The 121,896-nt window shown below is 39.6% G+C and overlaps 4 protein-coding genes across 16 annotated transcripts; 1 reads left to right on the top strand and 3 right to left on the bottom strand.

The window, feature by feature from the left end:
• Nucleotides 1-1,410: 1,410 nt before the first annotated feature.
• thpo (thrombopoietin) lies at nt 1,411-9,597 on the bottom strand. Of its 6 annotated transcripts, none has more exons than XM_084412118.1 (7): nt 9,356-9,597; nt 5,620-5,750; nt 4,918-5,004; nt 4,645-4,809; nt 3,176-3,269; nt 2,777-2,847; nt 1,411-1,911 (listed from the first exon to the last, which is right to left on the bottom strand). In XM_084412118.1, exons 1-7 carry the CDS (start codon nt 9,486-9,488, stop codon nt 1,807-1,809), a joined length of 786 nt encoding a protein of 261 aa, XP_084268244.1. In that variant the 5' UTR covers nt 9,489-9,597; the 3' UTR covers nt 1,411-1,806. The 6 variants fall into 6 exon arrangements, with proteins under 6 accessions (XP_084268244.1, XP_084268243.1, XP_084268246.1 ...); XM_084412117.1 differs by having other exon boundaries at nt 3,176-3,272; nt 9,356-9,577; XM_084412120.1 differs by lacking the exon at nt 2,777-2,847 and having other exon boundaries at nt 2,900-3,272.
• A 3,275-nt stretch (nt 9,598-12,872) lies between these two features.
• clcn2a (chloride channel, voltage-sensitive 2a) lies at nt 12,873-64,813 on the top strand. Of its 6 annotated transcripts, none has more exons than XM_084412108.1 (25): nt 12,873-13,394; nt 35,260-35,413; nt 44,729-44,860; nt 46,892-47,020; nt 47,129-47,262; nt 47,358-47,435; nt 49,698-49,727; nt 50,121-50,199; nt 50,334-50,459; nt 50,552-50,636; nt 50,903-51,004; nt 51,265-51,349; nt 51,527-51,685; nt 52,053-52,122; nt 52,778-52,888; nt 53,213-53,423; nt 53,521-53,654; nt 55,347-55,525; nt 56,852-56,960; nt 57,082-57,128; nt 57,531-57,596; nt 58,295-58,333; nt 59,214-59,318; nt 60,311-60,397; nt 60,473-64,813. In XM_084412108.1, the coding sequence occupies exons 2-25, from the start codon at nt 35,260-35,262 to the stop codon at nt 60,923-60,925; spliced, it is 2,904 nt and encodes a 967-aa protein (XP_084268234.1). In that variant the 5' UTR covers nt 12,873-13,394; the 3' UTR covers nt 60,926-64,813. The 6 variants fall into 6 exon arrangements, with proteins under 6 accessions (XP_084268234.1, XP_084268237.1, XP_084268232.1 ...); XM_084412106.1 differs by lacking the exon at nt 12,873-13,394 and adding an exon at nt 16,037-16,241; XM_084412109.1 differs by lacking the exon at nt 12,873-13,394 and adding an exon at nt 32,595-32,705.
• A 3,173-nt stretch (nt 64,814-67,986) lies between these two features.
• Nucleotides 67,987-77,989, bottom strand: fam131aa (family with sequence similarity 131 member Aa). 2 transcript variants are annotated; one of them, XM_084412114.1, is made up of 5 exons: nt 77,755-77,989; nt 73,417-73,504; nt 73,124-73,309; nt 71,331-71,465; nt 67,987-70,397 (listed from the first exon to the last, which is right to left on the bottom strand). In XM_084412114.1, the coding sequence occupies exons 1-5, from the start codon at nt 77,806-77,808 to the stop codon at nt 69,913-69,915; spliced, it is 948 nt and encodes a 315-aa protein (XP_084268240.1). In that variant the 5' UTR covers nt 77,809-77,989; the 3' UTR covers nt 67,987-69,912. The 2 variants fall into 2 exon arrangements, with proteins under 2 accessions (XP_084268240.1, XP_084268241.1); XM_084412115.1 differs by having other exon boundaries at nt 67,993-70,397; nt 73,124-73,344; nt 77,755-77,772.
• Nucleotides 77,990-84,420: 6,431 nt separating this feature from the next.
• On the bottom strand, nt 84,421-113,690 carry eif4g1a (eukaryotic translation initiation factor 4 gamma, 1a). Of its 2 annotated transcripts, XM_084412104.1 has the most exons (32): nt 113,223-113,690; nt 106,187-106,257; nt 104,631-104,749; nt 104,451-104,534; nt 104,249-104,281; nt 101,870-102,049; nt 101,682-101,781; nt 98,831-98,982; nt 98,664-98,756; nt 98,514-98,586; nt 97,086-97,886; nt 96,911-96,999; nt 96,597-96,783; nt 94,956-95,089; nt 94,742-94,864; nt 94,241-94,645; nt 93,034-93,180; nt 92,716-92,952; nt 91,403-91,507; nt 91,010-91,279; nt 90,772-90,889; nt 90,093-90,204; nt 89,702-89,985; nt 89,469-89,593; nt 89,100-89,272; nt 88,574-88,699; nt 88,399-88,480; nt 88,205-88,303; nt 87,839-87,973; nt 87,627-87,708; nt 87,373-87,513; nt 84,421-85,853 (listed from the first exon to the last, which is right to left on the bottom strand). In XM_084412104.1, exons 3-32 carry the CDS (start codon nt 104,703-104,705, stop codon nt 85,672-85,674), a joined length of 4,947 nt encoding a protein of 1,648 aa, XP_084268230.1. In that variant the 5' UTR covers nt 104,706-104,749; nt 106,187-106,257; nt 113,223-113,690; the 3' UTR covers nt 84,421-85,671. The 2 variants fall into 2 exon arrangements, with proteins under 2 accessions (XP_084268230.1, XP_084268231.1); XM_084412105.1 differs by lacking the exon at nt 104,249-104,281 and having other exon boundaries at nt 113,223-113,647.
• Nucleotides 113,691-121,896: the final 8,206 nt, after the last annotated feature.

The raw sequence follows: 121,896 nt of genomic DNA, 5'->3' as shown, positions 1-121,896 counted from the left end.
CCTTATGGAGTATGTGTGCAATGTAGTCACTTGGTGGCACTATAACCTATCAGACTGTTATATAGTGGGCTTGCCCTGCTCCTGCTGCAACAGCATTATAAATCCAGAATCTGAAAAGCCAGTACACAATCTTCTGGAAATTACCAGAATTTCAATGACCACTGACCTAAAATGCATGGTTTGTAAAGTATAGGATGCCAAGAGTCAACTGATTCACAAAAACTTCAATATTAAACTAATAACTTGGTCCCACCCAAAAACAGCAATTAAAATGCTATTCATCTACATATTAATTAAGTTCCCTTTAAACTAATAAAAATGAATGCAAGCAAACAAAGTTCGCCATAGAAGCAGGCTTTCATGTTCGACACTGATTAAAGTGTTGGAGGTAAATGCTTATACACTTGATGAAAAAGCCTTAGAGATGTAGCCCCAGCTGCTAGTGGGACAGAAGAAGAGGATGAGCAGAAGGAAAAGCAGCATGAACACAACACTGACAGAAGCAGAGATGGCATTAATCAGATACGTCACTACATTAAAATTAGCACATAGATTTACAGTAACATTACCTTAGTAAATCATTTTTTTGCTGGCCCTAAGACAGATTAAACCTTTTATTACGTAATTGGACATAATTATACATTATATGGATATTGGATTACACATATTAGGTAATATATCCTGATTACTTGCATAGTTAAAGTATTTATCTGACAAAATTATTTTGCACCAAAAAAGGCAGACTATCTACATAAAGGTTTTATTATACCATGCAAAGCATAGAAAACCAGACAGATCACAGGAAAAAGCATTCACTGACTACATCATAATCAGTTATTATCATCATTTTGCTGGTTCTCTCTTATTTTGTATTATCAGTATTATTAATTCTTTCTATGACAGCATGGACAAAAATTATGTTCACACAATTGCATTATCACAAATAAAACAATTGACTCCAAGCACAACTAAGCAATATTCTTACAAATTATTATTATTATTTTTTTATAATAATGTGTGAATTAAGGGTGAAAATTGCGATTTTCTTTGACCAGACATAACTTTTGGCCACTACTGTAGATCATGAAATGCAATAAACATTACATTAGACCAGGGTTTCCCAGTTTGTAAAAAAATATTGGTGGTTTGTGAGTTAATGAAAAGCTAGTAACTATGAAATCATAAAAATTTGAATAAATAATTTAAAATAAAAAACACTCCAAATAAAAACATGTGAACAGTAAAAATAGAGATACATAATTTGTTTACCTACATGTCAGTGTGACCATTAACTGGCATCAGAGAACCGTGAACATGCAAATGTGTTATTAAATTATTGAAATATCAACTTCAAATATCAGGGGGGAAAATTAGGTCAAAGGGGGTTTGGCTGACAAAAAAGGACCTGCGTTGCATGAACAAACTTTAATAAACATGAAATCAGCAATGACATTACATGACCAAAGTCTTCCAGGTTTGGAATATTTTGTCCAGACTTCCAGATTAGTGAAGATCACTGGTTATGATGAAGACATTCAAAGCTATACATTGGCGGTGTTTAGTAACTTACATAATTATTCGTCCCATACATGGTGTAATTGATTGCTTTTCTCCACAAGAATTCAGTCTGATTTAAAAAGTCTCAAAGACAACACATGATTCTTTTAGCATTTTTATATTCGTATTCAAGGTTCCTATAACAATCTGTCAGCTATTGTATGGCACAATCAATCACAAGCTTTCCCTGATGTTCTCTCAACAGCTCATTTTATGTCTGAGACTGGAATTTTTTACATAAATTACTCATTAGGAACTCCACTTTAAACTTCTCTTGCACATCATTCGCTTTCTCATAGAATACGACTTACAGAAGCTTCCTGCAATCGTTGTCATCTCTAGAAGCATCTGAACCTGACCAGGGATGCAAATTCAACAAAATTAGCAAAAGCAGAACTTGATCCCAATGCTACAAAAAACAAAGGCAGTCACTCAAACAACGCTGAGATTAGTTTTTCCAATTTTTTGTGTGCTGCTACTGTCCAGATGTTGAGAGGGGAAAAAACAGTAAAAACAGTAATATGTTGAAATACAGATACAATTTAACTGTTTTCTATTTTAATATGTAATATATTCCTGTGGTGTTAAAGCTGAATTTTCAGCATCATTACTCCAGTCTTCAGTGTCACATGATCCTTCAGAAATCATTCTAATATGCTGATTTAATGCTCAAAAAACATTTGTTATTACCAATGTTGCTGCTTAATATTTTTGAATAAACATGTGGTACATTTTTCAGGATTCTTTGATGAATAGTTCAAGTTCAAAAGAACAGCATTTATTTGTAATATAAATATTTTGCAGCATTCTAATATAATATATTTACTGAAGACCTCAGACTTTAGATTAAATCCACTTTAGTTAACATTGCCTGCATAGTGCATACGTTATATAATATATAATATGTAGATATGTTCATTTAACAGCTATTACATTTCAAGAGAGAAGGACATTACATATTAAAAAGCGAATATATTTAGTGATTTAAATATGCCATATTTTCACATTGTTCACTGTGTTTATTTACACTGTTTTGTGTAAATGCATCAGCGTTTCAACTGAATAAAATACTGAAATAATGCTTTGTTTGTTCACAAAATATTGTAAATACTATTTTTATACCAAATATATTATATGCACAAATATCCCATAATTATAACTTGGAGTGTATAGATTAAGTGACCTTTCCTGTGTGTGAACTGCATTGTGTCACACATACCCTTGACTTCAGTTCAGGTTGTCTTCCATGTGCCATCACACCCTGTAGAGTCAGTTCAACTTTCATGCAGCCTATAAAATAAATAAATATAATCTGTGGTATAAAACAACATTTAGGACTCACCAGTTTTCACTTCAGAACAGTTTGTGTGTTTTAAAAGTTCTAGTGGCTGCGCGTCAACAGGTGAGTCAGTTCAGCTATGATCCAGTAGATGGCAGAGTCTTGTTGTTTAAACGTCATGTAAATCTGTGGTCTCGCAAAGTGCATGGCCCCCCACTGTCTTGAAGGTGGACCATTGTTAAATTGATTGGGCCTGTCTGGTCCAATTACACAAGGCTGAAGAGAGTTTTTCAGTCTAACACCCGTCTTCCAGCTCTGAAATGAGCCACTCCAGCTTGCCTGTTAGAAGAAGCCCAAAGTTCTTCAACACCAAACCCAAATCCGTAGAGCGCTGACCCTGGCATCCCTCTGCCTGAGGCCCTACTTGCTCTCCCTGCTGGATGAGACAAAGATGGACAGAAAAAGAAAATAGCGTTCAAGCTAAAAATAGTCATAGTATGTGTACGAGGGAAGAAAAGAAATGACTTTTACCGTGTGATAGAAATGAATGAGCTATACTTTGAAAGATGGTGGGTCATCATTGAGATCAATGAAAACACCCACTTTGATATAATTATGTTTTGCAAAAACATCAGAAATCAGCAAAACTACAGTCCAGCATAGTCCCCACGGTATGTGCGAGTGGCGGTATGTATATTTTAATAGCAGGGCATGGCTGTAATGCACTTCAGAGAGCACCATGTTCCCATCCTTCTCACGGGTCAAGTATGTGTCGCTATCTCCCCTTCTTTCCTGGGGAAGGAAGGCAGAGATCACCCAGAGTCAAAGTCACCAAGATGACGTGACGGATCAACAAAGATTCCGGGAAGGCAGGATATTTTCCTTGAGGACAACATAGTCCCAGCCACATTCAAATATGGGAAAACTTCCGGTCACGTCTTTTTTAAAGGTTTTTTTTATATATATATATATAAAATGAAAGTACATCTAACAAATGTTGTAAAATTTGATTATTATTGCTATTACATTATTAATTTTGAATCGGTGTCAGTCAAGTCTTAAAATGTAATATATTTTTACATTTTCACTATCATTTAACCAATATTACTGTACTATGTTTACTGTATATAGCCTATATATATATATATATATATATATATATGAAGAGTTCAGATGCAAAAGCCTCTAAGTGCCATCTGAAATTTTCTTCTAGAATGATCATTTTTATCAAGCTCGTATATTTAAGTTCAGTAATTTCACTTAAATGGCAATGAAAATGACCTATTAATCGTAATTTAAGTGAAATTACTGAACTTAAATATACGAGCTTGATAAAAATGATCATTCTAGAAGAAAATTTTAGATGGCACTTAGAGGCTTTTGCATCTGAACTCTTCATATATATATATATATATATATATATATATATATTCTCAGAGTTATTGTCTTTATTAGATTGTAGAATATTTATCTTTATTTCACTTTCAATTAAATTACTGTGTGATTTACTATATATTTTGCTGAACTTATATGCTATGCTATTATTTACTATGTGAATTAGTTTTTTTTTGCTTGCATGCTGAACTTTTGTAATATTTAAATAAAACCCACATAATGATATATATATATATACAGTAGGCTATATTTTTATATTTATTTCTTTTTGTAGGGTCAGATGTTGTAGTCTTGTAGTCAAAATCCCATGTGAGTGAATTCCTCAAGAGGCGCACAATCTGTCTGCATGCCATTCATCTCTGTGCCAATATCTATCTGAGCTGCAGCACAAGGTTGAACTGGTCTATCCTCACCTCAATGCGGAGTAGTTTGACTACAAGCAGGTAGTTGTTGATATTGTGTTCCAAGCGCTCCAGCAGAGTGAGTCTACAGCCAGGTTGGCTGAGTGTCCTGGCAGACTGTATATCCTGTGCTAGAGTCTCCAAAGACAGCAGGATCTCAGCCCTCCACTCAAGCACCTGGAACACACACATACAGGTGTCTCAAAGAGTGTGTGCGCAGCGTGAGTGGGTTGATGCTGTATTGGAGGGAGTGTGTGGGAGTGGGAGCTGCATTGAACGACTCACTGATTTTCTCTCCCAGGTTGCTTTGTGAATGCCGACGCATGGTAATTGAATAGAAAAGGGTAGAGCATCTACAGCACTGCAGCTTTTCTGTAAAGGGAGTGAAAATCACAGCCTATAAAATGTCTCACCGGTGGATAGACAAGCAGAGATGTAGACGCTGAGCAGTCAGAGTGGCAAACTGTCAAACAAACAGAGTCAATAAGATAAGATAACGGATGACGCCAAGACGGAGGATGACAGCAGAGAATCAGTTAACATGCAAATAGGTAAACTGACAGATACCGGTCAAGTGAAGTGTAGCATGCAAACATCTAATGAGGCGGAGCTATTAAAGCTAAAAGATATATGAAGGGTAATTTGGTATTGATTCCAGCAGTTCTCTACCAACATAAACAAACACAAATAAATGGTGGTGGCTTGAGGAATTCAATTGAATTTATATAACCTAATTCAATTGAAGGTTATTTGGGTAAAATTTGATTTTAGCACACAACTCATTTTGGATTGGAAAGTCAGCCCAAGTCCGTTCACCTTCTCACTCCTTGTGCCTAAATTTGAACGGTTCTACTGTCCTTGTAACATTATCTCTTACCTATGAGTTACTATGGTGTAAGATTGTGGTAGGCAACATATAAACATCCTAAGAAACACAAAAAGAAGTGAAAGAACGATTTAAATATGGAGTACATGCCACAGTCTTACCATTTCCTCTTGGAAGTCCGTCACCTTGTTCAACATTCTTCTGGCATCGCTGTCACACACAAAGTCAATTGGTCTAGTGTGAACGTGAGACAGTTCAAAGGCAACCATGCTGAAGACTACTACCAGAACTCCTACAAGACACCCAATCCAATGAGAAAGCATCTGTTTGTATTATGTAACTCTTGGGACTACAGTATAACATTGAATTACATTAGTACATCCATTAAGTCACAAATGTGCAATATTCAATGTTACTTTACATTAATAAACATTATTACATTATAAATGTCTTAAATCAGAAGGTAATAGTAACATGAAACAACTCTCTGCAATACTCAATTCTGATTCTGATCAAATAGTTTTTATAACAACAGTGCATGCCAACTTTTTTACCGGCCTTGGATTTGTAAGTATTTTTGCCTATAAGGATTTTTAAGATTTATTAAGCCATGAGCCAAAAGCAACTCGCAACAAGTTGAATCATAACATTACAAACTTTGATTAAAGCAAAAAAGTTATTGAGAATCAGACAAAAAGACAAGGGTAAAATTGTGTACTTAACGGCTTTAATGAGGAAAAGACCTACAATCTCATGAAGTATTGCAAATAAAATAGAATTAAAAAATCAACAATAGAACTATTGATTTAAAGAAGTTGATTTTATATGCTAGCTTATATAGAAAATATGCAGAATATGCAAATGTTTAAGTAGTTTAAGAGCACAGGGAAACAACCAATCATACTAATCTTACCATATATTTCTATTACCGGAATTATAAGAGTAGTATGCTAGTAGGCAATATGGTTCTGAATTAATCTACGTTGCAAAGCTTTATGGGCATGGACGGTTCTGTTGGCGGAATTTCCTTGTTACAATTATCTAATTGGTCAAGATTTTTATTCAGAATCATGGGTAATGTATTTTTCACCAGGAATTTTGTTGTTAAACAGAATTATTTAAAAAATAATTTGAAGTATGCGGGCTGATAGCCTCAACAAAAGCATATAGCACATAGCTTAGTAAGCCTGTCTTTAAAGGCCCCCTAAAATAAAAAGTTTAGTTTTTTAGCTTTTAGTATGAATATGTTATGCTTAAGGTTATGAATAGTGTGTTCCAAACCAATGACAAAATTTGCATTTAGTAGTAGATATAAGCATTCAAAACGTACAGTCCCTCACTTCCGCTCAAATGGGTCACAGATTTTTATGACGTCATCACATCTTCTGTCCAATCAAATGCTCTCTAGAATGTAAAGCGTCCCACCCCTATGTTATAAACACCACCTGGCCAAAGCGACCATCGTTGATAAATAATTGTTAAATGACATGATGATACACACTCCAGTACAGTAGGTGGCGGTATGCAACTAAAAGTTGTTTGCAATCCGCCATTAAATAAGAGAAGAAGAAGAAGAAGACAATCGTTGACGTTGCAAAGCAATATGGGTTTTTGCCAGGGTCGATATTGTCCACATCACTTTTTGAAACAATTCGCGGCATGGATGTACCTAATACACATCTCCAGCTAACTAGCAGGGCATTCATTTCGTTCCTTTGTCAAATAAGAGGCGTTCTAGTACAGAAATGTGTTGTTTTTTAAATCAAGCTGCTGAGCTCCTTGCCACTGCGATCATGTTCTCTTGTGGCTCGCACACAGTCTTCACTAGGCGATTCAATCTATCGCTGTTGCGGAGACTCTATTCGTTCTGGTGAAATCACAAAACAAAATGCACAAACAAACTATACGAGTGCGGGTTAGAACATCTGACACGCTTGGCAAAAGTTCTGCCACTAGACCATGAAAGTACACAAGTTACAATTGCGGATCAATGGATTCACGAGAAAATTCTCGGCAATAACAATATATATTAGTAGATCTTTTTTAAATGGCAAATTAAACCCAATGTACTATTTAAAATTGATCTCTGGACATCGTAATGTAATTTTTTGCGCAATTTTTTATTGTACACATATTGTACATATATCTTTGCATTGTATAGCAACCTCCTCCCCCCGACACCCCACACACCAGACTGTCCCACCACTTTTTTAAACAAAATTATGCCACTAGTTGGAGATGCGTGTTCGGTTGCTTGAGTTTTATTCCGTTTTCCAACTGTACATTGATTAGGAATGAAATGGCTAAAATTTATTCACACCTCTACTATTGAATATCATCAGCACTCTGATTTGCTTCCATGGTGCTGTGAAGTAGACTTGCAGGCTTTGAGGTAAACTAAACGCTATTGGCTATTTAAAAAGGGGGAGGAGCCATTCAATATGTCCTTAGCTTAGCCTTAGCTTGCTGTTTCAAAAGCTGTATTCCAAGGTACTTCAGTGGGCCTTTAAGGGTTTAGAAACTATATTTATATATTTTTAAATCCTTACAGAGAAAATTAAAGTGGTTTTAACCCGGGTGTTGCCCTCTCACATTATTTTTAATGGAAGAGCGGTGGAGGCCATTTTTAACTTGAATGTGTGAGGCTTTGGTGTCATCCACTTTCAGTTATTAGCTATTAGCTGTACAAAAACAGTTCGTAAATCCTGCTTGCAAAAATGGTATCTAAAGTCGGCATTAAATGAAAGTTGCGATCATCATTTCATTGGTATATTATTTATAATAAACACTGCAATGTTCCATAAAAACAAATTTTGTCAAAAACACACTGGTTTGTAGTACAAATGCTAGTTTTACGGCACTTTTTTTCTTATTATTTACCTATAGCGTATATTGAATCGGAAGTCTTGCACTTTTACAGAAGCTGATTTCCATGTTGCAAAAAAAAGGTAACGCTAATGTGTGTAACCGCTGCCCATGGCAACATTCTGAGTCTTTCACATCTCAATTACGCCTAGGTCGCTGTCTTCTCACTGCAAGATAGAATAGTCAATTGGCGCCATTTTGCGATTCAATACGGCTGACAAGACAAAAAGTCCTCGAAGGAGAGGACATTATTTATTTTATGTATAGGGATAATGAACCCTTTAACAGATTGCTATGAATCCTGAAAAATAAATCGAGATCGAATGAATCGAGAAAATGAAAACATCGGAAATGGTAAGAGATGAATGACAGAACATAAAATAGAGAAGTTACGCTGTAGCTAAATATGCTACAATAAATAAAGTGTTCATCTTGTTGCTACATTTTCTCTATAATGGACTATTTTAGTGCAGCTTTTAAGATAATCTACAAATAAGATAAATCAAATTGGCTATTTTATGTCCATGTATATTTGCCTAGCCGTGCAAGATAATTTAAACAGCTGGTCATTTAAGTAAAATAACACCCATTTGTATGCACATTGTCCTTTACACACACACACACACACACACACATATATATATATATATATATATATATATATATATATATATTTGTCATTTAAGTGAAATGACTGAACTTAAATATACGAGCTTGATAAAAATGATCATTCTAGAAGAAAATTTCAGATGGCACTTAGAGGCTTTTGCATCTGAACTCTTCATATATATATATATATATATATATATATATATATTATATATATGAATGTAGCCTACTGCACATGAACTGCCAATCGGTTATAAAGTTTTTATTAATGACTTTACTCAAAACTAAATAAAAAATTATCAGCATTTTCAAAATAACTGTGAAAAGGTAGGCTACATGTTTTACAGAGAGAGTGAGTTTTAGAAGCGTTAACACAGCACTGCATTGATCAGTCCGGTACAATGAAGTTGTAAGCAAACTTACTACTTAAATCCATGCCCTGCGACCACATCTTCAGTCGCGTTGCTTTCCATTGGAGAGTGTCTTTTCTGAAGAAGTAATGCAAAAACGTCCACCGAGATATGTGTTTCTCCACTACATTCCCAATCATGTGCATCGCCCCCACACTTTCTGACTTTTTCTAAATATTCCTTTCCCGGCTGGGACGCTTTTTTATCTTGTCTTTGAGCATGCCCTGATGTCCTTTCAGTGAGTCACAGTACACTGAAGCCAAGATAAAAGTGAGGCTAACCCTGAGTTTGTAGGGGATACTTATGCAATTCTAAATAAATAAACAAATAACAAGGCTTTTAGAAACAGAGAGAAAAAAGGTAGGCTGAACAAACATAAAGAGCCCACATATTTTAGTTCAGGTTAATATTTTATTATGTGATCATTGATCAACCAACCTACTTTTAGTGAATTGCCATATTCAGTACATGCTTTTGTATGTATTCTTCCGCTTATTATAGATCACAGGGGATACATGTATCAAAAAGACAGGATAAGAAACTACTTATTTATTCTTACATATGCAGATTTCATATTTTACTCAATATATTTGTATTTATTCTTCATTTCTTGTTCTATCAAACATTTCTTGTTTTATTAAATGTAAAATCCATTGTACTTGTGCATATGGCAGGAAAGTAGTCTACTTCCTGTATGAACATGAATGAATGAATGAATGAATGAGGCATTTATATAGCGCTTTCATATGTACTACTGTACACCCAAAGCGCTTTACAATCATATCAGGGGATCTCTCCTCAACCACCACCAGTGTATAGCATCCACTTGGATGATGCGACGGCAGCCACAGTACAACGGCGCCAGTGCGCTCACCACACACCAGCTATAGGTGGAGAGAGTGAGAGTGATAGAGCCAATTCAATGGAAGGGGATTATTAGGAGGCCATGATTGTTAAGGGCCAATGGGTGGAATGTGGCCAGGACACCGGGGTTACACCCCTACTCTTTACGAGAAGTGCCATGGGATTTTTAATGACCACAGAGAGTCAGGACCTCAGTTTTACGTCTCATCCGAAGGACGGTGCTCTTTGACAGTATAGTGTCCCCGTCACTACACTGGGGCGTTAGGACCCACACAGACCACAGGGTGAGCACCCCCTACTGGCCTCACTAACACCTCTTCCAGCAGCAACCTGGTTTTTCCCAGGAGGTCTCCCATCCAGGTACTGACCAGGCTCAACCCTGCTTAGCTTCAGTGGGCAACCAGTCTTGGGCTACAGGGTGATATGGCTGCTGGCCATAAGCCATATACGCCGGTCATACATTAAAAAATTCAACCTACAAAACTGAAAATTAAGTATAATTTTGCCTTTTTGTAAGTAAAATTAAAGAGCTACCAAAGTCACAACCCATACTGATATACCACATTGAATGTGCTTACTGATATCAAGTAATACAATAAAAATATAAAAAATGTATATAGACTAATCAAGGGTATTTTATGTAATCAATTACAGTTTTTCCTCAATTCTCAAATTAAACTTTTTCTCAAAACAATAAGTTCAGATCTCTGAACAAATTGGTTACTTGTTCACATCAAATTAAAAAATGTTATTGATTTGAGCAAATTGCATGTGTTTTGGCACGTGTTCAAAAGAGTAATTACAATTGTCTACAATTTGCACAATAATAAAACTGAGTTGATTCTCAGTGAAATTGTCAAACTCTTCACAACTTCTAAACAGTCTTTCATCGTGTGAGCCTTCACATGCAAACCAATCCTTTCAGTGATCAAAATATGTCAGACATGTTATATTCCATAGATATTTATGACATGTAATGTTTGCTAAATTGGCAAATGGCCTGCCATTGTAATGAATATGAATCACTATCAATCAACCAATATATGGAGTTTGCTGACAGCACAATCACTACATTTTTTGAACATGGGAGGAGCAGCAGCAGCTATCAGTGCTATATAAATACATTTGTATTTATATAGCCAACATTTATTTTTGTAGAAATGTGAAACTGAAAATTATTGTCATGAAAGAGCAATAGGAAGATAGGCTATGTTAGAGAAAGATATAATAGAGTGTGTAAAAATAAAAAAAGCAAGTGAGAATTTTCAGTTTACAATGCAACACATTTTTTGAAAAATAAATGTACTGTATAAATACAAATATATTTTTTTTGTGTGCGTGTACTACAGTATTGACTTTTCCCAGTCAATTTTTACCTACTGTCTGAATCTGTATTTAAAATGCTCAGTGTGATACACAGACAAAACTGATATTCTTGTATAGTATAGAAATCAGTTGGTGTCAACAAAAAAATATAGAAAAAACATGAAATTTATATAGCAAATATTTCCATGCTAAAAATACATTTTATTGACACAATAACTAGGTTTTGAAGCATGGATTAAATGTTTTGGGTCAGTATCGGGTAACTACAATTTGCAGACATGCAAGAGTTCTTATGTTCCAGCAAACAGTTGAGACATTTACACTTACAGTTTAATGAATGTTAAGACCATTTAGAAAAATGTGCTCCAAAGCGATTGAGAAAAACTGTATATAAAATACTGAGATGTAGTCAGTCTCCCTTTTTGGAAGGTAACAGCCTATAATGATACAAATATGTTTAAGGATCTCTGTATTTTTAATTGTCCAGGGCTAAAAGAAAGCAGGTGTGTATATGAATCAGCAGAGCTGAATGAGTGTGCTCAGACGGCCTACTTTCACAACCAGCCTGCTGGTGTCTCTGTCCCTTTGCGAGTTATCATAAATATTTGTTTTATTCAGCTCCAAACCTCCAGCATAGCCTATCTCTTTGCCAGATTAAACACACACACACACACACACACACACACACACACACCACTTAAGACAAGCTTCAGCTGTAATTTCAATTCACATTTTTCAGTCTTAGCACATCACCTGTTTGCCTGATTTGCAAATGCATGCACAGTGCCGAAATAAAGCAGGTATATCTTCCTAGCAACACACCTGTTGTCTTTGGATTTGGTGAATTTTTGTAAACATGAGGAGATCATTCACTCTTTCTTCGCTGCAAATGAGAACGCTGAGCCAGAATGGAGATAGTTATGTTTAAATAGGCTATATGGGAGAGTGTTTGTTCTGAACATTAGCACACACTGAAATTAAAGGATCTCACCACTCTCTCTCTTTCTCAGTGTCGAAACAGTCTTACGCTCAGTCACCCTGCAGCAGCCCACAAGTCACAGCTGTGAAAAATCAGGATAGGGCTAAAAGCCTTGGAGTCGCTGTGATCACGACAAGCTCTGAACAGCATCGGTAATGATTACAACACCACACATAGGCCTATATGTGGAAAATGTCTGACAGACAGACAGACAGACAGATAGATAGATAGATAGATAGACAGACAGACAGACAGACAGATAAAAGTTAGTGAATGATCAAAAGTATTTACTCAAAAACGTAACAGTCTGTCAATCAGCACAATATGAAGATGCGCCATCAAATGTCATTAATGACGGGAAATAGGAACAGAAGTGGAGTCAAACCCGCTATAACTAAACCAGTGACGGAACCCGCATTGCATCACAGAATCAATTCCTGGCCAGTGCACGCGCCCCAGGCTCTGCCGGCTTAATTACTCCTTTACCTTTCAGCGCGTGCAGTGCACACTAATCCGAACCGTTTAAGTGATGCATTAACACCGTCAAGTATGTATTAAGGAAAGCGCTCGCCTTTTTTTTTTTTTTTTTTTTTTGAAGTTTAGCTTCCAGTCTGAGGCGAATTCAAAGACGAGCGAGAGGCATCAGCAACAGGGCACTGCCAATTCACCGGTGTGGACAATTATACAGAAAGTATCTCGATCATCAATCGAGCAATTGGTAGCGAACATCACTGACGTCATTACTGGATATTGATTGCGTTGCTCTAATTGTGTGGGGATTTCTTAACATTTTTGCGTCATTAATGGAGCGGCGTAGGTGACGTTTGGACTGTTGCGTTCGAGAGGAGCTCTTACTCAAGACTAAAAGCCGGCGCGGAAAAATGTAAGTAGCCGCCACAGACGAAATAGCAACCTGTTAAGGTGTCCAATATTGCTGCTGTTAAAGCGCGTCAGAAGTCACACAACTGCCATCAAAACAATCCGTTTAAAGCTTTTGCTTGTCATTCTTATTCCGAAGGGCATTTCATCGACTTGGTTATCTTGTGGGGCTCAAGGGCACAGTGTTATTCGTGCAGGGAGTTGAACATAACCTACGTCTGATTTTCTTGTCTAGATCCTCTAACGAGGACAAATAGGCTCAATGTAAGATGATGTCCTAATATCTCTTTCAAGAAACCCTGTGGATTCAGTCGTTTATGCTTCTAGATCCAATGTCCCTTCAAGGTCCTTTCTTATGTTGGAGGAATCTGAAGAGCAAAGGAAAAAAATGTAATTGATATTGCATCCACATAATTCAAAACAGAAATCAATACCTTCACCTCTGCATTCATCTTAAAGGACAAATTCACTTCACAGTTTAGAAGTGGGCAAAATCACATAACTTGGAGAGAAACTTTATCTTCTTAACTTGTTTGATTTGGCATCATTTAGAGTTGATAAATCAATCAGTCAATTTTGATTAAAAAATGTTGCAAATGTATGGTAAAAATGGCAGCTGTACGTGTTTAGTAGAACTTTACCATAAAAATACTCTTGACGATATTACAAGCATTAGGCTACATGATGGCATTTTGGTGACCATATTTCACAATTCTTAAATGTGTGTCATTAAATGTTATGTTATTATACCAGCCTATTTGAGCTGTTAAAATCGTTTCGTTACAGTTAATTAGTTAAATGTACTATCAATTTATAGCATTTCTCCATTCTTTTTTTCTGTTCAAATTACAAAAAACAAACACAGTGTGGTTGTTTATTTCCATGCTGAATGTATCCACACTCATAGAACTTTGAATGAGCTAAAACCACTTTGTTGCAGGCCAGTATTGAGCAGAAGACAGCCACATGCTATTGAGTTGAATGCGAACCGGGTCTTATTCCCTGTCTGGGATGGTAATGTACATGCATGTAATCTAACATTGACCCTTGTTTCACCCCCCCACTACGGATCGACGTCTCATTTTCTCACCCAGACCCGTATTCAAATAGTCAATGAGGAAGATGTTCTTTTTAACTCTTCTGAGCTTCCACAATTCATTAAAGGAACATTACTGAAAGTTTTGTGGAAGATGCATCGAATTGGGTCAGTGTGTTAGCGCTGAGGGCGTTGGAACACCCAATTCAAAGAAATGTGCAGTGGGTGAGAAAGGATGCTCACCTGTCCAAATCATCTTTGTATGATGTGTGTAGCCAATTGAAGATGGTTTGCACAATGCAGTCTGATGTACAGGTATAAAGAAAGAAATAACGTCTCATGTTTATTTAATTATTAATCTGAAAAAGATATATGGTCATCCAAAAATTGATTTCCAAACCTTTCTTTCTTCTGTGGAACAAATACACAATGTATATATATAGAAGAACGATGTGGTTCAAACCACATTGACTTTCATTGATTGATATGAAAAAGAAAAAAACTTCTTTTTTTTCTCAAAATATCTTCTTTTATGTTCCACAGAAGAGAGAACGTCATACAGGCTTAAAAAGGACATGAGGGTGAGTAAATTATTACAGAATTAAAATTTTTGGGTGAACTGTCCCTTTAAAAAGAAATAGCTAATATCTGTGAAGAACTGTTAAGCAGTGACTGCCAGCAATGACAGTGTTTGCAATCATCTTTTTGATGACCGGTGCACAAACAAAGACATGTTGTTTCTATCAGCAGAGACAGGGTTGTGTTATGTACAAGTATGCATGGATGGAAGAGAGAGAAAGAGCTTGAACACATACACAAAAACACTGCAGTGTTGCAAGAAAACTGTCAGAATTCACAGTGATGCATTCATATTTCATCCCAGCCTGTGCTCCTGCTGTTCCCTGAGCTGGCAGTGGACCTGTTACTGAGCCCAAAAGCAGCCTACCAGTTTCTATCTCTGTAGGGAAATCTGTTTAACAACCCATTGGTTTCTTTCCCTCTCTCCAAGGAATTCTGTCTTTCATCCCGTGAAGATTTTGAGCTGCTCGTGGGCCGAGCTTGAAATGCAGCCTATGCATCTATATTTAGTATTTACTGTAAGCACAAGTAATGTTAATGAGCAGTGTAATGAACTGCCCACCGGCTCTCCACTGGTTTTTAAAGAGAGGATGTTCTGTGTTATTACAGATCAGTTCATTTCTCCTTATAGGCAAAAGAAAGGGTAACAGGTGCATCCCAGTTTTTCAACTGAATCCATTTGTAGGCTATTTTCTTTAATTGAAATAACAAATTTTAGTATGAACTTTCTATGAACTGAAAACAGGCTACCTCTCTCTCTGCCTTACAGGATTGCATGGTTCGTTTAAAACTTAGTCATAAAGCCATAAAATAGCCTACGTAATCTACGCGTTAAGTGCTTGAGTTCACGGTAGTGCAAAATAGCGATTAGTCACACAGCGGGAGAAAATACATCTATTGATTTTTGACAGTCGAGTCAACAGGTATGGAGTGTAGTAACCCCTGTCTTCCCACACAAAGTAGGGATTCAGCGCGTTATGGCATTTATTGCTGCGCGCGCACGGGCACATGGAAGAGTTCATTCGACAGCTGGATGAGCTGCTGGGCTGTTTTCTGCGGAGAAAGACCTGTTACTCGGTTCATGCAGCTTGTTGAATAGCGTCCCAGTGATGCGGAGGTGATATTGTGGCGTTTGGGAATACCGTTTCGTCTTTAAATAGCCTACTTAAATTCCCGCTATACGTTATGGCGCGAGACCGAGCCCAACAGCGCGTGCTTCAGTACCAGCAAACTCTGGTGAGTAGTGCTGGTCAACGTGAATGTTTTTTTATCGCGAAACGAGCTGTTTTATCCGCAGAGGTTCGTACAATGAGTAAATGTAAAACTGTGGATTTATTTAAGTTATGAATGAAATTTCCCTTTGAATTGCTTAAGTAGAGGATAATACATAGCCTAGGCTAAGTTGAATGGAGATAATGTTATCGCCTAATAATTGTAGGCCAGGAGTGTAAAAGACAGTTGATATTTAATTTGTGTGTTGCTCGACATTTGTATCAAACGTATATGTTTCCAGCTAATTAAGTCAACTCTATATTGATATAGGTGGTAGCCTAATGCTGTGGAGTTCACAATAACATTTGAAGCAACTTATGGCATCATTTGCATGGAGTTCTAACAGATTTCAAGTTTAAGGGCATCATCAAAGTCCTCCCTTCATTTCGCTTCATCCCCTCAGTGCCCCTCCTACTCCTGCTCTTGCACTTGTGGACTAAATGTAGATCCACTCTGCATATTAATTGACTCATGCACCAGTTTCCCCCCCATCTCTGTCACATGATGATTGACAGCTGTACCCTGGAGCACTTGACAGGGATGTCTCTATATTCAGGCAGATGTGAAGAGGAGGAGAACTGTAGAAGGACATGTTCAAACGGTTGGTATGGGGTACAGTCTTCTCATTCTGCACCAAAATCCCCTGCTCCACCCCTCCCACTAACTAACATCCATCTATCTGAGTAAGTTTTTTTGCACTGTTATGACAAATGTGTTTGCATAATGAAGGTAGGCGTGAAGTGGCCGCACTCAGATCCATGTGTTGCATTCGTGTCTTGTCTTTTTGAGTTCAGGCTATTTCTGAGCAGCCTTTCTCCCTGCAGGGCCAGACGATGTGTTCCACAGCGTCTATGTGTGTGATGAATGAAACTGGGACATTTTTTTCTGGCCCTGCTTTCCTTATCGGCGAGAGGATCAATACAGCGCTATACAAAATGGTGGCTGGAGACTCACGGTTTCATTGCCTCTCTCAACACCTTTCCTTTTTGACCAGGGGTTGGACCTCATTCTGATTGATGTCTTTATCATTGACTGTCCTCACAATGTGCTTTCCTGCATTGCCAGACACTTGGCCAAAGGAGGATTAGTCTGTGATGTGTGTTTTTCCATCCATGTTTGTTTTTCTTTCAGTATATGCACAAGCTCACTCTGTATTTTATTCTTTATTGTCTAAATGCTCAAATGTGGCAGATACTGTCAGTTTTAAGACATCTTGCTCAGTGATTCATGTTTGCACTGAAACTGATGATTGCACTGGCGATATTAACTCCTCAAAAGGCTTTTGAAATGGTCTTGCAGGTAAGGGCATCACGAGTGCAGTGAGTCTGCTCTTTAGTGGCCTTTTGTATCTTGCAGCTCTCGCTTGCACATACCCACACTATTTGTGATTTTCTTCCCCTCAGCGCAAAAAATCTATTTCTCTCAAAACCTTCTCATCTGCACTGGCAGTACCTTTGAAAGATTTTTCTGTATTGTTTAGATAGAAGAAGGGAATGAACCATAAAGCTCACATTTCTGCTTCCTTAAGAGAGCCAGGGTCAAATGTGCTTCCCCCAAGCTCTCAGCAAAAATAGCATGCCTGGGGAAACTTTCCTCCTGGCTTTAGCACACATCACTCCTCTGTGTCACTGCCACTTCTGCATGTATTGGAGGAGAGTCTCTTCTATCACCCTGTCTGATCATTGGCAGCATTCAATCCATCAAAAATCCGTTCAGCATTTCTGGCTGAAATGCTGCAGCCCTAGCAGAGCTGATATGAGATGAGAACTGAATAAGAGCTGAGTAAAGATTACAGACAGGTGTCAGTCTGGAGGCAAGCAGTGGCAGAAACCAGGTGCACCTTGTTTCCATTTAAAATCATAAGAGTGACTGTTTACTTGGCTGAGAGGATGGAAAATTGATAGTACTGCTGAAAGATTGGTTGAGTAAAATAGGAATTGAGTGTTCTGGAGAAACTGGTTGAGTCATAGAAGACATTAGTCAGGACTACAAGAGCAGTGGCAGTTAAAGGAATAGTGCACCCAAAAATGACAAATGCATTTTGTCATTATTTACTCGTCGTCATGTCATTAAATTTTTTTCTTATGTGATACACAAACTGAGATGTTTTTTTTTTTTTTTCATAAAAAGAAAGTGGTTGGTGACTGCCAAATGACAAATATATATATATAAAGCTTTATTGCAGACACAGGTCCATATAGCACAACATACCACATAAAAAAAAGGAGATACAAAAATACATAAAAATTCCATAATAGCCTATAGAATATACAGGCTATTACACCAGTGTCGGTTATCTGTTTTCAGTGGTTGTTATCGAGGAATAACATACCGCTGGATGGTGCGATTGACCAATCAGAATCAAGTATTCCACAGCCATGTAATAATTTGAACCCTTTCACACGTAAGTTAAAAAATATTCTAGCTGAAAAATCACCTTATTATTATAAACCTTTTTAATTATTATGTTAGCTGATCTATAATGTGCAAAGGGCGTCGCCATGTTAGTTTGCAATCGTATCTGTCGGATTTACAACACATCGATTCATCCATCCCAGCAAGCAATAGCTGTCATTTCACCGACTAGGTTAACTATAGACCCGAAATAGTCCGGCTATGAGTAACCCACTTCTAGCCAAAATAACCTTGAATTTGGTTGCATGTCATTTTTCATTTCTTTGACATGTTCTATGCATAGTCTGTGCGTCTATTCATGGGCTATTGTTAGACGTCTATTCAATTTTCACTGACAACCCAAATTTTGCCTTGTTTTAGCCTAGACGTCAGAGCTGTGTTTGGACGGCTATTAGACGTCTTTTAAAGCAAAATTGCTTGTTAGGATGTCTCCTGAAATGCATGAATTTAGGTGGCCTGTGAAGTGGGAGAAGAATAGAGTAAGTTTTATAGTTCCCTAATATCTACAAAATGTGAATCTGACATGAAAAAAACACATTGTCAATAGGGCTGGGCGATAAAACGATAACGATAATTATCGCGATATAAATTTTCTCGATAAAACGATATCAAGAGTTCGATAAATGTTCGATAATGTTTATGCGCCAAAAGCGGAACGAAACTCATTTGAACAGCGCGCCACACGGACCATTAAGTCCAAACGGCAGCGCAGCGCGAGCTCACTAGAGCAGATGCGTTTACTCTGATCGGTCACGAGATGTCTCAGTGATTTAAACCAGTTTAAAGGCAGATGAAACAGCGCTGACAAACAGGAGAAACACTGTGCGCAACGATACAGTCCGAAGGCTTTTCCGTCTACAAATTCCCATCATTTACCATGGATTTACTGTAACGTTAGCCTAGTAATATTAACTGCACCATGAAATGTGGGATATACATATTGAATTGTATTATATTATTAATGTAGACTGTATTAAAGGACTAATGGAATATAATTACAGTATTTAATAATGTATACTGTTTTTCATACAAATACCATAGAAACCATAAAGTTACATTTTGCCATGATAGTGAGGTGCTACAGGCTATGCCTGGTTCTCTTACGAGAGTCCTCTCGTACTGCGTTTTTGTAAAAACGCTACGGGAAAAGTCTCTTTTCACGAAATACTGAAGCAAAAAATTATCCTTAATTTTCATAAATGTAAAACGCGTTGCGGCAGTGCTTAGCTATGGCGAGACGGCTTGCTCGCTCATTGGCTGCTCTGCAGCAACTGCATAAGCCTATCGAGCGAGGCCTGAGGTGACGTCAGGCCAATGAGGACGCTTCGCGCCCTCCTAGCCATTTCCCGCCGAGACGGGTGTGGCTAACCTCTATATAAGGAGCTCGAGAAGGCTGATTCACTTGATTTTTCATCTCTTCAGCGAAGCTCTCACATCGCTGGATCACGAGGAAGCAAGCGTCGTTTGAGGCAAGCACTTCAGCGGGACGAGCCACTCGAAGCTGCTGGCAACGCCGCCTTCTACAGCCGTACCTGCTGCGCTTTCCGGCGCTATATCCTTTCCATTACTACTGTTCTTGTGTGTGTGTGTGTGTGTTCGCCCCGCGACACTCACCCCCTAAAAGAGCTGCGTCTTTTTAAAGATGCCTTCGTGTGGCTCGTGCCGAGCCCCACTCTCCCAGGGAGACCGCCACGTCATCTGTGTTTCCTGTTTGGGAGAGGACCATGCAGCGCTCGCGCTCGCTGACGGCGGCTGCCCTCACTGCGAGCTTTTGCCGATGGTGACTCTGCGGACTCGCCTGGCATCCTTCTCAGAGTCTGCATGCCCCGCCGTGCTGCCGCGCCGCAAGAAGCGCCGCTCGCAGCGGGTCCCGGAACCCGCTCCAACCCGACCAAGCTCGCCGGTTCGCCCGCCTGCTTCACCGGCTTCTCCTGTTCTTCTTCCTGATGCTCAGCGCCCGCAGTCTGCCGCCGCTTCATCAGAGGAAGTCGTTTCCGAGGCCGCGTCGGGGGAGAAGGATTCCTGCTCTCTGTTAGCTTCAGGCAGCGAGGACTGGGCGAGCTCTGAGGACCTCGCGCCTCCTGCCCGCAAGCCCACTACGAGAGCCAACATCGAGAAGGAGCTCATGCGAGTACTCGCGCTGGCCGCGGCGAGCCTCGGCCTCGAGTGGTCTGCACCGGAACTCCCCTCTCGTACCCGGCTAGATGGTAGCTTCCTCCCTGGTGAGCGCACTTCTCCGGAATCTAAGCCCGCCCCCTTTCTTCCTGAGCTTCATGAAGAAGTGGCGAAGGCTTGGAATGCGCCCTACTCTGCGCGAACGCGCTCGTCTGTGTCGCCTGCATTTTCCTCCTTGGATAATGCAAAAGACTGAGGCTACCTTTCACTTCCGCCGGTGGAACAGGCGATAGCAACCCACCTTTGCCCGCCCTCTGCTGGACGGCGGACTAAACCGGTGTTGCCTTCCAAAGCCTGCCGCATGACGTCGACGCTGCTCGCGCGAATTTTCTCCGCCGCTGGGCAGGCTGCGTCAGCGCTACACACCATGGCTACGCTGCAGATATTCCAGGGTGATCTCCTCCGTAAGTTGGATGAGATAGGACCTGAAGCTATCTGCATCGCGGATTTGAGGAGCGCTTCGGACCTAACACTCCGCGCTACCAAGTCTGCTGCACAAGCCATGGGAAGATGTATGGCTTCCGCCACTGTTGCTGAGAGACACCTATGGCTTACGCTCACGGAGATGGCTGATTCCGAGCGCAACGCGTTCCTCGACGCCCCGCTGTCTTCCGCTGGCCTTTTCGGTTCTTCTCTCTCCGAGTTCGTGGAGAGATTTACCGAAGCCCAGAAAGCGTCTCAAGCCTTCAAGCACTTCCTCCCGAAGCGCTCCGGTTCTGCAGCGAGTCGTGAGAAACAGACTCCGCGGAGTTCTCAGCCTCAGCCCCCGCCTTCGGCCACATCTTCACAGCAGCGACAGCAGCGACAGCAGCACAGCTCTAGGTCCCGCTCTCGCTCTACCAGCCGACGCCCCGCTCAGCGCGGGCCGCGGCCGAGGATTGTGGTAAAGCCGGAAGCCCCGAAGAAGTCCTAGCACTCCTAGGAAAGCGCAGGTGTGTGAGTCCCGCTGCGGCCGGTCTCTCACCCAAGCGCGCCGCTGTTTCAGTCCCAAGACTTGCGACTGCCCCAGCGTTTTCTGCAAGACGCAAGCCCGCACAGTTGCCCGCTTGCCTGCACACAAAAGCCGTTTTCACGGCTACCCAGATATATCCCGAAAAGAGTGTATTTTCTGGTGTCCCGGCCACGGCCGATGGTGCTATAAATGTAGTGTCGATGCCCACTCCTCAGTGCCCATCCCTACACATAAGCACAGCCCTACACTTAGGGCTCGCGCACATAAAATCGACTCAGATCGATTGCGCTTCAAATGTAGTGAAAGTGCCCACTTCCCAGTGCCCACATACACTATGTCTCACGGACCACAGGCTCTCTGTAAAAACGAGACCTGTGTGCGCTCGCTCTGCTCAGGCAGACAGCGCGTCCAAAGCAGTGAATGTGCCCGCGTCCCGCCCACATTTACCCGCAGACATGAGTCCCGCGAAACTCGCTCAGCCCTCCCTCACTCAGTTAAGCACTGTAGTAAGGTCGAGGACGAGCGCTCTGCCCGCTGTAATAAGCGCGCCCCCCGCCTCGAATGCCACAGGCATAACGCCTATGTTATCGCACCCCGAAGCACCTCTGTCACACGAACAGAGCGTGCTTCGCATCCAGCCCTTAGCCAGCCATGCAGTAGCATGGGCAGCGCTCCCAGGGGTTTCGGACTGGGTGCTAGGCATTATAAAGAGAGGCTTCTCGCTACAGTTTTGTCGACGCCCCCCCCCGCTTCACAGCGCGCGTCGAAACTTCGGTGAATTTAGAAGTAGCACACCTACTTCGCGCCGAAATATCAAAACTGATAAGCAAAGGGGCGATAGAGCACGTACCCCTAGCTCAAAGCAAAGGGGGGCTATACAGCAGATACTTTCTAGTCCCCAAAAAGGACGGTGGTATCAGACCCATACTGGATCTAAGACGGCTGAACAAAGCATTAGTGAAACGCAGTTTCAAAATGCTCACGACCAGGAAAATCCTCGCGCATGTTCGCCGAGGAGACTGGTTCATGTCGATAGATCTGAAGGACGCGTATTTTCAAATACAAATAGCGTCACATCACAGGCAATACTTGAGATTCGCCTTCGAGGGTCAGACATACCAGTATACAGTCCTGCCGTTCGGCTTGTCCCTGGCACCTCGTACATTTACGAAGTGCATGGACGCAGCGCTCGCTCCTCTCAGACTCAGAGGCATGCGAGTGCTGAACTATTTGGACGACTGGCTGATCCTAGCTCAATCACGATCACAGCTCGTGGAGCACAGAGCCATTTTACTCGATCACCTCGAGAATCTTGGTATCACAGTCAATTGGACGAAGAGTTCACTGAACCCCAGTCAAACGATTTCGTTTCTGGGTACCATTCTGGACTCACAGTCTATGACAGCGCGGCTGTCGCCACAGCGCGTGCTGCACATTCAGCGCGCAGCGGGATCTTTCCGCTGCGGCGCGACTACCCCGCTCAGGACGTTTCAGAGGATGCTAGGTCTCATGGCCTCAGCATCACCGGTTCTTCAGCTGGGCTTGCTCCGCATGCGCCCTCTGCAGTTCTGGCTGAAAGCGCGAGTTCCGCGCGGAGCGTGGGTGTCCGGCCGGTTACGTCTCGAGGTCAATCAGAGCTGTGTGGCAGCCCTAATACCTTGGTTGGCGGGCGACTGGTACCGATCAGGTGTAAGCCTGGGGACTTCCTCGGGAGTGAGGATGGTGTCGACAGACGCATCCACCTCGGGATGGGGAGCGCTGCTCGAGGGCAGACCGTTCTTCGGCCTGTGGTCGAAACGAGAAAAGCTCCAACACATCAACTGCCTGGAGATGCTGGCAGTGCACAATGCGCTGACGCGTTTTTGTCCCCAAATCAAGGACCAACACGTCGTAGTCCGTTCGGACAACACGGCCGTGGTGTCCTATATAAATCGCCAGGGCGGTCTGAGATCCACAGCCCTATACAGGCTGGCGAAACGCCTCCTAATATGGGCTCAGCACAATTTGCGCTCGCTGAGAGCAGTGCATGTGCCTGGGCTCCAGAATGTGGGCCCAGACAGGCTGTCCAGGAACAACATTCCCCTGGGCGAATGGTCTCTACACCCGCAAACAGTCCTGCTGTTGTGGGAAAGATTCGGCAGAGCGGAAGTGGACCTATTCGCGTCCCGCGAAAACGCTCATTGCCCCGTGTTCTTTTCCAGAAACGACAGCGCGCTGTCCCACGTGTGGCCGCGCTGCCCGCTTTATGCCTTTCCCCCCGTCTCCCTCCTGCCACAGGTGTTAGAGCGGGTCAAGGAAACGAAATGCTCAGTGCTGCTTGTAGCACCGCTCTGGAAGAACCAAGCATGGTTCCCAGTCCTGATGCAGCTAGCAGACATCGCTCCATGGCCAGTGCCATTGAGGAGAGATCTCCTCTCGCAGGCCAGGGGCTCAATTTGGCACCCACACCCGGAGCTGTGGTCCCTTCACGTGTGGGCGCTCAACGGTTATCCGTTGACCTCGCAGAGGGAGTGATAAATACCATCACTCAGGCCAGGGCGCCGTCAACTCGGCGGCTTTATGCCTCGAAGTGGTCGGTTTTCTCCGGCTGGTGTACAGCTCGGAGCCTATCACCTCTCGATTGTGAGGTGACGGAGGTTCTCTCCTTCCTACAGGAGCTGTTGGATAAGGGCAGATCCCCTTCCACGCTCAAAGTGTATGTGGCGGCTATTTCAGCGTTCTCCGGTTCAACGCTGGGTCAGTCACTGGGAAGGAATGATTTAGTCATCCGCTTCCTCAGGGGAGCTAGGAGACTGAATCCACCCAGACCTCCTTCAGTTCCTATGTGGGACCTTTCTACGGTTTTGGCGGCCATGAAAGGTGCCCCTTTCGAGCCTATCCAATCTATTAGCCTCAAACATTTGTCTTTCAAAACAGTGTTCTTGATGGCTCTCGCTTCGGTGAAGCGCATAGGCGACCTGCACGCGCTCTCTGTGAGCCCAGCGTGCTTGGAGTTTGGACCTAACGACTCTAAAGTCATACTCAAACCTAAGCATGGCTATGTGCCAAAGTCCCTCAACACACCGTTTCGGGCTCAGGTTATCTCCCTGTCTGCCCTGCCGGGATCAAGTGAGGAAGGGGACTCAAGTTTTCTTTGCCCCATTCGGGCTCTAAGAGCTTACGTGTCCCGCTCGGCTGTCTTCAGACAGACTGAGCAGCTCTTTGTCTCGTTCAGTGGACGTTCCAAGGGAATGGCTGTGTCGAAACAGAGCTTATCCAGATGGATAGTTGACGCCATAGCGCTGGCTTATACTGCCAAGGGCCTCCAGTGCCCGTTGGGAGTTAGAGCGCACTCCACGAGAGGCGTTGCCTCCTCGTGGGCTTGGTCCAGCGGGATTTCCTTACAGGATATATGTACGGCGGCGGGCTGGGCCTCGCCGTCTACATTTATCAGGTTTTACAACCTAGAGGTTCCCGCCTTACAGGCTAAGCTACTATCGGTATAGCCGATTCAGCTGTCTAACTAGAACACTGAAATCGCATGCGCAACGCGCTGCCGACTGTCTTATGGGCAGAACTGTGTAAGACCCACATTTCCCACATTTAGTTCAGGTTCCCCCACCCTGTCTATGTGATGTCATATTCGCGTCTGCTGACGCAACCATATAAGGACAGAGGAATCCCCTCTTGTCTCTAGACTCTCTCTGTGAGGTCATGTTTTACGTCTGCGGACGTTACAATATAGGGAATTAAGGTTCCCCTCCCTTAATCCCAGGCTCTTTGAGTCTATCTGGTGATTATGCACTGTACACCTGGTTAGCTTCCAGTGATCGGTGTCTTTATCCCAGCACGCACGGCGTTTTACAAGGGGTTCCCGTAGCGTTTTTACAAAAACGCAGTACGAGAGGACTCTCGTAAGAGAACGTACTCGGTTACTAACGTAACCTCGGTTCTCTCTAGAAGAGGGAACGAGTACTGCGTTCTCTGCCGTGCGTACGGTTCACTCTGGTTCGCTTCGGCGATGAAAATCAAGTGAATCAGCCTTCTCGAGCTCCTTATATAGAGGTTAGCCACACCCGTCTCGGCGGGAAATGGCTAGGAGGGCGCGAAGCGTCCTCATTGGCCTGACGTCACCTCAGGCCTCGCTCGATAGGCTTATGCAGTTGCTGCAGAGCAGCCAATGAGCGAGCAAGCCGTCTCGCCATAGCTAAGCACTGCCGCAACGCGTTTTACATTTATGAAAATTAAGGATAATTTTTTGCTTCAGTATTTCGTGAAAAGAGACTTTTCCCGTAGCGTTTTTACAAAAACGCAGTACTCGTTCCCTCTTCTAGAGAGAACCGAGGTTACGTTAGTAACCGAGTACGTTTTATCTGTGGTTATCATGATCTAAATGCATGATACTGGATGACCAATGGTTAAGTTTAATAAAAATCAAACAGTCAGAATATTACATTTTACCAAATAAAAATTAGCACATGCAGAAACTAAGAAATTAATTGTCCAATAAAGATATTTATTTTGTTAAGGAAAAATGACAAATGTTTGAATGTTCTACCTCAGATTTGTGAAATGTTCACCAGTATGGCAAGTGTTTGTCATGATATGTTCTGACAATAAAGAGTAGTTTAAAACCACAATTGACGCTCTTGTTTCTACAACTTTCACTTAGGAGCAAAAATCTGCCTTTAAACTTGAAAGAAATAAAGATGACTTTTATCGTGATAATTATCGATATCGACTGATATAAAAGAAATTATCGTGATATTTTTTTTGGGCCATATCGCCCAGCCCTAATTGTCAATTTATATAGTCTGTATGATGCACTGAACATTCTAATCACACCGGTGTGATTGTACGCGTCAAAGGGTTTCATGGAATTAAATGAGTTGGTATGATAAGGATATAAGACAAGTAAAGGATGATTTAAATTTTTGCGTGAACTGTCTCTTAAAACTCTGCCTCAGATTGAGTAGTGAAGGTGTTGTGACCCATGGTTTTGACCTTTCAGGGTGTGTTTCAAGATAGCTTGCCAGTTTCCTCAACCAGGGGAGGAGGATTTCGGCCACCGATGAGATCAAAGAGTGTAGATGTGCTGAGGACACAAGTCCTACAGTGTGACATCAGCCTCACCACACATAACCAGCATGGTGCCCGCAGTCACAGACATGTGATTATGCTTTTAGCACCGCTAGAGGATCTTCACAGTGTACTTACTAAAGCAGGAAGATGGTAGTGACCTCACACTTTACCCACAAACCATGGCAAGAGAGAGATGTAGGGGCGGGATGTCTTTAATAGCCAGTGGTACTGCGTGCGGTTTAGTCATGCATGCATGTAAATTGATCTGCTGTGTTCATACGCTCTTAGATGAATGATTTGCTGAAGAGATATGCTATTCATCACTCCCCAAGATGATTTGACTAGCCCATTTATGACTTTTTTTCTACAAATGAAGCGATGAATAACCTTAAGCAGGCAAGGCAACAGCTCTAATGACAGCCGTATACCTACTTGATTGCAAAATGGATTAAAGTAGGCAGTTTAATCCCACATCAGCTTTTAGTCGCATGCTCGCCATCCAAGCATCTGAAACACCATTTGGCCCTGAACCACTATAATTTAATAGAACACCTCAAGTAAAGATATTACACATTTCTTTAATATTCTTCATTCTGGCTCAATGTCAAACCGTCCCACACCAGGTTGGGTGGAGTCATTAGTCTAATGGGATCAATGCCTTAATTCTTTTCTTTTTTTTCTTGCAAGGGATGTTTTGGGGAAACAGGAAAAGTTATGGTTGCTGACAGAGGTTGGTTTCGTGAATCTGTTAAATACTAATCCAATACATCCTTTGCCTTACTTTTTCCATTATATAAATTAAAGATGGTCTGACATGGCGGATCTAAAACTTATCTTGATGTTCTTTTAGAGATGTGACATCAAATGTCCTGGTAGGGGAAGGAATTTGCACAAAAAGACTTGATGTCATCCTATCAAGATTGTCCGTAAAAATATATTTTAAAGCCATGAGCTTAGGTAAGATGTTGTTTATGATCTTGAGAGAAGTTTCTGCCTTGTTTTCACTACAAAATAAAACTAGAGCGGTGTATACACTACCTTTCAAAAATTTGGGGTCAGTAAGATGTTTAGTCTTTTTTGAATGAAACTGATACTTTTATTCAGCAAGGACACATTAATCTGATCAAAAGTGACAGTACATTATTTGTAATTTTGCTAAAGATTGTTGCTTCAGGTAGGCTGTTGTGTGAACTTTCCAAAGAATCCTGAAATATATTATGCTGACAGACTTTTTTCAACATTGATAATAATAAGAAATGCTTCTTGAGCAGCACCAAATCAGGACATTAGAGTGATTTCTGAAGGATCATGTGACACTGAAGACTGGAAATTCAGCTTTCCCATCATAGGAATAAATTACATTTTTAAGAAAAAGATTTATACAGTGTATGCATGCTTTTAATTAGGGGCCAAGCACCGAAGGTGCGGAGGCACCTATTGTATCTGTTCCCGTTTTTATTCTTCTTCTTACGACTGGGAGTCTATGGCAGCCCATAGAACCGCTTGCGGGAAATTTATGAAATTTGGCACACTGATAAAGGACAGTCAGAAAAGTCACCATAGCAAATTTGCAGTCGCCAACTCAATCCCTCTAGCGCCACCAACTGTCCAAAGTTTCACTCATGTTTATGCTAATAACTTTTGAACCACAAGGGCTAGAAACAAAATTCTCCCCCCCCCCCCCCGATCCTTGGCTCAAGTCGATTCGCTAGCACCCTATGACGTCATTTTCCGTCATGGAAATCTGTCCGCCATTTTGATGCTCCGATTTTCACGAAAATTTAACCAGATCATCTACAGACCATGGTGACAAAAAGTTATGGAATTCATAAAAATTGATCGAACCATCCTCGAATACCGCGCAAATTAATTTTACATAGCGCTTGCGAAAACAGACATAAGGCTGTATTTCCGCAACACTTTATCGGATTCAGACCAAACTTGGTACAGGTCATCACAAGCATGTCCTGAGGTTACATGCTGCGTTTCGGCGCAGCGCCACCTACTGGTCCGGAGATATGAAAAATGGCTATTTTTGCTTATAACTTCTGAACAGTTTGTCCAAAAATCATAAAATTGGTCTCGTTAGATTCAGGGCAACATGCCGAGTCAACTGATATCCAATTTTACCATATCGGCCATTTCGGCTGTTGGCCATTTTGAATTTTGTGCTAAAATGCTGTATTTCAAGAACGCATGAACGGATTGTTACGAAACTTGGTATGGGTCATCAGCATGATTCCCTGAATGAGCTTGAGAAGTTTCGAACAAGCGCCACCTAGTGGCTAAAAGTTATAAACAAATTTCCAAAAAGGCTAATAACTTTTGAATATATCTGGCTATTGAAATGTCACTGGTCTTAATAGATTCCTTGGGTCAAGCTGAGAACATAGATACCAAGTTTTCCTTATTTGGCCGAACTTCCTGTCCGCCATCTTGATTTTCATTCAAAACCTACTTTTTCGAACTCCTCCTAGACCGTTTGTCCGATTTTCACCAAAATCGAATCGTATCATCTCCAGACTGTGCTGACTAAAAGTTATGGATTTCGTGTCGATAGACGAAACCGTTTTTGTATACCACAGCAGCAAATTTGAGGCATGATGCCAAAAGGACTATTCAGGCTTTATCTCTGCAATGCCTTGACATATTGACACCAAACTTTGTATGTGTCATTGTCACTTCACTCTGACCACATCACATCAGTTTTGTAACTGCGCCACCTATTGGTCGAAAGTGATAATCAATTAAATCATATTTTTAATTTCGTCAAAAATCCTTTTTAAATGTCTTTAATTGCTCATTGTTGCAGTTGGTCTGACACTTTCAAGCATGTGTTTGGCCCCGATAATTGCTGCTTGCAGCTATATTTCTTTATGTGCTTGTTATTGGTTTCCCATGTTCATTGTACATTTAGCTAAGCTGAAGACACTTTCTAGGATTTCTATGTTTGTTTTTTGTTTTTTTTTGAAGATCATAAAAACAAATAAGTTGTAATGCAGAAGGGATAGCTCACCCAAAAATGAAAATTAGCCTATGATTTACTCACCCTCAAGCCATCCTATGTGTATATGACATTCTTATTTCAGATGAATACAATCGGAGTTATATTAAAAAATGTCCTGGCTCTTCCAAGCTTTATAATGGGAGTCAATGGGTATATGTTTTTTGGAAGTCCGTCAAAGCGCATCTATCCCTAAAACTATCCCTTTAATGTGACATGCTCAGTGATGGCCTTATTTGCGATTAATCTTCTCTGGATGAGTTCTGGTAATATCAAAATATGTGGGCCACATTTCTCTGGTTTGACTTCCCTTATGACACCCATCTAGTAACGAACCAATTGGAGCATAGCAATTGATGGCTTTATCTGCGCGCGTGTGTGTGTACCTGGTATTCCCTACTATATACCTAAAGAGACAGAGAGAAGAATAGAGATGTTTGGTTGAAAATACTTGTTTACATGAAAGGGTTAACACAAATGTATTTTTGCCTTCAAGTTATCTTCTATCAAAATTATCTTGTGTCTGCTTTGAAGAATGTCATATATAGCCTAGCCACAGACTCCAGACACTTGAAAAAAAAAGGATCTTGCTTTGGCTTGAGCAGCCCATTTCAATTTTGCATGTCAATAAGGATGTCAGAATGTGATAGGGACTGTAAAACGCCCAGTCATGCCTGTCAATCATGACCAAAGTCTAAGCTAAGATGCACATTGTACAGTTGACACAAAAAAGATCGCACAGTCTACTGTGGACATCGTGGAAGATCTCTTGGGGTCATACTGCACAGTCTGACAAGCAGCAATCAAAATGGACAGCAAATATTTCACAGTATACAGCAATATTTAATTAATTGGCTATTACATCCCACTCAGCCTGCAGTGGAGTGGCGCACCTGCCTTAGCGACACAGGACAGGGCACTTGATGCTCTCAGACGGCTGGCGAAAGGCTCTGAGGCAGAACTGGTAAAAGGTTCCATTTACACTCCAAAACCCTTCAGAGAGATCTTTGCCACAGGCCACTCATATCCACCTGAAATATTCCTTGAGCTTGTGTGCCTGTGAGTCTATTTGATTAGCATACTTGCTAGCTGTGTACCAATAAATGTAGGCCTACAGGTCAATGACATATAAGAGTGTACTTGATAAAGAGGACAAATTAAAATACGTTAGAAACTCACTTTTTGTATTCATGTAGGTTTCATATGGTATTAAAAACACATTTATACCATTTTCAAGAAAATAAATTATGGTTTTAAAGGGCACTATTATGACCTTTTTGGGTCTACTAAAGATTTTCATGCTTGAATGTTCAAAAAACACCTTATTTTTCACATATTTAACACTATTGCAGTCCCATCTCTTCCTAGTCTGTCAGTAACACTCTATTTAGTTCCGGTCTCTATGAAGCCCCTTCTTCTGAAAAGTGCATTGTGCTCTGATTGGTTGGCTGGACCAGTGTTTTGTGATTGGTCAACGACTTCAAGCGTGTTTTGGAAATGTCAGGTCCCTTATAATCGTGAGTTTTAACACACTACTAACTAACACATCTCAACCAGGCCTTACCCTCTTTTTTGTGTATGACTTGGGCGGAAATTATTTAAATTAAAAATGTATTTAGTGCTTACTGATAAAGAGAATAAGTCCCTTTGGAGTGGACTTTGTGCTTTGTAACATTGCAGACCTTTTTCATGATCAAACAGCAACATTATACACTAATTAAAGTAGAAAATGTAAATAATCATAATAGGACCTATGCATTGTGCTGTAACCATCAAGTATATAGCATATTTTATATATTTTTTTAAAGTTTGAAAAATATTTTTAAAGGCAATTTTTTTTTTTTATTTTACAAATATCATTAATTATCAAGCCGAAAGTATACTTCCTGCATACTAGTTCTACTCTTGCTCACCAACAGACCCTGTGGCGTAATTTTTGTCATCAACAAAGCGCACATAAAAACATGTCGTCAAATTATGTTTGAAATGATTATTGCCACTTCCATCGACATTAGTGTGTATTTTACAAACTATAAATGTTGTTATGCTAGTACTTCTGTGTATTTAAATGTCTGAAATCTAAAATAAATATTGTGTGAAAATGACTACACAGTCGTGATATATGAGAAACGCTCAGTGTCTCTGGCTCAGCTTCAAAGCGGGAAAGCAGATTTGAATTTAGCAGTTCATCACGTGATGCACAGAATGTTCTAATCACACTGGTGTTTGTACACATCAGAGGGTTAATAGTTAGGACAAAAAGCAAGAGCTTCACGTCTTACAACAGTTACTGAACTGGGGATTTTGCATGTGAAAGCAGCACTGTCAGACCTGACTTCTTGTACCAGTTGTGTGAAAGAATAGAAAAACGTAACTTCTGCAGAGCCCTTCCTGGTCATAATGCCGCAGGTCTGTTTGACTGCTAGGATACTGAAGGGAAACACTTTAAAGGCTTATTGTATCGAGTAAGTGTGCTCTGAAGTGTTGACGGGGTTGAGCATGATGTGATGAGGCAGCATCTGTTGGGTAAACCTTGTTTTTCACAGCTTGTCGCCTAAACCCTTTTCCTATTTTCTAGGAGAGGTCAGGAGCTCACCTGTGATAGGAGCGTCGCACTTCGGACGTGCCATTTGATTGGTCGCAGCAGGTCATTGAATGTGACAGCTTGTGTTGCTAAGGTTAAATGTCACTGTTTGGAAATGGTGGGAGAGTTTAATTGAGCCAGACTAATATATCAAGCTGTCCAGGATGGACGGGTGCCAAGCTGATGAAGACGATGACTTGGTGCGATTAGGCGTCGCGTGTCGGGCGACGGCTTCAGGTGGGTAGATGTTTAGAATGAGTGACAAAGGGGTGCAAAGGTTGTGTGAAACGAGGCAGACGGAGCAGAGGAGGAAGAGGAGGGTATGGATCAATCTGTGCATGGGCTGCTTTGCTTTCTCTCTATGAGCTGCACCTGCTCATGCGAGCGAAGAGAGAGTCTGCTGGAATCGTGATGCTCATCTCAATGTGCCGCTGGCGGCAGAGCTCCTCAGATCAGAGTGCCGTGTGTTTATAGAACAGAGAGAGAGGGAGAAACAGGAGGATGGAGTGGGAGAGAGGGATTGTGGCGCTACACAACGGACCTGCCAATATTCCCGTCTCTCCATCTTTAGCACCGTGGGCATGTGCCTGTGTGGGAGCAGCTGACTGTATAAGAACGAGGGATGGGAGAAGAAAGGAATAGGGAAAGGCAGAGGACAATGGGTGGGAAGGGCTCAAAATACCCCCTTACGTCACCCACACAATATCATGTCAGGATGATACCATATGAATTCAGCTGAAGGATACAAAATTGTTGAAAGCATTATTGTAAGTTTGCAGTGGTTTGGCTGAAAGGACTCCCCAATTTCTGGTGAAAATTGATTTGCACTTTAATTAGATCTCTAGTCAGGGTCCAAGATGAACCCAGTGCAAGCTAAAATTGGGTTTGGCAAGTAAATAAAACGGTTAATAAAAAATCGAATTGTGAGGAGAGTCTCTGAACATCACTGATGTGTGATATGCGTTATTCAAACCATAGTGATTCAAATCTAACAATTCTAACAATTTTAAAATATTTTACAGATGGTAAAAATTCACTCGTCATTGGTACAACCTGTGTGTGATCTTCATCTGTTATAATTCATGTTCCTTTATTTCTTTCATATTATTTATACAGAAATCATAATGCAATGATCTATGGCTAAAAACTTAAATTACAGGTACTTTTGTAGATCAATAACAACCCTTTTGTAAATTAGTATCTGAATATTTTTGCAATGCCCTCAATATGTCTCCCATGGTGTCCCTGAAAGCCCTGTATATTGAACAGAACTATTATCCAGACTGATAGATTGTGGATTTTGGAGAAACAACACAAAACAACAAACATCATCTTTATCAAATAACAAGCAATAATTTGTGTTTAGAGGAGAAGAACAGTTTCACTTCTCATTTAAATCACATTCTCCTCGATATCGCTTGAGAGAAATTGTGCTGGGCAGTCCGAGGATTAAAGTATAGATTTCAGTAAAAAGAAATTAAAGTCATTCACAGAACAAACCATACTGTTTTAAAGTATTTGATTTGCTCAGGCGAATTGTCACAATTTGACATTACCACAAATCACAGCTCAATGCAGCAAAATGTGAAAGTAGTTTAAATTCTGATGGTGTATCGTTCCTATATCTCTGTGAAACAGCCAACCAGCACTGTTTCTGACACTGTTAGCTTTAATGTGTAAAGGCCCAGGAGATTAGAAATACACATCCTATTCAGCTGCTTAGAAAAAGCTTGTATTTCATCTATTCTTCTTTTTCTACTTAAAAATTACAGACACAGTATAGCACTTAGTTTCTATAAGAGATATTTACTACTTTTTTCACATTTACTTTTGCAAATAAAAGCCCCAAACACTAAATGCACACTGTTTTGCAAATCTAAGTGGAAGGGGTAAGGGGAAGGGGTAAGACAGAGAATTGGGATTCAGCCTGACATAGAGTCTTTACAAAAAATCTAAACAAATGTGTCTGGAATGTGCAAACTTTTATATTTTATAAACTCTGATATTTGAATAAATAAGCTTTTAGTGCCTTGCCTTTAACAGGTAAATTATCATTAATCTAACCAGTGCAACAAGCCAGAAATTGCACATTAACTTAACTGGAATCTGTGTATCTGCATCTGAGGTATGAGGTACGTGAATCAAAATAAAGCGCACCTGGGTGTGTTTGGGAACATATCGTTCCCAAACACTAAATAAAGCATATCGGCATCAGGGCAAAGGCACTTTCAAAGCAGAACTGCGCCTAGGTCCATATAAAATAGCAGTCGGGGCAAGTACGTAGGACATTTCCAAAGCATTGAACATACCTTGAAGAAAAGTAAACTCTATTTTTTTTAATGTGTAACAGCTGTGAATCCGTTTAGGAGACCACTAAATGCTCACAGTAACTATAGAAGAGTTACAGCCCTCCATGAAAGATTGAAGAACATGTGCATGAGACAACAACAACATGAACAATTCATAACTCTTGTAGTCTTGTGAGCCAGGTGGACTTTTCCCCCAAAGGAATACGAAGTGAATCTACAGTCACAAGGATGTTTCTATGGCCCAATTAACCCAAATGTGGATGCTTAAGTTTAAATCTCACAAATAGCACCATTTCAGTGAAGCAGGGATGTTTCAGGGATGGTGCTCAGGGACAGGAAACTGACAGACTACCTCAATTTATTTAAAGGGTTTTTGAACAGCCTGTTAAGTCTGACATTATTTCAGTGAAGCACTTCTCGGCTTGGTTTCCCTTCATTTCCTTCCCAGGTAACATCTTAATTCACTCCTGTCTCACTTTCAGATGTATGGACGCTATACACAGGAGTTGGGGGCCTATGCCAAAGAAGAGGCAGCTCGTCTGCGTGAGGATGGAGCGCTGCGAAGGACCACCAGTGTGCGCGGCCAGGCTCCAGAACTGCTGGAGTATGAGAAGAATCCATGTGCCAAGTGTCAAGGTGGGTGTGTTGTATACATATACGTGTGTGCCAACTGCTCGCTGGCTTTTCTGCTAACGTCATAGCTTGCTATTTGCAGTGGTGGCTACAGAGCAAAGCTTGGAAAGCAGAGCCAGCAAATTCACAATGATGAAGGGCAGCAGGGATTGAAAGAGGATAAGGGTCACAAAGGGCAGCAGGCGAAAGAGTTAGTTAGAATGTGCTGGGATTTGGGATTAGGTGAGGCCATTGCTGGAGATAAATGGGAGGGAACGGACTGAAGATCAGAGCTTTACTCTGGCTGCTGTGATGCGTCTTGGTCAGGCCCTCAAGGAATCAGCGGCAGCAGAACTTTGCATGAAGATTCACGTTTTTCCTGCAGAATTGGAACAGCCGTATTTTCCTCTCCTTATAACACAGTGGTTCTCAACCTTCTTGACTCCAAGGCCAATATTCAGAGGCTCTCCTATCTAAGCTGATATATACCTCTAGTACTTCTGTAACCCAAAAGTATGATGTCATCTTAATTTTTTTAGTGTTTTTAGCATTTTAATTATGATTATGGTAATATGATTAAGGCCACGTCCATACAGCAGCAGAATACGGTTGTCAGGCCTGTACTTGAGTCCTTAATAAAGTTGCATTCACACACAGCTCAGTTATTTATGGAATGACAACCGCATTCTATTACCTGTAAATTTTCCAATATTTCCATTTTCCAAAATCCAATCACTGTTCTCCACCGGAGCTGCTCTCATCAGTTTTGTGTTCTACACGCGACTCAAATGCTCCGCTCTCCACCCAGATATAAACACCGCAGTCGGTTGATGAAGATTTGACGAATGAACTCGATTAGACTCTTGGTGTGTCAAAAGTGAGACTATTCAGTTTTATGGATGCTGCCATAAAAGCAGCAGTTTAATATCTTTGATATTACTTTGGTCACGGTCGCTATGGTTACTGTTAAGAGAATTCGGGCTTGACTCCCATTGCACGTTCATACATACAGTATGTGAGACAATACTGTAAGTTGCTGTGTGAACAGGACGTTTTTAGACTCACACACCTGTAAGTAAATGCGGTTGTCATTCCAAAAAAACTGATAGTGTGAATGTAGCCTAAATTTGAATCATTTTAAGACTTATTGGGGCTCCTCTGGAAGTTTTCCTAGGTGCCCTAGTTGGCCCCAGTCCCCCGATTGAGAACCACTGATCTAGCATATCCCAGCATCATTGGTCATATGTTACAGCATTATGTTGTGTTTTGGATGCTGGTGTCAATGTGAGAATTACTCAATGATTTTTAATGGTTCTGCATTTTTATGGAACTTCTGACAGTACATTTCTGGTTTTCAGGCTTTGTTGAAGTTTGTCGTGCTAAACCAAATTTTGGCACCTGCAGTTGCTAAACGGAAACTTTTACACATTTTAAAGTCACCATTAAAACGGAAGTTGCGATCATCTCGTGGCGTATATAAATGAAAGGGCTTCTCGAACAAGAAAAAATGTTGGTTTGTCTGACTTGCTTTTTTTCTGTGTGTGTGGGGGTGATGGATATGGATATGGTTGTTTATGTTTGTTAACTTTTGTTGTTATAAAAACTAATAAAAATAATATTGAGAAGAAAAAATGGTGGGCAGGATTTGATTTTGTCCATCAGGAATTGATTGGATTGTTGTCGTTTGCTATTGCTGTGATCTCATGTGTTGCTAGAAGAGAGGGATTATTCGGAGTTTGTTGCGAAGGGGCAGTAGCGGCCTTTTCTATGTTTCACCCATTTCACTTGAAACGGGCCTCGCAACAGAAGGGGCCTCCGCTTGCGCTCGAAAAAGATCCCCGCCATCACGCCACGCACTCACCATGCTTAGAAATTATCGAGGCTTGAGGCAAAAATGCCACCAAAATTAATAAAAAAATGCTCCCAAATTTAAAGCTATATATGGCAAAAATTTCCCTGTATGAGTTCTTGTTTTTAGTATTTATAACAGAATATAAAGTGCTGTTATTTCCGAACATCAGCACTATTGCAAACAAGATACCCTATTGATTTGATACAACATTTACATTTTTTCCCCATTATTTCATTTTTATATCTCATATGTTGAAATCATACCCGTGTTCCACCATGCTGCAAGAAAGACTGTCCGCACTTGCCCAGATGTCAATTGAACACAACGTTATGCGATCGCTGGATAATAAGGATAGAGATTTTGCAGCAATCCGTCCTCAGAAAGCTAAACATCAAAAAATAGAGTGTATAATATTTCCTCTTTTTTTTAATACATGCGCCGATAAATTATTTATAATAAACAATGCAATATTCCATAAAAACAGTAAGAATTGTAAAATTGTATTGAATTTTGTGATAAAAATTGTTATGTTTTGTCAATATAGTACAGACAGCGATTGAGCAGCTGTTGCTATGGTTACACCCCTCCGACAAACACGACTTCTGTTTGTGCTCTGATTAATCTAACTTTTGTGGTTTATGAAACAGCGTTTGAATTTTTCTTTTATATGTAAAAGGAATACATACTTGAGATCCACCAACCTTTTGTGTGGGTTTAGGGAGGCAGAACCCACGATTGGCAACACAATTCAAACCCTGGCTGCTGTTCCAACAAGCCTTTATACCAGCTTAACCAACAAGACTTCCTCAGTCAACCAGAATTACTTTCCAGTTAACATGCTGGTCAACCAGCTTCATCAGTTTTTCCTAGTGAACAGTATAGCTAGATCAGCACTAGTCTCAGCCTTAGACGTCACACCCACGGACCGTTGGCTGAACATCTGATGCATAGGGCACACTTAACTGGAAACACTTTAGGAGTTTCAAAGTCGTCATCTGATTGGCTGAATTCTACAGGATGACCAGGAGACCTGTGTCTCGCCATTTTTTTATGGTTCCATTGTTGCAGTAAAGTTGCACAATGTTCTTGAATGAATAATTTATTAGATGCACGCCGGTCTGTCATCGTAGGGGCATCGACTTGACATCGACATCGACATCAAACAAAACGAACTGTGATTGGTAGAACTGTGATTGAAAGTTGCGATGTCCAGACCTTCTGCTGTCAGTCTGAAGATCTGGCTACGCAAGACTAGATCAGCACCTACCTAAAAAAGCATAGATTTGATCATATTCAAATCCATATTTAAATCGATTCCACATTTTTCCCATCAATATGAAAAAAAGTGAAAATACAATGTGAAAGGTCCATCTGGCTCTGCTCATGTATTTGAAGCAGTTCAGTGAGACAGGATATAGTCATGTTTGGTGGTTTACCTCCTGCTTTCTAGATTGCCGTCTACTGGTGATTAATATTCACTGGTTTGTGTAGCTGCCGTTGTTTATCGGCCATCACCTGAATCTTAAAAGCTTCTTGATGGTCTTCACATTTATGGCGGAGATATTTCCCCCGATCATTTTTCAAGCATTGACACAGAACGTTTGCTGTTGTCTAGCCTGTAAACTACAACTTGCAGCATTTATCAGCCTGTTCAATTCCCTCTGCACCTCAGTGCAGTGCTCGCCATTCACCAGCAGGGAGCATAATCAGTCTGCGCTGTTTAGGGGTGATAGATGAGACACATAGACGTGCAGTGTATCTGTAATGAGTCACTGTCTTTGTGTGTGCCTGTGCATCTGTATCTAGAAATACATCACTGTTCACCAAAGGATGTCTTAAATGGACCGTTACATTTGAGTTTAGGGGAAAAATATATTCGCCCAGTGACAATTTATTTTTCCATTTAATGGTACGATAAGATTATTGGCTGGAAAAAAGCGAGCTTTGAACAAAAGCAGTGGCCGTTCATAGAAATTCTGTGATAAACTATTAAAAGAAGTTGAAATAGGCAACCCATTTAACAATCCTCATTAAATAGGCAACAGTGTCTCGCAGTCCAATGTTTTTAGTGCTAATGAGGTATCTCATTGGTTTCTTGTCATATAAATAGACTGCTCTTTTGGCCTTGTGTAATCTCCAAAGACACACAGCATCTGTCTCTATATCATCCTTCCCGCCTCCCTGTTGAGTGTGAAAAGCATGAGAAATCTATCAGCACAGCGTGCAGCGGAGGTCTTCTGATCCTCCTTGACTGAGTTTGAGGGGTTTGGAGGCTTGTCAGCTCACTACCTACACACCGGTCTACAGAGCTGGCATCATATGTCTCTCTCTCTCTCTGTGTGTGTCTCTGTCTCATTTCTGTTTTATTCCTCCATCTAGTACCGTTCCAAAACCTTGCGTGCTGCCACACACATTCTGCCTACATAGGCTGCGGTGTTCTAAAGCTGCATCATACCAACCATCATGAAACCTCATAAGTGACTGATTTGAAACACTCTGCATATGCAGCGCTGGCTCTCTGCATTGAACTTGACTTCCGACTCCATAAGTTCAACGAGTTTGCTGTTAGCTTGTTGCTAAGATAACCACATGATACTCTAATAAGCATTATAGAAATGCACCGATCGACCGGCCAAGGACCGGAATCGGACGAATTTCTGCATTATCGGACCGGACCGTTGTTGTGCCGAATACTGACCCCCGCCAAATTATTACCCCCCTAGTATAGGTTTAGGATTAGTTGTGGGGGAGGGGTTAGGATTAGGGTTGGGGGTAGGATTAGGCAATCAGGTACTGACTTCGGACGAGGGAGGTAATAATTTGGCAGGGAGTTGAAATTCGGCACAACACCTGTAACTGGCCAGTCAGTCTCATGTCTTTCAGATTCCGAGCTGGTCCGTTTTGTTGCCAGCGGCACAGGCAATAATGTCAGCTGCGCGTTCTCGCTCAAAGTGACACACACCCGCCTCTCTTGTCTCATTTGCTTTGATTAAATAGTGCTTGTATTGCGCATCATTTTACTAATTCCCACAGATTTTGCACTCACACCAAAAGCGCGTGCACCACTGATCTATATAAGTGGTGCGCACAAGCCACCTCTCAGTCCTTAAGCAGCTTGCGAGTCGCAAGTACCAAAATGAGTACACACTAAATGATGTCAAAATGCCCGTCTTGGTGAGTATTCAGGTAAATACAGTCAGTTTTAGAACCTAATTATTTAAGACACATAACACAAGCTGTGTAGCAGTATATTGGATCCGTGCATAAACTCTTAAAGTGACAGCAGCCTAATATTCCTACTGCTGTCTGTCATGTTAAAGGGTTAGTTCACCCAAAAATGAAATTTCTGTCATTAATTACTCACCCTCATGTTGTTCCAAACCCGTATGAAGAAATTGTTAAATAAAGTTGTTATTTTTGTTTGTTTGGAAGATAATGATAATATCTTCATTTGTGTTTTCGAAGATGAACAAAGGTATACGGGTTTGGGACGACATGAGGGTGAGTAATTAATGACAGAAATTTCATTTTTGGGTGAACTAACCCTTTAATACAAGAAGAAAAGACAAAGAAAATCACTCTCTGCTCTTGACTGAATTACTTTTGTAACTAACTAATAGTAAGTATTAATCTGTATTTATTTTAAACAATGAAGACTATCCAGTATTATTTTACATTTGATTCATTTCTGTAGTATTTCTTACCTGAATATACTGTATACCCACCTGAAAAACTTCATATCTCCCTTTATGGCATTCATTTGTGCTGCTGTTTGAAATTTGTCTTATTTTATTATTGTCTTTTTACTTGTTTTTTATGAAAACATTTAGAAAACATTGAAGAAAAGTAGATTTTTGTTTGTATATGCTGTCAATTATAGTTCTTTAAAGGAAAATGGTACGGCAAAAAATTGGTATCGGCAGGTCACACTTACAAAAAAATTTGAAATCGGAATCAGCCAAGAAAATTGCAGTCGGTGCATCTCTATTAAAATACATAGCACACAGAAATAGATAATACATTTTTATTCACACTAAATTATTTTTTTTTCAACACTTTTACGTATTGAGAAAGGTAGATGCAGTGTATTATTTCGCTCACCTTGTCCACCATGTTGGATTTTTGTTTTGTTTTTGCACTGAGCTTGTCACAGTGCTTTTTTTTTTTTTTTCTGTGAAGGATAAATACGATGTTTTGTCCAAAAGAAGAAGGGATGATGACAGGGAGCATAAGATACCTTCCCTTTGGTCAGGATTGTGATTATGGTGTTTTAAAAATGCTGTCTTTGTAGGTAGTGTTGTTATGCCCACTTATAATAAAATACTTTTAAAATAAATTTACTTAGAAAAATGGGCTTTTGTGTTTGTGCTTTCTGGGCCTATTTCCAGAATACAATCACATATTTGGGTTTGCTAGTGTTTGACCTGCATATCAATAGGGTATGACGGGTCGCTAATAGCAGTTGTCAAATTTCTCCACCTACAGTCTACAAAAAAATTCACTTTCCTCCAGTGTTTCTGTCTGTCCCAGCTCTTTCTTTACCCCAATGATGTGTACATGCAAAAGAGAGAAATGTATTGACTGATTTAGGTGGTCAGTTTTTTTGTTATAAAAGCGGAGTTTGGCACAGTGATGATATTTTTCAAATTGCTTGGTTAGATTTTTAATTTCCCTGACAACATTTTCAGCAGCCTCCGCACATAAAAAGACACACAGTTTTTAGCAATGCACATATGTGACAGAAATAAAACTTTCTTCATAAAGTTTCTCTTTATGACAGCTCTATAAAACAACACTTTATAAACACACTTTTGCTTGAAAATGATGGCATACAGTGCAAAATAGTTTGTAATTTTTATGCCTTTATGCTACAATAAATCCCATAATGAAATCAGCTTATTTTGAGTTGGCGTATTTTTGGGCTTGTTTTGTCTTGTGAGATCTGGCATCAGAGTCTATATGCCCATACCGAATAGAGTATATAAACACATATACTGCTCGCCCTGGTGTAATTAGACTTTATTTGTGAATTTTAAGATGACAGAGGGGGGTAGATTTGCGACAAGCTGTCAGCATCCTGCAGTTTGTTCTTTCTGCAACTTTAGAGTAAAGTCCTACCTCCATAGCTGACATAATCCGTCTATTTCAGTGCTAATTATTTTGGATCTGTGGATGAAAACAGAGAACTGGCAGCAGTCCACCAGCTCGCCCTCGTGGGAAATTGTGAGTACTGCTCGGAGACTCAGTGTAGAAAATCCCGCACAAGTTGTCATATCAGGCAGAGTGAGGGCAGATACTATTGCCTCTCACCAAACCTCCTACACCTTTCTACTCGCTCTGGGAATATAAATAGATCTTGGATATATAATACAGTGGTATATTATGCATTCATTCCACATAAGGATGTCACTTCCACTGCTGGCCTGTGACTCACTTGTCAAAGACACTAAAACCTGTGTGGGGAAGCATGGGCTCTGCATATTTATACGGTTATTCCTCAAACTCCAATTAAGTGTCAAAATATGCTGCATCTCAGCACTTCTGTCTGGCGCAGTTTGGAGATAAGCAGTGCAGGTTTGCATGTCCAAAATGCATCTTGAATTGCGATAAATTTGTTTCGGCTTATTGCTTTCTGTTACGGGGTTTATTTTGAGAGCAAAGACATCTGTTGTGCCACTTCAGAGGACAAATCGGCCTACGTGCCAACTCCCGCACAGAGGAACCGGGCGAAGAGCCACTTAGCAGGTACTGAGGCTGGCGTGGCAGCGACTCTGTCACGTTCACAGAGGTGTCCCATCACCTGCCGTGACCCTTCCCATTCCGCTGTCTTTCAGATGCGTCTTATCTTCACACACACAAGCCATTTCCTGTCTGGGTCTCCGCAACCCTGTCCACCTATGCAACAGCGCAATTGTTCACACTCTCATGAGTCTGGAAATTTGGGAATTCAGGAAAACAAGCTCTTTTATGAGCAATTGTTCACTTCATTAAAGCATACTGTGCACCTACTGCTGGGTTCAGGTAATTTCTCTGGGTTGTTCATACATCTCTATGTTGTGAACACAGACTGACCTATCAAGAAAAGGAAAAACGGTGGATGTTATAGGTGCTTAATGGATTAGATCACTCAAAAAATAGACAATTCTGTCTACATTTACTCAATCTCACGAAACCAAAATAGTCAAAAATGAAGACATTTTAAAGAATGTTTCTGCTTGCTCTTGCAATTACCATAAATGCATCATAAAAGTAGCCCATATGTGACCCTGGATGACAAAACCAGTCACATGGGTACATTTTTTGAAATTGAGATGTATACATAATCTAAAAGCTAAATAAATAAGCTTTCCATTGATTTATTGTTTGTTAGGATAGGACAATATTTGGCCGAGATACAATTATTTGAAAATCTGGAATCTGAGGGTGCAAAAAAATCTAAACATTGAGAAAATCCCCTTTAAAGTTTTCCGTTTATGTTCACGATTGTGCTGCATCCACTCACAAAAATAAATGTTTTATATATTTACGGTTGGAAATTTACAAAATATCTTCATGGAACATGATCTTTACTTCATATCATATCATATCCTAATGATTTTTGGCATAAAAGAAAAATGTATAATTTTGACCCATACAATGTATTGTTGGCTATTGGCACAAATATACCCGTGCGACTTATGACTGGTTTTGTGATCCAGAGTCACATATATATATAGGCTGGTGGGCGCAAAGTACGAAACCCACAGCACACTTTCATGTTTCAAGCCTTTTTTCTACTGTATTTTTGTCAAATAAATGCAGCCTTGGTGTAGCCTGGAAATCCAGACCTAGGCTAAATCTAAAAGATTAATGGTCTGGCGTCGACTAATGAAAATAAGCCAGGTCTCCGGTCGGCAAAACAGCAAAAATGTCCTTCTTGCAAAGGAACGATTCGAGCGGCGTCTTCTGTTCCTGTTTTAGATAAAAAGCCAAGTCTAACTCGTTCATTGTAGCGGCCAAAGCCGTTTCAAACAACTGGTATTCATCCATAGCCATCTTGCAATGTTTACTAATGACTTCGACGTCACAGCGCTGTCGTCATCTGTTTAGCTCGCCTCTGCCCCGCCTATATCAGATAACCCGATGTGATTGGTGCAGCTCAGATCGAGGGGCATATTTAATGAGCATCGTTACTTGACACCAGAGTAACTCGCTGAGCAAATTCAACTTGTGCTCTCGCAAGAACTCTGGATTACCAGGGTAGCCTTGGTGAGCATTTTTTAAAACAAAAAATCGTACTCACAACTTTTGAACGATAGTGTATACAGTATAGCATATAAACTGTTTTTTATGTTTCTTTAGAACTACTTGGACAAGATCAAACAGCATATTATTATAAATTTACCTTTTGTGCTCCTCAAAAGAAAGTCTGGAATGACACAAAAATGAGTAAATGATGACAGAATTGTCATTTTCGGGTGAACTATCCCTTTAATGTCTGTCTGCAGTCTGTACGTCACGGTGTAAGAAGTTCCTGATTTCCCGTGTGGGTGAAGACTGGATCTTCCTCATCCTCCTGGGGCTTCTCATGGCATTGGTCAGCTGGGCTATGGACTACACTATTGCCTTCTGCCAGCAAGGTGAGAGAGAGAAAAGAATGAAAAGAAAGTAAATGACAATTTTCTGCTTGACAGGGTTCCATGAAAGTACAGATGGTGTCATTTAATCAGTCAAGTATTGTTTTTTTTTCAGTGAGGTATTGGCATCATGTGCATTCTGGGATGGAAGGTGCATTAATGCCTGAATGAATTGGTGCCAACTCACTGACCTCTTTTTGCAAAAGAATGAGATTAGTTACAAGGACTGGGGTGTGGCAGTTCAGTCAATTAACAAAAAGGCACATATCAAGGTCGACTTTATGTTGCAGCATTAGCTAAAGGTGCATGAAGTGAAGGGTCAAGAAATATACAGATATGACAACTAGTACTTTTGACAGATGTTTAAAATTATTTACACTTACATGAAATGAAGACCCCAGTGATGGCCTATTTTATTTTATATAGGGTCTGTTTCTCCTCTGAGTCTACACTTTGGTGTTGTGGAGGAAGAGAACATTGAGGGTGCATAACAAGCACACTTCCAACTCATAAATTGATGAATGGTAAACAACGACCATGGCAAATCTGCTAGAGCACTAGTACACATCAAGTGCGCCATACAAGACAGGGCCATATAGTAGGTCGCCCACCTTATGGTGATTGCCTCATGGGTTTTAATTATGGGGGAAAACACTAGAGGGATTGCTGAGATCATATTCAACTGAAAAAAAGATCTCAGTGATCACTCAATTAATGCACACTTTTGATTCCATCCCTTTTGTTGGGACAACCAGGTTGCTGCTGGAAGAGGTGTTAGTGAGGCCAGCAGGGGGTGCTCACCCTGTGGTCTGTGTGGGTCTTAACGCACCAGTATAGTGATGGAGACACTATACTGTCAAAAAGCACCGTACTTTGGATGAGACGTTAAACCGAGATCCTGACTCTCTGTGTTCATTAAAAATTCCAGAATGTCCTTTAAAAAAAAAAAAAAAAGAGAGATATAACCCCAGCATTCTTGCTAAATTTGCCTATTGGCCTCTGTCCATCATCATGGCTATCTAATCATACCCATTATATAAACTGATTGGCTTCATCACTCTCTCCTCTCCACCTATAAGCTGGCAGGTGGTGGTTGAGGAGATTCCCCCTTCCATGTAAAGTGATTTAAGTGCTAAGAAAAATGCTATATAATTTTAATGTATTATTATTATTATTATTATTATTATTATTATTGGGAATTTCTTCAATTAAAATAAAATAACCTTTGCTTTTTCATCCACACCAGTAGGTGTCAGTATAAATTCCAAGACATCTGTCGAATCGGGCAGGAAAATGAATTGAAATAATTTAACAACAAAAAATAACAGAGTGCATGTAAATGTAGATAGATGTATAGTCTAAATCGATATAGTCTATATGTATAATCTTTATAGTCTATTATCAAAGTTGATGCGGTCAACTTTCGGTCACCATACAAAACTCTCAAATGCTATCCTTATATTGTAATCATTATGAGCACAAGCTTGTGAAATTCTTTTAATGGGGAAAGATCATTACTATCGTTACCTCAAATCCACAAGTAGAAATTTGATCGTGGAATACATCAAAATACACTGTGTTTGAAAAAAGGACTACTTTGTCCTCTGTTTTTAGTGCAGTGCATTTAATGCAAAGTTTCTAGCCTGCCAAGAAATGAAAATGACAACGAATAAGAGAACGAACAAAACAACACTGAAACTCACCCTTGATTGGCTGAATGTTACAACACCAGAGAACGTGGCCGGGAATGGTGGCATGTGTCAGAATCACCTTTAAATAGAAGCCCCTGCTACGCCCCTGCTATGTACTGTACCATCTAGTGTACGAATTTTAGACCGTTGAGTGCATGTTGAGTGTATGAAGTGTCCAATATTCCACACTTTTTGGTTAACTAAGTGCATTATCCAGGTCGTTTTGTAATTTTCTATGTGAACACCCTATTTGTACTAAGAATAGTCCATAAGTATGCAATTTTTGGACCCACCTTATGCGTCTACAGAGATGTAATTATGTGGTGTGTGTCGGTGTCTGCAGCACAGAAGTGGATGTATGGTGGTCTGCACAGTAACATTCTGCTGCAATACCTGGCCTGGGTCACCTATCCAGTAGTTCTCATCACCTTCTCTGCCGGCTTCACACAGATACTGGCGCCACAGGCAGTGGGTGAGATACGCACACACTGACCCATGCTCACGTAATCAACTTAAGCCCAAATGGCCTTTACGTGTTCCCAGATCTCTTTGTAACCCCTTTCCTCTTTTCTTCCTCTAGGCTCTGGGATCCCAGAGATGAAGACCATCCTCCGAGGTGTTGTGCTGAAAGAGTACCTCACTTTCAAAACCTTCGTTGCCAAAGTGATTGGCTTAACTTGTGCCCTTGGAAGTGGCATGCCTCTGGGCAAAGAGGTGCATGAGAGGGGATACTTGATCCTAGATAAGCCTTCTAATGCTTAAATACTGTGATCACATCTGTTATTTCTATCTCCTCTTGCATCCTTTAGGGACCATTTGTTCATGTTGCCAGTCTGTGTGCTGCTCTGTTGAGCAAATTCATGGCCTTGTTTGGAGGAATCTACATGGTGAGAGGCTTTTTAGTGATGCTGTCTCGTGTCAATAACTTTCTGACATTTCAAATTTTGGTAACACTTTATAATAACCTGCATTAAGAACATTAACAAACATTATTACAACATATTATGCTTTACATAAAATCATTTATAATCAAATAATTAGAAATTTCATATACAGTGGTCAACACACAACACTTTTGTACACCGTCACATTAAAAAATGTATGAATTTCATTGCATTAAATAACAAATTTGCTCCAACGTTTTGTGCTTTTGTGCACATAGCCCAAGTTTGAAGCTGATATTTTCAGACTTCCCCTCTTCTCAGTGATAAAATGACATATAATGATTGTTAAAGACCTCTTAATGAAATGTCCTATTAATAACGACCTATTAATGAGAGATATTATAAAGCGTTACTAATGACTTGTGTTTGTATTATCACTTTACATGTCACTGCACTTGAAACGTCATGGCCTTGTTCTTCTAGTCTCATCTGCGTGTATCATACAAACAAGCAGCTGAGGGTTCTCTAGGGTTTTTTGCTAGGCTGTGATTAGTCAGAGTATATACGGTATTGGTTCTCTTGGGGATTGCAACCACAGTAAATAGAACTGTTTGTAAATCGTGCTAAAAATTAGTCAAACGGCCTTTGTGCGATTCCATATCAACGCTCTGGACTTTGCCCACAAAGTAAACTGAGAAATCACAGCATGCTGGGGAATGGATCAATAACATGTTGTTAGCGCAGAGTGAACCTGACAGAAAATCGGAGGCCATAAACATTCTGACATATTTAACTGTTCCTCTGTAATTTAATGCACTTTAATTGGGTAAATGTCAATGGCATGTTTACACAGTCAGTCAGGCAGGGGGGTCTGGGGTAACGGGCCATGCCGATAATTATTTGTCTGACACTTTATACCTGTGGGTGTCACTTTTGATAGTGGGATATGAATGATGAGTTCCAATTAGGGCCTGGGTAAAAGAAAAAAAGTCTAGTACAAATATAAAGGGGATCATTTTTCTAGATAGAAAGATAGATAAGATAGATAATGTCACGGCCAGCTCATTTTTGACCATCACACAAAGAGGATCACACGCACAAACAAACTGTTTGGATTGTAAGGTTGTTCATTTATACAGAAACAGAATTTATTTCAAAAGTAGCATAAAGTCTAGGGGTTTAAACAACAAAGGAAATAATAATCCATTTGTGTGACAAATATCGGTGAGTATTAAACAAAAGGAAAAGTAGCAAGTTAGAGCAAATTACTTCTCTGGAAAACCTCAGTACTTCTTTCTCCAGAGGAAGTACTGTTGAGCAGGACACCACAAACTTTTATACCCTGCATCCCAATGTCCATACTATCCATCCTAAATAGTATGTGAGATTAGAATAAATGTGTCCCAAAGCAGTACGTTGAAAAGAGTATGTCAAAAGTTCCCGGATGTTCTATTTACAGTAGATTTTCGAAGTGTGGATCCGTGCACACTCTAAAGGCTAATATTGCCCACAACCCATTGCGCTTGGGAAGAGAAACACCAGTAAAAAGTGTTAAAAAAAACATGGCGAATATGCGTGAAATGTGGAGGGTTTTAACTGTGACAAGATGATTGACAGGCCAATTTACTGTGACAGGACGCGACAGAGAGCAACCATTAAAGACGCATATGACGTGATAGTATGTCCCCACGCTTGTGTACTCTTTTGAAACGCACTCAAAAGTATCTACTTTTTCTTCAGAAAAAGAGTACATACTTTTAGAGCGTAGTATAAGTAGATGAATTGAGAAACAGCAATACTTTCCACCCACAAATCAATCAATTAATGAAGTCTCTCGCCAATCACATTTCAACACCATACTGCCCCCAGGAGGAAGAGTGTGGAAGATAGATAGATAGATAGATAGATAGATAGATAGATAGATAGATAGATAGATAGATAGATAGATAGATAGATAGATAGATAGATAGATAGATAGGTAGATAGGTAGGTAGATAGATAGATAGATAGATAGATAGGTAGGTAGATAGATAGATAGGTAGGTAGGTAGATAGATAGGTAGATAGATAGGTAGATAGGTAAGTAGGTAGGTCAAACATAGTCAACACACTATAGTTCTCATTACAATAAATGTGAATAAATTTCAATAATTTGTTTATAGATACAGACATGAAACAAGTAAACAACACTGTAAGTACTTAAAGTATTGATAGCCTTTGAACGAGTTCAGATATTCACATGTATATGTGTTATTTTGATTTACTGCTGAAGGAAGAGCCCTTTGAGGGAAACAAGGTAAGATGCAAGGTATTATTATGTTTGGGTGTGTCCATGTGATCAGATTGATTAAAAGTGTTAAAATAAATGAAAAAGCCAGTTTTATTTTCTTCTCCCATTTTGTGAATTTTTATTTCTCAAGTTTACCATTTTTCCATTGCAATCTAGAGTCCACTGGACTTCATCCTCCCTGGCCGTAGCAAAAACCGTTCCCAAAGATAGCGTATAGTGAATGAAAGAGCAGTGTTTGTCCATTTTTTAATTGTGTTCATAGCAATACCTTGTTCCGCATGTCGTTGCCATGTATCCGTCAGTGTAATTACCCTGTTTCTTGGCTGCCTGCAAAATGCCACCGCGACAGTCGTTTGAAACAGGATTTGCATGTATTCGGTTTTCTCGTTAATCTGACAGAATGAGCTGAGAAACACAGAGATGCTGTCAGCCGCCTGTGCCGTGGGGGTGGGCTGTTGCTTTGCGGCCCCTATTGGAGGTAAGTCCAGACACATTGTGATCATAGCTGGCCACTGGAGATAACGCCATATCACATCCACGACAGTAACGTTTCCCTGTATACCTCCAGCTTTGAGCAAAGTTGTTTGTTGACGATCTGCTGTGTTGTGGCAGGAGTGCTGTTTAGTATTGAGGTCACATCTACGTTCTTTGCCGTGAGGAACTACTGGAGAGGATTCTTCGCTGCAACCTTCAGTGCCTTTATCTTCAGGGTGCTGGCAGTGTGGAATAACGATGAGGGTGAGAGAGGAACCCGTTATGATAGCCAACACTGTCAGATGATTCATTGGCCATACATTTCTAACTGTCAATCTCTCTTCGCCATATTGCAGAGACGATCACAGCTCTCTTTAAAACACGCTTTCGTCTGGACTTTCCCTTTGACCTACAAGAGCTTCCAGCTTTTGCTGTGCTCGGGTTTGTGTCTCACCTTTACCAGAAACTAATTATTTGAATTATGGAAGTAAGATTTTATGCAAACTAACTTCCTTGTCAAGGAACATTTGTGTTAAAATGTCTAAGCTCATTAGCACTGTTTATATGCAAAGCTTATGCTTTCGAACACTGTGTGTTCAGTTCACATGTCTAATCTTTAAATCCAACTAGTTTGTGATTCTTAGTTCTTGGCTGTAAAATAGAAATGTGCAATGGTCATAGTTTCAGTTGTTCATGTTTTTCCTCAGAATTGCCAGTGGTTTTGGAGGGGCGTTGTTTGTGTACCTGAACAGGATCATAGTGGAGTCTATGAGAAAACAGAAAACCATCAACAAGTTTTTGCTAAAAAAGTTAGTTTTTTAGTGCTTCTTTTACAATGTTAACAGCAATTCTTATTGTACCATGTATTTTAGTTAGGAACTAGCTCAGAATTTGTTTATTTCATTGTTAAAGAATGTTACAAATTAAATATATCTTCTGTTTTCAATGCTGGATTAATAATGAAACTTTTTCAAATTATTAATTAAATTATTAATGTTATATTGAATAGTAAAATGTTTATTTATTATATTCAAATTCAAATTTCTCTCTCATGTTTGGCTTCCCATAGAAGACTGGTGTATCCGGCAGTGGTCACTCTTCTGATCTCTACCCTCACCTTTCCTCCAGGGTTTGGACAGTTCATGGCAGGCCAGGTCTGATGTTTCAGATGTATTGTGTGTCTCATCAAAATGGTTTTCTTCTCTATACCTTTCTTTTTTCCTATACAACCAAACTTTTTCAGTCTTTCACGTGTGCTTCATGCTGAGATTAATTTGTTCCGGATCAGTAATCATGCATTCAGTAACAAACTGCATTGCCTCCTCATTTAGCTTACTCAACATGAGTCTCTAGTGGCACTGTTTGACAACCTGACCTGGTACAAGCAAGGTGTTGCGGAGGAGTTTGCGTACTCAAGTCACGTACCTCAGGCATGGAAGCACCCACAAGTCAATGTGTTCATCACACTCCTCCTTTTCATTGTCATGAAGGTGGGTCTCACCATGTTTTGTAAATTATAAAGACAATGAATGTTAACAGCAATGGGCAATATGTGAATGTAACATGTTATTATACAGCTGTTATTTGATTGGCTTCATTCTCGTTGCAAAAATAAATAAAATATCTGGTCATATTGAAATGTCAGTTACTCAATATTCACTTCTTCTTATTGAACTGTCTTGTGTAAAAAAGTTGCTGTCATGTTGTTGTGCTGAAAATCATCACAGGCTGCAAGTAAATCACAGCCGTTCTGATTTTCAGTACAGCATCACAATTGCGTGTGTGATGGTGCTTAATTATTAAAGGGTGTCTTTGTTCATATGTGTGACCTTGTGGCTCTTGAATGTTTCTCTTCAGTTCTGGATGTCAGCTGTGGCCACAACAATGCCTGTGCCTTGTGGGGCTTTCATGCCGGTTTTCCTCATTGGTATGTGATTTATAGTGTGCGTGTGGTGTTTTTAAAAGTCAACACTGTGGGAAACTTCTTTCTATTTTTTTTTCATTTCAAGCTATTATTGTGGTCTGCCAGTCAAAAGTTTGATATAATTATGATTTTTTTTTATGTTTTTGAAATGAGACTTCAATTTCATGCTCACCAAGCTTGCATTTATTTAATCGAAAATACAATAAAGCAATAATATTTAACTGTTTATTTTAATATATTTTAAAATGCAATTTATTTCTGTGATGTCAAAGCTGAATTTTCAGCATATTTACATCTTTATTTAATAAGAGACTTATTTCAAAAATCATAATTATTCCAAACTTTTGTCCGGCAGTGTATGAGCGAGCACGTTTGAACGTTATTTTGCTCTTGTGTTCATACCAGCCATCATATTTTAGTTTGTCCTTAATGGTTGTTTTCCTTTTCCCGCAATTATGTTCTCCATTTCCATCCCTCATCACTGTCTGAGTCACTAAAGCCTGTGTGTGTAAACTCGTGAAATCACTGCAGCTTTATTCTGGAATCAATGTGTGTGGCCTCATGTAAGTATACGTCAACCAGGTGTTACAAATTTGACGTTTTTTTTGTCAGCACCAAAATGTCATCAACAAAAATGTGAATTCTGTGTATCACACAGGGGCTGCATTCGGTCGACTGGTCGGCGAGAGTATGGCCGCTGTCTTCCCCGAAGGGATACACGCCGACAACACTGTATATCCCATAGTTCCCGGCGGATACGCAGTTGTTGGTGAGAGTAACCATTGTGCATGCCTTCTCGCGGATGTCCATTTGTTTTCTTTCAAAAGCCATCAGTTTCAACCCGTCGTGGCTATATCTTATTCACACACGTAATTGAACCTTCAGGGTGTTGTATGCAAGAGTCATACATTTTTCATTAACCCACACAAACCAACAGCCAAATTAGATATTGCCTTTGGAAATGGCTTCAGCGGTAGCGCTGCATTGTGCAGCGGAGCAGAAAGCTTGTCAGGAGCACAATAGGAAATCAGATGGCTTGAGGCGGGTGACTGCTACTGTAATTTGATGCTGGACGAAATGGTGATTCCCACAGGGGCGGCGGCTCTTTCTGGCGCAGTCACTCACACCGTGTCCACCGCCGTCATTGTGTTCGAGCTGACCGGTCAAATCTCGCACATCCTGCCCGTGATGATCGCCGTGATATTGGCCAATGCCGTGGCTCAGAGTCTACAGCCTTCCCTCTATGATTCCATCATCCGGATCCAGAAACTTCCCTACCTGCCGGAGCTGGGCTGGGGACAGGAGTGAGGGCTATTACGTTCCTTCCCCAAATTATCACTCTCATATTATTCCCCTGGCTTTTTGAATGCTCACTCCCATGTTGTTTTTTTTTGCCTGTAGAAAATATAATATCCGCGTGGAGGACATAATGGTGAGAGACGTGCGGTATATCACGCTCTCCTCCTCTTACCGGGACCTGCAGGAAGCTCTCGTAACAGGCCAGCTTAAAACCCTGGCCCTGGTGGAGTCCAAAGGTGAGACATGCATAAAATACCTAAATATTTTGCGCAAAAAAAGTTGTCTTCGGCCTGTTAGTCCACCTTCTGCACATCCTTCTTACCACTATCACAATCTCGCATTGGGAATTTTTAGACCGACTTTTAGGCAGTCTTTATCCCAAAGTGTCTTTTTTCCCCATTTTTCTCAATATGGAAGAGCAATTCTGCTGAAATGTCTCTGCAGTATCTGTCTTTGATTGCTGAATCATTTTTGCCAAGAAATGAGGTTTTCATCAAAATGGGTTTTCAGTGGCTGATACCAAGTGGCAGAGAGCGAAGCCAGGAGTAGGTCTTAATCTAGAATAGTTAATCATGGCTTAAAAAATGTCTTTCTCAAACACAGATTAAGGACAGATTACTAACACTTGGACTATGAAGTTTTAAACTGAAAAATAAAAAAGATTAATTTAAAACCAACTGTGCTAATCTGAATTAGCATGACCAAGGTTGCCTAGAAAACATGGAACGAACCAAGAAAAGCTTAAAATTGTATGGAACTGAGAAGCAAATCCAAGGGAAACAATGACAACAGAAAAAAGACTGCAATCAAAAAAAATTACTGAACAAGAGAAAACTCTTTTAAAGCAAATAGCAAAGAAAAATTGAACACATCACTTGTGGAATCTACAAAGCCCCTAAAGCAGGGTTTCTCAAACTCGGTCCTGCACAGTTTAGCTCCAACCCTGATCAAACACACCTGAGCAAGCTAATCAATGCCTTCAGGATCACTAGAAACTCACAGCTAGGTGTGTTTGATCAGGGTTGGAGCTAAACTGTGCAGGACAGTGGCCCTCCAGGACCGAGTTTGAGAAACCCTGCCCTAAAGGGTCGGGGTAATGGAAAAATGTCAATGCTTTTGCATTCTCTCGCAAATGCTTTGCGTTCCCCAGATAAACTTTTGAAACTTTCCGAGCAGGATTCGAACCAGGGTCTCCAGCATGGAAGACAGACTCGCTAACAAGGACGCTAGTCTCCAGCATCAGTCACTAGTGCAACTCTTGAGGCCAGGGAAGTGAAGTTTACACACACAGCTCTTACTAGCTTGCCTCAAAAAAATTAATTAAATAAAATTAAGCTGCACTGTTTTAAACATTTATAATAATACTGGAGTATGATTTGAGATTATCCAAAGAGCACCTTGAGCCACAATAGAAGAGCATCTGATCATCTGGGCAAAGAGTCACATGATCATTTGATTAGTTTCACGTTTTTCAATATCGTAAAAAATGATGTGTATTTTAAGGTTTACGTTTAGATAGTGTACAGTTGTAGATGCCTGGGAAGAAAATGGGCATCTGGATGAATATGAAAAAACGGTTTATTAGGTGTTTGCATGATGCTTAAAAACTGCTCCAAAGAAAAATACAAGTAAATAAAGTGTTTAAAAATTAAGCTGTAAATACTTTTTGATGTTTGATTTCAGTACAGTTTCCTTTCCAGCCATTTTCTTGAAGTTCCCAAATGAAAGCTCACAGTTGGAAATGTTATCCCACAATTCCACCTCATTCCCTGTGACAGACACATTCTTTACCTTCTCCATCTCCTTTCCCACCCTTTGCTATCCCCCATTCCTCCAGCTATCCCGCTGTGTCTCTCTCACTTCTCTCTTTCTCTTTCTCTCTTTCCCTCTCTGCTGTCTCCCTTGCCCGTGTCCCCACCTGGCTCCAGAGTCCATGATCCTGCTGGGTTCTATAGAGCGCTCCCAGCTACAGTCGCTGCTCTCGCTGCAGCTCGGCCGAACTCGCAGGCTGGACTACTTGAGAGAACGTGCTCAGGACAACGGCACCCATGTGCCCACCTTCCCCCAAGACTCTCCCCCCAAGACTGGGCATGCCGTACGTTTCCTGGTATGAGCCTCAGAGAGATAATGCTAGTGTTAATTACAAGACAGGAATCTGAAGCAGCAACTAACATTAGATTATATGACATTTTCCCCCATATAATTTTACATGATCATTTTAGAGATATAGACATATTTAAACATAGACTTGTGAAAAACAACACCAGGTTATAGGATTAGTTCAACCATTATTGTTATTATTTACTCGCCCGCATGATGTTCTGAGCCTGAATGCTATTTTTCTGTGCAGCTAAATAGTTTTCTTAGCAATAATAATAATAAACTTAGCAATAATTTTTAGATTGCACCAGGTTTAACGTTATTAATGGCAAAAACCATTAAGGGTGCACTGCTATTAACATTATGGTCAATAACAATAAGATGATAATAATTTGTATATTATGGCCAATACATTCTTATTAAGATCTGTGCTATTTATTCTATCTATACTATATTAATATAAATAAATAAAAAAGTAAAACACTAAAAAACAAAAAATAATTATTAAATTAATCATTTTAAATGCTACAAGTGAATTTAAGCATTATAATATACAATTTGAACAATTTTATTTTCTATTTATTTAATTATTTTCAATTTTCTTGTGATTAAGTGTTTTTTTTTACAGATTAACTTTAAGTGAGCATACAGCAAATGTGGTTTAAATTTTAAAATAAGGGAAATTATTACAATTAATAATGCAATTTTCGACCTATATCGATAAATCAATATGGTACAGATTGATCCTGTGCTTCTAAAAGTGGTTCTCACATGGTAAGTGAATACTGTTATTGAGAATGTGGGATGAAGAAGATGATTTGTGGAGAATAAGACTGTTATTGATGCTCAGTCTGTTTAGTATGGCTTTAGAAGACTCAAAATGCACTGAATGAGTCTCATGGTCTCCATTAATGGCTCTTTTTTATTGTATTTTTAGTGTTTAGTGGTCACAATGAGCTATACTGGTAACTATAAAGATTTCAGGTGAAAACAGCATAATAGGCTTGGAACGACACAGGGAGCGTAATAAATAATTTTCAATTCCGAGTGAAGTATTTCTTTAATTATGTTCAATGTTAGTATGCCATTGTTTTTGGAGTCTGCGATTCCCAGCTTGTCTGTATTTCTCAAGAAGAACAAAGGATTGTCAGATCACCATCAGGTGGTTTTTTTTTCTTTTTTTTTCTTCATGCTTTCTGTTTTATCCTAAAGAATTCCTTCCCGACAAGCTGTCGTCTCTGTGCTCGGTAATACATCTGGGAGTGCGTGGAGTCTGTTTTAGTAATCAACCTTACTGATAAATCTATCTAATAGACAGTTTTTTTTTTTCCAGATCTCCACTGAAGAGTCTTCATACAGCCCCACGCTGACTAACTCCCAGATCCCCCTCAAGTCTGCTCTGAAGACGGTGTCTGCAATCAGCAACACAGAGTCACTGAACAGTGTGTATATAACACTTACTCACACATTTCAACTCCTACTCATGTATGTCGTGTTGCTAACTGTCTGCGACCCCCTGGTACGCACCAATCTTGTGCTAATCTAATCACTCCTCTTCTGCAGGCTCTCCAAATCTCTCCTCTGGGGAACCTGTGAAGGAGCTAATAGAGGTATGATGGCTCTCTAGGGGGATTGTGGGTGATACGCAGCACTTATGTAGTTGTAGATTTTACAGGTGCCCAGAAGTTGAATATGGGACGACGGAGCGTCTGGTTTGACTTTTTTTTAATGTTTCAATGTTTGTCTTAGGCTTTGTTCAGACAGGCTGTATTCTGTTTTGTTGTCTGTTTGAAATTTTTTTTAATTCAAAGCTCAAATATGTTAATTCAAATCAGATTTTTGGGGATTTCATCCTGAATATACTGTTATACACCCCTTTCTGCCTTTCTCTTGGCTCTAACAGTGTCCCTTGATAATAGTCAATGTTGAAGGTGCATCTGTTGAGGGAGCCTTGCGTTAGATTTGCATTAACGCTTTATGCTCCTCCCTTTTCTATCTGTTATGTCTGGAAGAGCAATGCTGGCCCCAAGGCTCCTAAGAGGAGCAGGAGGCCCAAGCGTGTGAAGATACCCATGGTGGTAAGAACGCTGCCGCAGGGACTCTGTTCCCCTCGCCCACAAACACGCATCATCGGGGGTGGCAGTGGCAAAGCCAATAGGGCCTTGGCATCTCAGAGGCCTTATTGCGTTCTGCCTGTGTGCTGTATTGATACACTCCTCCAGCTTAGTACTTCCCCTCTAGGGAACGGGGAACAAGCTGACTCACGAGATGAATCATGCCATTTTATGAAGCATCTCATAAACTCTCACGGGATGAGTGCGTTTGTGTGACGCATGGTTTGGTTTTGAGGTTCAGATTCAGAACGGGCTCAGGAGCCCCCGTATGCTCGTAAACCAATGGAGGGACGTCAGGGGATGTTGTAATTGGACCCGTTTCTTTTGAACAAAGCTTCACAAAGTTGATTCAAGTCCAATTTTCAACTGGAGCCTTAAACTCTCCAATCAAATTAAGAACCTTTCGAAAAGCTATTCCCTGTCTTAGTTCTTTATTGCCTTCGTAATGGCATCCAATCTAACTCACCCTCCCCTGGGCTGCGTTTAATGTATTGCTTAAGCTTGCTGATGTTTAGTAAAGCTTGAGCCGCTTCGATAGATTACATTAGTATGTGTAGCTTGTCTTGTGAACTGAATGAAATGCATGAAGTTTGTGAGGACAAGAACGTATGAAAGGGACATTTGTGCGTTTCTGTGTCTAATTCTTGACTTGATGCTTTCAGGATACACCTGATGTGGAAGATGACATGTCAACAGCAGAGGTATAAATACTGTAGTTAGTAGTTACCCATAATTATGTTGTGATTGTAGTTTTTTTTTTTCTCCATTGTAACTAAGGTGTGTTCTAGAATATACAGTGGGGTCCAACAGTCTGATTCTGGCATTCAAAATATTATTTAAACTCGGAAATGAATCATTTTAGAATGTTGAAATATGCAAAACAGTGAAGGTTCTGCTCTATTTCTAGGTCTATAATCAAATAAGTCAATGTGTGACTGATGATGTGACTCTCTGTACAGACAGTCAGATATATTTGCTTTCACATTTTTTGCTTCTCTCTTCCATGGTGACATGCAACAAGTAGACAGTTAAAAATAATCTTTCAACCAAAAAAAAAAAGTCAGTCAATCAGAAAAATAAATATTTGATGTTTGATATACAGTTATGTGGAGCAGGATTTTAGTCCATTGAGATTTCACTGTGAGCGGGGCCACAGAAATAGACACCAAATCACTGCCAAATTGTAATGTTGCTTATTCTAGTACATGGAAGAGTTTTTTTTATATTTAACTGTGTTGCTCCTGGTTTGGACAATGTGTAATAAAGCTAATTTTGTAGCTTCTTAAAAAAAAACATTCTGTCATGGAGCACAGGAACACAAAAGGAGAAGTTCTGAAGAATGTTCACACGGTTCTCTTCCATACAATTGTAGTTTTTATGAGGAACAGACTGAAATTTAAGATATTATTCACTGAAAAGCTGACCTTGAAAATCACCCTTGAAAGCTGTGGTCACCTCTCATTGTCATTGCATGAAAAAGAGCATAAAAGCGAACATTCTCAAATCATATTATAATATAAAACCTAAGATAATTCCCCTTGTCAGTTTAAATTATATGCAATTAATTAATCTTTTTTTCAGATAACAGAGTGGGAGGAGCAACAGTTGGATGAGGCTGTTAATTTCAACAACTGTAAAATAGACCCCGCCCCCTTTCAGCTGGTGGAACGAACATCTTTGCATAAGGTAAAATCTGCATCTGCTGTATCTGCCAATAGGATTTTTCCATTTGGCTTTTGGATTATTGAAAGAAAATGGCTTTGAGACCAGCAAAAGTTTGATTCTATTTATCATGATAATCTTTTATGAATTTTGAAGCCTCAATACAATAGCCAGAAGTAAAAAGCTATAAACGAACTACACAACGGTTGCATAACTTCAACATCACCACAATTAAGCTTTTGACTCTTGCCAAGTCTGAAAGTTTGCAAGGGCATAATTATTAACACAACAAAGCTGTAAAATAAACTAGTGAGTAGATAAGTTTTCCTGCTCTAAATTATGACTTTAATGTTTCAGACAACCTCTGAAGTCTCATTTAGCCAATGCTTCACCACAAATAAAAGCTTTAAAATCACAAGGGGGGTATTACTGGTTTATTTTAATGTCTTAGAATAAAACGTGAAAATACCTTGAGCTGCGGCCGGTTGCATAAACATACCCATAATGTTAAGACAGTGTCAGGGGCCGTCAGTCTTAGTTTTCGGTATCAAAGTAGGCTTATCTACGTTTTTATGTAACTGATTTAAAAAAGCTATGAACCGTCTTAAAGAAAATAAATTGATGTTTAACTTGTAAGACTAGTCTTAGAGGTTTATGCAACCGGCCCCTGGTGTTAACCACAGATACTCATTTCAGGCATTTAACCAAAAACCCATTGAATTAAACCCATTGACTTGAGGACGGTGGAATCGAAAGCTGCTAAAATGGCAACTTGTTTCTGGGTTTTGACCTACAAAAATATGTCCTCCGTGCAGTGCTCTCTTATTCGGCCTTTAACACGTTTATCCTAAAAACTACCAAAAAAAGAAGTGCAAATTATTTGTACAGTATATTCCAAATGTTCTGAAGCCACACAAGGAATATAACACGCAAGTCACATGAAAAACAAACAGGCCGGTTTTATCATCACAGTTGCCTGAACATCAGACCTTTTTCTGTCCCTTTGTGCATTACAGACACACACCATTTTCTCACTTCTTGGCCTGGATCATGCCTATGTCACCAGCACCGGACGTCTAGTAGGCGTCGTCTCTTTGAAGGAGGTGCGTGATTGTATAGCTCTTCTTTATATCCTGTAAAAATGCTTACATTTAAAAAAAACAATTGTCTGTCTGCAGCTGCGGAAGGCCATCGAAGGCTCTGTAACTGTGACCGGAGTGAAAGTCCGTCCCCCGTTGGCCAGCTTTCGTGACAGCGGCAACAGCAGCAGCGTCTCGGAGGTCACAGAGCTCCACAAGTTCTGGAGTCGTCACAAGAGCCTGTCATTGCCACGGGAACCCAACCTCCCCGACCTGGAAGACCAAACGGAGCAGCCGTCTGAGGCCAGCTTCGTGAACGAGACGGAGTGCACAGAGCTGTCCAGTCAGAACAGCCCCTCACACACAGACCAATCAGAGCTGCCCTACACCGATGCTACGCCCCAAGAGGAGCAGCTACCGCAGCTCCCCTGTGACTGTACCCTCCCGATAGAGGACGGAGACTCGGAGGCGGTCGGCGAGCAGTGCCCAGCTCCCATTGAGGAAGCGGTGAAAGAGGGAGACCCCTTGCCGTCAGCCGGTCAGCCGGAATGACAGCTGCTTGCGGTTGGTAACGCACGCTCCATTTACACCATAAGCGGGATTGTGAAGTCAGGTTGAGGAGAACCTGGAGGGAGTCTTTAAGCAGCGAAGCACACTCTCTGCTCCGTACCAATCAAACCAACCCCAATCGCTGGTCCTCCCTTCACACGAAACACGCCGTGTGTGTTTGTATGTGTGGGATGCCATAGATGCGCGCTGCAGTTTGAGTGCCGTGTGGCTTTGGATATGTTCGGGACTCATGAGCGATTGTCTGTTCGTACGCGTGTGTTCGTCATAATTTTGCGTGTTTGTTCGTTTATGGCGTCGTGGGACATTTGTTTGTGTCTGTGAGTTGATTTAATTTGGTGAGATGAATTTAAATCAGTTTATGTTCGATGATGTCACGTTTTTTTTGTGCGTGCGGGTTTTCATCATAAGCGTGTTTGTTCGTTGATTTGTGGCTTCACGCCGCACTTGTCTGTGTGGGTTTTTTTTTCCCTTCCTTGCGCAAGCGACAGTGTGCATAAGAAAAGCAGAGTGTGTGTGCAAGAGTGACTCAGCTGCACCTAGCCAACGCACCCATCTGGTGCCGACACTTTAAATCCAAATAAAATTGTCTCCGAGAGCCAAACTACAATTTTGCTCTAAATATAGCCCTTAATAACCCACACTGCAAGGAAACACGGAGGGAGAGAGTGGGGGAAAAGAAAGGGAGCGGGTGGGCAAGAGAGGACACAGAAGACACGGAGAGAACAAGAACATGATGCAAAACGAGAGAAAGAAAGAAAGAAAGAACGAACGAACACCGGAAAGAGAGTCGTGGAAAGGCAGGAGAACGATGGGAGAGTGGGGTAAAACTGTGATGCTTTTTACTTAGTTTGTCAGCTAGGCAAGAAGAAACAAGTAATCAGGCAAATGAATATGCCTGATTATATTTCAGAATACATACAGTAGGGGCACAGAAATATGACTTCTCATGAAAAATGGCCCATTGGCACAACTTACCCCACATTAGGGGTAAGAGGTGTTACGATAAGGGGTAAGTTGAACCATTAGGGAACGTTTGAACTATATTCATTATATTTTGAAAATTGTATATAATTTCATTCAAATTTTTATTTTGCTGCATGGGATTCACATTTTCATATATAACTAGAAAAAATGTGTATTTGCATGTAGTGGAACAATATTCAGAATTTTATCATACTATTTGTTTTTTCATGCTTTGGATGCAAAACTCATCCTCAATATTAGCCGCTGTCACCTTTTACCATGAAGCACCTGACACACTTTACCCCAAAGCTAAAATTTGGGGGGGGAACAAAATCTTTATAGTAAAATCATGAATAAATTCATGACATGATTTAATAATTCATTACATCTTTTGTTATATACATTCCAATTCATCAAAATGTGTGATGTACAGTACTGTGCAATAGTCTTGGGCATGTTAGGATTTTCACCAAAAAATAAATAATAACTATTTTAAGCCAGTTATTTAGATCTTTTGCTGTAGTGTGTCAGTAGGAAATATCAGTTCGGTTTACATTTCCAAACATTCTATTTGCCATTAATTGTAATAATCCAGTGAGATTTTTGTATGCACAAGCAGTCTGACAACAGCCGGTATGATCTGATCTCACCATCAAGTCTGTCTGTGATGAAGAAATAGAAAAAACGAAGGTAGGTTTCTTGGAGATGTTGCCACAGTTGTTTTTTCTTTTTCTTCATGTAATCACAGACAGACTCGATGATGGTGAGATCAGATCATACCGGCTGTTGTCAAACTCCTTGTGCATACAAATATCTCACTGGATTATTACAATTAATGGCAAAATGAATGTTTAGAAATGCAAACTGATATTTCCTACTGACACACTACAGCAAAAGACATAAACAACTGCCTTAAAACCATGGGGTTTTGGGGGGTGAAAATACTAACGTGCCTAAGACTTTTGCACGATACTATATATTTTTGCTTTGACGTCAACGTTTTACCTGCCATGTGGGAAATTTACTTTAACATGCAAAAAAGTGTTTTAACACAGCTTGTGTATAACATGCAGCTGTACACCTTTTCAAAATATATGGTCATTTGAGGAAAAATGTTCACAGTTTGCTATATTATGGGGGCGGCACATCTTACGCCACTCTCCCATACAAACCCAACAGTGATTCACAGTCTCACAGTGGAGTTTCCAACCAGGGTAGTTTTGAAGCACATTGTAATTATCATTCAAACAAAACACTTGAGTTTTCCATACTGACAGCACACGGTTTGGATAGTGTTGCCTGTAATTACGAGTAATGATATCCCACGATATGTAGGCACGCACGTTAAGCATGCACAAATCTGCATCAGGACCAGTTTGCAGCATAGCTACCTGGCCATTTAAAATGTATTAAAGCATCTTCCTAGAAACTCGAAATACCCTGAGAGGCTCGGAGCCTCTTAAATTCTTAATTATATATGCATGTACCCCGACGCAAGCAGTTGCATGCTCACACTCGCATAAACAATACGATTTGTATTGCTTTCCAGCCAGCTTAAATACAGCCATTTTAACAAGACTGCATACGCCTGTTTCAACTATGTTTCTTCATCAGGTTTACTTACAAGGCCTTTTGCTTTTTCAAATCCAGGGCGCAATACTTTTTTTTGCACGTGCTCACAAGGTGTAACACGTCGCAGACTACGACACCATTGTAGATTGAATGATAACGTTTTCAACTGTGTTAGAACTGCAAGAATCAGCCTTTGTATAAATACCATTGCAGGGAGTTTGTAGCCAAGTGTGCAGATCTCATCCAGTAATGTTCAAATTTGAATCATCAAAGTATTAAAATGTAAATCATTACAATGATGGATATTCTGTGTACCTGCAATCGCGTCATATCTGAATTGTTTTATAGGCTATATATATATGTGTGTGTGTGTGTGTGTGTGTGAAGCTTGATTTTTGAGCTGTCAACTGTGCAATATTATTAGAATTACTGCTTGCCGAATAGAGTTATTTTACTAAACACTGGCTCTGTTTCTACAGTGCATATTATTTTGAAACCGTTTGCACATCATGAATGGGACATGTACTGAAACAAACGGACAAGTCCGAGCGGGAGTTCATATTTTTAATGCCTTTAAATTTCGCTTTCACAACCTGCTAAGTGTTTACTGGACCTCAGCGGTGGACTTTTCACTAGTTTCAGCCTGAGAATGATGTTTTAATGTTCTGTTTGCATCTAAACTGTGGCTGAACGACGCTATGCAGTATATGGTCAAGAACAGCACAACTACCCCAGACACAGCCTATAAGCAGAGCTTAACAGAGATGAGTTTATTTATTTTTCTTGTGCACTGCAGAAATGGGAGGCTACGGGTTTGATTTAAACGGATCAAGGAGAGTGGACCAAAACCATAACCATGACACTGACTTCCTGACACAGCCTTTTCTCATTCTCTCAGAAACGCCTGCTATGGGTTCTGCCATCCGCAAGAGCAGAATGTTTCCCTCGCCATTCATCCGGCTGCACCAATCAGCTGTTTTATTAACGAATCCTGTTGTGGGACAGGAATAACTTAAGCTAATTATGATCTTTAGATATGTTGTGTCACGTTCTGTCTCTGTTTGCCTCTTGTGCAGTTTAGGTCAAGCCCACGATGTGTAAAGTGTCTGCTAATATGCCGCACATTCAGTGTAGAGTTAAGCAATAAGTAGTAGGCCTATGCTCCCATATCCGTAAATGGTTTTTATAAATCGTTTGCTTGTACAGAATACAGGGTAAAGCGGTATGAACTCTACTCACATACCCTGGACATATAGAGATAAGCATACTGAATCAGCTGTTACCATTATTTTTCAGAAAACATGGAATTGTTTTGTACATCAATAAATATTTCAACTTTAAAGCTTTGTTTTATGCTTCTCATTTGTGTGGGAAATACTTTGTTGTATGGTTAAGCTGGAATTTGTATTTATTTTAAAATATTTTTGTCTTGTTTTCCAGTAAAATGTTGAAACCCTCAAAAAAATGTAAGCATAATTAGGTATTTTTTCTTTTGAAGTATTTTTCTAAATTTTGTTCGATTTATGCCACTCTGTCAGGTCGAAGTTAGTCGCGGACGTGGAGCTCTCGGCATCTCGAAAACGCCACGCTGATATTGATCCTCGTTTTAGATCTCCTTTTGTCCCAAAGTCTGCTTGCCATGGAACATAATGTTTGAACAAAACAGTGAGCGTGCCACTAGGCGTAACCACTGATCTAGCTCATGACGTCATAAACAGTGAAGCCACCGCGCCGCCGTATTGGTATTCCCTAGTGAGCTCACGCGTTCTATTGAATCAATAGGAAATTTTATGATTTGACTGAGAAAACATTGCCTAACGAGACACAGTTTTTAAATCTAAAGTCTCCCTGTATATTCTCACAACGCAAACATCCTAAGAATTTAAATGGGTATTTGTTTAAAGTCGGGAAATTTTTCCTGCTTATAAAAAAACGGCAATTTCTTTGCAAAAGGAATAAAAAGCTGTACGAGAACACTAGTCGGCCTTCACTGAAGAGCTATCTTCACAGGTAAGGAAAACAGTTAGATAATATTAATTAAATAGTGAATGCTAAAGACCTATACTTTTGTGAATTGGTGAATATTCAGGTGAATATTGTTTCGTGGCCACGAATTAATAATACCTCAGCACGTTATCTTGTGGCCACGTTGTAATTCGTTAAATCAAAATGAGGGAGGGAATTAGTTCAACGTGTCCACGATTTATTAAAACGAGGGAACAAATAAGTCGTCGTAACAACGAAAGCAGAGAGAGAGCGAGAGCCCCGGCCGCGCGCGCGCACTCTCAGCCTTCAAATATGCTCTCTCTCCCTCGCGCATATCAACATCAATTGACACAATAGTAAAAGGTCGGAAGACCGATTGTGTTTTATAGATTAGTAGTTTGTTCATACAAAGTGTTTGATTAGCAAGTACATGTTCAGGAAATGCATAATACAAATTGTAGCCTATGGGTTAATGTAACGGTAAACGGAGTCTGCACGAAACTCTTTTGAAGCTGTCAAATGGTGTCGCTATTGGACACTTACCGTAATTGTGATTATTGCTGCCCTGAGGTTTCTTAAAGGCTACTGTTGACTGTTTTATCGTTGTTTTTTGAAGAATCAGCAGCATTACTCTTGCCTCGGAGAAAACAACACGGGCATAGCGACAATTTTGCATATAAATTATTACTTATAGGGCTTGAATTACAACCTGTGGGCAGTTTTTCTACATCCTTTTGTGAACGTCGTTTTACACTTGTATGCTGCACAGCTGGTCATCTTAAAAGTGCCGTCGGAGCTACCAATCTCTGTATAACGGGCATTGGAGCCCTCTGCTGGTAGGGAATCGAAAGATGGCCGCTCGAACACTTCCGGTGGCTTCACTGCCTACTGGCAGTTTAGAACATAGATATCATATATAAAGGCTAGATGTCTCGTGCGCACTGCTGGCCAATGGAGGTCGACGTCCGCACGTGGCGGCCATCTTGCGACAGTGTACTGCTACTCGCTCACTACTTCAATGGTGCATGTACTTTTAAATAACCATAACTTGCTCATTTTTCTACCGATTTTCAAACGGTTTGGTTTGTTATAAACGTCAGAGATGTAGTTATGACACTGCATACATACACTGCATACATATGAAAAATTATAACATACATTTTCAAGCATTCGGAATTATAGCCACGTTAATAACGTTTGTAAGAAACCAAACCGTTTGTAAATCCGTCAGGATTTCAGCGAGATAAGAGGATTTGTGTGCGTGCTGATCATTCACCTTAATGCACAGAGCACTGTCACAAGATGGCCGAACGATGATGCCGGAAGTGACTGCGCCATAAGACATCTAGCCTTTATATATGATATCTATGGTTTAGAACGTCATGAGCTATCCAGTCATTATATAGATCAGTGGGAGTCACACAGTTTTCCACGTCTGTCGCCATGGTTACTATGGCTGTACGAGCGGAAACCGAGGGTAACGCGGATATGACGCCATTGACTGGCGACTCCCTCACACCTGGGCGCAACTGAGTTCCCACGGAACTTCAGCGCGAGACTACAGCTAGCAGTCTAAAACACTATTTTACGTGAATTTAAACAATGGCTAAGTTGCTAAACGCATCTTGTTGTCATGTAAGGGTCCTGTTCATGTTGGACAGACATTTTAATTGCATTTTGTGTCTGTTAACAGGCACAAAGACACCCTTTATGTATATGCCCCCATAACTGCCGTTATAGCTGAGTGGGAGCTCTGGGCATTAGCTGTAGTAGCTCCGTGTTGCAAGCACCGATCCGGTTCGTTTTTTTTCTATAGGCAGTACTCACAAAGGTCTAACGATCAAGATTAACTTAAAAATTGCCCGGAGTTCTCCTTTAAAGATGTATAATTGCAGAGCTCTGTAATTGAATTAAAGAGCTCTGTAATTGCATTCTTACTAGTAACAACTGAATTAGAGAGCTCTCTAATTGGAATTGTTACTAGTAATAATTCAATTGTAGAGCTCCGTAATTAAAAATGAATGGAAGTCAATGGAGACATATGACTAGTAAAAAATCATTTGTTGAGCTCTCTAATTGGAATTTTTATTAATAAGAATTGAATTAGAGAGCTCTGTAAATGTAATTCTTACTAGTAATAACTGAATTAGAGAGCTCTCTAATTGTAATTGCTACTAGTAAGAATTTAATTGTAGAGCTCTCTAATTGAATTCTTACTGGTAAAAATGCAATTACGATGAGTAACGCTGGAACAATTTAAGCTAAATCGGCTTGCCATGCTAAACAAAATATATAACACTGGCCTAGTGGTTTTTGGATGTTTTACTGCAAAAATCTTACATAGTTCACCTTTAATAAATACTGAAGTAAAATATTCAAGATATAGCCTACAGCGCTCACTTAGTATTTATTTTTTGCTGCTTTTTTAGAAAACATGACAAAAATACTAGTTTTTTTTTAGTTTTAAGGTTTGCAGCAGACATGGGCGCTGCAATATGTAATGATTAAGCAGTGAAACGTATGAATATACACATAACTTTAATGCAATCATAATTCTCACATTTGACCTCTGACATTTTCTGTACAAACAATAAAAAAAAACTTTTTGGGGAGATTCACACATTCACATCAATGAACATCATGACATTACCGGTCCATATATGGGATAAAGATGACAAAAATGTGGTTGGTTATGAATTTACACTGCCCTTCCACATGCTTCTGCAATGAACGAATGCAGTTCGGAAAGGCAACATATTCTTTCTGTTTACTGTTTTACTGTAGCTGCATGTCAAGGTTAAACTAGTATCTTCAACAACAAAAAAAACCTGTTCATTTAGCAGCCAATCACAAATCAAACATCTAATGAAGTGCAGATAGGGAGGAAAAGGGTGGCAAAAAAGGAAAGAAAGAAATATGGTTGAGGATTCTCACTCAGTTTGGTATGGAAGGCCATTTCTGCCACATAAGAAAAGAATAATGCTTTGGCAAATCGATTGCGACATAAAAAAGATATAATTATAAAATGAGTTGAAATTACAAGATACTAAGGCATTATTATGAGATAAAAAGTCAAAATTAGAATAATTATGACAAAAATTCAAATTGTCGTCATAATGACGTGTCAATTTTCTTTATGAGTTTCGTCTTATAATTGACTTTTTATCTCATAATTAGGATTTTTGTCGTAATTTTGACTTTTCATCTCGTAAATGATGTCATGATTCCGACTCAATTTCAACTTAGTATGTCAATTTTGGCATAATTGACTTTTTATGTCATAATTCTGACTGTCTCTGTAATCATTTCAACTTTTCATTTCAGAAATATGACTTAGTCTGTCATAATGTCATAATTTCAACTTCTAATGGCATGATTTACCAAAGCATGTCTTTTTTTTCCGTTTGTGGCAGAAATGGCCTTCCATAGTTTGGTAATATACATCACACAGTGATCATAATAACAGGCACATTCTATTCATAGTTACAACGCTGCATCAAAGCAGAAACCTTCCTGCACCTCAACCGTTCTGGAGCAATAAGCCGAGACACACGAGCGGTTGCAGCGTGACATCTAAACCCCCCCCCCCCAAAAAAATAAAAAATAAAGAAGTGGGCTTTGTATGTCCCTTAGGAAACCTGCGGCCCTGAAGTTTAAACGACATCTTACTATGAGCATTATGTCACTTTTGAATGGTCACGGAAGAAAAACGTTTAAAACCATGTTCCTCACAGAGATATTCCAGTCTCTTGATGTGTCGTCACAGATATGCGACAGACGGCGAAGCTGCTGAATACACCAAGAGCACAGGTAATGAGCGTTTCACTGGAAACTGTCATCATAATGTCACTATCATAATGTCACACTGAAGATTTCTTGAACGCTCATTTCAAATGAAGAAGCAGGGAAAGAGAGGAACAGATTAAAGGGGTAGTTCTCACTAAAAATAGAAATTCTGTCCTCAGTTACTCGCAGTTTTTATCCTCAGTGGAACACAAAAGAAGACGTTTTGACAGATGTTCACGCTGCTCTTTTCTATACAATGAAAGCCAACGGTGACCTTCAAATAAGCACCATAAAAGTATCATAAGTGGTCCAATGAACTTTATGTGACAAACAGACTCAAATTTAAGTCATTGTTTGCTGAAATTCTTGCTTGACAGCCATAGTCACCATCACTTTCAGCAGCTTGAACCAGAGTTATTATCATTCAAAATAAAACCATAAACACATTTTAATTGCTTGAAATTATATGATTAAAGGCAGAATTTGGACATGAGGGAGAGTAAATGGTGACTGAATTCTCATTTTTAGATAAACTATCCCTTTAAATGTATGGAGAAGAAAAACAAGCCATCGTGTCTGAATGCATAACAGACTGGACAAACACTTCACAGAAGGGTTACTACAAAGGGGCCGAGACAAAAGGGCGAGCGAGAGCACAAGCGTCACTGCTTGGAACCTTCTTCCTGTTCTTCTTCCTCCTCCTCCTCCTCCTCCTCCTCCTCTTCCTCATCAAAAGACACGGCTCCAGAGGTATCAGAGATGCTTCGGCAGTGTCTGTACCAGCGGATGACTTCCTGAAAGACGTTGTCCTCCCCTTCCTCCACATCTCTTCCATCCTCCTCCTCGGGTGAGAGGCCAGACTCGGAGTAGGAGGTGGAGTAGTAGCAGGAGTCTCCCTTGCTCCACAAAGGCCTGCGGTCTGCTTTGTGAACCGCACACGTCGCCCTGTCGCCCTCCCCTTCTGAAAGCAGGAGTTCTCGGGCATGTGGTGGCACTTCTTCTGAGATGAGCAGGTCGTCGGTGTCTGTTTGGGCGTAGCAGGGTCCCTGCACACTCCGCTCGGTGTCCGACTGACTGAGCGGGATTTCGGCGACGTCTGTCTCAGCCCGATTTGGCACTGGGCAGCTTTGATTGGATAATACAGCGTCTGAGGGAGGAGCAAAGTGTGAGAATTCCCTATAGAGACAGGTCGGAGAGGACAGAAGTGGAAAAGAAGACGGACACGGACAGAAAGAAGACATGAAGGACAATAGACGAGAAAGAGCAGACGAGAAATAGACGAGAAAGAGATGAATGAAAAGACCAGACTTATGTTCCAAAAAAAAGACATGCACTGTGATATCTAAGGAAACGCAAATATACAAAGTTTGCAAACTGTATCTGGACACTTTTTGGCGCGTCACTGCATAACATACAAAATACCAAACCAAGTGGCATATGAAAATACAAAATAGAGATTTTCTCATTACTAACTTCACTTTTCTGAGACACGTTTTCAATTATTTTAACTGTTATGGATTTTTTTTCTTTTTTCGTGGAATTATGAAGTATGAAGTCAACTTTGTGTAGTTCATTATTTTACATGTTACACATAGTTTGACAACCAGAAATTGTCCAAGACTTTTCGCCTTAATTTCGAACAATATATTTAAGGCTTCATATTTTGAAACTCAACAACTTCCTTTTGTTTAATGTTTAATTGAAAAGTGTGCTTGAGCTTTTTACCTTTCACATATACACTACTGAGCAAAATTTGGGGTTGTTCATTTGTTTTATGTTTTTGAAGGAAGTCTCTCATGCTCAGCAAGACTGCATTTATTTGTTCATTTATTGTAAATAATCTTGCAATTTAAAATATAAATATATATATATATATATATTAAATATATTATATACATACTATAAATATATTTTAAAATGTAATTTATTCCTGTCTTCAGTCTTCAGTGTCAAAAAATTTTTTTTTTGAATGTTACAGTATGAACATTCGCTTTGATATTTTGCTAGCAAACAAACAAATTTGCACATTTGTTCGTAGATTTTTATTTGTGGCTAGGGCCACTTTGAGGGTGACGCTCACCTGAGTTCAGAGTTGTGATTGGCTGGTCATATAGAGGAGGATCTTCTTCATATGACTCTTCGTCCATCTCCTCCTCATCTACAGAGGTCCAGGCGCGGAGCTTCGCCTCTGCAATGGCAAACTGCTCAGCCACACCTAAAGAAAAGAAGAAGAATCGTATCGAATGACACTGGACGTTACAAAAAGGCGCTAATTAAACAGACGACAGTGCAACAAAATCTCTTTTGACACAGCGGTGACGTATTTTGACGAAGTTTTCTGGTGAGGCTTTATGTTCTTATTAAACAACCTCTGCTGCTGAGACTCGAGTTTTGCTGTGCTAAATGCAAGTTAAATGCCATCCTATCTCAGCAGCTCAGGAAACTGATGACAGCCAAACATGTAGCAGAGTGTAAAAGCTGCGGGGAAAAGTAAAGTAAAAGGAGGAGAGCTAGAAGACAGGAATGAAGTAAACTGACATGCAGGATCAGCAGCAGGTGTAACTGTGTGACTGTGTAATCTAATTTAACACCATCTGCTGAGTCTAAAAGCCTTTAGCTGGCACATGATGGAGGGGCCAAAGTTGACTGACACCTGATCAAATTCCTGCTGCATTAAATATATTCATGTTATAATAATTATAATAATAAACACTTTAATAAAATAAAATAAAATATACTATTATAAAATAAAACAATTGTCTGTTTTATGCTTACTATATATATATATATATTTGCACTTATTAATTTTATAATTGTTAATATTAATTATGAATATATAATATATATAATAATTGCATTAATAATATCAATCACACACATATACATATTATATATATATATATATATATATATATATATATACACACACATGCACTGTTCACAGACTTTTATTATACAATTAATAAAACTATTTTATTTACCAAACTTTTAAAATTATGGAAAAGAATGTAGAATATTATGTTGTAGTCATTATTACAATTATTGCAATAATTACATTAATTAATAATAATAATAAAAATAATAACATTAACTGTTTGTCATAATTAATAATGTAGACTTAGATTATATATATATATATATATATGCAGTTTTTTAATACAATATAATATTCTACAATCTCTTCCATAATTTTAGAAGTTTGGTAAATCAAATAGTTTTATTTATATTATAACTATTTTCAAAATCTTTTATAATTAAGCAAAAGAATGTATTATACTATAATATTTGTAATCGTTATTATTATTATGAGTGCAGTTTTTGACCTCACATTAGCAGATTTTTATTATTAATTTATTTTAATTTGAGTAATAAAGATCACGTCCAAAATTCAGCTTTGCATCACAGGAATAAATTACATTTTAAAATATATTAAAATAGAATTGTAATAATATTTCTGTTAATACATTTCTGTGTAATAAACTGTTAATAAATTATTAATACATAATTATTCATGATTAATACATTTCTAATAACTTTTAATAGAAATTTCTGAATCTTTTATAATTATGGAAAAGAATGTATAATATTATTATATTTGTAATTGTTGTTATTATTATGAATGTAGTTTTTGAGCAGGTAATTATTGTTATCAATGATAATAATAAAACCGTGCAACCTTAAAAAATGGTAGCAGTGCCTAAATATACGGTTTACCTTATACATTCATGCAAATGTGAAAATACTGATGTTGAGTCATAAATTTAACATCCACATTATTTGGCAACAGCCCATGTATAAACACCCAGGCAGCGATATATTTGTACATTTAGGGTTATCAAATAAAAACCACTTCATCAGCAGTAAAACACGCACCTGCTGCAAACCGGGCCTCCTGTTCGCCCTCGCTGAGGTGGGAGTAGGAGTTAAAGTGGGACTGCAGTGTGGCAGATGGAGGGTCTAAGGGCCTAGACCAGCCCTTCCACTCAATCAGATGAGCCACCCGACCCTGAGCCATGGCCGTGGGTTTGGTCACGTGATCCTTCACCACCTGTGAGATGCCTGGTAGGGAAGACACAGGGGATTGGTGGTAAAGACTGATTAACTCAGTGTTACTAACATGCATAATGGCTTATGAAGAATGAAGCTACAGGTATTTAAATCCTTACCATTAAATGATGATCTGGCCAGAGCTGCAATTTCCTGGATGCTAAGAGCTTTTCTTGACTTGGGGAGCATATCAATAGGGTCATCAACCTGAGAAAAGCAAGTTCAAAGACAAAATGGAAGAAGCCATTAAAATGTTTTAGTCATGTTTGAAGGATCATGTGACACTGATATATGTTATTTTACAGTCTATTTAAAAACAATCAATACAGTGGTGGGTGAATAAACAAACTCACTACATTGCATACAGTATATATATCCGGCTACAAATGTCAAACACACAATTACTTTCCAAGTGTCCCCTGTAACTTGATAAAATACCCACGGGGTACAGCATGTGCACCCCTGGTTGGGAATTATTGTCAACATAGCAAATACCCCCATAACCGATTGGTTCCAATACCTCCACCAATTGGTTCTCTTACCCTTTGACATCTCCTGACACGTTTCTCTCGCTGTATGAATGGACGCATTAAGAAGGCTACGTTTTCCAGTCAAGACACGAATACCAAACTGCAAGAGCTCCACATGAATGTGAAGGCTCTAAAGTCAGCGCCGACTCAAGCTCCGCCTCAGAAACAGATGCCTAATCCACAATTAACCCTTTGACAATTCACTTGCACTCATTCAAGCTGAAGCATATGTTAGGTGCGTGGGCTGTTCAAATGGTTCTGTGAGAGATCCGCCACACTGTGGCATTACTAATGTAAGCAGCTGATGGCTCAGGCATATTTGCCCGATCAAGCCTCTTTTGTGGCTTGCTAATTTGCAAACAACAGCATTCGCTGCCATGTCAGATAATATTAGCCTGCAGCCCTCAAGATGATAAAAAAAAAAATCTGGCCACAGCTGGGGGCTTGTGACCTCTGGCATTTGACTTTAATGGTTTACATGATGGAAATCTGAATTGACAAGTGACATCTATTGGTTTAAAAAGAGAACTGATGTGTCTGATGAGAGATGAGGCGGCTATTTGTAGTCCTTGTACTGCAAACCTTTCAGCAACACAGATCCAGTTTCCATTTTCAAATAATCAGGTGAGGTAAAGGATTCGCAAACCACCAACACAAAAGTAGGCCACTGTGTCACACAGCATTTAAGCTATGTCCAACCTAAAATGAAGCACACAGGTGGTTCTGAGTCTAGGACGAAGGTAGATATGATTAAGACAGATTGTCCGCTAAAGCCCATAAGAAAAGCTGCCACTGAAGAAGATTTGCAGAGGCACCAACTGCCTGCCATGTTTCAGTGCCGTATGTGGGTCAAATATCTCTGCGTGATTTGGGGTTAGCAGTCACAGCAGAGAGAGACAGAAACGGGCCACGGATATCATAATGAGGTCAATTAAGCTTAAACCACAAGATCTGGGCTCATTTTACTTCATTACACTGGTATCTGCTAATACCATGGTACTTTGATATGGTAATGATTCAGTACCATGATGGTACTGAGTAACACTCACCATGCTCATCATGTCATTCAGCCTTGCAAGAAGAGCTGCAGGACAATTACAAATAAAATATCCAGACACAATTTCAGAATGTTTGCATGGCATTTTACCATGGTACCTTGTCCAAAAAGTGTAGTATTACCACAAAACATACAAAAAAAGAAGAACCAAACATGGTATTACCATGACACTGTCCAGAAACATAGTATTAGAATGGTACATACCTAAAAAACATGGTGTTACAATAGTACATGTCCTACAAAAATAACATGGTATTACCATGGCACTACATCCTGAAACACAGTTTTAGCATGATACATGCCCAAAAACATGGTAAGCAGGGCTGCCAGAGCCAACTCACGCAATTGGCACTGTTCTCACGCTTTCACGCCACACATCTATTCTCCCATTTTCTCACGCAGTGAAAAACATTGCGGAGCAAAGAGGACACGGATAACACGCTGACAGGCAAGACAGCTCAGGGTGCTTTTGATATGAAACACAGTCTCAGCTTTTACGTTTTGTAAGTTTTATTACGAAATTCAAATGATAAATTAAGCGTAGTGTCAGTTCTGGCAGGTCACGTTAGTCAAGCTCGCATCAGCTGACTCTCAGCTAATCCACGTCTACCTATAGGAATACGACGCCTATCACTGTATTCATATATGAGCTCCTTCAGTATTATCAGCACTGTTTCTCAGGAGCTAATTACCCTCCTCCATCCCCCAGCTCCTCCTCTCGTCAGTCAGTATGGCGTTCTGATTCCCCTTGAATCAGAATAAATTCTCAAATTGTTGTACTTTAAAATCTTGATTAATGATATCTGCAATACATTCATGTTGGTTCTGTTCTGTTTACCCTAAGAGGGGTTATTAATGCTCTCCCTGCTCTTATCCATGCTAGGCTGCATGGATGCGCATGTAGTTCTTGCCCAGAACAGAACCATACCACCAATCCAAACTGTATGCTAATTGTCAATCGAATTTGACGATAGTGGTCCTGACAGAAATACAGTTTTAGTAATACAAATTTAAATACAGCTCTTTAATGTGGCGTGAACGATTGCTGTAGCGCCTCAGTTCAAGCGAAGCAGGAGTGAACTGATCATCTCTTCCTCTTTATTAGTTATTATAGCACGAAATAAACATGACTGAACATCCGAGGGTGTTCATGTTGAACATGTAAAAAAAAAAAAAAAGCCTATATATATATATAAAAAACAAGTTCATTATATTTTTACTCTTATTTAAAGAGTTATTGTTAGCTATAATGTAATTATAAAAACAGTATGTATGCAATTGTATACAAATCAGTTGTTAATTTTCACCTTTAATAACAGGGTTCCCTGTATAGTTTACAAGATTTGTTGTTTTTTCTTGAGAAAAAATGAACAGGTAGCCTACTATATATCCATGTACAAGTCCTAATGAATCGATATGTAATCCCAATCTCATGCATAATTATTCCCCAGCGGGAACTCAAAAGTTGGAAGCCCTGTGGTAAGAATAATACATGGTTCTACTTTCAAAAACGAAAGCAATAATACATGGTATAGAACTCTATCCTAATATTATTAAGAATGCTTATTCGTTTTGTCAGTTACGTTATGCCAGTTTACCATGATGCTGTCCAAAAACCTATCATAGCCTATCATACCAAGGTCCATGTCCAATACAAAAAACACGACATGGCACAATGTCTAGAAACATAGTAGGCTATTAGTATGGTACATGCCCAAAAAATACGACATTAGTACATTTCCTAAAAATATACCTTAAAGTATGGTAGGCTACTTCTTTCATAAAAGAAAACAATACCATGATACCTGTCCAAAACAAACAAAAAACATGGTATATTTTGGTAGCCTACTGTTATAATTATAATTATATTAAAATCAATACCATAATAATTAGTCTGAATTGGCATAGGACATACAATAAGGACATACAATAAGCAGGAAAAAAAAAAAATAACACCGATATTGTCATGGAGGGAACGAGCTCATGCAATGAGATTTGTTAAATCTAAAAATGAGCTGCACAGCATCTCGAGCGAGCAGTAGCCTGTCTGTAAATGAAATAAATATGTTGCCTAAACATAATTAGCCTTGTAAGGTCAAATGTATAACAGCAATTGCAACAGAAATGTAGTTGCAGTGAAGGAGAACGCATAAAATGGGCCACCTGAGCTCAATTCATGGAAAGCAACACAATGCAGTTAACGCAATATAATAAGGGCCGGTCGTTATAGCAACAGGTAACCCGTGAACCATCTGTCCCTGAGCATCATTAATTCCCATTGACCATGCACAACACGCAGGCACAGCTCTGTGAAATGTGCCGCTGTATCCGATTTATTGTGATTTGGTTGGTTCGATTTGATTTTTTTCCTCAATATGTTTCCCCTCCCCAAACTGTTACATTCGGCATAATACATAACTGGCATCATTCTATACAAATGCAGTGATCTGAAATTACCATCTGTGTCTATGAAGCCCGTGCACGACAATTATGACACAAATAACGTGTTCGTTATTTTGCGGAAAATTAAACGCTTTAAGGTGATGGATCAGGCCCTAATAAATAAATCCCATCACAGAAGTGAGGGAGACACGGCAGGACACAAGACCCGAAGTCCATCAGCGGCCGGAGAATTGACTGACTGATTGACGAGCAGATCATTTTCATAAACAACAGTAAAGCAACAGAACTCAACGCGTTTGTTTCCTGGCAACAGGCGAGCAGTGATATTATTCACGCATTGTACGTGACGGCCTATTGCGATCTCAGCAATACCAGCGCAACAACACATGCAGTGCAGTTACCAAAACCATAAACATTGATGGTGCGAGCGAGAATCGATGAGCATTTGACTTGGAATCCACACGTACCTTTAGATTTAGTTGGGGTAAAGCTGTCAAAAGCATTGCACATGGATACAGCATTAGCGTTGGGTCTGAAGAGAAGAATCGCGGAGCCGTCTACGGCAGTGAATAATAGACACCACCTTTTCTTGAGCATCAGAGACAGGGGCAAAAATGAGTGCTGCTGTTAACCCACGAAACACATCGTCCCCAGCACACTGAGTCTCTCAGACAGCGTCATCCCACCTGTAATGCGGCTCTCTTAAAGACACAGTCTCTTTCACACGTACAGAGCCTGAGCGATGAGTGCAATATGGCAAGCCGTTTTAACATTTATTCCCAGTAGCGGCACCTGACTGTAAATTTAGGAAGGGCAGAATCTTGGTCTTAGTGCTAGTTTATGATACATTTTTCTAAGCTTTATATTCTAATAGTTGAGAACACATGCAGAACACTTTTGGCAGAGGTTACGTTGTTCAGCCTGAGGGTGGCGCGCTAATGTGGATTGACAGGCTTTAAGTACACATGACATGACATGACACAAGCTGACACAAGCATAGGCCCTGTCCCAAATAGCATCTTAAGCACTCGCAGTCTTCCTAAAGGTCCTTGCACACTGAGTCCGAAATTTTCGGATGCGTTTTTTTGTATTCGTCATTCGGTGGCTCTGAATTGTCAAAACACCTCTCAAAGTGCTTGCTACGTATGCGAAAAATGCAGAAAATCGAACCCGATCAGAATTTTTTTTTTATGACGGACGCAAGTGTCGTGTCGGAGGCAGTGTGCACGTGATTGACACAACGCGAGGTCGTATTTATTTTTTAACGTGCGGAAATTTCTGATGAAAAATTCGGACTCAGTGTGCAAGGACTTTAAGAGTCGGCACTTTCGTAACGTAACACCGCTTTGACTGCCGCTCTGCAAAAGTGTGCATCAAGGGTTGCATATCGACCCCAAAGAGGGCGCTCGCGAGCACCCTTCTGATACCTAAAATGACAAATGGGACTCCCTAAGGTCTCACACGGCAGCCATTGTCCACAAATCCACAAGATCATAAGTGCATATGAAGTGTGCCATTTGGGACAGAGCCATAGACTGCTATCTTGTAATTACCTTTATGTTGTTTTTATTGCCTCCAAATATTGTTATACATGTTGTGCAGAAATTCCAGTGAGGAAAAGAAAGTCATGTCTATTCTCATAATAAACATAAAACAAACACAACAGAAATATATAAAGGCTGTTCACATGAGCACGTTTAAACAAAAGGATTTATAATTTAATTAATTTGATAGGCTACAACACATAGGAAGAACAGATATGCCAACTAGTTACTGACCTGATGCAGACTAAGGGGCCATTTACATGACACCGACACAGAAAACTTTTTATACGTTTTAGCTGTTCATTTACAGGACAACGGCGTTTTGGGGGCCTGAATATGCAAACTTTTGAAAACAGGTTTCAAAGGCTACATTCACACTGTCAAATTTTGGGACTGACATCTGCATTTACCTTAAGGTGTGAGTCTCGAAATGTCCCGTTCACACAGCAACTAACAGCAGTGTCTTGAATACTGTCTGTATGAATGTGCAACTGGAGTCAATCCAGTATTTTCTTACCAGTAGCCATAGCGACAGTGACCGAAGTAATATCAAAGATTGCTACGTCCATAATACTAAACAGTCTCATCACTTTTGACACGACAAGAGTCCAATTGAGCCACAAGTTTATCCGTCAAATCATTAACCGACAGAGGCTTCAATGTAAACGCACTAGTCGTCTGTATGGGCAGCATGTTTAAATGGTCACTTTTTGGGGCTCGGAAAAAGCCTTTGTATTACCAAAGCTGTCCTGTCAGTCAAGTAAACGTCAAATCAGACTTTTATTAACTTTATTTACTTTCTGTTAACATGTGGTAGTTACGGTTCGTGAAGTCGTAAAGCTCCTGGTAACCCGAGAGAGAACCACATCATCGCACTCTCTGGGCGTTCAAGCAACTGTAGCTTTCATCACTAAAACGGAAGGCCCGCCTCTCCATTCATTCAATTGGACAGTGGAAAAAAAACGCGATGACGTCGGGCGCTTTTTCCACTCGGATTTACTTTTTTTTCAACTGCAAAAACGTGAGGCGCAGCAGGCGCATAAACAGCGCGCAGAACGCTCACTACCATAGGAAACCAATTGAAAAAAGGCGCCTCTCACTGCAAAAAACACGTCATGTGTGATCGGGGCCTAAATGTGTGTCCCTTTAAATGCAAATGAGCTGCTGCTCCCGCACAGAGGGCGGAGCCTCACGAACTCGCGCTCAGTGTCAGGAATGATAATATCAGAACAGAAACTCTCAGTAGCGGTGTTCATTTCGACCCGGAGTCAGACAATAATGCCCACAGAACCAGAGAATATATGCTGTATGGAGATAGAACAGGTATAGTTTAGTTTAATTACAGTTATAACATATTTGTCATCTGCTTTTATCCACTATTAATACAAGCCTGCTGTAGCGGACCCCGTCCGAATGATGGCCAAAAATATACTGATGAGTTCAATGAAGTTTATTGTACAACACACAAAAGATGAGCGTTAGTTTTACTCCAGAGAATCACTGTAAGAGCTGAATAAACACAGTAAAAGAAGTGCGCAATAAAGTCTTATCCATAAACTCTCTCTCTCTCCCTTTCATTATCATCAACATACACAGCGAAGTACACAAAACACTCGTTACAACTACAAGTAAACAAATATATACACAACTTTACAGAGGGGGCTTAATAAACTGGTAAACTTTATATCCGTAAAATGACTCTATGAAATGAGCTGTCATAAAGTGCATGTCTCACTTTCATTTCTGCCGTGATCACTGATCAGTATAAGGTTAGGCCTATCAGGACACGGTAAGCTTGATCACGAACAGTACAGATCCATCCTCGAGTAAAATAGGACTGCTATGTTCACTCTTACATCCAACAACAAAACACCCCAATCGCTTAGGAGACATTCTTGCCTACAGCTGCTCCGGCGTCGAAACACTGGCGGATTGTGTTTAGCTCACTCAGGGCGGGTCTATGCTAAAACTGCAGTGTCAGTCAACAGTTGTGGGAGGGGCCTGTGCAAAAGTACATCACATTGCCCCGAATCTGAGGCTACGTTTACACGGAAACGATCTGAAGAGAAAACGCAAAAGTGATCACTTTTTATTCTGCGTTTAGACGAGCGTTATGGGGGGGAAATCTGCGTGCATATGGTGACGCAAAAGTGTGTGAAATTCAATGTAGTATGCACTCCAGGCGGCTAGGTGGCAATGTGAAGCACTGATCGGTGCCTTCACTGTCTAGCAGACTTTTAAGTTTTACCGTTTAGACGGAAACGCAACGGGGGAGCGTTTTTAAGATTTCCACTCTGGAGAGTGGTTTCACTTTTTTGCGTTTTTAAGCCCCAAAAACGCCGTCGCCGTCTAAACGAAAGGCACATCTGATAAAATATTTTTACGTTTTCACCCGCGAGCGTTCTCGTGTAAACAGGGCCTGAGAACGGCTTGTTCTGAGACAGTACTTATGATTTATGGGGATTTAAAAAAAAATCACGTGGATTTTTATCATTATAGGGTGGTTGTTTACACACACTGCCAACACACATTTATGTTCAAATGCCATGTAAAAGTGAATTTTGCATAATAGGTGCCCTTTAAGTCGTTAAGTGAGCAGGATATTTTAAAATGTAGCGCATGGATTCTGCAGGCATGTATTAATAATACAAAGCGGGGCAGCCGGTCTCTGAGCCCTTCCCAGCTCTACAGCGCCTCACAAATTTCCAATGTAAATCTCTGGTGAAAAATGGAACTGCAGCTTGCTCTCATAGACAGCTTAAGTGGAGCCGACCGGCCGACGAGCCAAGGTGGAGTGACTGGCTCGTCGGCTGGAGGCTGTGCCAGGGGATCTTCTTGACAAGGCGGAGCTGGAAACCAGAGACCCAAGGTAGATCCACACAGCATAGAGGAGTCAGAGGAGGAACCGAGGGACTGAAGGGAAACAGTGGAGGCAGGGCCGAGAAACTGGATGTTATAGGCAGAGGAGGTGGGAGAGGGAGACTGGCTAGGATCTCTGGAGACACAGGAGACTTGGAGCTGGGCAGGACCACCAGAAACACATGGAAACTTGGCGCTGGGCGCCATACATTTATACAAACTTCCTATCTTAATTTTTTATTTAGATTTGAAAAAGTTATATTTCCTATATGAAATTACCATGGTTACTTTATAGATAAGTGACTAGCTTTACAGATACTATAATTGTTATTGAGACTTAATAAAACACTTGTCACCTTTGTATTACCTAGTAGTAATACAATATTTTTTAAGGAATAAATGTTTAAACGGACTGCCATACCTACAGCATGCCGATGTTTCAATACATCTTCATTCTCTGGGTTAAGAACTTATCATCTTCTCACTTATAATACAGTCAGTAGCACCTGAGATTACATAAAGGAAAACATGTTATTCACCCCATAGACTCAGGTGTTTAATAATAAGCTTATATGGCTTCCTAAACCTATAAGATTAGGAAAGCACATTCTGAATCAATGGTTGCCTTTATACTGAGCATATTATTGAACAGTACATGGATTTGTCGTCTCAGACAATGATACATCAATTTATCTGTGCTGTAAGCGCATTAAAATCTCAACATTTCAAGGTTGAGAAGCTACGACCACAATGTGTTGCTCCTTTTAGCACAGTTGGAGGAAGAGACAATCTTTAATTCAGCAGCAGTCAGAAGCCACAACTGCAGCTGTGCATGTGATACATGGAAAAAGTGTAATAAGCTAGTCTTGTCTCAAGGGTAGGCTGTGGTTTAAAATAACTTGTTAGAGGATCTGTACCTTCTGTGGCAGGTTGTCTCTACTGACAATTTGTCTTTAAGCACAAGTTGAAATATTAATCAAAAAAGAAAAGAAAAAATTATATATTGTGTATATATACACATATTTTTTGTTTTGTTTTGTTATATTTTAGCTTGTGCTTAAAGACAAATTGTGTGTGTGTATATAGTCGGCAACAACACTGGGGCTGTGGGATTTAAACAATGCTCCATTGGTACTAAGGGCCCCGAAGTGTGCCAAGAAAATATCCACCACATCATTACACCACAACCACCGTTGATACAAGGCAGGATGGATCCATGTTTTCATGCTGTTTACATCAAATTCTGTCCCTACCATCCAAATGTTGCAGCAGAAATCGAGACTCGTCAGACCAGGCAACATTTTTCCAATCTTCTTTTGGCCAGTTTTGGGGAATTGTAGCCTCAGTTCCGTTCTTAGCTGACAGGAGCAGCACCTTCTGCTGTAGCCCATCTTCAAGTTTCGACGTGTCGTGTGTTCACCTTGGTTGTAACGAGAGGCAATATGAGTAACTGTTGCCTTCCTATCAGATCAAACCAGTCCGGCCATTCTCCTCTGACAACAAAGCATTTTCACCCACAGAACTGCTGCTCGCTGAACCTTCTCTTTTTCTGACAATTTCAGACAAACTGTAGAAATTCTTGTACATGAAAATCCCAGTATATCAGCAGGTTCTGAAATACTCAGATCAGCCCGTCTGGCACCAACAACCATGCCTCATTCAAAGTCACTTAAATCACCTTTCTTCCCCATTCTGATGCCGTTTGAACTTCAGCAAATGGTCTGCTGCCATGCAATTTGATTATATATATGTATTCTAATCATCTATAACCAACTTTTGCTTACTCTATTAGCTAATATGCAAACATTTTTGCTATATATTATGCTACAAAGAAGTTTTGTTAATATTTGATAATTTAGATAACGAATTGCCCTAATTTTTCCACAGTAAATAGCTGATAAAATTATTTTAGCATGGGAAATGCTAATATGGAAATAAAATAAATCAGCCCTACTTTAAAGGGATAGTTCACTTTAAAATGAAAATTCTGTCCTCATTTACTGACCCTCAAGTTGTTCCAAACCTGTATGAATTTCTTTCTTCTGCTGAACACATAGGAAGATATTTTGAAGAATGTCAGTAACCAAACAGTTAACTGGAACCATTGACTTCCATAGTATATATTTTTTCCTACTATGTAAGTCAATGGTTCCAGTTAACTGTTTGGTTACTGACATTCTTCAAAATATCTTCCTATGTGTTCAGCAGAAGAAAGAAATTCACACAGGTTTGAAACAACTTGAGGGTGAGTAAAGGATAACAGAATTTTCATTTTAAAGTGAACTATCCCTTTAAGCATGTGTTTCCCAACACTGATAGATTTCTTGAAATCTTAACTTAAGAGCACCTTTTCAAAAGGCACTAATTTTATGGAATGACCCCTAACATTAGCAGCATAGACCTAGCACCAGGACAGAAGTGAGGGGCAGAGCTTATAGTTAATCATGAAAACATCTAATTTAATAAAACAATACGTGTATGATCGCGCAATCAGAGATTGGTGAATCCATTAACTGCATAAGCTCCTCCCCTCACTTCCACCCTGACTGCATCTCTAGCCCTAACCTTCATTTGAACAAATTCTGTAAAGCACACCCCCTCCTGGCACAAAGGCTCATTACAGATTTAAAGCACCAAAGTCGCATTTCTCCAAAAGGGAACCAAACCAAAAATACCACACATTAACAAAATCATTCCTTCACTCAGATTCCACTTCCCTCAAACACACTCTACTAAGCAACTTGATAATCTTTTATTATTTGCAATGTTTCATCTCTCCAACGTTTCCAGTTTGATGTGAAAGCATTTAATTCCTTAAATAATAAAGAGAGCAAAAAAATATTTACACATTTTTTTCAATAAAACTAATCAATGGATCATTGTAAGCACCTCTTACCATCTGGAAGAAAACAAATCTTAAATACAGGGAAACAGCCATTGTTTTTGGAAAAAATAAATGGCATTACATCAGATTTTTAAACTTTTAATTTCTGGAAAAAAAAACAAAAAAACAAAAAAAACATTTCCATATGTATAGAACGCTCCTGAAATGTATTTCCACTTTGCAAGTAGAAAAGGCTTTAGGATCATTACTGTCATTTCATCAAGTTGATTTTTCTATATGCTTCAAGTTTTAATGATTTCTCTTAAAATTCCACTGCAGGCTTGCTTAAGTAGGGCTTCCATGAAAGACCCCATCAGTTCTTCAAGAGAGGTAAGACGCAAATGTGTGGGGTAGGAAGCAGGACATGGATGGCTTAATAGGAAGCATTTTGGACCCCCCTCCTCATCCAGCAGCACTAAGGTCAAAAAGGTCAAAGTCCATCCAAGACCGTCGTCCTGAAGTTCAACAGGTCCACCCCTTACTAAAGGATACAGGAAGCAAAAAAGGGCGAAATACAAACGCTACGCAAATTTCATCCGTCACTTAGAGAATTCAAATACTAAGCTCATATACCTTTGTCTTTGCAGATTTAAAAACATGAATCCTCTCGCACACACGAAAGAAAAACTTCTGTAAGAGCTCCGTGTTTGATCTGAAATTACAAACCTAAAGGACATGATCGCCATCAAGCCCTCTATACAATATATGACATCCTGTCTGGTCCGTCATATACCACGTTGCATATAAATCTATATTAACATGTAAGAGCAGCGTTGGTTTGTACTTTTTCCCCCAAGATTTCTCATAAAAAATAAATGACGATGAATTGTTAACACGTTTAAGCAGTCCTGCAGAATTTTTTTTGTTTTTTTTCTTTTTTTCATTTTATGGTTTTTGGTGGACATCAGCCACAAGAGATATAGAGAGCAAAAGAAATGACTGAGAAATGATTGTAGTTTGTATCTGTCAAGAGCCACCCTGAACAGATAAGATTGGCTTCATGAGGACCAAGTTCAACTTTGTTGTCAGATATCCTCCTCCTCAGTTCCCTGGCAGCGGTTTCTCTCCAGTGCTACCTGGGCTAGCAAAGTTCAGGATTAGCTGTTGTCAGATTCGGACTCAGCCTCCCGTAACCAAGTGAAGAAGGCAGTGACTGACTTCAGGGCCACACCCTTTCCCAGCTGCTCCGCCGGGTCTTTGCTGGACTCCCATTTGTAGAAGGCATCCTCTTTGATCACGTCCTCATCGTACAGCGCGTCGAAGAACATGCGCAGCAAATCTGGGTAAAACAGAGACAATGCTAGTCAACTAAACTTAAAGAAAAGGAGTTTAAAAAGCAAGCAGTAGCAAGAGAGGAAAAAAACAACAACAAAAACACTTTAGTTTAAGTTGTACACTAACATTTTAAAAGTCAAAAGTCAGTAAGATAAAGAAATTAACATTCAGCAAGAATGCATTAAATCAGTGGTCGCCAACCTGTTGATTGCGGTATTTAGTTTAATTTTGGGTTCTCTCTATTCCAGACACCGCATTGCAATCGTTTCACGAAACGGAATTTGTGTGAAAATATCACGACGTCTGTTAATGGGACGTTAACACAGGCAAGAGATATGGGACACGCTTAAGATGGACAGCAAAAAAAAAAAAAACAGACACGGCAAGTTCACGGTTTGTGATGCTCGATATATAGGGAGAAAAATGTCCATATTGAATTGGGGTGGGGATTTATATGAATGTATCTCTGAATAAAAAACTTCAGAATAGTTTCAATGGCATTTTCTTTTCCTGTTCGTCGCGTTTATAACCACATCTGCTTTTTTTACAGCAGTGCCCAAAAAACGCTTTTTTTCCCCCCATAAGTGCCACCTGCTGTCCGAGAGTGCATAAAACAAAAACAGACGGACTGAATGAAAATGCAATGTAACAATTTCACAAAGCTCAAGTCAGACCATTCTGTATTTGCTCCAAGTCTTGAAATTATGCAATCTAAATTTATCAACTGCTCATGCTACACTTGTGTGAAGCATCTTTGTTTGGATTGTGATAAATAGAGTGGAAAATACAGTGGTTACCTCTAATTTCAAATGGCTGCAGTTTTTTTAAAGGCTAGTTTGGAATGTTAAAGAGCAAATTAACAGCAAATAAATTTCCTTAAAAAAATATAAGTCAGCTGGTATTGGAATTGGCCAATTTGCTTGTAAAATAATAATAATTTGGAATCAGCAATGACTAATCTATAGGTAGATCTTGCCTCTTCATCCAGAAAAGTTTGGTGACAACTGCATTAATCAAGTGACAGTAAAGACATTTAAATTAATTTCTATTTTAAATTAAAGCTGTTCTTTTGAACTATTAAAAAAAGACAAAAAAAATAATAAGTTACACAAAATATTAAGCAATTGTCTTCATTGATTCAGCACAAATTCAGCATATTAGAATTATTTCTGAAGAATCGTGACACTTATGTTGAAAATTCAGCATTGCAAATCACAGAAATACATTACCATTTGAAAATATATTAAAATAGAAAACACTTTAAATTGTAATATTTCACAATATTAATGGTTTTAATGTATTCTTGATCATATAAAAGCAGCCTTAGGGCTTTTCAAAAACATTAAAATAAATCTTACTGACCCCAAACTTTTGAAAAGCAGTGTATATCCAAAAAAGGTAAAGAAATTACTTATTTTATTTACAATAGTTTAACAATACAACACAATAAAACCAACATCAATCAAATCATTAAAGCTGAACTCCCTAGAAAAAAAAAGAAAAGAAAAAGAAACACCACTCACTGGCCGGCTGCTCCATCTGCACCATGAGAGCCTGGAGAGCGTAGAGTGCCTGCAGCTCCTTCGTTTCATCAGAGAGGTACTTGTGCAGCAGCTTGGCCCTTTGGGTAATCTGCTCCCCATCCACCTTGTAGGGGTTCTCACCTACAACAGTTCATTTATGCACACAATTAACATCAAGTACAGGCCAGTGAAACTTCAGATCTGAAGTCAAACTAAAGTGAGGGAAGTGGATTGCATTTGATGGATTCACTCACATATGATGGCAGACTGACACACAGACGTCATCAGGGCCCGCAAAAACTGATTGGAGCTCATCTTCTGCTCATCCAGGTTGGCCTTTAAAGGAGAGAAACACCAGTCAGTACACATCCTATGCAGACAGTCTTCTACCCATAATGCAGATCGCTGCAATACCTTAATGTTTGATTAAAGGGCCTTGAACCACAGCCAAAGCACACAAGCTCACCTCGACCCAGTCATAGATCCTCTGGTTGTTGGCTTTTTCCTGTAACAACCTGTCCAAATGTTTACTCAGCTCCTCAGCAGTCAGTTCTTTCTTACTGGGCTTCTCGGACTCCTCACCCAGAGTAAACTCCATTTTCTGCAAATATGACATTTTAATAACCATCAGGCTCATGAAGACATGCAGCATAAAGATATGGTGTGTGGGGGTGCATAAGCAAGCATTTACAATATATACAAATATTACTGCAAGAAAAAGTAAAGCCAAGATTAGGAAAAGTACATTTCTAGCAAACATGTGCAGTTTGACCACAAAAGCTACCACCATTATTCTTCTTTTTTTACTTTTAGTATGTTTAGCTTTCAGTACCTGCTCTGTAACAAACTTATTGACATCCTCCTCTTCAAGTAGAAAGTCTTTCCAGCTGAGTCCTGCCTCAAACCACATCGCTCCAGCCTTTTTGTGACTCTGAGAATATTTCAGAAAAAAATAAATCAAATTCTGAAATTGCAGTGTATGCAAGTATCGCATTCGTAAAGCATTTGCCACAGCATGATGCTCACCAATCCTTTGCAGAGAAGGTTAAGTATGTCAACAAGCAAGATTGCTGCTTTGCCAATAGGCAAAAGAGGTTTGGACACTTCCCTGTGGACGGTATGATTTAAAAAGGTCAGATGGTGTGTACATACTTTGATGGTTTATAGTCTTTGCATACATGTATCTGATTCAGTGCCTAACCTGAAGAGCTGACCCATGGGGATGCCACCCTCTTGCAACATGGGTGTGATGATCTCAGCCAAGTAGAGCCAAATGTGAGGAATGTCAATCGCCATATCATCTGCCATCTCCAGAATGTCCTGAAGTCTACAGTGGGTAAAATAAGACATTCAAATCATGAGTGCAGAGTCGCATAGAAATATTCTTTGTAAAAATCATGAAGCCTCAAGCTAAACGAAATAAAATAAGACTTAATAGACTTAATACTTATGACAAAAGCTCAATTACTACAGCTTAAACTATTTTAAATTTGCTTTAATCTGTACATTTTCAGCTTTCTTTTCATTTTAAAGTACCATAATAGTATATACATCCTAAAATAATGGTTTCGAGTTTTGGAAGCGTTAGCTGTTATATTGTTTATTCATAGAATTTATTTAAACATGCTACATTAGAACAAAGAAAATTTTTTTTTTTTGCTGTTGTCGTCATGTGACATCATTGAACCCTATTATTGTTCTGAATAATTAACTGGGTATGAACTTACCCCTTGTAGTACTGCTCAGGAAGTAGTATTGAAGCACTAACAAGCTTCTGAAACAGCAGGCCCACATGCTCTCTAGCGATGGTGCTGCGCTCCAGTGTTGACTCCACACCGTTCCGTACAAACACGAAGAGCAGAGAGGCGCTGTTCAGCTCCTGCACACACTGCACTGCCTCCTACAGACAAGTAATGAGAATAACATCAGGGGAACAGGCCAGGGTAAATTTACAGGTATATGATAAAGATGACATTTCAGATTTGTATGCAATGGCTCCTCAGTTCCTATCAGTGGCCCAGAAACGTGGCACAAAATGAGGGTGATCAGCAGAGCATACTTTCACTTTAGGATAAAGCGCATCTGGATTTACATACCTTCAGGTCATTGATGTGGAGATACTCTTCAATGATGGCTTTGGACTTCTTGTCTAGCTCTTCCTCACTCAGGGCAGGTTTGGCTGGAGCAGGAGGTGGTGGAGCAGGAGCTGACATTGGCTTCACTAGGAGACCCAAGCAGGTAAAGAGGCCATCAGTTTGTGAATGATAAACTCAAACATTTGTATTGCTGGTGCAGCTCAGGACAGTTCTTCACAGGCTGGTTGACTCACCTGTGTCTTTGCTTCTATCGCGCTCCCGACTGCCTCGGTCGCGGTTCTCCGTCATGCTGGAGACGCGGCGTACAGAATCCGGTGGTCCGCGGCTGTCGCCTCTGCGCTCTTCATTTTCACGGCTGAAGCTGCGTTTGGTGATGGGCTGACGGGGCCTGTCCATGCCGCGGTCCCGGTCTTCCCGCCTACTATCAAATCGGTCAAAGCGATCTCTGTCTCGGTCATTGCGTTCTCGGTCACGGTCACTGCGATCTCTGTCGCTACGGTCCCTACTAGAACTGTTTCTACAGAGGAGATGGGCATTAAAAAAAAACGTATTAGATGATTACCATGCAACACTGAAGTTAGCACTCATTTGTCACACAAAACAAAAAGCTCTTCAAAACTGTACCTTTGAGGCACTCTACGATCAGAGTCAAGTGAGGATGAGGATGATGAAGCTTGTCCAGACTGTTGCAATGCAGAGAAGCGGTTGAGTGTGCTAGTGGCAGGTCTCCCCTGGTCTGCATCATATAGAAAGGACAGCATTAGAGTTGCATTTACAATGAAAAACAGACAACTAGATTTTTATATTTTCTGAAGAAAATGAGTGATGGTTGTCCATGCAAAAGTTACACTTGTGGGGTGGACAACTAGTTCAAGTAAAAAGAGACCAAGTCTCCAAGACATTCTGGTTTCCAGATAAAACTCGTGCCCCATTGTCACAGTGTAAAGCAAAGCTTCTCAAACTTCCAAGAGGGCCTTAAAATGGCTTCAAATGGTTTACAATATGCCAAAACAAATATTTAAATAAGTCAACACAAATTTTTTTTTTTTTTTTTTTTTTTATGTCTTAAGATTATAGTTATCACTCATGTCCATTGCCTTGGTATGCAGCACCAATCAAAACCAACAACCCATCTATGATATGAATAAAGAGCTGTGTGAGGTTCAAGTTAAATAAAGGTGCATTTAGACCACTTAACCGTGATTGCAATCATGATATGAGGAGACTTTCAACCAGCATAACAAAAAAATAATTCTGCAGAGAATCACCTACGGCACCTTTAAATAAGACTGGGCAAACTCACCTTGATCTCCAGTGGTCTTGGGTCCTGTGCCTCCAGTGCCTCCACTGCTCCCTTTGCCCCAGCTACCCCATGAGCCCTTTCCTCCTGGGGCCAACAGCTGGTTACTGAAATCACCAGGCTGAAGACAGGACAAATGACAATCAAACAACTGGAAATATTATGCCATGAAGAAACATCACTTTTTAACAGCTAAATTAGTCTGTTATCAAAATGGAAAGAAAAAAGGTCAAAGATTCACCTTAGTAATTTTACTGAGGCGGCTGGTATCAATCGGTCTGTTCTTAGTGGAAATAGGCACTATGTTCCAGCCCTCATCCTGGGTCTGGCTACCACGGCCCCCAGAGGAATGCTGCCCACCACGGCTCCCTCGACCCTGATTAGAGTCTTTCTTGGAAAGCAGCTGTTGTTGGACTTTGATTTGCTCTCTGTGTTCTTCCAACTCAGCCTCTTTGTGGATCTGATCAATGGTCTTGGGACCAAGATCTCCTCTCCTGGGCACCCAGTTGTTCTGTGACAGAGACCATACGAACAGTTAAAAGAGTGAGGAAATAAAAGCGCAAGAAAAACTAAAAACATGTTTTATGTAAATAAAGTTGTTGCCACATGAAACGAAAATCAAATATGATGTTACCTTTCGGAGGTCTAATACATCCTGTAGCATGAAGCGGATTCTAGAAGATGTCTTCTTTTCTTTAATGATCTTTTCCATCTGGTGGAAGTACTGATCCATACGAGGCTGCACACAAAAGACCAACATTATATAATGACAAAGTAAACAAGTGAAGACTGTCAAAACTTAAACGCTACACAAGAAAATGCACTTACTATTTAGTATTGCTATTTAGACTATCTTGCAAATTCCATCTTGCCAGCTGTTCCTATATGCAATAAACCATTTGTGTGTGATGCATTTCGCAATCCAGAAGAGAGATCTCCCTCACGGAGCTACAGCACGCACAACACTGCTTAATTAGTGACGATGGCCGAGATAACTTACTAAAAGTTTAGTCTGGTTACACTCTAGGGCGGAGGTAAAACTATTAAAAACTAGCCACATTCCGTCCACCACACCCTCCTCAGACTCGACACTCACGCGGGGTGCCAGTCTGAGGACACGCAATAGGAACCAGCGCAACTGACAACGAAAGCCGAGGAGACTAACAGACTAAGTTAATGAGTTGATTTATCCGCATTTTAACATGCTCTCGTTCATAGAGATTTTTAGTCAAATAACTGGCTGTAGAAGTGTTTCACTCGGCATGTTTCCTAAAAATCTGTAAACATATGATGGTATTTTTACGCTTTAGAGTAAAAAAAAAAGTTACATACAGCACCTTTTAAGTGGCAGCTGAGCAATCTAATTGATGGTTGTGAATCAAACAACAAAAGGCAGAGAAGATTATTCAGTTCTTGAATTAATAACTTTAATAAGCATTAATATCCATTTATGCAGTGAAAATTGCTAACTTTTTATTTGTTTTTTAATTACTGAGTGTTTACTTGTCTTTAATTATGCTTGAAATTTATATTAGTTAGGCTAGTTGTTTTTTTCTATATTTTTAAATCACAGGCAAACGTTCCTTGCGTAAGTGTTTTTTTAATCTGTTGATTTTTGTTCATGATATTCAGCTACAATTAAATATTTTGGAATAATACTAAATTGGAAAGATATCTAAGGTTTTTTGTTTGTTTGTTGTTTTACCTTATTGGAATCGAAATCAGGCATCGATAAGAATCGGATTTGATAAGCAGAATCGAAATCGATAAAATTAGAACCATATCCAACCCTATATTTTACATTTCAGATTATAAAGCAATGTCAATTATGTTCTTAATTTTTGTTTTTATAAATAAAGAACTGATAAGTATACCGTTAAAGTATAGGACCGATAAGCAGTATCGGTTATAGTAGTAATATCGTTAATATATCGAACTGTGCTGTACCTTGGCCTTCTCAAAGTCTAGGTCTTTGCCAATGGTGGACAGCAGCCGGCAAAGGCACTCTAAGCTCTCCTCATCATGGTTCTTCAAGAGCTTGACAATGCAGTCGTGCATGATGGGCTCTGTCAGCATTTTCAGTTTGAACAGCTCTCCGATGAACTTGATGTTTCCGAGCGACCGTCTACGTGCCTTGTCCTTGGCATCCACCAGCTCCTCATTCAGGCGCTGACGCTCCTCTTCCTATGGAAAAAAACCCCCAAATTGTTTTAATTTTAACAGAACCATTTGATACACCTCTAGTTAAATGTGGCGAGACGTCACCTCAGTGGAAGCATCCAGCTCTTTCTGTTTCTGCTCAAAGATCTCGTCATCATCCTTGTCCTTCTCAAACTCTTTTTGACAGCGATTGAGCAGTAGTTTACGGAAATTCACAGTGACTCCCGGCTTGTCCGAAGTGGGCACTTTAAGCTGGAAAACAGAAAATTCAAAACACACTTAGATATTTCAATCATTTCCTTTTCTTGCTCAGAAACAAGTTTCTAAAACATTTCAGAAACTTCTCTTAAAGAGTAATCATGTCATCAGTAACTCAAATATGGCTTAAACATGCTTGATGCTTTTTTATCACTATTGTTTACCATATTTGACGTGCTCTGTGCACGCGTTGATTGTTTATATGTGAATAAAAAGCTTAATTAAATCTGTTCATATTCAGAATATCTCATCAAAAGACTTGGATTAAACCACTTGATTAACATGAATTTCTTTTAAGATGACTTTATGAAGCATAAAGTTTCAGTAAAATGGACTTCCGTTAAAAACATTGACATTTGTGTGTTTTGAAGATTAACAAAAGGTCTTATGTGATTGGAACTAGGGCTGTAACTAACGTTTATTTTGATCAATTAATGATTAATCCTTTTTGTTAACCTATCAAACTTAAACGTAACTGCTGTCATTAATCTTTCAACATGTTACTCAAATTCTCATAAAATACTTACTTTACAAATACAAAAAATCCTACCATGACAAAAAGTGCCAAGAATTAAAAGGCATCTGTCAGTAAGAAATGATCATCATGGCTGATGGGTTTAACGAGAATGCAGTTGAGTCCTGAAAATGTTCACGTGTCAGTTTGGTAATAAAATACGGGTAAAAACAAAACTCTGTATGAACGCGACCGTATTAAATGGTGGTGCCATACTAGCCATTAGCATCTGCTTTAGAGTCTTGTTTTGTGTGAAACATGACGGGGGATTAGGGATGAATAAAAAGTGACACGTCGACGCATTCCATGCAAATCGACATTTTCAGCTAGTCATTACAGCCCTATTTGGAACAAGAAATGTAAACATTTTCAGTGAACTACCAGTTTAAGTCCATACACATCTGCCACTGCAGAAATTATAAATCAATGAAACTTGTTAAATTACTGAAAAACACAGTAAAGAGCTCCCAGTTCCTCAATACCATCAGAGAATTGACAAAACAAGTCATCAATGGAGCCAACACACCAAACATTACTCACCCCCATAAGGCAGCGGCACATGTTGGCATAAGCTACAGAGAAGTTGGGTTCGGAGATGGCTTTCTCGAAGATGAGGTCAATGACACCCTTGAGCCTCTCTTCTGTGTCTATGCTGAGCTCCGTCACCTGCTTCATCAGTTGCTGGAACATCTGTGGCGTGAGCTTGTTAAGGACGCTGCGCACGCGGCGGAACAACTCCTTTGTTTTTGCGGCCTCTGTATCATCTTCCTCCTCTTCTGCTCCACGGCTTCGGACTTGCTTCTTCACTGAAGGCGTCCAAGCGTTCGCAGCCTGGTTGAGTTCCACATTGTCTTTAAGAGACACGCTGGTGATGATCTTGGGGTTGCGATTCATTTGGTCTTTGCCTCGACCCGGCTGAGGGCGCCGTGCAGACTGAGAAGAGTGCTTTAAAAAACAAAACAAAAAAAGACCAATCTGAACATACAGCCACATTACTTATAACTGACTTTTGAATCATAAGAATAAAGAAAGTCAACTGACCGGTCCACGCCCTCCTCCTCCTCCAGATGACGGCCTACCCAAGTTAGCATATGAAGGTGTGAAATCAGGCCCACAGTTCATCAGACTCCTGGGATCCAATGGCCGTAAGGGGGTTTTATTTGCCTGTTGTGGAAACAGCAGAGCAAGAGGGTGTTATAATTATCAGCAAGAAATAGCTCAGTTTAAATCTGTTAGGTCCAGAAAGATGATTCACCTTGTCCAAGACAACATCACTGATGTGTGGCAAACCCTCAGGCTTGTGCATGCTTGCACTAATGAACTGGAAGCCAAGCAGAAACTCTCGATCATATTGTTTCTTCTCTTCTGGGTTGATGGGCTTCCATTGTTCTGCAAGACAAAATAAATAAAAATAAAGCAGCAGGACAGCCCCACAAACATTTAAAGACATTTAGACATGGTGAAATTGCCTTGTACAAGATCACCTAAAAATCAGGAAAGTCTTTATGTGTGATATTGTTTTTTATTTTGTGGGCATGCAAAAACTAGCGAACAAACATAATCCATAGCCTTAAAGATGTTAATTGTATTCACTGTTAAATACACAATTAAATAAATGTAAAAAAAAATAATAATTAACTTTACTGATGAAAATTAATGTACTAATGTATGCATGCTTTTACTGTATTTTTGATCAAATATATGATGTTTATCTATCATTTAACACTAAACCAACATCTCAAAGTGTAATAATTTATAACATCCATAATATAAATACTATTTCAATTAGTTGTATACAATAATTTAACATCTCTACAAAAAAAACAACACATTTTAAAGAACAGCAATAATACCAATTACTTAGGCTACGTTTACACGGAAACGATCTGAAGAGAAAACGCAAAAGTGATCACTTTTTATTCTGCGTTTAGACGAGCGTTATGGGGGGGAAATCTGCGTGCATATGGTGACGCAAAAGTGTGTGAAATTCAATGTAGTATGCACTCCAGGCGGCTAGGTGGCAATGTGAAGCACTGATCGGTGCCTTCACTGTCTAGCAGACTTTTGCGTTTTTACCGTTTAGACGGAAACGCGACGGTGGAGCGTTTTTAAGATTTCCACTCTGGAGGGTGGTTTCACTTTTTTAAGCCCCAAAAACGCCGTCGCCGTCTAAACGAAAGGCACATCTGATAAAATATTTGTACGTTTTCACCCGCGAGCGTTCTCGTGTAAACAGGGCCTTAATTTGATAGTCAATAAAAAAAAAAATCTAAGTTTCCCAGGAGAAACCTTTTTAAAATGTCCATTAATGTTCTTTCTGAATTCGACATCATATACATTTTATGAAGATTTCATTTGCAAAAAAAACGATAAACGGCACGTTTGAAAAAAATTAACTGACTGACTGTTTGTGAACAACCCAATAAGTCTGTTTTAGCGAATCAGCACGCAGTACTCAGGTCAAGTGACAAGGCTGCTAGTCACTTTGAAAATATTATATGGAACCTTGCTAAAGCAGCATGTTACAGTGGTGAGGGAAAAGCTCCCTGTATTTGCGTGCAACAAAGTTTGTCAGGCGTCTACATTGTCAGCTGAGGAGATTACAAAGATTAACAGTGTTTTTATTTAACCCTGAAACATGAAATGTGAAGTTATCTGCTTTGGCTAAAAAACAAACTTAAATATATACATAATCCCATTCCAATCGATTTCTTTTTGGAAATGTGCAAACTCCGTGTGGGTTTTGTTCGATTGAGGAGCATAAAACTTTTCAAAACATACAAAAAAGATTTGTGTACATATAGTAAAATGCCTTCTAAATTAAAGGACTCTCACATATTGCTGTAATCTAAAACAGGATGAATGTTCTTAAGTGAGGCTCAATCTGACTTCTAACCTTCTTTATATTGATACTTCTGTTCCACAGGTTTAGATGCCTCAGGTTCAATATTTTCTGTGTCAAGCTTGTCCTCCTTTTCCTCCCATGTTTCATCCAACTCTTCAGCTGGTGGGGAAGGGGTTGGCGCAGGGGAGGGTTCTTTCTGAGCAACCTCTGGCTCAGGAGCAGGTTTTTCCTCCTCTGTCTGAAATCGGTAATGAGGATTCATAAATGCACATGTGTACTCTTCACAAGTCACAGAATGCACCAAAAGGTCTACTGTTGTAAAGAAAAAAAAAATGGTGTCTATTAATATAATAATTACTACAAACCTCTTTGAAGGCATCTAGGACATCTCCAAAACCTTTGTTATTCAGATCCTTGATCTTCTTTTTCTTCTTTGGCACTATTGTTGCGGCAGCTAAGAAGAGGAAGAGAGAAAGTAAAGTCAAACTTCATTTCGAAAAAGACAGAAACCAACAAGTGTTGCTCAACTCATTTTCCCACCTTGCATAGTTGTTTCCTCAACAGGGCAGACTGCTACAGGGGCAGGCATCTCCTCTACCTTTTCCTTTTCTGCTTCCTCCACAGGTGCTTTCACAGCCGTAAGGCAGCTCTGCTGGACCTGAGGAACTGCTTGCTCAGCAACTGGATTAGTGGAGCTCTCTGGCTTCACATCTGGAGCCTCATCAGAATCCTGAGGCAAACCGTTAAGCAAAGGCTGTTCCTTTGGCTCATCAATAACCGGTTCTGGAACAGGTGTCGCCTTGGTTACAGGGGTGGGGTCCTCAGAAGCATCGTCACTGTCTTTATCTACAGCAGGAGAAGGCTCCATGGCGATGGAGGCAACAGCAGCCGGGCTAGAGTTAGATACGGCCTCTGTTTCAGCCACAGGTTCGAACTCTTTCTCCTTGGCTACCTCTGGCTCGTCTTTAGAAACCTCAGTAGAAGTTGGCTCCTCAAGAGGGGAAGCGTCTTCGGGCTCCTCCTGTTGAGTAGGGGGGGCATCAGGGAGCACTGGAGCATCCACACTGTCACCAGTTTGAGGCTCTGAAGGTTGGGGATTGTTTGTAGGAGGAGGAGGAGAAGGAGAAGGAGAAGGAGAAGGAGAAGGAGGAGAAGGAGAAGGAGAAGGAGGGAGTGCGGGGGATAGCACAGGTTCCTCTGCTGGAGGAATGGGAACAGGTCTGACCTCCGACACAGGTTTAGAGTCGGCGGCTGAAGGTGCAGTGGGGACTTGCTCCGGCGTCTTTGATGGAGGAGGGGTGGACACAGCTGCAGGAGGAGCCATGCACTTCACTTGATCATCTGAGGATCGGCAGTAAACGGTATAAAATCAGTACAAGCAGTATAAAATATTCCTAATAAAACGCTACTTAACTGCTATTTTCTTATTTTCTAACTTAAAGGGATAGTTCACCCAAAAATGAAAATTGTCATTATTTAAATCGCCCTCAAGTATTTCTTCAGCTAAACAAATATATTTTTAAGAATGCTGGTAACCAGACTTGACTTCCACAGTAGGAAAAATATATATATAAATACTACAGAAGTTAATGGCTAGTCAACTGTCTGGTTACCAACATTTTTCAATATCTTTTGTGTTTAGCAGAAGAAATAAACTCATACAGATTGGAACATGAGGCAACATAATGACAGAATTAAAATATTTTGGTTTCCCAAAAACATCTTAGAATAAGCTTATCTGTTTTATAAACATTGTTAAAAAGACAAAACGTGATTTGAATGTTCTGAAAAGAATGTTCCTATAAATCATAACCTCTTAAAAAAGTATGACAACCTCAAACAGGCTCTTTAAAAATAATTAAAAATGCACAACGATTAGATGATGATTTTGAAACTCCCTGATATTTTTACATTTTCCAACTTTAAAGACAAAAACCTGTTTGGATGTTTTCAAGAAAACCAACTCACCGGCTCTGATCACAACAGCCGGAACACTTTCACCATTGGTCTGGACAGGACCTCCCACCTCTGGACCAATAGTCTGAGAAACAAACAAACCGTTGAAAAAATTGCCCTATTTGCCCTGCTCATGTCAAACAGATGAAGACATCAACAAACCTGCGGAGGAGTGGGTGTGGAGGTCGTTCTCCCTCCAGACATAATCTCCTCTGTGATGTCACGTCCTCCCTGGTTAGGGTCACATATTCTGATCTGTGGAGAAATAACTGGTAAGTCACAGATAAATGGATCAAAACAAAAACACACCAAATGTTGTTGCCACACACCTGTTTGCGTTCTCTCGGTTTGACTGGTGCCGACTGTGGAGGCGGAGCTTGCTGTGGAGGTGGAGCCGGTTGCTGCTGAGCGGGACTCATCATGACAGGTGTGGTGGAGACTGACGTTGGGTACTGCTGTGTCGCAGGGTAATAGGCAGCCGCTAGACCAAAAAAAGAGAGACAGGATTAAACGCTAAAATAAGAGACGGTCAGCTTTATTGGGAGGGGAGGACCCACATGCAAAGTATTCTCACACCCAAAAACACTTCCCCTGGGGAAAACGGTGTCTAACAACTCAATACTTTATTCATATGATTCTTGTCATAAACTGCTTAATCACAAATTACAAAGTGTTCTGGTTTTAAATCCCAGAATGTTTGCAGTTGTTTTTCTGTCTAGTACATGGAGTCAAAGGTTGAAGCAAGCACTACATCAAAGGGTTCATGCTTTCTGCAGTGTTAAAACATGACCAGCCAGACTGAGACAGGGACAAGAGGTGTGACACAAACAGCACTGCGCTTCAGACTCACCAGGATAGCGCTGGGAGGTGAGAGGAGCTCCGTGCAGCGAGAGACGTCCGTTCTCTCTGCCCGCACCTCTCCCCCCACCCCCCCGCCTCTCCCTCCCTGCCAGAGAGGGATCTGAACTCAGCCAAAGGAGAGGGGAAGAGAGGAAAGCGAGAACAAGAGAGAGAAAGAGACAAAGGTCGCGAGTGAGTAAGAGGAAACAAGCAGCAGATATAAGTGCTGAACAGGGTTAGTGAGCCAGTAATCTAAGCAGACATGAAGGGTAGAACTAGGAGTTTTAGTGGTTAGTTATGACAGGGATGTTATCTAATGTAGATGACTGATCTAACATCGACTTCCAAACACAGATTCATCTTATCTTGGTCAACTTAAACCCATATGTTGTGAATTATTGTAACTTTTCGAAACCTTTTCCATAGTTAACTATTCTTAATCTTAATCATAACATCAAATGGGACTTCCCATGTTTGTCTCTGTTTCTGAGCGCATGTGAATCTGGCCTGCTGCGTCTAGAAGATCAAGGTCTAAATCCGTATCAGCACTGAGCTGAACTGAACTAAATCATCGACTACACGTTCCAAACGAAACAGAAGGTAGTCGCTTGATGCATGATCTATATCATTTGCTAAACGCAAATCATTAGCAATGGTACTTAAACCCGCCACAAGTATCCATCCACAGTAGTACAGCCATAACGATAACGATCCAGTTTAACCAATCCTGCATTGAGAGCGGTTAGGATCGCCTACCTTATTAACATACGTAAACAAATAAATGTAGAAATACATATATGTAGAAAAAATAAATAGTATAACATAAATGGTACAAAAATAGCACAATTAAAAATGATACTTTTGACTTATTTCAGCATTTAATTATTTATTTATTCATTTATGTAGTTCTATATTTATTTATATATTCATTTATTTATGCGTTTCTACATTTATTTATTTAATTCTGCATTTATTCAGTTATTTATACTCAAGTCATTTCTCGTCCTCCATAGCAAGCAGGGCGGCTAATGAGTCGAGTCTCACAGAGGAGTGACGACAGAAGGATGAGAGAGGACCAGGACAGAGGCTTGTTGCATGAAGCTAGTTGACAAATCCACATAAATCCAACCTGGTTTAGATCTGGTTCAACGGGCTCACAACGCTCAGTACAAATGTTCTGTCAACTCAGGTTTAATCCAGGTTTTACGATTAACTCTCAAGCGCGTGCACCTGAAAGAGTGTCACGTGCAGTGAATAGATTTATATATTATACTTTCTATATTAATGCATGCATTTTTATTTATTTTTTTTAAAAGCAAAGTTTAATGTAGTCAATTAATAGAATAATTATACATAATTATAATTCAGATAATATAAACAATTAGCTGCAAAGCAATTTTGTCTCTAAAATGTTACACCATAAACAGCTTTAATTTGGAGTGAGAGATACAGGGGGAGTGGCTTTATTGCATCAGATACATGTAATTTTGCTCACAGCTGATGGGTTGAATTTTGGCCTGAATAACACTTGCTCCTGAGCAGGATAGCAGTGTAGCGTATCGCAAGTTACCAAAGCAATGAAACCTGCTAAAAACCAATCCATCTTCTTGAGCCCAAAAAAACCCAGAGTTTGCGCAAACTAATCTTGAACTTACCTGGGTAGAAACAAACCGGCTTTGTGCAACAGGCCACTGGACTTTACGTTGTGTTTTGTTTATGTTTGTGTCGCAGTCGTCTGTGGTGAACTGCCGCTTCACTTTTGTTTTGTTTATTTTCTGATTAAAACTTTACGTTGAACATTCGTTGGTAGAATTGCAAAAATGTTTTCAAACATGTTTCTTGAACATTTAAGTGCTAGTTCACCCAAAAATTTAAAATGTCATTAACTGACCTGACCCTCATGTGGGGGAAAAAGAGATTGACGACCAAAAAGTTTGTAACCATTGACTTCCATTGTATTAAAAAATAAAAAAAAGATTCTTATGTTTAACAGAAAAGGTTTGGAACAACATGAATTTTTGGGTGAACTGTCCCTTTAAATTTAAAGCATTTGCCTCTAATTTATACTATTTTGGCTTATGTTTTTCTTTTGATTCTGGGATGAAATGAACATGTTTAAGTGAGATTCACCCAACACAAATGTTTGTTCCAGAGAACCTCTACAGGTCTAAATATTTATCCAGGAATCTGATGTATGTAATTTTACAGACTGGTGCAAGACCACTTTTGAGCAAAAGGAGCAAGTTACATAAGCAAGAACGAACAGGTTACTGGCACATGGCACAGTAAAGAGAGGGTTGGTTCAAACAAGCAGGGGAGGTCCAGAGCACAGTCACTTACCATATGTATTAAATTCAGCTGGACTGCTTCCAGCGTAGAAGCCTGCATTTCCGCTGGATACGGTGTATTGCTGGGTCGGGGGCATGTAGGGGGGGCGGTACTACAATAGAAAACAAAAGGCTATTAGACAATTGAACAATCATACAAAAAGAGCACAACTTAGCTGTTAAGAGAATGATAGAGGTTACCTGCCCATGTAGAAAAAAAGTATGGCCCTGAGAGTTGGCGAATGGCAACTGTTGCTGGGGAATCATCATAACCTGTGAGGTAGGTTGGTAGACATGAGTGGGTGGAACAGACCGGGGGGTGCTGCTTTGTGGGACCCGAGGGGCACTGCCTTGCATGTTGGGCCGGTTGGTGTAGTACGGCTTTTGAGGAAATGAGAGTGTCAGAAAATAAGCTGCACATGACCAAACCTCACATTTTGTGTTTCTTTAAGCTTTAAGGTGCTGTCACACTGCATTCACATCTATTCATGTACATGCATACTCAGGACCAAATTTTCATCAGCCATTAATCCTTTCTTCAGTGTCATATGATCCTTCATTCAAATATGCAGATTTGGTGCATTTATTATGAATGCTGAAAAACTGTTGGGCAGCCTAATTTCTTTTTAGAAGCTGTGATCATTTTTCTTCAGGATTCATTGATTCCTGTCAAAAATTCCTGAACTTTCAATCTTTCCTAACATTACAAAATGAATCCTTGCTAAAAAAAAAAAAAAAAAAAAAAAAAAAAAAGTATTAATTTCTCAAAAAACACCTTACCAACCCACAAGTGTAGACTTATCGTAAGTAATATATTTGATACTAATATAACTGATACTTATTATATTAACCCTCTACATTGCAAGTAAAGTAAATCACTCGGATATGCGACTATCACGCTGGGTATCCCATAATTTACTCACCCTCAAGCCATCCTTCATGGGTGTATGACGTTCTTCTTTCAGCCAATCACAATCCGAGTTATACTAAAACACTTTGCTTCAGAACAAGGCCTTTATTAACACCATGTGTAACCACCAGTATGGATAACTTATGATGGATGGATGGGCTTCAAAATCTAAGGTATCATTCACTCCCATTATAAAGCTTGGAAAAGCCAGGATATTTTTTAATACAACTCCGAATGTGTTTGGCTGAAAGTCGTCAGACAGAAGGCGGCACGTTTTATATTAGTATTTAATAATATTTTATTAGTATTATTGTTAGTCTTTTGTTGCAGAAACATTAAATGACCAATAATGTCTCAAACACCACCAGCAGCACAGCACACAAGTACTATTCAATGTGAAAATTTGCATTCATACGTTCATTCATACATGGTTGCCACTTTTAGTTCTAATGACTAAAGGTCTAGGCTATCATTAAAAAAAACGCTTGATTGACTGATGTTTCTTAAGTTTTGTTTTGCTTTCAAATGACAATCACATATGAGTGTATCTTCATAAAAAGCATCTAAATTTTTTTTTTTTAAATACTAGCCAATGGCGATTCTATTGCCATGTGCATATAGAGCACTGTATATTTTTTTACAAATGGAAGAGCTGAAGTATGACATTCTGTTGCCCGCATTCATTCCAGGGTCTGTAGTTATCTTGAACGTTTAAAGCCTTGTGAGACCGTACCTTTTCTCAACATGACACCAGCTCACACCAAGAATTAATGAATTTTACTTTATGGTCCATCTTGACATGAAATCAAAATGACAAACACAAATTTCCAGTCTTAATGTGCACGATTCATCAGTGTAACTAGCTCTTCCTTTGAACATTTTTTATGTACACTTTAACATGTTCATATACAACAAGAACTCTGGACAGCCTGATTAAAATGGCTGTGAACAGAGCGAGAGAAGAGAGGGCTAGTTACCTGCAGTGACCTGAATCCACCCTTCAGCCACACAAAATAGCAGAAGAAATAGAGTGGAGAGGAGGCGTGAGAGAGAAACAGACAACAACAAGCAGCAATAAATGTTAGCCATCAGCAGTGAAAGCAAGATTCCCACATGCACCATTAAGAAGAGCCTGAGAAATATAGTGCAAGCACAACAGAGGTCAGTGGCACACAGAGAACAAGGTGTTAATGGTGAACGGCTGAGACTCAAAAACAACCATTAAAACACATGCAGTCTCTAACAATTAGGGTTGGGAATCAAGAAAAACTGTTCTTATTCAGAATTGCTTTAACGTTACGGATTTCATCATGTCATTAGTTTAGTCCAACTCAAAACAACAAGATAACTTGGAGACTCGAGTGGAATGGAAGACTCAATGGAGTCTTAAATGGAAGACACAGAACAGGTTTGTTGCAAAAGTAGTATACAACTATTCAAAATAACTATCTTTAGTGCTTTGAGTGAGGCAGGTATGGGTGCTTCTTCAAACGTACTAAAAAAAATTATCAGAACAAGATTCATGAAACATTTGATTCCCAATGAATACAGAGGAGCATCTAGATGCAGGAAAACCTGTAGTGAATGAGACTAGTTTTGAGGGTTTTTTTTGTACAGACAGAAGATTTCTTAAAATCAAGCAGACTCCAGTTTATGAAAATTTGTAGTACCTGTTGGTGTAAAGCACGAGGCCCTGGCGCAAACTGGGAGGAAAGTAAAGAGTAAAAGGTCAAAGTTGAGATGCAAAAAGGAGACAGACTCTGCCACACATGCACAGTTTTTTCTCCAACACAAGCAGGAATTAGGACACCTAGCTAAGCCACAAAACATAGTTAAGGCTTTGTCGGCAGTCAAGACTTGAAGATGGTGTACCTGTCTGGTTTGCGGTGCAGTGTTCATTTGTGGAGATGGTCCGGGAAAGACAACCGAGGGAGGCTGGCCTGGGGGATAGGCACCCTGTAATAGAAAAAAAAACAAAAAACAAATGACAATGTTGAAGATGTCCCAATTCATCCTCATCATATCTGTAAGATACTACAAATTCACTTTTACCTGTGTCAGTCCTGGTGATTGGGAAGGGTGGGGAACGGCAGGGGGTCCTGTTATAGGCTGAGGTGGTTTATTCATTTCCTGTGGTTCTGCATGAGGGGGCCTCACACTTGCCTGCCAAACTGGTGAGTCAACAAATCATGATTTTATGCGGAATAAAGGGATACAACAAAAAAATGTATATGAACTCTTTCCCCCGCCATTGACGGAAATTTCCAGCTTTCCGTGTTTTCACTGTCATAAGGTAGGGGGCGCTATTATGCATCTACAGAAAGAGAACTGAATCTCCTGATCAAAACACAGGCAAAGATGCAGCAGAAACAAGCGAATGCTTACAAATGTTATGTAAGCATTCGCATATTAGGGATGGGCGATATCTTATCATTTGCCATATACCGGTAAAAAGTTATCCTCACAATAAGAATTAGTCTTCCCGCGATAACAATAAATCCTAGTTGATGAAGCATTTCTGTTTGGTGCCAATTCATAGCTCACATGCCGCGCGAAAACAACTGGAAGGCGGATGTGAAGCTGAGGCGGAGTTTATCGGTAAATGAGGAGCTACCTCTACAATCTGGAACTGGCACACAGATATTTTCACTCGCCGAACACTTACTCTCCGTCAAGCGCTTCATTTCAGTTCATCCCAATGAATACACAGTGAGCGTATTTGACGCACAGTAAACACTAGTGTGAGGCGCACAACTCGCACGCTAGGTGTTTCACACACACTCAAAGAGAGCTCCTTACATACCACGCAAAATTGACGTGCTACATGTAAACGATATTTGTTGCATTTTCCTGTAAAAAAAATAATGAGTTCATTTTGAATAATTCAGCCTTTATAAGCAAGCAGAAACTAATGCACAAACTGCTCATTGGCTGCTATATGATGAGTACTTGTTACTTTAGATTAATGTTTGTGTTTCTGAGGCTCTCAAGAATGCATGTAGCCATAACTTGTAGCCAAACAGTGGTGAATGTTACTTTATTTATATCGTCATTGATGTTATCGCAATAAATACCCGAAAATATTGTGATATATATTGTGAGATAAGTCCATTTCGCCCACCCCTAACGCCTATGTAAAATAATGTGATCATCAACATTAAACAGTATATAAATCAAAAATGAAATGTCGACCCAGGAAGTGGTATAGGATTGTGAAGCTTTGATGGACTCGATCTACTCCATCTGTGTTTTGATGATCATTCTGAACCCGATCTGGATGTAGTCTTTGACAAAAATGTGTGTTTCTCAGCTTTTTGCTAAAAACGTAGCTTTTTTTTTTAAAGAACGCATTAAGCTAGAATAAAAACTGTTCTTTAAAATCAGAGGCTCTGTTCTTTCTTTTGATATATTGCATGTTCAGATATTCATACAACAAAATATTCTGGGGGCCATGAAAATTGTGTGAAAATGATCAAAACATTTTTTTTAAACGCTGGCGGGGAAAGAGTTAAAACATTATGAGATTTCCATTGCCAACTTATAAAAATGAACTTCAACAGTGAAATATAATCATTTGCATTTCAAATAATAATTAGAAAAAATCATACCTCTAAATTAGTATTCTGAATCTCTGGGGTATTGACAAGTTCTTGTGTAGTGTGTCCTTTAGCAATTCACCCTGGAGAGGAACAAGAGGCAATTAGTTTGCTATTAAAGTTTTACACAGAAAATTAGTCAACAGGTTAGGGATGATCATGTCACCAACAAAACCAGGTCTCAGTCAATTCAAGTTCAGTATTGTAATTGTTCAGGTACAACAAGACAATGATCTATCCTGTTAATAAGTGCATTTAAATGCAATTGAACAACCAGATTTCAGTCAGATAGAGCTAGACGTTTCAGGATAAATTGAGAATCACATTTTTTTATTTTTCAAATGGAGATCACAATTCTCCCACGATTCTGAACAGACAACCTAACCAAAACAACATGTAACTTACTAGAGGTCTACTTAAAGGGGACCTATTATGCCCCTTTTCACAAGAAAAAAATAAGTCTCTGATGTCCCCAGAGTGTGTATGTGAAGTTTTAGCTAAAAATACCTAACAAATCATTTTTTACAGCATGTTTAAATTGTCACTTTTTGGGGCTGAGAAAAACACACCGATTTAGTGTGTGCCCTTTAAAATGCAAATGAGCTGCTGCTGCACGGCACATGGGGCAGAGCCTCACGAGTGTGTGTACACACACTGCCAACACACATTTATGTCCAAACACCATGCAAAAGTGAATTTTGCATAATAGGTTTAAATTATCAGAAAAGCGTCTAAAAGCCAGAGGGCGCTCTTGCGCAAACACTCCAAATATGCCCCGCAGAAGTACGATTGATGTTCCAGGAAATCCCTATGGGCATCATACTAATCTCTGTAGCTGAATAAACAGATTGAAACGCTTTGATTAAACATGACTAATAAACACACGACTACGACAATATATGGTTCATCTAAGTTCTTCCTGCCTTCTCTGGTATTTTCATGATAATAAAGTATATTTATACTTTAATGCTAATCGACATAGCCTTTATCACTGTATAGAACACTATGAAATATGTTGTGTGCCTTATTCTGTGCAAAAAGCCACATCATCTCACAGAGGAGTGTTTGCAAATACTGAACTGATGTTATGAAGTGAGTTGAGAAAAAAAACTATAAAATGTTGGACAAGAGGTTTGGAAAGATGTTGATAAAAATGACTGAATTATATTAACACATTTAAATTAATTTTAGGTTATCTCGAGGCCCCCCTGGAGGATCACTGAGGGCCCCCCGGTTGAGAACCACTGGCTTAATAGACCGCCAAATCGCTGTCATTTAGGAATGAGATAGTGTGGGTGTTTAAATCGAGATCGTCATCTTTTAACGATTAATCGTGCAGCTCTACAGTCAGACTAAAACAACTTGTCCTTTTAAAATGTCCCGTAAACGCTGTAGACTGACTGAAACCCCAACAGTCTGGTTTTCACAAAGTGGGACTAAAAGACCTAGACGATGCGCTCGGTTTAATTTTACACAAAAGCGAAAATAAAGCTACAATTTGCCAGCTCCAAAAGCCAGAGATGATTCAATGTGTTAACTTTCAAATATTCTATTATGTCATGTACACGATCGCTAAAAAGATTATGTATTTAAAAAGTCCTTTATGCTCATCAAGGCTGCATTATTTGATTAAAAAAAAGTGAAATATTAAAATTCTGCAAAGCTGAATTTAAAGGGTAACTAAACCCTAAACCAACTTTTTTTTGTTAATGATCTGTAAGAATGGGGCTTTATTAGTGTTGTTCATTGATTCGAGTAACTTTTTTGACATTTGGGTATAAAGTGTTTTAATTCTACAATATATGGTGTAAAAACGTCTGAGTGCTGCCCTCTTCAGGTTGAACGGTGGCTACTACAGTTGAATTTTCCTATTGGATGTTGCGGTACTGCCTGACGTAAACGGTACTGCGTGACGTAGGCTGGTTCCAGTTCACCACGCCCTCCCTTGGTACGAGCTCAGCTCACCACGCCCTTGGATGAGCTAGCGTAGATTTATCTGTATTTAGTACAGTGGTAGGTATAGTGTTGCTGGGTGCAACTGCATAGCTTTCCAGCAGACTTGGAAATTAGGCGCCAGTGTTTGCATGCACTTGGCCTGGAAGACCGTGAGTGTAAAACCTGCATTTTACGCGGAATTGCTTTTCCAACGATACAATAGAGGTGGACATTGGCTTCTCCACACAGCTCCCGCAGTGCCAAACGCTGTTCCTCGATCCTGCATGGACTCCACCACCGCAGCGGCGTCTTGATGTGAGTGATCATATATATTTAAATCACAATTTATGGTTAGGCTAAAGTTAATCCTCTGGGGTCGACAAACGCGTCGGCGCATTTTGCTGGATTTTTTCACAGAGCTGCAAAATATGAATATGCCTATACAGAGCGCGCGCTATTGACATCAACTCGATAAAACTCATCAGATGCATATTTACGTCGTCTTGCGACCCTGTGAGCAAACTCTCCATTTTAGACAGTCTGACAGCAGGACTCTCAGGTGCACGCCCTTCCGCTCACGGTTCGTCCCCTCTATCTCCGTTGGGGTCTGCCCACTTTTCTAGCATTTTTCAAATATTGCCAGTGGGTGGAGTCAGGCTCTGACCAGGGGTTTAGTTACCCTTTAACATCATTACGCCAGTCTTCAGTGTCACATGATCCTTCAAAAAGCATTTAAAATGTTGATTTGCTGTTCAAGAAACATTTCTTATCAATGTTTAAACGGTTGTGCTGAAGATATTTGTAGAAAATCTGTTTGATGAACAAAGTTCAAAAGAACAGCTTTTTTTTTTTTTTTTTTTTTTTACATTACAAATGCATTTACTGTCACTTTAGATCAGTTGAATACCTCCTTGCTGAATAAAAGTACAGATTTTTTAAATCGTACTGACCCCAAACTTTTGAACGGTAGAGTATACTTGGAAAAGTAGCTTGACGACAGGAAAAACTGACGATTTTAAAAGCACACGGGTTGGAAACTTTCCACAGGCATTATTATTCACCTTAAAACTATTTAAAGTACATTAGTTTAATAAAGCTTCATTTGCATCAATAACAAGGTACCAAGTTCCATCAATGACAGACATGACTAAAGCATTTGAATGTCAAACATGACTGCAAAGATGGGAACTATAGGACACAGCAGTATAATAGGCTACTGCTGTAATGATGTACACTGTGTACCTGATTAGACTCCAAGAAAGCCTGAATGAATGATCTCTGCGAGCAAGTAAAGAATGGGTGGGGGTCTACTAGTGTCAATTGAGATAAGACCACACCCCTAAGATCTCAAACACACAGAGACAGAATGCGCATTTAACACAATCTCCCAGCTCAGCTGAGAAAAGAAGGGAAACGCACAGGAGAGCAGCTGGAGAGCTCAGGCCAGGGGTTATAGAGATGCAGGCTCTTCATTCTGGGAGTGTCTGCCCCCTGTGACCCGCAAACAATAGAGCGGGACTTACCATCCGACTCTGTGTTTTTGATCCCGACAGATGGCAACCAATAAACACCCTCAGACCCTCTCAAAAAGACCTGACTTTCTGGGAGACGGCAGACGGGGGAGGACGAGCGATGCTAGGGACTTGAGGCACGTGGGGAATGTGCTCCCTTCAGAGGAAACACGAGAGCCTCTGACAGATCACCAAGGCCCAACTCCATTTATGAATTTCTTACTCTCAAAAGGAAATAAAAGGAAAAAGAGCAGGAGAACTGATCAAAGAGGCACTGGTCACAGGGCAAGGCAAAAAGCGACAGAGAACATCGAAATAAACACGCTAAACATGGGATGTGTATGGCACGCGGGGGGAAGGGCAGGCCACACGCGTGTTCAATATAGCCCGATGCCCAGCCATCCATGACATCCAGATGAAGTGTTTGTGGGGTGATGGGGGGGAGGGAATGCCAGGCTCAGAGTTATGATCAATGCATTTGGGAGAATAGACAAGATACCAATCACGAACTTTTACAAAAGCCATTGGACCGTATGGCATAAAATTGTAAAGTGCATCCCTAAATTTACATATGCACATTTGCTCTCAAATAGGGCTGTGCAATATGGACAAAAATGCCATCACGATTTTGATTATTGCAATTGATTAATTTGGGAAACAATATTTTCTTACACATCCTAGTCTTAATGACATTTGCAGGCATAACATGTTGGCACTGGTAATTTTTCTACTTTTTTATTTGTTGTGCAGTTCGAAAATGCCTGTATTATAAATGTATTCACTTGGTTCGTAATGTGCCATTGTTCTATGTAAACGTGCTAGACGGACATCTTTGAAGGGTTAGTTCACCCATAAAATTTCAATTGAATTTACTGTACTCGCTTGACACGCAAGAACACGTTCTGTGTAAATGTTTTGCCACAACCATAGTTTGACAGTTCTTGCAAATTACCTGGCTCTATGATACATCTCTCCTGTATCCAAAATATTCCCAAACCACAATATAGAATTTTTTCTATCCTGCTCTGAATTCACCTTCCCTGTATCTGTGCCGCCTTCCATGTCGTAACGATAAACCCACTCTGTTCTGTTCTCACGCTAGATTTAGGCACGCTGTATTTAGATTGCACACTTAAAGGTAAATCATGCTTTCTGCGGTTTAGAAATCATGCATGCTCACATTGTGATTTTATTGATTTTGTGCGAGCTGCACATATACAGATTGTAAAAAAAAAAAAAAAAAATTGGGATGTGCATAAATTATTAGTAGTCGACCAACATATTGCCATGCCCGATTTATATCGGCCGATATTTAGCATTTTCAAATACCGCCTGAGCACACAGCGCTCCCATTCTCCGTATTCATTCATTTACAGTCTCGGTTTATCAGTCCTATCGAATCCATTATTAGATAGAATTGTTAAACAACGAAGACAGTATTATGGCATTTGCTTTTATATTAGCGGCGATAAAAAAGGCAAACACTATAATTATATATATACATCCAGTTGTCAACTAGGTCATATTCATGTCATTTTCACTGTGTGCTATATATAAAATGAGTGTTTCCTTGTCTTTATTTATAAAAAAAAAAAGAAAACCTTCCCAATGTGCACAAACTTAACTACTTACTAAGTGTCCTGTTGGTTACAGCATTTACTTGAATTCTTTTTTTTAAACAATTTCTTTGTGAAAATACTGCAATGGGATTGCATAATTAAGAAGTTGCCATCTGAAGTTTAAGTGTATATTTTACAATTTTATTATTTGAATAATTTATTTCTAATTTATTAAATATTAAGTTAAATATATATGCTTTAAATCGGCCATCAGCCACCCCGCTCTCTTGATTAATACTTAAATAAACCTTGACTGACTTTAGACTGACTTTTATCTGTTGCCAATTGCATAAACATAGCTACTACTACGTAGTAACTAGTAGTTAGAGTAATAAGTCTTAGCTTTTGGAATCAAATTATACCTATCTACTTTTTCATGTAAATGACCTTATGACCAGTCCTAAAAAAAATAATTGAAGACAAAATATTACTAGTTTGAAAGACTAGCCTAGTCTAAGACCTTTATGCAACTGGCCAAAAAACGAAAACCTTGAGAAACATAAAACCAGAGAAACACTTGACTCAAAGGCTCTCTGAGACAACTATTACCTTTAAAGGTTGTCACAGAGAACCATATTTTGCAGGTATTTCATTAAAAAAATTTAAGTTGTCATCATTTACACGTTGTTCCAAGCATAAATAACTTTCTTCTTGCATAACAACAGTACATGTATTACAGATTCACTTTAATTACATCTTTTACCACACAATGAATGGTAACTGAGGCTGTCATTCTGCATAACATTATGTTTTCCACAGAAAAAAAGAGGGTGTATGCGCATAAATATTTGATTTTTTAATATATATATATATATTTAGGATTAATTAGCCCTTTAAGGAACTAAACCCACTATGGTGATTCATATGACAGAGCCACGAGGAAATAAATTAACCAAACAGGCCGATTCAATTATGAAATCCTCAAGATACTAAAACACTAAGTGAATCTCAAACATCCCAAAAAAACGCTTTAAACAGTTTTAAAACAAGAGGTTCGCATACTCATTACATTTGAAAAATCGCTAGGGTAACAATTTTCAATTTCCCAAATTCCCAAGTTTTCTGCCCGTTGCGCTCCCTGAAGAGTGAGGCAAGCATCGAGCTGCTCCAACAGAGACGTGTCACACCGCAGCCATGATGCACTGCCGGTGCGGCTAGCAGTGCTAGCCTCCATATGGCACTGACACGTTCACATCCACTCGACTACATATACCGTAACAAGCGTTTCATAAACCAAGCCGAGATTTAACCACCTCAACACGCCATCCACGAAAAAAAACACCTCGATAACCATCTGAGAAAACTATCAAATCAACCAGGGCCTACAGTAAATGTGAGGGGAAGTGTCCATTCCACGGCACTAGCTTATTAGCTATACCCCCCCCTCCTCTAAATCAATGACATGGTGAAGCCGACGGTCGTTCGGTCGGTGAGACCGTCTCTCCGGTTCGTTTAACTGTATCGTATTTAAGACTTCGGTAAAGTTGTGGTCGTTGAGGAAAAACGGTAACGTGCAGAACAAACTTATTCTAACGTCCGCGTGCCGACATTCCTTCTATACGTCACACGAGACATTTAACGGTCACAAATGCTCTTAAAATACCAGAGATCAAGCCATCCACAGCAGATAGGCCATGTAAACACAAATGGGACGGTACAAAACCGTCCCGAGTTGGTATGTTCCCCAAATTAAAGTGGACTAAATCCCAGAAATGTGAGCAATATGAATGTGTGAACCTGAAAAAAGCGAAATCCTATGAAATAAAGCACAGGGAATACATAACTGGCTTAGCAAGCAGGGAAATTTGGAAAATAACTAGTGAGAAGTAAAAGGACACGAGTTTAAATAAGAAAATGTTTGATACGTGACTACACATCAATATTAAACCCGTCGTGAGAATCAATCTAGGCCCGCTTGGCCCCCTACGATTATCGGTTTAGACGCGGCTATCAGAGTTAGCATAGGCAATAGGATTTACTCACCCGGCACCGCAGACAAACGGGAAAACTTGAGGGCAAGACTTCGTCAACGTGTTTCTTGAAAGTTTGTTTTTTTATTTTTCGTTACTAGCACAGGGCGTCTTGGTTTCCACAGGGATATTTAGGTTAATCAAGTGACAAGTGTTGGCTAGCGGCTGACACTTTAGGTTTAAATCCCATGTAGCGTGCAAAGCAAGAAAAAGTGACAGTATGGGGGAAAAGATAAATAAATACAGTTTTCAGATGTTACTACTGACAAAGTTGATGCCCCCAGGACAAGCCTCTTGACTGGAGGTCCATGTTTAAGGCGCGGATGGTGACGGATTGCCGGTAAGTTGATCACACTTCTCTTAATAAACGCGATTAGAACGGAGCCATGGTGCTTCGGCGCTTCTCCCCTTGAGCCCGCAGAACCGGACGGAGTGCTCAGCGAGCCGCGTGGGTACTTCCGGGTTAATCAACCCGAGCGCTGCGGGGTCATTCGCCAAGGGTACAAATAAGGCGCTATAATAAAAGTCTCCGGCACACATAAAGACTTGCGATTGTGTTTAGTGCATTTATATAGAAAAATCATTAAGCACTCACGTATTGAAATAGCTATAAAACGAACCGTGAGTATAAATCAGTATGGCAGGCAGGGACTGTGTGTATTTATTTATAACACGAAATGGAAACAAAACATGAAAACCGACATTCAGTATGTGTGAAATGAATTTATGTCAAATATAAAAATAACATGTTGCCATCAATAAAATTAAATACAATGAATTGAGCATTAATAAAGCACGAAATGTATTTATTTTTGTACATTTAAAAGCGTCATGAAACTTGAAATTTACTACACTGAAAGAAGACTCGACATGAAATACCTGCCACAAGTAAATGGTTACTTTCACCTATTAAAGTTGTGAGGGATCAATATCTTGCCGAATATTCATCAGAAATGACGTGTTGTGTTGCTATACCTTGTGGTGGAGAAATCGTTTTGCCATTAGGCTATAACTTTAAAATTATATACATTATACATTAAATTATTATCTCTAAGTGTTAAGATTGAGAATTCAGTCATATTTTTCTTCATTCTGCAAAGCAGCTGGTAATCAGAGCAAGCATAATAACTCAGATAATGACTGAACAGTAATTGTTTATCTGAAAAATAAAGGGTATTTCCTACATTCATTTGATTAATAAAGAATAAAGATTAAAATAAAGATTAAAGTAATAGAAGAAAATATTATAACAACTTAAATAAACCCCTACATCACATCCACCAGCTGGAGTGCCCTTGATCTCCACCAGAGGGCACTCTCCCTAGTCCATTGGCTCCACTTCATGAACTACATTTCCCATAACCCATTGCCTGGACTCATCTTCTGATTACTACAACCTGTTTATCATTATCTCCTTTATGTTTGCCTGTTTATGTCTGCCTGTTTTCTGTTTTATTTTCTTGATCTTCTGCCTGTCTCTCTGGATTTGCCTGTGCCTTGGACTTTTGTTATCCTCATGGTTTGCTCTGTGGTTTTGACCTATTGCCTATTTTGGATTACCCTTTAATAAACTACTGCTTCTGGATCCTTAGCCTTCGCGTCTCAGAGCAATTCGAAACCGTGACAAAATAGAAATTATGAACATATGAAACCACAAAGTTTTCTTAACTTGAACTACATTTTTCTTAAAGGAGTAGTTCATTTTTAAATGAAAATTACCCCATGATTTACTCACCCTCAAACCTATGGTGTAATTAATAAAGGCCTTCTGAAGCAAAGCGATGAGTTTGTGTAAGAAAAATATTCATATTATTTGGACATCTTCATCCTGTTCAAAGGTTTTCCTGTTGTTTTTTTTAATAGCGGTGTTTGAGTCCGTCAATTGTCCTCAGTGTGAAGGTGGATCTAAAAGTCATCCAGTCATCCAGAAAGGGTTAAAATATGCAAAATATACTGGAAAATAGCCTTATTTTCTGGACCTGGAGGATGTTTCTAAAGAACATTGGTTCAGGACAAACAAGGGTCTCAGTAACAACCATCACACAAAAAATGTGTGAAATGTGTGAAATTTTGTAAACTATATGTAAACAGATTTTTATGTGAAATATCTTATTCAGGACAGTACTAAATAAAAAAAATAACAATAACAAAAATTGCACACACACAATTTTTTTATGATCCCTCTTATTTTGTTAAAATTATTCACATTTTCACAGATTCTGCAAGGGGTTCACAAACCTTCAAACAGCACTGTATAATGTACTTCAAATATCAAACTATTTACTCCACTACATGTCAAGGTCCTTGAGTAGAAAGTAGTAATGTCAGTCAGGGGATGATTTTGGTTGCATTTTGGTTGGAAATGAAAGTCGGGTTGACGTCAGAACCCGATTGATGTTGGTTTCTGACGTCAACACGATTTTAATTTTCAACCACAATATAACGTCTGTCCAACGTTGGAGATTAACGTCAATCTGACGTTGGATTCTGACATCAACCTGATTTTCATTTTCACCGTTGGGTTTGGTCTTCTAAATGCAAATGTTGTCATTGTTTTGGAGCACACTAGCTTATAGATAACAGTAGGCTAAGTGACATACTAAAAGCCAAAAAACTAGGGTACTATTTGAGGGAACAGCCATTTGTGTGTCCGAAACCAATGTGGATGTTATTGAGTGCACTTATTCAATCTCACATTCAATCCCACTACTGGAACTCTGTTCTAGAAATAAATGTAATATTGATATGAGGGTAGGCAGGCAGGCATAGATTCAGCTCTTTAAAATACTTACAATCCAACTGAAGACTTCTTTGTGGTCTTTTCTGGCTCAACTTCATAAATCAATGGCCCTGAAGGCAGAATTTATTATAAAAATAGAAGTCAATTCACTGATTACAGTTAGTATGTCTAGCAATAAAACTATTCTTCAAATACTCTATTACATTATTTCGATCAAGGCAATATCTTCAGGTGGTTACGAAGCAGCATATGAGTTTCACTGTTGTTGTCACGGATATTTAAAGATAAATTGGTGACCTTTCCAAATGAGGCCATCCAGACTGGGAACGCCCCCTTTAAAAAGGCCTGTTTTATGTGTTCTCTTTCTCATTTGGCGAGTGTCATCAGAGTGATATTTAGAGCTGTCTAATCCTTATCTCTTTGACCTCAAATCAATTCAGCTGCACACATGTATAAGGCTTTTCCATGAAATTAACAAAATAATAAAACATTAGACATAATATATTAGCTATACGTCAAACAATGAGGCAGGGTAATTGTATTCTTGTGAATATTACACAACAATATTTACAGTATATACAGTGCAGTCAACAGGTTGGACACCCCTCCTTCAGTGTTTTTTCTTTATTTATCTTTATTTTCAGCATTGTACATTACAGTTTATTTTAATTTTATTTTTGACAAGTGTTTACCAATACTTAAAGTACTTTTTCTAAACTTTTAAAACAGCAACACACCTACATCACACACCTAGCCAAATAGTAAATTTTCTGCCCAAACCCATATTTTGTTAAATAAATACAAACTCTACATTTCAAAATGCTAAAAACCTAGCATGTATGTTTTCTACATACACTATCAAAACACAGCAAACCCAATTCAAAATCGAATTACAGTTTTTCTTAATTGCTCAAACACTAAACCCCATTCTCTGAACCTAATTCTCAATAGTCTAAACCAATTTGTCGAATAAATCACTCTTTCTGTAAAACATTAACAAGTTCAGGTAGTTAAACACTGTTTGCAAATCTCACACACACTCTAAACACATTCTCACTCACTAAAACACATTTTGCACTGTGATGCACTTTTGTTTCAAAACGCTAAACACAGGCAGGCAAAAGTTAAACACAACTACAACACAGTTGTCATCGTTTACACACAACGACTCAAAATTGTTCACACTTGTTTCTAATGATGTGGCCAAACAAACTGTACATAATACAAGTCAGTTCAGAGTGGCGAAATTGACAATGTTGCACTGAAGTTTGCAACCGCAACCAATGTTGATACAGCGTTGGATGGAAACAATATAAGAGGGAGAGGAGGAAGATTATGTGTATAAGAGGTGGTGAACAAGCAGGAAGAGGATGAGGAAGAGGAAGAGCAAGGTGCGGACAGTGTTGTCAAGGCTAGATCTGGCTTTAGGGTTTTTCCCTTTGCCTGAGATGACATTGCCTGAGATGTGGAGAAACTCCTCCGGCCGGACCAACATGAAGACACGATGCTGAAGCAGAATCAATCTCTCTCACTGACCTTAGTGTACTGTAACATGCTTTTCATTTAGAGTTTTTTACTGTAACCTTTTTGTCTTTTGCAGTTGGGTCACTGTATTTTCACAGTATGCAAGAGCTGAATATACAGACATTCAATACTATACAATATTCAGTACTATACTTGTAGTGCATACAGTAGCCTATACAGTATACAGTTTTTTTTTTTTTTTTTTTTTGGTTTTGTTTAAGGTTTTGAGAAATGTGTTTTAGCAATAAAAAAACTAAAAACTGTTATCTGTCAAAACGCTAGCATGAATATAGTTAATCATTGTGCAATGACTGTCAAAATAAAAAAACTGAAACTGTGAAAAATATGAAAACTGCATTTCTTTTCATGTTTCGGTTCTACCTGCAGACAATATGAAATACATTGTTTTATAATTCAGTTTCCTTTTACTGTAAGCCATTTTACATTTTTGGTTTTGTGTTGAATGTGTGCATTCTTGGAAACATGCTATCTAAAAGTGAATGACATACTTTATAGGATGTATAGTAAAAAGAAAAAGAAACAGAATTGCTCTGGGCAGCCACTGATCAAATGGGTCCCCTACCCAGAAGTTGACTTGCCTCCTTGGTTGAAATTGCTTTCCAGGGGTGGTGACAGATACCCAGATATCATCATATAGAGACTGTGTCTGTTCCCCGAACTAGGAAATACAAACTCCCAAAACCATTTAAGGGTAAAAATTTGATTGATGTTCAACAAATAAAAAATAAATATAATGCAGATGAACAAACGATAAAGCTCGGGTTGCTGAATATTCGACCCCTTTCTTTAAAAGCACTGTTTCGCAAGATTACTACTATAAACACAAGGCTCGTTTACAGTTTTTCTCAATTGTTTACACACATTTTCTGAAAGCATGCCTCATATTCTCAGAACTCTACACACACACAATGGGCAAAACCCCTCAATTCTCCTGCAAAATGAAACTTTACATTCAAAACAATGTTATTTCTTCTCAAAATGGTATTTTGTTTTCAAATGACACACCATCATATGAATAGACATTTATAAGAACCAGTTGAACACTGATGTGCTCAATGTAAAACACTATGATGAATGGAAAACACTTCTTATGACTTCTTATCATTATGACTTAGGCCTTTTTTTGTTCAGTGTTACACTTACTACAGACAGTACATACATAAGTGTGTTGTAAAATATTTGAGAATATTGTTTTTATACTCAGAACACACAAATACACGGTAACAAATATATTAAATTTTTCCCACAAAAACAATGTACATCCCAACCAACACAAAGTTGTACATACAGTGGTCTACATACAAAACAACAGAAGAATTTACTGTATACAGTTACATCCATTGCTCCATTGAAGAGCTCACCTGTTGCCCTTTTATGCTAAAGCTCTGATTGCTAATTGTAAAACTGTGTGACGGGTGTTTGCCCATGTGATGAGTCAGTGTGCATATTTGAATGGCAGTGTGTTCCTTGTGAAAACAAGAGATTTTCTGCATGAAAATTGTGCCAAAAGCAGAGAATTGTGTGTGGTGTTTTGAAAAAGGTGTGTTTTAAACCTGCAATTTGAGTGTAAAGCAGGAATTGTGCTTGTAGTTTATCAGAATTGGTTCAGGGGGTTGGTGAATGAGTTACATGTTGTGGTCATTGTGTCTCAAGTACCAGTATTTGTGTGTAAACAATTGAGAAAAAGTGTAAAAGGAAAAGGGGGAGGTATTGCTGTAATTTATAGCAATATCTTCAGTATTACTAGAAGTCTAGTTTCAAATATAATTATTTTGAAGTGATGGTGCTTTCTGTAACGTTATGTAGCGTAAGTGATAAATCCTGTTCAACTTTTGTGCTGGCTACTGTTTCACGAGTTCACACTTACATATAATTTGAATGGGTAAGTTTAATGCGTATATGGCGTGCTGTCCGGAGGGAGGGCTCCGAGCTCGGAGTTCAGCCCGAACCCAGAGTACTCCCCCCGTATGTAAGTGTTTAGTACTAGAAGTGTGGAGAAGGGGTGGTGGAGGGATGCTGCAAAAACTGTCAATGGAATGAGGTGAGACTGCTGAGTATTTATACCTCTCACCATTGATTGCTGAGTGCTTTCCACTTGTGTTAATTATCTGAACGTGCTCCTCCCGAACCTTGTTAATAAAACATCATATAGAGGCCACCAGGGCACCATACAGATATTATCAAAGAATTTGCTGATTTTCTATCAGAGTTACTGGCTGCAGATAAAGTCCTAACTGTTGGTGATTTTAATATCCATGTAGATAATGAAAAAGATCCATTGGGATTAGCATTTACAGACATTCTAAACTCTGGTTTTTGCCCATTGCTTAGGCTACTACACACTAAAACCGAATGCTTAGACCAAAGCCTCAATACCTAAACTTCGTGTAGCATACCTTAAACAGTGTAACCATAGCTTAAACACATTGTCAACTTTGCACTTTGTTTGCAATTCTGTAACACACTTATTGCGAACCACTACACACGTTTTCTTACATTAGACACTTTGTTCAAAAACAAATTCACTGGTTATCATTGGGAAAACACTCTGTTTAAAATGCAAAACTAATCTGGCAATTATAGGCACTTACATACACACCTGAAAACCCTTGCACAGAAAACAGAACACCAATCGGTCTGAGCCTTAGCACTACAAATAGGCCTCAGGTAAGCCATTTTGAGAACTTTGCAAGCATGGAGGCAAGAGTCAAGTGGAGTGGAGTCAAGTAAGATGAGGACAAAGAGGGATCAATCCAAGGGTGGATTCGGCACACAAGGGAATATTTTCCCCGATGCCTAGCCCGCGAGGACATCGCCTGTGATGTTGACGAGGTCTTGTGGCCAGATCCGAACAGAAGGCGGGATCCATAACCAAACTCTACATTTCAAAACGCAAAAAAAACTTTCAATATACACTAACTCTATCAAAACACTGCAAACCCGTTTCAAAATTGAATCATTCAGTCAAAACTTTAGCACTCGCTTTCTATCCAACATGAACACATAATCAATCATAGCATAATGACTGTCAAAATACTAACAGCTGGTGGCATTAAAAACCGCATTACTTGTCATGTTTCAGTTCTATCTGTATAGAACATACAGTATGAAATCCTTTTTTTTTTTTTTTTTCAGCTGTGTGTGTGTGTGAATTCATGGTGCATTAGATAGTATGTGTACAACATATCTAAATGTGAATGAGTCATCAATACTTTATAGAATGTACAACTGAAAAAAAAACAGTAAGTGACAGAATTGCTACAGTAAAGGTTTTATTAGCAGTATGAAATTGCTGTCAGTGATCAACAAATCGAAAAAGACAAACATACATGGCCTTTGGTTTAAAATGTGCAAAAATAAAACAAAATGACAGGAAAAAAGGTTATAATCTATACGATCTTCAGCATTTGGCCACATGTTCTCATCTACATCACATCGTATGTTGTCTCTCGCTATACACCTTGGAAAGAAACGCTTGGCATGCCTTATCCACCCCTGACAGTCTTCAACTGAGATGTCTCTGCACCCAGCATCCATGGCATCCAGGAGGGACATTTGATGATCATATACTTTCCACCTCCAAGCAGAAAAAAAAAAAATTCCTCAATGGGGTTGAGGAAAGGAGAGTGTGGAGGAAGAAAAAGGGAAATCACTCTTGGATGTGCTGCAAACCAGTTTGTGATTGCATGTGAATGGTGGAATGCTACATTGTCCCATGTAATCACAAATGTCCTCATGTTTCCTCCCACCTGTTCTGCTTCTGGCACCAGTTGTTAGTGGAGGTCATCTAAAAACTAAAGGCGCTCTGTGTTGTAGGGACCAATCTGGCTTTTCTGCAGGACCAAACCAGCACTTGAGATTGCAGCACACATAGTGATATTTGCTCCTCTCTGACCTGGCACATCAACGGTGGCCCTTTTCCCAATTACATTTCTTCCTCATCTACGTGTTTTTGCCAGGTTAAACCCTGCCTCGTCTACATAAATGAATTCGTGCAGTGTCTGATTAGCCTCCAACTCCATAATTCCCTAAAAAAATAAAATAATAAATAAATAAAAAAAACCACACAATTATTACATAAATGCTTTAGAGTAGCTATAGAGAATAGTGAAAAAAAGAGGTGTGGAATCATCACTGTAGAATCAGACATGGTGTATAGACACCATACCTTATTGGTATCTTATCGTATTGTGTTGGAGTTCCTTGACCCAATCACGGTTTCTCTCAAACGGAACCGTGTACAACAGTTTCATTCGAATTCTGTTTTTGGTCAGAGTCTGAGCAATGGCAGCCAGGCTGATGCTTTCCACATTTTGGAATACCAGGTTGTCCTCTATAATTCTGGTCTGAATTTCTCTCTGTTTTATTGTATTGTCAGCAATGACCCATCCTACAATGGCAT

Source organism: Rutilus rutilus (genome assembly GCF_951802725.1).
Source record: "Rutilus rutilus genome assembly, chromosome: 6".
NCBI classification, from domain to species: Eukaryota; Metazoa; Chordata; class Actinopteri; order Cypriniformes; family Leuciscidae; genus Rutilus; species Rutilus rutilus.
Note: the sequence above shows the minus strand (reverse complement) of the source record. Positions and strands in the feature narration are given on the sequence as shown.

What these genes read in the sequence shown, in the direction of transcription:
- fam131aa (XM_084412114.1), bottom strand. Translation starts at nt 77,808, where the DNA reads ATGCTGTATCCATGTGCAATGCTTTTGACAGCTTTACCCCAACTAAAT. An exon ending in TACCCCAACTAAATCTAAAG is followed by an intron (nt 73,505 to 77,754) that starts GTACGTGTGGAT and finishes TGCTTTTCTCAG; the next exon opens with GTTGATGACCCTATTGATAT. An exon ending in GGAGGCCCGGTTTGCAGCAG is followed by an intron (nt 71,466 to 73,123) that starts GTGCGTGTTTTA and finishes TCTTTTCTTTAG; the next exon opens with GTGTGGCTGAGCAGTTTGCC.
- clcn2a (XM_084412106.1), top strand. Translation starts at nt 16,191, where the DNA reads ATGGCGCGAGACCGAGCCCAACAGCGCGTGCTTCAGTACCAGCAAACT. An exon ending in GACAGTTCATGGCAGGCCAG is followed by an intron (nt 51,350 to 51,526) that starts GTCTGATGTTTC and finishes CTCCTCATTTAG; the next exon opens with CTTACTCAACATGAGTCTCT. An exon ending in AACGAACATCTTTGCATAAG is followed by an intron (nt 59,319 to 60,310) that starts GTAAAATCTGCA and finishes TGTGCATTACAG; the next exon opens with ACACACACCATTTTCTCACT.
- thpo (XM_084412117.1), bottom strand. Translation starts at nt 9,488, where the DNA reads ATGCACATGATTGGGAATGTAGTGGAGAAACACATATCTCGGTGGACG. An exon ending in CGGACTTCCAAGAGGAAATG is followed by an intron (nt 5,005 to 5,619) that starts GTAAGACTGTGG and finishes CTCCCTTTACAG; the next exon opens with AAAAGCTGCAGTGCTGTAGA. An exon ending in CAACCTGGGAGAGAAAATCA is followed by an intron (nt 4,810 to 4,917) that starts GTGAGTCGTTCA and finishes TGTGTGTTCCAG; the next exon opens with GTGCTTGAGTGGAGGGCTGA.
- eif4g1a (XM_084412104.1), bottom strand. Translation starts at nt 104,705, where the DNA reads ATGAATAAACCACCTCAGCCTATAACAGGACCCCCTGCCGTTCCCCAC. An exon ending in AGCTGAATTTAATACATATG is followed by an intron (nt 98,983 to 101,681) that starts GTAAGTGACTGT and finishes TTTTTGGTCTAG; the next exon opens with CGGCTGCCTATTACCCTGCG. An exon ending in CCCATGGGTCAGCTCTTCAG is followed by an intron (nt 88,481 to 88,573) that starts GTTAGGCACTGA and finishes TACCGTCCACAG; the next exon opens with GGAAGTGTCCAAACCTCTTT.